The following is a 144,179-nucleotide window of genomic DNA, read 5'->3' on the forward strand; positions in this document are numbered from 1 at the left end:
AATCCTGTCTCTACTAAAAATACAAAAAACTAGCCAGGTGTGGTGGCGGGCGCCTGTAGTCCCAGCTACTCGGGAGGCTGAGGCAGGAGAATGGCGTGAACCCGGGAGGCGGAGCTTGCAGTGAGCTGAGATCGCGCCACTGCACTCCAGCCTGGGCGACAGAGCGAGACTCCATCTCAAAAAAAAAAAAAAAAAAAAAAAATTGTTAATTTTTTTGAGGATCCCTTATATGTGATGAGTTGGATAGCTTCTGCTTTCAAAATTATCCCTGTTTTTTGAGTTTGATTGTGATGTGAGTAGGTGTGTATTTCTTTGAATTTATCCTAAATGGATTTCACTGAACTTTTCATGTGTGTAGATAAATATTATCATCAAATTTGAGAGATTTTAAGCCATAAATTATTCATATATTCTTTCTACCCATTTCTTGTTTCTCCTTCTGGATCTTTTATTATGGGTATATTGGTATGCTTGATGGTGTCCACAGGTGTCTGTTCATTTTCTTTTCTTTTTTTTTTTTTTTTTCTTTCTCTTCCTCAGACTAGATAATCTCCATTGGCCTATCTTCATGTTCAATTATTTCTTCTGCTTATAGCCGAAATCTATTTCTAATTCCTCTATTTTATATTCATTTCAATTATTTTAATTTAAATACAGAATTTCTATACAATTTTTTAAACATAGTTTATCTTTTTTTATTGATATTCTGTTCTTGGTGAGGCATCATTCCATACTATCCTTTAATTGTTTAGACAAAGTTTTCTTTGTTTTCTTTGGTCATATTTATAATAGCTGTTTAATGTCTGTCTTGTCTAGTGAGTCTAATACCTGGGCTTTTTCAGGAACCAGTTTCTTTGACTTTTGTTTTTGTTTTTCTGTATATGGGTTATACTCTCCTGTTTACAATGTCCTATAGATTTTTGTTGTTTTGTTTAAAAATGGGACATTTAAAATAATATAATGTTACAACTCTAAAAATCTAAGTTCTGTGCTGTCGTATTCTACACTTTCCTATGGGTTATCATTGTGACTCATTGTTGGTCGTGGTGATTGTGGTTCCATTTTTTTGTTTTGAGACTTTCCTCAACTAATTGTGTAAAGTCAGTCTTTTCATATGAAGTTACTTAGGTTTTTGTTCATGTATGTGTGTTAGTGTTAAGATGATGACTGGACAGAGATTTCCCTGAGTGCCTGGAACCAACATGCCTTCCAGCCTTTGCCAATGTGCTCTATGCATTGGAATATGCCTTCCATGCACCCGAAGACAGTATACAAGTCTGACTTTAGCCTTTATTTCCACCTTTGCAGAACTTCAAGTTAACCAGGGCTGAGAGATTAGAGCCTTTTCAGGTCTTTCCTTCTAGAATCCCAGGAAAATGTTGGTGCTTTTCAAAGCCCTGTATGGACATCTAATTCTCTAACTTTCCTTTTTAAGTTTTTTTTTTTTTGGGGGGGGTCAGATTTTTGTTAGTCTCAACTGTTATCACCACCTACAGATCTTTGATGTTAAATAATTGTACCTTTTGGCTTTGACAGATGTCTAGGGGAAAAGACTGTTGGCGATGCCGGAGCACTGAGTCAGGTCAAAGGAAGTCAAGTTCCTGGGTGTGGGATCTAGAGAACTGCTAGCCAGGTCAAATCATCATATTCTTTTGGAACAGGGCTTTTTATGGGGCTCCACATAGGAAAAGTCATAATGGAATCCTTTCTTTACAACAACTGACATTTTGAGAATAATATTTAAAAACTCAATCGAAAATGTAGGCAATTATATTCCAATTATGGAAGTGGAAAGTCTTTTAAAATAAAAACAAAAAGACCTAATTCTAAATTATTGGAAACAATCTGCTGATATTAAAATTAAAAAATATTTTATCAAAACCTGACTTTAAAATGAAAAGATAAGTTATAAATGGTGAACATATATTTCAAGTCACAAAATTGACAACAGAATGCATAAAGAATACCAGTCAAATTTAACGAGCTAGAACAGTGTACAAAAATGAATGTTACGAAGAGAAAGTTATAATTTCCTAAATATTATATAAAGCAAAATGCCTTTGTAAAATGAGGATAAAGGAAATAGTCCTTTATCCTCATAAGAATGTAAAGCAATATTATGATTGCATGTAACTTACAACATAGCCTTAAATTACTTACAGCAGACATGGTAGACATATAAAACTGAAATAGTCAAAATATACCTACTTAGATGCTGAGAAATGAAATTGAATAAAAATGATCAGGAACAAAGAAGGTGTAAACAACATTAAATAAAAGCTTTGTGAGATAGACACATATGAAAACTTGTCTCTGTTTTTATTAACTAATTTTTGTGTTAAACAAAGGTAATTTTTAAAAACTGATCAGTTCACAAAACATTTCATAATAAAGTGTATGTTCTTTGACCATAATAAAATAAAATTAACAGTTAACTCTACCTAGTGGCATATGTTTAGAATCTTAAAAGAAAAAGAAAAAGCTTGTTTACAATTTAAAAAATTAAGAATGGAATTATAAATTATTTTTATTTGAAATATTATAAACGCAAAAATTATCAAAATTTGTAAATATGATAATACAGGATATTGAATGCATTAAATACATTTATAAAAATCAATAAATGAACTAAATGAACTACACATTCAACTAAAAAAGCTAGAAAACAACAAAAAAATTACCCATGATGAACCAAAAGGAAAGTTTAAAAATCCTTGGAGACAACCAAGCAATACCATAAGAACATAGGCAAGGGCAAAAGTTTTATGACTAAGACGCCAAAAGCAATTGTAACAAAAGCAAAAATTAACAAATGGGATCTAATTAAACTAAAAAGCTTCTGCACAGCAAAAGAAAATATGAACAGAGTAAGCAAACGATTTATAGAATGGGAGAAAATTTTTGCAAACTATGCATCTGACTAAAGTCTAATAATCAGCATCTATAAGGCACTTAAATTTATGAAAACAAAAAAACATTAAAAAGTGGACAAAGGATATGAACAGACACTTTTCAAAAGAAAACATACATGTGGTCAGCAAGAAAAAAAACTCAGCATAACTGATCATTAGTGAAATGCAAATTAAAACCACAATGAGGTCGGATGCAGTGGCTCACACCTGTAATCACAGTACTTTGGGGTATCAAAGAGGGCGAATCAATTAAGGTCAGGAGTTCAAGAATAGGTTGACCAACATGCGAAATTCCATTTCTACTAAAAATACAAAAATTAACCAGGCATGGTGGTGTGCACCTGTAATTCCAGCTACTCAGGAGGCTGAGTCATGATAATTGCTTGAACCCACGTGGCAGAAGTAGCAGTGAGAAGATAGTTCCACTGCACTCCAGCCTGGTTGACAGACAGAGACTCTGTCTCAAAAACAAACAAACAAACACAATGAGATACCATCTAACACCAGTGAGAATGACTATTATTAAAAAGTCAAAAAAAAAAAAAAAAAAAAAAACAGATGCTAGCAAGGTTGTAGAGAAAAAGAAATGTTTATACACTGTTGGTGGGAGTGTAAAGTAGCTCAGCTATGGTGGAAGACAGTGTAGTGATTTCCCAAAGACCTAAAGGCAGAAATACCATTCGATCCAGCAATCCCATTACTGTATATATATCCAAAGGAATATAAATCATTCCATTATAAAGACACATGCACATGTATGTTCATTGCAGCACTACTCACAATAGCAAAGACATGGATTCAACCTAAATGTCCTTAGTAAGAGACTGGATAGAGAAAATGTAGTACATATACACTATAGAATATTATGCAGTCATAAAAAAGAATGAGATCACGTCCTTTCCAAGGACATGGATGCAGCTGGAGGCCATTATAGATAGCAAAGTAACTCAGGAACAGAAAATCAACTATCACACATTCACACTTAGAAAGTGGGAACTCAATGATGAGAGCTCATGGACACATGCAGAGGAACAACACACAGTGGGAACTTTTGGGTGGAGATGGAGAGAGAGGAACAGGAGAAACAACTAATGGCTACTAGGTTAATACCTGGATGATGAAATAATCTGTACAATAAATCCCCACGACACAAGTCTACCTATGTAACAAATCTGCACTTATATCCCTGAGCTTAAAATAAAAGTTAAAAAAATAAAAAAATTAAGTGTACATGCTTATGACAAACTAAGATTCCTTGCGAAGAATGTCTTGCAAATCATACCAAAGAGACACATACAAGTATTTTTTATCACTATTGTTTACAATATGTAAAATGACAAAGCAATTGAAATATCTAATAGAAAAAAAAATGAGCAAATAAAATTAAATCTGTTCCTACAATTAAATACTATATATTATTTGTAGGAAATAAATTATATCAATATATAACTGTAGATTTCAACAAAGAATGCTGAAAGAAGTGTGATTTCTAGAAAGTATATTAAAGTGACTACATTCATTAATATATAAAATATATCAAAAATAATGGGAAAATTAAAATATAAGCAACAGTACTTTTAAAAGAACTAGAAGGCTATTAACTTAATATATATCAGTGGTGACTTCAGAGAAAGAAAGATAATGCAACTGGCTGTAGAGAATAAGAGAAATTCTAACTTTATAATATTTATGTACAAAAATTAAAGCAAATACAATAAATGAGTATTGTCAATATTAGGTTTTGGTTTTATGGATGTTTATCATAAAGTCTGCATTTTGAGTTTGCTGCATTTTTATTTGCCTGTATTTTTTTAAATTAAAATATAAAAGCATATTAACATCATCTCATTATAGGTCTATAATTTCTACCCCTTGATTGCTTTTCTTGTTGTTTTTGTTTTTTTTGTTTTTTTTGTTTTTTTTTTTCCTGACAAAGAAAAGTCAAATATAAGTGCAAGGGCCAACAGTCCATCAGTTCACCTCCCTGAACCCTGAGGGATTGGATTAGATGATTTCTTAGTTCCCTCCTAGCAATATGATGCTATGAAATCCTGCAGGAAGCAGCATATTTCTTTCACTACAAGGAGAGCCTCTCTCAAACAATTAATAATAGGTTCTTTCCTTGTGGTAAGCGCCTTTATTTTTATTATCTTCATATAATACCTGACCTGTCTGTGTATGCCAAATACTGCTGTGAAAATGAAAAGACCCTTCTAAGTGCTTAGCATCCTTATAGGATTCATGGATGTGGAGGTGTTTAAATATTACCAGAATTGCATTGGAATAAATAATGTTCACCTTGACTGTCTTTAGAAAGTAGAATTGTTTTGTCAGCACTCTAGGTAAGTATTTGAGTGAAAGAAAGCTTAAAGTTGAGAAACAGCTCAATAACCAACACACAAATGAAACAAAAACAGAAAACAAACACAAACAGAATCCAAATTAACTCCTTATTCGAGAACTTGTGGGAAATGCAAAGAACCGTTCTTAGATTTAAAATGCTTGAATTAAAATGAACAGATGAATTAAATGATTGGGGTGAAGAAGAATCACATGGGAAAAAGAATGATCCAGTTTTAACATTACTTCTCCTCGAGATAGTATGACAAGGTGCTCAAGAGAGAGATTTTTATTGCAAAGGAACATGAATGAGACTTTGAGATGCTAGGAATATTGTCTACTTGATGCAAGTATAAATTATACGGGTATTTGCCTTAAAATGATTTGGTAAATTATATGATTATGAACTATCCTATATAAAATCTTTATAGATATGCATATATCTGTATATATAAAGTCAGATATGACTTTGTCATATATGAAAGTATATACAGACAGATGTATCTAACTGTATAGTGAAAATTTTAAAACGCATGTTTCCTTCACAGATTGTCAAATGTTAAAAAAGAAAATGAATAATGTTGATGAAGTAGAAAAACAAGGTGAATTGCCACACATTGCGGATTGGAATATAAGTTGGTAAAACCCATTTGGGACCATTATTTGGCATCATTTTAATAAAATGGAAACTGTATCTTGATTTCAACCCAGCAATTTCTCCCAGATTCTTGCACTTGTGCACCCTCCCATTGTGCAGCCTCATCTCTGAGTGTCAAAAGTAAACTAGCCTTCATGTCATTGGATTTTAGTAACCTGATACTGGAGGGGAGGCAGATGGAGTAATAAGGGAAACGTTAAAAATAACAATATCTGAGCCTCAGCTGTACATCCGTAAGTGCTGGGCTGTATTTTAATGGCTAATATACTTACATTCATCTTCCACTTCACTGAGCCAGGAATCAGGTCTATGTAAGAACCATATCCTTCATGTCTATAATATGTATAGTATATAATAAGTTCTCAGTAAATTATGTACAACTTCTGAAAAAAAAATTGAGAGAAGAAGCATGAAGGATCATGGGCACAGTGGGGCTTTAACTCATTGTGGCCTCCAGTGAGCAGTGTTTCTGAGGAATTAGGACAACAGTGGTGATGGAGGTGGAGAGGGAATGTCTCTGCCGTGAGTATCCGGCTCGTGGTGAATCCCAGGAGATTGGTGGTGACTTCATGTAGCTTCTCAGACAGGAGAGGACTTAGTATTGATACCCTTGAGTGGCACTGGAGCAGATAAAACACCATGGCCTTGAACTGGAGAAGCGAGCCCAGGAGACAGCTGCTGGAGATGCCCAGGTGTAACTGAAGGGGAACTTGCAGCGGGGTGTGAGACCAGAATAGGCAGAAAATGCAAGGGCAGGGAAGAGACAGGTTATTTAAGTACAAAGGCAACATGTGATTTTGTAAGGCAAAATTGCATCTGCATAGGTAATTTTCTTTAATAAACAAAGTCTGAAATAAGCCCTCACTCAAATATTTTAGAGATATATTTCTATTCTCTAACATAATCCACTGAACGTAACTTAAGCTATTTTGATAACCCAAGAAATTCATTTTAAAATAATATTTACTCTATTTTATTATTTTCATTCCCATAGTAAACATTGAAATAGTGTTACGCCTTTTAAACTAAATGGCCTGAGATGACCTACAAATGCAGGCCTTTGTAATTTTCGTACTAATTTTGTCCACTTTTATGTGCCTCTATTAACTGACAGCTACTTGTTCTTTCTTCTATCTTTGGGAACTCACCCAACTTTTTTGGTCCTCCCCCACCTCCAAATGTATATCTAATTATATTATTTAATCTTTCTAATCTCTTACCGACTATGAAATCAAATATATCATATATTTGTTATAAATTTTCAATAGTAAAAATATGATTTATATAAGAGATAAAATGGCTTTTTCAGAAACACAATAGTACAACAGGTATGTGAAAATGTGTTCAGTGTCTCTAATCATCAGGAAAATGCAAATCAATACCACAAAGAGGTATCACTTCACATCTGTCAAAATGCCTATTATCACAAAGTCAACAGATAGATGTCGGTGAAGGTGTGAAGCAAAGATAACCAACACTGTCAGGGGGAATATAAATCGATACAGCCATTATCGAAAACAGTATGAGGTTTCTCAAAAAATTAAAAATAAGACTACCAGATGACTCAGTAATTATCCTTCTGTGTAAATACACCAAGGAAATAAAATCAACACCTTTGTACCAGGGATAGGGCAGTGTAGGGGAGTGAATCAGAAGATGTAGGTCAAAGGATAGAAAGGTACAGTTATGTAGGATGAATAAACTTACAGACACAACTTATAGCATAAGGAGTATAGTTAATATTATTTTTTAAATTTAAAAATTGTTTTAAATTATACTTTAAGTTCTATGGTACATATGCACAATGTGTAGGTTTGTTACATATGTATACTTGTGCCATGTTGGTGTGCTGCACCCATTAACTTGTCATTTACATTAGGTATATCTCCTAATGCTATCCCTCCCCACTCCCCCCACCCCATGACAGGCCCCAGTGTGTGATGTTCCCCTTCCTGTGTCCAGGTGTTCTCATTGTTCAATTCCCACCTATGAGTGAGAACATGCAGTGTTTGGTTTTTTGTCCTTGCGATAGTTTGCTGAGAATAATGGTTTCCAGCTTCATCCATGTCACTACAAAGGACATGAACTCATCCTTTTTTATGGCTGCACAGTATTCCATGGTGTATATGTGCCACATTTTCTTAATCCAGTCTGTCACTGATGGACATTTGGGTTGGTTCCAAGTCTTTGCTATTGTGAATAGTGCTGCAATAAACACATGTGTGCATGTGTCTTTATAGCAGAATGATTTATAATCCTTTGGGTATATACCCAGTAACGGGATGGCTGGGTCAAACAGTATTTCTAGTTCTAGATCCTTGAGGAATTGCCACACTGTCTTCCACAATGGTTAAACTAGTTTACAGTCCCACCAATAGTGTAAAAGTGTTCCTATTCCTCCACATCCCCTCCAGCACCCGTTGTTTCCTGATTTTTTAATGATTGCCATTCTAACTGGTGTGAGATGGTATCTCATTGTGGTTTTGATTTGCATTTCTTTGATGTCCAATGATGATGAACATTTTTTTCCTGTGTCTGTTGGCTGCATAAATGTCTTCTTTTGAGGAGTGTCTGTTCATATCCTTCGTCCACTTTTTGATGAGGTTGTTTGTTTTTTTCTTATGAATTTGAGTTATTTGTATTTTCTGGATATTAGTCCTTTGTCGGATGAGTAGATTGCAAACATTTTCTCCCATTCTGTAGGTTTCCTGTTCACTCTGATGGTAGTTTCTTTTGCTGTGCAGAAGCTCTTTAGTTTAATTAGACCCCATTTGTCAATTTTGGCTTTTGTTGCCATTGCTTTTGGTGTTTCAGACATGAAGTCCTTGCCCATGCCTATGTCCTGAATGGTATTACCTAGGTTTTCTTCTAGGGTTTTTATGGCTTTAGGTCTAAAATTTAAATCTTTAATCCATCTTGAGTTAATTTTTGTATAAGGTGTAAGGAAGGGATCCAGTTTCAGCTTTAGTTTTCCCAGCACCATTTATTAAATAGGGAATCCTTCCCCTTTTCTTGTTTTTGTCAGGTGTCAAAGATCAGATGTTTGTAGATGTGTGGTTCTGTTCTGTTACCTTAGTCTATATCTCTGTTTTGGTAACAATACCATGCTGTTTTGATTACTGTAGCCTTGTGGTATAGTTTGAAGTCAGGTAGCATAATTCCTCCAGTTTTGTTCTTTTGGCTCAGAATTGTCTTCACAATGTGGGCTCTTTTTTGGTTCCATATGAAATTTAAAGTAGTTTTTTCCAATTCTGTGAAGAAAGTCATTGGTAACTTGATGGGGATGGCATTGAATCTATAAATTACCTTGGGTAGTATGACTATTTTCACTATATTGATTCTTCCTATCCATGAGCATGGAATGTTCTTCCATTTGTTTGTGTCCTCCTTTATTTCACTGAGCAGTGGTTTGTAGTTCTCCTTGAAGAGATCCTTCACATCCCTTGTAAGTTGGATTCCTAGGTATTTTATTCTCTTTGAAACAATTGTGAATGTGAATTCACTCGTGATTTGGCTCTCTGTTTGTCTGTTATTGGTGTGTAGGAATGCTTGTGATTTTGCGCATTGATTTTGTATCCTGAGACTTTGCTGAAGTTGCTTATCAGCTTAACAAGATTTTGGGCTGAGACGATGGGGTTTTCTAAAAATACAATCATATCATCTTCTAACAGGGACAATTTGACTCCCTCTTTTTATAATTGAATATCCCTTATTTATTTCTCCTGTCTGATTGCCCTGGCCAGATATTCTAGCACTATGTTGAATAGGAGTGGTGAGAGATGGCATCCCTGTCTTGTGCCAGTTTTCAAAGGGAATGCTTCCAGTTTTTGCCCATTCAGTATGATATTGACTGTGGGTTTGTCATAAACAGCTCTTATTATTATGAGATACATCCCATCAGTACCTAATTTATTGAGAGTTTTTAGCATGAAGGGTTGCTGAATTTTGTCAGAAGCTTTTTCTGTATCTATTGAGATAAGCATGCGTTTTTTGTCTTTGGTTCTGGATTATATTGGATTATGTTTATTGATTTGCAAATGTTGAACCAGCCTTGCATCCCAAGTATGAAGCCCACTTGATCATGGTGGATAAGCTTTTCGATGTGCTGCTGGATTCGTTTTGCCAGTATTTTATTGAGGATTTTTGCATCAATGTTCATCAGGGATATTGGTCTAACATTCTCTTTTTTGTTGTGTCTCTGCCAGGTTTTGGTATCAGGATGATGTTGGCCTCATAAAATGAGTTAGGGAGGATTCCTCTTTTTCTATTGATTGGAATAGTTTCAGAAGTAATGGTACCAGCTCCTCCTTGTACCTCTGGAAGAATTCAGCTGTTAATCGTCTGGTCCTGGACTTTTTTGGGTTGGTAGGCTATTAATTATTGCCTCAATTTCAGAGCCTGTTATTGGTCTATTCGGGGATTCAACTTCTTCTTGGTTTAGTCTTGGGAGAGTGTATGTGTCCAGGAATTTATCCATTTCTTCTAGATTTTCTAGTTTATTTGCATAGAGGTGTTTATTGTATTCTCTGATGGTAGTCTGTATTTCTGTGGGATCATTGGTGATATCCCCTTTATCATTTTTTATTGTGTCTATTTGATTCTTCTCTCTTCTCTTCTTTATTAGTCTTGCCTGCGGTCTATCAATGTTGTTGATCGTTTCAAAAAACCAGCTCCTGGATTCATTGATTTTTTGAAGGGTTTTTTGTGTCTCTATCTCCTTCATTTCTGCTCTGATCGTAGTTATTTCTTGCCTTTGACTAGCTTTTGAATGTGTTTGCTCCTGCTTCTCTAGTTCTTTTAATTTTGATGTTAGGGTGTCAATTTTAGATCTTTCCAGCTTTCTCTTGTGGACAGTTAGTGCTATAAATTACCCTCTACACACTGCTTTAAATGTGTCCCAGAGATTCTGGTATGCTGTGTCTTCATTCCTATTGGTTTCAAAGAACATCTTTATTTCCACCTTCATTTCGTCATGTACCCAGTAGTCATTCAGGAGCGAGTTATTCAGTTTCCATGTAGTTGAGTGGTTTTGAGTGAGTTTCTTAATCCTGAGTTCTAGTTTGATTGCACTGTGGTCTGAGAGAGAGTTTGTTATAATTTCTGTTCTTTTACATTTGCTGAGGAGTGCTTTACTTCCAATTATGTGGTCAATTTTGGAATAAGTGCGATGTGGTGCTGAGAAGAATGTATATTCTGTTGATTTGGGGTGGAGAGTTCTGTAGATGTCTATTAGGTCTGCTTGGTGCAGAGCTGAGTTCAATTCCTGGATATCCTTGTTAACTTTCTGTCTTGTTGATCTGTCTAATGTTGACATTGGGGTGCTAAAGTCTCCCATTATTATTATGTGGGAGTCTAAGTCCCTTTGTAAGTCTCTAAGGACTTGCTTTATGAGTCTGGGTGCTCCTGTATTGGGTGCATATATATTTAGGATAGTTAGCTCTTCTTGTTGAATTGATCCCTTTACCATTATGTAATGGCCTTCTTTGTCTCTTTTGATCTTTGTTGGTTTAAAGTCTGTTTTATCAGAGACTAGGATTGCAACTCCTGACTTTTTTTGTTTTCCATTTGCTTGGCAGATCTTCCTCCATCCCTTTATTTTGAGCCTATGTGTGTCTCTGCACATGAGATGGGTCTCCTGAATACAGCACAGTGATGGGTCTTGACTCTTTATCCAATTTGCAAGTCTGTGTCTTTTAATTGGAGCATTTAGTCCATTTACATTTAAGGTTAATATTGTTATGTGTGAATTTGATCCTGTCATTATGATGTTAGGTGGTTATTTTGCTCATTAGTTGATGCAATTTCTTCCTAGCATCGATGGCCTTTACAATTTGGCATGTTTTTGCAGTGGCTGGTACCAGTTGTTCCTTTCCATGTGTAGTGCTTCCTTCAGGAGGTCTTGTAGGGCAGCCTTGGTGGTGACAAAACCTCTCAGCATTTGCTTGTCTGTAAAGGATTTTATTTCTCCTTCCCTTATAAAGCTTAATTTGGCCGGATATGAAATTCTGGGTTGAAAATTCTTTTGTTTAAGAATGTTGAATATTGGCCCCCACTTTCTTCTGGCTTGTAGAGTTTCTGCCAAGAGATCCTCTGTTAATCTGATGGGCTTCCCTTTGTGGGTAACTCGACCTTTCTCTCTGGCTGCCCTTAACATTTTTTCCTTCACTTCAACTTTGGTGAATCTGGCAATTATGTGTCTTGCAGTTGCTCTTCTTGAGTATTTATTTTATTGTATGCTGAAAATCTGCTGAGCAGAATTCAGGTGTTCTGACTACAAAATGAAAATATACATGTGAGGAGATGGACACGTTAATATGCTTGACTGTAGCAATCATTTCACTGTGCACATGTTTATCAATACATCATGTTGTGTGCCTTCAGTATATACTCTATAAAATTAAAGTAAAAGTAACAGCTATAACTTATTTAACACTTATTAAGTGCCAGGCACTGTTCCCAGTTTTTCATACGTGTTCTCGAACTTAATCTTCACAATAAACCTTAGGTATTATTTCCATTCTTACTTTTCAGATGACACTGAAGCACCAAGAAGTGAAGTTACCAGGTCAACATTACACATATGGTAAGTGTGTTTCAAACTTGAACAGTCTTGATCCAGTGTCTTGAATATCGTTCTTCTCTGGTATAAATAAAATATAGGAGCTGAGTACAGCATCTTCCAACTGTTCTAATTATGAGGGGTTTCTTTCAGAAATTTTAAAAGTTTACTCTGGTAAGAACTGCATTTATGAATCTTGTATTAAGAAAATATGTAACTGTAATATAAAGACTCCAAGGTCATAACCAATTTACACCTCTCTGGAAACAGAAGTTACTAAGCTATAACAATGCAAATCCTCATCTTAAGGTAGTCTGAAATCTTATTGTACTCCATAATTAAACTCTATATTGCCAAGGACATACACTCTAACAGTCTTATTCTGTCTGTTTTACTGAAACAGTAACATGCCCTCTTCTTAGTGAAGCAAGACAGCAGGTCTGACTGGTGTACCTAAGCTGAACGATGGAATTAAAGTGGGATTTCCGTCACTGGAGGTATTTTAATTACTCTTTAACTCCACTGTGAGCTCCGAGTTCTCTCTCACTATTTTAATGCCAGATGATGTTCGCACGTCCAGAAATGATGAGTACTACTTTACGATCACTTTTCCCTACCATAGTACCATATGACCCAGCAATCCTCCTTCTGAATGTGTACCCCAAAGGAAATAAAATCAGCGTGTTACAGAGCTATCTGTGCTCCCATGTTCATTGCAGCATTATTCACAATGGCCGAACTATGGAAACAACCTAAGTCTCTGTCCAGGAGTAGTAGATAAAGAAAAAATTAAAGAAAAATTAATGAATTTTAGATTCACATTTGACTCAGAGACGTAATATTTCCCTTTCTGTTCCCAACATCATATTCTGACTTGTTAATGTCAGAAATTAGAGCTCAAGGCCGGGCGCGGTGGCTCAAGCCTGTAATCCCAGCACTTTGGGAGGCCGAGACGGGCGGATCACGAGGTCAGGAGATCGAGACCATCCTGGCTAACACGGTGAAACCCCGTCTCTACTAAAAAAATTACAAAAAATTAGCCGGGCGAGGTGGCGGGCGCCTGTAGTCCCAGCTACTCGGGAGGCTGAGGCAGGAGAATGGCATGAACCCGGGAGGCGGAGCTTGCAGTGAGCCGAGATCGCGCCACTGCACTCCAGCCTGGGCGACAGAGCGAGACTCCGTCTCAAAAAAAAAAAAAAAAAAGGAAATTAGAGCTCAAAAATCATAGGTATCAAACAGGAAGCATGAACTTCTATGACTTTGTGTACATAGACGCTTAAAAAAGACAGCAAGGCTATTGCAAGTTTTAGAATTCTTAGGATACTAAAGATTCAATTATAAACTATAAACACTTGAAAACAATTCATTTCCTTGGGAGTGGAATACAAAATGCAAGATTAATTTTAATTATCTAAAAAAGATCTTTATACTGTAATGTCTTTCTTGTGACTATCTAAATAAGAATTTAAAAAATACCTGGAGTACAGAGACACAAAGAAGACAATTTAATAATATCTGTAGTATTCAAAGGACTGTGTTAACACAAAATAAGAGTTATAATTAGCTTGGTCAACTCACTTAATATTCTTTTATTCCCTAATTTTATGGTAGATTTATCTTCCCACGTGCTTTCATAAAATGTGGACTATGAAAAGTATAAGAAAATCTATATATACACTTGTATTTTCAGATCTCAAAAATATTTCCTTTAAAAGCATCTCTAGCTACCGTGTCAATGAGTCTTATATGTTACATAAAACATACAATTTGTAATAATTCTGAGAAGATTTGAAAGCCCATCAACATCTGTAATACTTTTGGCTCATTTTATTTTTAAAAGAAAAGGTCTTTAAAAAGCTTTATCTGTGAAAGTAGTAATAGTCACTTCCACAGAAGAACCATTAGCAGAGATGCCATTGAATGTGCAAAATAGCTTCAATTACAGCCACCATAATATGTGACCTGGAGATAAAGCACAAATGATCTTTAAAAAAGAGGAAGGAAGACTATAACAAGCACATCCCTGGCTCAGAGTTGGAGTCAATATTATGGTATTCTCATACGTAATAAATATGGGGTAGATTGTCTGTGTATCACTCAGTAATTGAGGTTAGGTACTATCTTGCAAATAAAAAGCTTTTTATAAACACAAATCTAGAAACAGAGTTCACACAACTCACGCTTCACAGTAATAATCAGAGGGCTGTCTTGTGGAGGTCAAGTCTGTTGCACTGAGTGGATGATAATATCTCAGAAGTATAGCTCATTTTTTAAATAAATGTTTCAACCAATGATCAATCTAAGTAGCCAAATATATATTTCTGTATATAGTTGTCACAGCAAAATTCCATTCAATGAATACAGATGTCTATATTTTGTATTTATATGGCATATATAATCTGAAGAGCTGAAAATGCTTGCTGTCTCTCACCTAACTTAGCCTCACAAATACTTTACATGCAAGTATTTTACCATTTGACAAACACAATACACAGAAAAGGTAAGTTATTTCAATGAAGTCACACAATAAGACAATGGAAGAATCAAGGCTTGTAACACAGTTAACTCTCCAAATCACCACCTCATCCACATTTGCCACTAACACTGCAACATGCACACACAAAAAAAGTGCAATGGAAAACAGTGTAAATTGCCTAAAAATGTTTAAATGTGAATATGGTTATTCCTTAACACAGATGGTCATGTTGCTTTATTAAACAATAATCTGAAGTTCACAGGTTATCATTGGATCAACTCTTTTACCTGCCTCTCAGAATATGACCACATAATGTTATATAAAGACAAGTTGTTAAAGAATAACTGCATTTCAATGGTTTCCATTTTTCCTCTACACTTATCTGATGTATATATCTGTATATTATTTAAAGAGTTTGAGGTATATTTAAGCACTATGAACACTAAACAAAATTCTCCTTTCAGAAATCTGAGTTATTATTAATTCAAACCTCCATCTAAGATTATCTTTAGCAAAATTATAATAAAAGTCAAGTCATTCTTTAAAATGAACCTTGAGAGCTTTCTAATTGATCTAGTCTTTATTGTTACAAAACAATATAAAATCATGTGTATTACAACAATAGAATACGACTGCCTGTTGATTGCATTTGGCTTTGACAACTGAACATGTTGCAAGAGAATTCACAAAATTTTTGGTAGCTCTTTGCTACCAATTTAGTCTCATTCTGGCCACTCAGGAGAATATAACTATCCAAAGACTGAAAGTGATAGCCAGGAGTACTTTAGAATCATGATGTCAGTGGAAATGCATCACCAGGAACTCCACTTAGTTACCAATTGATAGCAAGGCTAGATCAGTGACACAGTGGGTACATTGCCTGACCTGGCTGGCTACTCTAGAATAAACCTAGCTCTTCCTTGGGGAGAGAAGGGGTGGTTTGACTGCTTCCAGTAGTTTTTAAACATCTATTATAGATTCTTGTTTCTAATCTTGGGCAAATTTCTCCTTCAAGCTACATGTTTTCTTTTGTTTATAAGGATAACATTTTTAACTATGCCCAAATAGTAATATATTCTACTTTCCTTGTTTATTCTTTGAAAACATCCTGTTGGCTATGTAAAGTGATCAGAAACATAGGGTTTGTGAATAAGTAGCTAGACATCCTCCTGATTAACTTTTCTGGGCCTTAGAATGCTCAATGATAAAATGATTGATCCTCAATTTTACCTCTAGTCTATTTTTGCTCTAATATTCTTTAGTTGTGTGATCTCACCCTCTGCCCTTGCTCTTCCCCAACCCCACCCCAAGTCATATATGTTAGAAATAAACTAATTTATTTTTTTTTTAGAAATAATTTCTTTTTATTTTAGAAATAAACTAAAGCTGTTAACAGAGCATTGGTCCTTATTGTCACCGCATCCAAGATATATATAAATATATATATATACACACACACACACACATACACACACACACACACACCTTTGGAGACAAAGATGGTTAAAAACTTTCCTTTTCTCCTCACCATTTTTTTCTCTACTCCATTTAGGATAATGTATCATTATCTTTCAATCTCATTTACAAATATGAATTTAACTACATTCTTTATAAGAAGCATTGTGCTGGATTCTGAGGGGATTAATAACAATGAAATATAAAATACATGTTCAAAATACATTTTTGCTCCCAAGGATCTTGCAACCTATTTGGGAAAATGAAGGAGAATAAGCATGGACTGAAGTTATTAAAATAACAATACAAGACAGTCTACATATACTATGGTTCAAAGTGAGTAGGCACTGAATAGAAAATAATAAAGGACACTCAATATCATGCACACTGAAGGAATCCAAGACAATAAGATAGTAGGACAGAGGAGTCCTGAAGCATGACAAATAGAAACAAAATAATTGTATAAATTTACCATTTTAGATACTGGCAGTAGATAAGTGCTGATACTCTGCATCCTTGTCAGCACTTGATACTATCTAATTTTTAAATTTGGGAGGGATTCAATAGGTGAGACATGGTGTCTATCATAGTCTCCATTTACATTTATCCATTCATTATGATGTTGAACTCATTGATGTGTTTATGAGCACTTATCTAAAAATCCAAATTGTTTCTTTTGCCTGTTTTTCTGTTGATGTTCTTATTATATGTAGTATTTTATATTATCATAAAGTTGAGGTATTCTCTCATGGTACATGAACCAATGGGATATTGTAATTCAGTAAATCATCTTTCTTTGCAGTTAGCTGCACGGTCAACAGCTAAAGTGGTAGAAATGTTGTCATAGAGCATAGATCCTTCTGCATGCAGATTAAACACGTTAGTTTTATATTGCAGTGCTACTTGAAATGCCAGCCCACAATAAGATCAGGAACTTGTGCCAGCATGTAAATCAAGTCACTGTTTTCTTCAACAAGAACTTTTCAGCTCAACTAAATATCATGCTTACTTCTATATCTGATTTACTTTTCAGCTCAAGTGCTTCATCTTACTGCAGACCAGTAACTAACAGTTTGAGAATTGATAGCCAGTACATGAACCACACTTTGCACAGATTGTTCTAGAGGCCTCTGAAATTTTCTATGTATATTCAATTCTCTCTCTCTCTCCCCATATATATATATTTATATATTATGTATATATGTATGCACACTTATATATGTATGTATTATGCATGCACATGTATATATAATACACACAAATATATATGCATTATTCATGCTTATATATGTCTACCTTGTTAATTTCATAATTCAAAATATAATCTATTTGCTTTGTATGACAGCTAATATTCTCCCACATGTAAAAGCAATTCATTGTTGTTTTATGCATAATGGACACAATAAATAGTTGCTTTTTTGCACATATTATTTTATGACAAAAATTGTAACGATAAGTAGATTGGAGTTAATTCAGAGGATGCTTTAAGATTAAACAAATAATCGATAGTATTTATTTGGTATTTACTAGACATTGGGTACTGTCATATGCACCATAGGTAGTCAAATAAGATATACCTAACTTGGATACAAGGAGTTAGATATGTGAAAAACAAGTGCAATAAAGTGTTATGGAGACTCAGAAAGATTCATCTACAGGATACATTAGCAGTTCAGAAAATAAAATGATAGCTAGTAACCAGGGGAATTTGGAAAGGGCCATGAAAAATCTTCCCAGAGGCGAAGATTTTCTGTGGACCTCAGATTTTTTTTTTTTTTTTTGATGTGCCTTACTTTCTGTAATCACAGGAATGTTGTAACTTGTACCTTAAAAATACATTCCAGATCTTTCATATGCAGATGCTCCTTGACTTACTGATGATGGAGTTACATTCCAATGTACCTATCATAAGTCAAAAATACCGTAAGTTGAAAATGTTGTAAGTCAAAAGTGAACTTAATGCCCTGATAAACCCGTTGTGAAATAGAAAAATCCTAAGTCAAAGCAATATAAATCCAGATGCTCCTCAATTCATAACGGAATTACATTTGTAAAGTTGAAACACCTTAAGTTGAAGCATCCTAAACCAGGGATCATCTGTACTATTAAGTCTGTATAGCAAAATGGACATACATCTACCGGTCTCCTGGATGTAGTGTAAGAGTATGTTATCCCCCGATAAGGTGATAACTAAAATATATACCAGAGTACCTGACCTACTTAAGTCATAGAACCCACAAATAATTTTTAAAATTCAATAATGAAAATTTAAAACCCAGCATGATATAAGAATAAATTGATCCTATATTGTTTCAGTCTTGTAAGTATTCTTGTTTTGTATCTGTTCACATTCTTGTTCACTGGGATTCAAGAAAAGCCATCTGGGGTTGTTTCTTTTGTTTTTAAGTCTACATAACATGACTCATCCTGAAGTCCTATCTTACCATGTCACAGAAGAAAAATGAAGAACAATGATCACACACTTCTTCACAAACATGGAGAGCTCCACATTGCAGAATAATAATGTCATAATTTTGAAAATTGCTTTCTTAAAAATTTCTTTTCCTATGATTGCCTATTTCTTTTCTGACTGTGAGAGTATCTATGTTTTTAATCTCTAATGAATTTCACTCTTCCTTTTTCATGGTTGTAAAGTACAAGTAAAATACTTTAGCACATTTCATCTTTTATATTTCTTTTCCCAAAAATACTGATTACATCAGCCACCTTACTCAAAATGATTCTTTTGGGGGAACCTAATAAAATTCTAAGCCCATTTCAGGCTCTCAGTCTTATATCATGTTTACTTCAGGTAAACATTTCTATTTAACCAGAAAATCCAAAGCTTTATAACAGAAGCAGTGCCTTCCACAAGAAAGTTGTTCCTAACATTTTAGCTTTTAAGGAAAACTTCTGGTATTTTAGAAACTGAGTTTGAAAATAGAAGTAGACTAAAGTAGAAAATTTAGACCTGTGAATCTGAAATGCCACATGCTAATAGATAATTCAAGGGCCCCAAGGATATCGCTAAAGGTTTGCTCTCCAATAAGGAAAAGAAATTATATTGATATTCTAAAGCTTTTTTTGGCTCTTAATTTATTTTGAAATGTTTTAAAAGTTGTGTTCAATGGTCAGAGATGTGTATCTTTCATTGTGGTAATCTACAAAAAGATCTTTGAGTGAAACCCAAAATATTGAATCTAAATTTATACCAAATTTTTAAAAAATAATTGAAAGAAACAAAAGTTGGATTATTGGGCAGGGGGGGACATATAAAGTTCGTTTAAAAATAACAGTGTGAAAAACTATTCTCCTTGGCTTACAAGCTTAGATATCACAACAATTGAGCTTCAGAAAGAAAAGTTTCAGATATTACTGATACTTTTTCAAATATAAATTACATATATTGCTATTATTTTTATGTTTAAGTTTTAAAAGTTTTTTTTGTTAAAAAAGTGGAAAATTAGATGGCTCACAATTTAATTTATAGATATTCACCTGAAGCTTGAGCATTTTACGATAGACTGCAATCAAATCCCTATGTCATCAAGACATCATCACAGTTTCTTTCAATTTCTATCAGTTACATTTCAATAAATTTATCCTAGAAACATATATGTAAATGTCAAAGACAAATTTATGAGGATATAGATAAATAGTACTTTTTATAATAGGAGAAACCTAGAAACATTCATCAAAAGGAAACTGATGAAAAAGAAAGTTGCAGCAAATTATATCATCTTATTAAAAAGGTTTATTATGTTTCAAATGTTATAGGTATACACACCTGGATGATTATATACCAGATTTTATCAAGAAACATTCTTAGTGGAAAAGAATGGGAAATGCAAGGAATTATCATTACCTCTGAGGTTTTTTTTGGTATGGTTTTAATTTTACAATGATTTTGTTTTGAGATACTTTTGGAATCTTCCCCATCCCCAAAGCAATAAATATTATTTAAGATATTCACATAGTAGGTAGGCATGGAGCTCAAGCCCAGCCCTGTGTATGTAGGCTACAGAAGGTGGCCAAAAGGGTGTCAGAGGTCTGAAGCCAGGTAATCAATTTGGAGATAGAAAACAAATAAACACCAGAAATCAAGGTTAGGTGGTGGGTTAAATCTTGGCAGGGAGTCAAAACTGACAAGTTATCATCTGGGATGAGGTCAGAGGTTGAAAGAAGCAGACATGCAAGAGTCTGAAAGCACTGTGATATTAAATGACACTGCAATGTTATTATGGTCAAGTTTAGCAAGTAGCCAGATTACCCATACCCAATAAATCGAGGTGATGAAATTCACCTACTGATAAGAAACCATGAGACTAGTATATAAGGAAAATGAATGATTACAATATTTTGCTAAAAACTAAGAGGATAGGATAACAGAAACCAAGATAGCCAGTTTGAGCAAAATAGGGTCAAGGAAAATAAAATGCGCACTCCATTTAGCAAACAAATAGATATCCGTAAGTGGTAGTATCTTCTTTGTCTGCCAGAAAGTCTTTTTCCTACGTTCTAATGATGTAGAAAGGGATCTAAAGATGTGGCTAGCCTAGAATATCAAATAAAGACAGGTATGTAAAATTGAATAGGTGATGAGCAGTTTAACTGACAAGAATGGAGAGTGCCACATTCTACATTCTACTCAAAAGCAGGAACTTCTCCATATTCTTATATGCAGTGCAGTCATTTGGGAGAATGGTAAGTATTTTTAAGTCACCCTCTTTGGGGGCTAATTTAACTGCACTCTCTCATTGTGGCTACCTAAAAATATAGTCCTACAACTTCCCACTTTCAGTTTGTTGAGTTGTTTTTGTTTGCTTCCCCTCACATTTTTTCCTAGGATGCAATCCTTTCTCCTTTGTTGTGTTTGCACAAGCCACTTTCTCGTCTCAAGAAGGTCATTTAAATTTTCAAGTTTATTCTCCAAGGACAGTTACCCCTCCCAACTTGATGTTATCCATGAACTTAAGGAATAAGAGCTCTACTTAATCATCCCAGTCATTGATAAAGATATAGTAATGGACCTAGGACAGTATCTGAAGCATCACTCAATAGCCACCCCCATCCCTCAGGGCAGCGTCAACCGATTAATAACTACTCTTTGAGTGTGACCTTCCAAGCAGTTGCAGACCCATGCTTTAATAGCAGGATCTCAACTCTGCTTTGCTGCTCCCTAATTAATGTCATATGAGAGTGAATTAGAAGCCTGACTGAAATAAAGATCTTGTATCTATTGCTTTCCTCTTAACCACAGGGTCTGTCACTATGTCACAGAGGGAATTAGATTAGTCTGATCTGATTTGTTCTTCATAAAGAGACATTTAAAAAAAAATCCCCCCTGAGAGATCCTATATGTTTGCAAATTGAGAATCGGTGAATAGAGAGCACATAGCAGGCTTTGTGCTTCGAAAATTTACACTCTGGATACAGAGGTCCCTTAGCAACCAGAAGAATTAAATGCATTGGACTTTTATTTTTAAGTACTAGGATCAATGTATAGCCATACATTTGCTCATCATTTTCCGTGACTTTCCACACAAAAGATATGAATAAGCTTCAGTGCTCATTTATTTGCTATTTTATTTGCCTCACACATCTTATACAGATGTGTGTAGAGACTTAAGATCCATCCCTAGATTTAAAAATTGGTCAAGATCTCTGAAACAAGGCTAAGAGAGGATCAAGGATATGATTTAAAAATAACTCAAAGGAATAACAAGTACAACATCTATGACAAGTTCATTGGGGCAACTCTCTTCCTGATTATACTTGAAAAAATTCTTCTCTGTATTTTACCTTAATTTTAAGAAAATCCTGTCAGGATTATTATCCAAAAAATATACAGCACTCTGAAGATCACTCACTACTCGATATAGTTTGGATGTGTCCCTACCCAAAATCTCATCTTGAATTGTAATGCAGATCATAATCCTCATGTGCTGGGGAAGGAACCTCATGGGAGGTGATTAGGTCATGCGGTCGGTTCTCCCATGCTGTTCTCATGAAAGTGAGTTCTCATGATATCTGATGGTTTTATAAGGGGCCTTTTCTCCCCCTTATTCTTCTCTCTCCTTCTGCCCTGTGAAGAGGTGCCTTGAACCATGACTGTAAGTTTCCTGAGGCCTCCCCAGCCATGCAGAACTGTGAGTCAATTAAAGCTCTTTATAAATTACCCACTCTAGGGTATTTCTTCATAGCAGCATGAGAATGGACTAATACATGACTAGAATCTCTACCACAAGGAATCTAGAAGATAAATATATTTTGTAGAGTTCTTAATCTTTCAGTGTATGCAAATTGACATATGTATGTACCTAAGTTATACCAAATTATCAAAATAATGTTTTTCTTTAACATGTTCAAGTGAATAAAATAAATAATGTGAAATATGATCAAGAAAAATTATTGATTAATCAGTAAATACTAAATTATTTATAAGAAACAAAAATAAGACAGTTTTTTTTTATCCTTTCAGTAAATATCTGTTGAGCACTTATTATGTGTTAGGCACTCATGCAAACCTTGGAGATACAGGGGAAACATATCAGACAAACTTTCCTGACCTCCCAGAGACTACATTGTAAGGGGAAGAAATAGACACGAATCATATAAGTGAGAAAATAAATATACTATGTAAGTTTCAGTAACTGATGTGGTAATTTAAATACAACTAATTGGAAAGGATTCTCTGAGCAAAGAATAAAGGAGGTGAAAGCATGAAGCACATGGTTATCTGGGGAAGAATATTTTCAGGCAGAAGAATAACAAGGACTAAATTAAGATTGTTTTTCCTTTAATTTAATGCAAGTGACCTGATCACTGTAGCCTCATATGCTGAACTGATGTGGAAAAGATAGAGTCACTGTGTATATACAGAGGCCAGTGAATTTTAAAATGAGGATATTACTTTTGATTCCCCAGCATAGGTCACAAATATTTACAGTAAAACTTACCCTATAATAAATTTATATGTATAATCTTTTTCAATTGAAAGTTATTAATATTTTATACAAGAAATATTATTTTTCAAAAGTTTTCAATGAAATTTATACATTACAAAAACACCTCCTTGAATAGTATTTTCTTAATTTTAGTAGTTACATTTTGAGAAGTTATGAGCAGGAAAGATTTTCCTTATAGGTAGGCACACACACATCTCTCCATTCAACATACACATGTATGCATACTCCTATACCACAAAAGTAATGGAATATTAAAGTTAACACTTGAAATTCAAAAATATTAACTAATTCACCTTTTATAATCTTAGAATATGTACCAAATAGCCAAGTAAGTAATTTGAAATAATCATGCTTTATATATTAGAATAAAGGGAACACATTTGTCTTATTTAGAACAGCTTAAATTCTGAAGCCTAATGAACTGAAAAATCACTCGACTTGATTGCCAAATGTGTGCTATCCTTTTTCACCTACTCTACTTTCCCCCTCAGAATTAAGCATACAAAGTTACCATTGGCACCTGTACAAAAGAAAATCTATAACGTAGGGCACTTTTCAAGGTGTTTCAATTTTAAAGACTTAAAAACAGTGCAATTTTATGGAAAGTGAATGGTCTTATCCTTTTTACAATTTCAATGTCTGATTGAATCAACTCAAGCATTCAATCAATCATGTTACAGGTAAGGCCAGCTATAACATGACTAAATTGTCAGGTTAACCTTCTGTGGATGTAATTGGCATAATGTATTATCCAAATTGTATGAAAGGACATTGACATAAAGTATAGTTTGGAATTTAGAAAAAGATGGCTAAGATGATGTCCTCTTAGGTCATAGGGGGAATAGGATCAGAATATCCTAAGATAAGCCCATAATTGACAAAGGAGATAGAAATATGACCTCCAGTTAACACAGTGGACCAGGGCAAGGGAAACAATAATGTGTTAGGGCATGCCAGGTTGCATTAGCCAGAGAGTGGCTTGTTCTCGCTATAAATTACAGACACAAGGGAAAGTGCTTAATACTAATGAGGTGATGCTTGATTACTCACGTGATAGCAAGAGAAAATGTCATCTCTCCGTTAATGCCATTCATTTTCCTGAGTAAGAAAAAAAAAAATACATGGTTGTAAGTTTATAAAAGTTTAGGCACATTTGCAAAGGTAGAACTGTTACAGAAAATAAAATCATTTTATGGAAAACCTTAGACCTTTTGAGACTGACATGTTCCTAGACAGCCTTTTTCCCCAACAAACTGTTCAGATGGACCTATTTATACATAATATCAGAGTTACAGTTGGGAAAAAAGTACATGTAAGGTAATTAATGACAAAGAATTAGAGGAATAAATTTTCAAGTTCATAATAGTTTCCATAAGGCAAAATTAAGCAAGCCAAATTGGTCAATACTTGGCACAATTTTCATGCCACGCTTTTAAAAAATACTCAGGGTGATAGTTACTGTTATAATTCTACTCTCCAAATTTTGAATTCTTAGACACAGAACAAATTTCAGCTGAATTCACCTCTCTGTGATTAAACAGACTGTCAATACTTGCCTATAAAATGTTATTGCTGTAAGAGTGATCAATGATTACTGTCCATCTGACAAAAATTATGTGACAACGAATCTCTCCTTATTGCACAAAATCAATCCACAGAAGAAAAATATAAACTGTGTTCCTGTGAAATGGAAACATTTTCCATCATCATACTGATATGGGAGGGGGGCGGGTCCTTGGCGAGGGCCCCACTCCCGGGACCGGCGCCCAGGGACTTAGTTGACAGCCATTCTTGCCTTCCTGCCCAAATGTTGCATTTTCCAAGACCACCCTGGCCCGCCAGTCTCTCATCCTGTGCCTATAAAAACCCCCGAGACTCTGGTGGGCAGAGACACAAGTGGCTGGACGTGGAGAGGAACACTTCGGTGGAAGAAGACACAAGCGGCTGGACGTCCAGAGGAACACTCCAGCGGAAGAGCACAGTGACAGGCACCGACAGGCACCGGCAGGCCAGAGACTGGAGGAATGACAGGGTGTTTGGCTGGGGAGGTCAGAGGACAGTCCCACCGCTGGGCAGCCCAACTCCAGGGGAAAACCACCTTCCCACTCCATCCTCTTTCTGGCCTCCCCATCCACCTTGCTGAGAGCCACCACCACTCACTGAAAATTCTTGCACTCATTCCAAGCCCATGTGTGATCCGATTTTTTCCAGTACACTTAGGCAAGAACCTGGGATACAGAAAGCCCTCTGTCCTTGCGATAAGGCAGAGGGTCTAAGTGAGCTGGTTAACACAAGCCACCTGCAGATGGCTAAACTGAAAGCTCACACTGTAACACACGCCCACGGGGCCTTCAGCTGTAAACATGCACGCTGAGACTCTGCCTTGGGGTCAAAGCCCCACAGCCTGCCTGCCTGCCTGCATGCTCCCCTACAGTTTCGAGCAGCAGGGCACTGAAGAAGTGAGCCATACCACAGTCGCACGCCCTGCAAGGGAGACAATGGAAATTTTCCCATTTCAATATTAAGCAGTTACACCTGGTAGCTTGGCACTCCTTATCAAATAATGCACATATGATACGCTGAAGACAGAGAAAAAAAATATCTACTGAGGACAGGATAAAAGCCTGCCTTCTTTACTCTTAGATCAGTGGTAATTTTGCAGTTGAAGAGGATATTAAAATATTCTTTTTAGAATAACAAGTCTAGGAAACACAAGATATCGTATTTTTCCTTTTTTTTTTTTTTTTTTTTTTTTTTTTTTTTTTTTTTTTGAGACGGAGTCTCACTCTGTCATCAGGCTGGAGTGCAGTGGCACAGTCTCGGCTCACTGCAACCTCCGACTCCGGGTTCAAGAGATTCTCCTGCCTCAGCTTGCTGAGTAGCTGGGATTACAGACGCCTGCCACTACGCCAAGCTAATGTTTGTATTTTTTGTAGAGATGGGGTTTCACCATGTTGACCAGGATGTTCTAGATCTCTTGACCTCGTGATCTGCCCACCTCGACCTCCCAAGCCATATCTTTCTTACAATGTATAACTTCTGTTTTCTGTACCTAAACTTCTTGTTAGCATGAAACATTATACGATCATCTACTTTTATTTTTCTAGACATTATGTATATTTTATTTAAAATTAGTATTTTGGCCAGGTGTAGTGGCTCACACCTGTAATCCCAGCACTTTTGGAGGCCAATGTGGGAGGATCACTTGAGCCCAGGGGACAGAGGCTGCCATGGACCATATTCACACCGCTGCACTCTAGTCTGGGCCACAGAGTGAGACTGTCTCATAAATACATACATGCATACATACATAAAGTTAGTTTTTCTTTTGGAAGGTAGGTGATAAGAAGTGGAGAGAAATAAGGAAGCAAGCTGCATTATTAATCTTCTTATAGTAAGCTCTAAGGAATATCCACGTTTTTATTCAATTAGCATAAATAAATATAAAAGCACAAATAAGTGTTCCAAAATACTTTAATATTGGATCTATTGTTTCAGATTCTACTTCAAAATGTATAAAAATAGAAAAAAAAAAAACCTATTTGATTTTATCAAATACTTTGTAATTCACGAGTCCTGGTTAGATAACTTGCCTAGTTGGTAGTGCTAATATTTGACTTGAATATATCATGAATTTTGCTCGCAAAATGGTAAGCATGTATATGATTTTTATTAAAAATATTTCACCTCCCTTCCCACACACTTGTAACAATCCTATTCAGCAGAGAGATAATGGAAATTGATGTAAATATTAGTTATTTATTTATCCACCATTGTGAAAATGTGTGATAGAGAAACTTGGAGATAATTTCAAAAAGGCAATATCCTGAAAAGAAAGACTTCAAATGCTGAAATGCCAAGTACAGTTTTTTGGCACATGGTAAGTTTTTATTAAATTTGTCTTTATTAAGCAACAACAACAAAAAGAAAATTAAAAAATACATAGCTATTGATATGGTTTGACAATGCATCCCCACCCACATCTCACCTTGAATTGTAATAAGGTAGGAGGTAACTGAATCATGGGGGTTGGTTTTTCCCATGCTATTCTCATGATTGTGAATAAGTCTCATGAGATCTGATGGTTTTATAATGGAGCGTTCCCCTGCACACGCTCTCTTCCTGCCACCACTTAAGATGTGATGTGACTTTGCTTCTCTTTCACCTCCCGCCATGATTGTAAGGCCTCCCCTGTTATGTGGAACTGTGAGTCAATTAAACCTCTTTCCTTTATTAACTACCCAGTCTCAGGTATGTCTTTATTAGTAGGGTGAGAACAGATTAATACAGCTATGTATTTCATGTAATGGTACATTCCCAACCCTCCCATTCAACTAGTAGGTTACAAATAGGTGGGATACCAATACCCTTCCCATAGAAGTTCCATCAATTCAATCAGTCCTCTTTGATTTCTGGAAACAAATAGGTGGGATACCAACACCCTTCCCATAGAAGTTTCACCAATTTAATCAATCCTCTTTGATTTCTGGGAATGTCTGATGAATAAAGTATGGACCTATGCATGGTCTGGAATGAACCTAATCTGAGATGAAATTCTGAAGTGACCCAGGCACCTATAAAGGTAAAGGTATTTACATTTCAACCAAATTAAAGTAACAGTCTAGGCTGCTGGGGACCACATCACCATATTGAGATGTAGTAGATCTGATGTACTTGTTTTTTTGAAGATTTATGATTTCTCCTTTTTACAGAATATTGCTTATAATTGTCCTATGGAATTTTGCCAAAATCTTTAAACTTACAAGAAAAATCAGTATTTTCAGAGCTAAGTGTTTTTTATTATATGTGGGAAAGCATGGTCAAACTAAAATTTCAACATTCGTCATGGTAGGTTACAAATTACACTTTATTCAAATGTTGAGGTATAAAATTTTAGCCCATGCCAATGAGTGATGACTAGATTGTTCTCATCAGCATCTGACTCCAGGTTTCCCTCTTAAAACCATATTTTTGTTACATGCCTTTCACTAGGCAGAAATCAAATACATGGATGATATTACATGCCTATACATGTAATTTTTAAAAATCAAAATATTTAACTTATAATAAAACAAAAAAGAAAAGTTTACAATAAAACAATAGATATCTTAATATGTAAAGTGCCTGTATTAGTCCGTTTTCATGCTGCTGATAAACACATACCCAAGACTGAGCAATCAATAAAAGAAAGAGGTTTATCAGACTTTCAGTTCCACATGGATGGGGAGGTCTCACAATCATGGTGGAAGGCAAGGAAGAGCAAGTCATAGCTTATGTGGATGGCAGCAGGCAAAGAGAGAGCTTATGTGGGAAACTCCCGTTTTTAAAAAACATCGGATCTCATGAGACTCATTCAGTATGATGAGAACAGCACGGGAAAGACCTGCCTCCATGATTCAGTCATCTCCCACCAGATCCCTCCCACAACATGTGGGAATTATGGGAGCTACATTGTGAGATCCGGGCGGGGACACAGAGCCAAACCGTATAAGTGCCTTTGTATAGAAGTAGAAGTAATGTGCTGGCCCAGCTGTCTAAAGTTATGAATACAATCACTGTGGCTGCCAACTGATAGAAGTGTGTGGCACTGACCACTCCTATGATATAAACAACATTGTCATAAGTAGCTAGGTTTCCTAAAACCATAAGTACTTTGACAACTTCTAAACAAAACAAGGTAGACTATTCCATTGATTTACATGTTAATTTTATTCCTAAAAAATTCAGTGTATCTTAGTACTGTGAAGAAAAACTTCAGTGTGTATAAAATAGAGTTATGTTCTAGACTCAGACTGGAAACAAATCTTTCAACCACTTGAATGTCTAGCTCCATAATAAATATACTGCTGTATAAAACACAGAAAGGATTTTACTGTGAAAGACTATCTTCCCCAGCACAGTTCTTATAAACTTCTGCATCCCTTTTGACTACAGGCTCCCAATCATTGTATCAACAAAAAATTTTCCTTTGAATTTCTAAAATGCCTTCCAGAGGAACATCACAAGCCATTTTAAAACATGGACTAGGTCAAGACCTCAGGTAGAGATTTGAAGCAGGCTCTACAGAATATATCTGTGCTATGGAACTGCAAGTGATAATCTTCATAAACTAAAAACTATAATTTATAATGTTCTCTTTTTAAAAAATATAACTCCTGTATACTGTGAGTCAACAAACTGTCTTGGAGGCGATGTGTCCCAGGTGTTTGGAGGAGAAAGAGGTATCCCAGGCCTCTGGGTATCTTAGGCCTCTGGATAGATTCTTTCATTACCCTAGTCTTTATTTCCTTCAACGGTAAGTTCTAACAACAATGACTGGTTTGGTCAGACTCTTTCATTTCTACAGCGGGGGAAGAAGTGCTCATCAACTGAAAGCTGCTCTGAACAATTTCTGACTGTCCTAGAATGAGCTGGAGAATGGTGTCATTATACACAAAGAAGCCTCACCGCATAAGGAAAAGCCCAGACATGGATTCCAGGTATTTCCTGTTGGTTTAGGTGCTGCCACTAACCCACCCTGGAGTTTGTGCAAAGTCACTGGGTCTTTAAGCACTTCAGTTTTCTTATCTGTAATGAGTTGGGAGTGATTGATGATCTTTAATGCCCTTTCTAGCTGTAAAATTACAGACTTTTTTTTTTTTTTTTTTTTTTTTTTGAGATGCAGTTTCACTATTGTTTCCCCAGCTGGAGTGCAGTGGCACAGTCTCTGCTCACTGCAACCTCCGCCTCCCAGGTTCAAGCGATTCTCATGCCTCAGTCTCCCGAATCGCTGGGATTACAGGTGCCTGCCACCATGCTCAGCTAATTTTTGTACTTTTGGTAGAGACAGGGTTTCACCATGTTGGCCAGGCTGGTCTCCAGGGAGAATAAACTTATATTATCACTTCAAAACAAGCAAGAGTGCCAGAGACCAGCAGGGGCTCTCAGCAGTTAGAGGAAACAGTAAATGATTAGTGATTTCCTCTCTTTATGATGCTGTGTCTGCTCAGCTCCATTCAGTGGAAAACAATAGTTGTACCTAGAGACTCATGGTATGCAAGGGGTCAGAAGGAAAAGTCTAGGCAAACACTCTTCACTCCAGACCTTTGAGTAAGACATCCCAAGAGAAGTGGTGAAAAGAAACATGGCTCCTTTGCCCACCAAAATAAAATTTGGCTGGTAATGCTTGATTTCTCTGGATTTATTTCTGTAAGTATCTCTTTTATGTATTGCAATGAAACTTGTAATGTCCCCATATAGGCATTAATTAAACCATATTATAATTGCCTCTTTTTTCCAATAAAGCAGAACTATGTAGGATATGATTTTGTTTTGCCTTGTCCACAGTGCCTAGCACAATGCTTGACTTGTGACAGAAACTGTATATATCCTGATATATACATTTATATCTATAGGTATTGTATGTATTTTCTAAATTAATATAGATGTATATCCTAAATTGACATATATGGTAATAATATATATATTTCCTAAATTAGAATTTTTACTTTTTAATTGACTCATTGTAATTACATATTTCTGGGGCACAATTTGATATTTTGATACATGTATATGTTGCATAGTATTAACATCAGGGTATTTAGCATGTTCATCACCTCATGCATTCATCCTTTCTTTGTGGTGAGAACATTCAAAAACCTCTCTTCTAGCTATTTTGTAAAATGCAGTACCTTACTGTTAAGCATTGTCATCCTACTGTGCAATAGAACATGATAACTTTTTTTTCCTATCTTATTGTGACTTTGTACTTGTTGATCAATCTCTCTCCATTTTCCCTTCCCTCCTCTTATCCAGTCTCTTGTAAGCACTGTTTTATTCTCTGCTTCTATGATATCAACTCCCCTCCCACTTTTTTTTTTTTTTTTTTTTTTTAAGATTTCACATATGCATGATACCAAGTGGTATTTGTTTTTCTGTCTGGCTTATTTCACGTAACATTATATTCGCCAGATTCATCCATGTTGTTGCAAGTGACAGGATTTAATTCTTTTTAATGGCTGCATAGTATTCCATTGTGTATCTATACCACCTTTTATTTATTCATTGACTCACTGTTGGACACTTAGGTGGATTCCGTACCTTGGCATTTGTGAATACCACTACAGTAAACATGTAATAAACAGTTTTAAATGATTCTGTAACCCACTTCATTAGTTGGTGATGAGTTTTCTTTTCAAATTTCCCTGAAAAGTTTTATTTTGTATATGACAAAAATCAATCCATAAAGTAAAAAACAAACAAAAACTCTTAAATTATAATTTTGTGTATGCTTATTATAAATTCAAGAAAATATTTCTGAAAGCCATCGACTAAGTAATAATCAACCTAACAACAAAGTTTTAAAAAAAAATCACTGAATTCTATTGAGTGTCTCTGGGTTTCTATTTAATGTAACTCAAAAACTCTTATTTTAAAAAGAAACGTCTGCAATTAGAAGAGGCAAAAGGTACATCAAAAGCTGTCTCTAATTATTACCTAAGTAGGTAAAACTGAGCTCCTTCCATGATCAAATATAAACTAGGTAAGGTAAAATTAGTTGAGTTACCCTGTTGAGGATTACACAACCATAAAACAAACAACCAATTAACCAATTCATCATACATCAAATCAACTACCTGTGAGAGAGAATGATTGTTTCTATAAGAAAAATGTAAAATCATGAAATTATTGACTGTTAGATCTTGGCAAGAATTTGCAATCATCATGTAGTCAATTGAATATAAAAACATGTTTTAGGCTGGGCGCAATGGCTCATGCCTGTAGTCCCAGCACTTTGGGAGGCCAAGGCGTGCAGATCACCTGAGATCAGGAGTTCGAGACCTTGCCTGACCAACATGTTGAAACCCCATCTCTACTAAAAATACAGAAATTAGCCTGGCGTGGTGGTGGGCGCCTGTAATCCCAGCTACTCAGGAGGCTGAGGAGGGAGAATTGCTTGAACCTAGGAGGTGGAGGTTGCAGTGAGCCGAGATCATACCATTGCACTCCAGCCTGGGCGACAGAGTGAGACTCCATTTCAAAATAAAACAAAACAAAACAAATAAAAAACAACAACAAAAGAACATGTTTTAACACTAAATTATTTTTCCTTTTTTAATTAAATGTTCCTGTTACTGAATGATTGCTTAGTTACCTAAAAATGCTACAATTTTGAAATTTATTTTCTTATTTTTATATTATTACTCAAAGGTATATTGAACTGCCAAACAGATGGGTTTTAATACCTCCTGTATACTCCTGTATCACCTGGGACATATGTCTGCTAAAGTCCTGAAGACACTGTTAATAATTTTTGGTTTGCTTGCATGTTTATCCACACAAGCTTTTTGAGCAAAGAAGCTGTGTTTTCTGTATCTCTATATTCCCAGCATCTAGACAATCTGGCCATCTACGTGCTCAATAAAAATTGAAGTTGAGGCCAGGCGCGGTGGCTCACGCCTGTAATCCCAGCACTTTGGGAGGCCGAGGTGGGAGGATCACAAGGTCAGGAGATCAAGACCATCCTGGCTAACATGGTGAAACCCTGTCTCTACTAAAAAATACAAAAAATTAGATGTGGTGGCAGGTGCCTGTAGTCCCAGCTACTCTGGAGGCTGAGGCAGGAGAAAGGCGTGAACCTGGGAGGCGGAGCTTGCAGTGAGCCGAGATAGCACCACTGCACTTCAGCCTGGGTGACAGAGGGAGACTCCGTCTCAAAAAAAACAAAAACAAAAACAAAAACAAACAAACAAAATAAAATTGAAGCTGAAAATAAAATAAAATTGATGTTAAACACAATTATAGGAGGCCATTGTCTTGGACTGCGCTCTTGCACTAGACCCCATCAGACCAGATCAAACCAAAATGGAGTCACTCATGCTAAATGTCACATAAGCAAACTGCAACTTTTAGGAAACAGATAGATCCCAAACAGCACAGATTTTCCCTGAAAACAGGGGATTCCAGTCTACATGAGTCAGCATAATAAGGAAGATCTCTCTGTTTTAACCCTTACCAAAAACTAACTCAAGTAACCTAGTGTTAACCAATCACCTTTTTTTCCTTTGTTTTGTTTCCTTCTCACCTTACAAAACCCACTGTTCTGCTATTTCCCAGTGAGAGCTCACATTCTGTTTTGTAGGATGTAAGCTGTCTTGATTCATGAATTGCAAATAAAATCCAGTTAGATCCATAACTAAATTTGTTAGAATTTTCTCTTTTAATAGGAGGTTAGCACACATAATTTACTATGATTCCAAATTAAAACAAACATAATTACTATTTTAGTCAATTCATGCATATATATATATATGTGTGTATATATATATACACACACACACGTAGACATGATTCCACTAGACTACCAGTCCTTAAATTATGCTGCGTATGAGTATTACCCATGGAGTTGAATAAACATGTAAATTTCTAGTACTTGCTAAGGTATTCTGACTTAGTAAGACCAAAGTACAGCCAAAAAAGTTGAATTTTTTAAGGAAGCATCTTAGGTTATCAATATATTAACCATGTTTAGGAAATACCACACTAGACTTCTTAATATGTTGAAGTAGCTCATGGACTCTCAGTGTTACTTTCACAAGAGCCCAAGTACCCAAACTGGGAGCCACTAATCTAAGCCAACCCAGACATAAAGCAACTGGAGTGAAAAGAGTTCCTAAAAAGTAAGAGGCAGAGTCCAATTTTAAAAACTGGTACCAACATTTGAGTTCCTAGAGGATAAACCCAAACATACATATAATGAGTAATTCAACTTTAAGCCTCCTGTTTTAAGATTATAAGAAGATCCTCATTTATACAAAGAATAAATGTCTTAGGTTACATAGAAGAATGCTGTTGCTATCTGGAAGATGAAATATGTGTGCAAGAATGCATGTGGTCATTGAAATGCAAAGAAATGCACTGTGGTAGATACAGGTCCAAGACTGCCTTTCCTACACCCCTGGGGCCTGATGCACTTCAGAATTCAGAAGGTTTCAGATTTTAAGAAGGTACTCTAATACAGATACCTTGAGAAGAAAATGGACGTGAAACTGGCCTACAGTTTATTCCTTCTATTCGTTAAGGATTAAGGATTTGGGGAAACTATCAAGACAAAAAATTGTCAAATCTTCTTGTAAACATACAAATTATGAATGTCTTTGGTAACACACTAATGGCATTTGTTTATGTTAGAATAATCATTTATGCAATACTTTCAATATGATGAACCTGGTTGTCTATAATTGGTTATGGGACGTAAATCTAGAATATATAGATTTATTGGTAAAGTTTCCTAGAATATATCACATAAGTGATTTAGCTTATTTGATATTAGACATGTTTTATCATTTAAATGTATAACTGCACACATGGTTAAAGGATATGATAATCTAGGTCCAGAATATACAAAATGGCAAGAAAAGAAGTAGGTAGCTACATTAGAGGTCCCAGACCACTCTCCAATTTTCCTTTGCCTTGCATTACTTCTATTACTGAAGTTATTAGTAAAGATTGGTGTCAGGTAAGATGATACTGGATAAGATGTCCAGTGCATGCAAGTCTGATTTAACAATCTGATATTTGACATTCTGATACTTGGTGTAATTTCTGCTGTATAGTTCATAACACTCTCAGAGGGTCAGGTCACCTTGTATTCAAATAACTTGATATTCATGTAGAGAATCATATAAATATTCACATTTAGTAGGATAAACGAAGATAAAACACAGCCTCACAATCAACTCAGACAGATTTTAATATCAAATTAGTGCATATCAGGTGCGATTTACAAAGTAAGTTATTTTTTAAAAATCTTTTAGATTCAGAGTTTTTTTTTTTTTTAACATTTTGGGACAAGGGGTAAAAGTTTAAGGAGCAGTACTTGGCCTAGCTCTCTCAATTTCTATTACACTTTCCTTTTACTTTGCCATATTCCCTTATAGCTAGCAGTTGTATGCAAGCTTTCGAATCAGAAGCAAAACAGTGGCCTTATGGTGACTGCAGCAAAGCAATGTCAGACAGAAAAGAGGGTGGGCATGCTTGCACTCTGCGTGCCAATGCAAGATACCAGCTCTGGGGGTATGAAAGCCTATGGTAGGGATATCTAAGCCAGCAGCAGCAGAGCTTCCGGACCTCTACATCACAGCTATGGCAGTATGACCTTGAAATTAGTAGTCCGGTTGTAACTCCTCGATTCCAACTCCTCCAGCTCCTCTGATTTTTGAAACCCCTAATCAGTAAATCTCTCCCTGCTTGAATTCCAAGAGTGCTTTCTGTTTCCTGGTCTGAATCCTGACTGATACAGCATTTGGTAGCAGTGATTTGAGAAATTCAGCTTTTCAAAACATTATATCCTGAGCATATGTATTTTATGACAATTTGTGCTGCAGTTTGTTTGAATCATAAGCATAAGTAGAGGTACCACTCTCCACCCAAGGAAAGCTATTGGCAGCATAAGCAGATACAAACGTCTTGTTGTTCCTTACAATTCGTTATCTTTTAACTTACTTTTATATGTGGATCATGCTGTGGGAAACAAATATGATCATTATCAGTAACAAATAAAACCTTCTTTATGAAAGAGATTTTTTTCTTATGCCTGGCAATTTTCTTTCTTATTGGATATCCTTCTGCTTATATAGTTGCATTTCCTTGGATAGCTTTAGGGTTACTATAAACAGATATCTCACTGACAATGACAATGGCAGCCTTGAAATTCCAAGCCATTTCTAGAAATTCATCTTGAAGCAGCATTTTTAGTTCTCTTTTCGTTGATTCTCTTCATGTTATACTATTAGGTCCAGGCGCTTAGTCATTGTTTTATTACTTTGACTAGAAAATAGACACTTAGATATTTGTAAAAAGTTCTATAGTGTTGAATTATGGCAAGTACACTATCCACCCAAACAATGCAAATGACAACCATGTGCACTGTTTCTTATTTTTGCAATGTTATAGGAGAACTGACTTGTTTTTCACCTACTAATGAATGGCACCCTCAAGGATCTGGAAACAGTTAACATATTTTTTTCTAATTTTAAAATACAAAACTTGAGGAAATTATAGGCACATGGTAGAGTTACATTGTTAAAACTGAAGAACAGGTATGACCTAGTATAGTGGCTGTTTTCAAACTCCCCTACTACCCTCCTACCCCGGGTAGCACCATTCTTCTGGAAACATCTTGGAGAAAAAGACATAGTATAAGAATGTGAGATACTTACAATAATGGTAAGTATATTCTTAAAACTGAAATAACACCAAATATATTCATTTGTATTTTAATTAAAGTTCCATTTTCATGTTGGAATTCTTTTAGGTCATGTCTTTTTTATTGGTTGGGAGAACAAGAGTTCAGAAAAAGTTAGTATTGTAAGGTATTTTAACAGTTGCCATTTAATTGATATCTTATAGGAAAGTAATTACTTTGCCTCCCATAAAACATTAATGTAAAAATGAAAAAGAAAAAAAATGTACATCTCAGAGAAATTAAGAACATGGGTTTTTAAAATATTTTTCCTTGAATCTTAACATTAACTCTAAAGCTACCTTGAACATTTCAATAGTAATTTTCTCTTAAAATAAAAACATCAAGAAACTGATATCTAATTCAAGTAAAAAGAGAGTTAATCAAAACTCAGAACAGGGTTGCTGTACTGACAAGCTACAGAGAGCTTTCAGATCTCAAGATATCCCAGTAAAAATCACTATGCCCATTTGATTTTTATATTTTTGGTTTGGCACACATAAAGGGAGATTAAGCCCATTGTACATGATCTATGTAGTTCATTCAAAAAAGTTCTAGCAAAATAAAAATAGAAATTACCATTTGCCTTATCAATATAATAAAATAAAATTGTTATTGGATTACAGATTGTTTATAGCTAGCTGTTTTATATTGTTTATAATATTTCATGGGCTAACAATGATTAAGTGATGACTACTTTCCATTTATTTTGGGAGAAAGATTTACAATATTATTAGAGGTTTTTTCTCTATTATTTTCTAGGCTGACATAAACAATTTTATACAAAGTTCACTTTTCTTATATAATATTATGCAGGGATTATGCATTGGCTTTTAACACTGAATTTGTGCAGAATTATAGGGACCAACTTAATGTGATAGGCTTTCTTGAGGGGATTGACTTTGCGTAATATGGTTCTTTTTTGATCTCACACCATCTTGTAATTTGTGGCTTCACAAACAGGTACAAATTAAAAGTGAAGCTTAATGGTATATTTTAATGAGTGTGGACTGAATGTTATCAACTTAGGATGCAGACATTTTAATTAGGGAGTAGTTCTATTTTACTTGATCCCTTGACTGATAATTTCATTTTATTCAAGGACAATCTTAGGACACTATAAATGATATATAGTAGTAAATGTATGCTCCTTAATCCCTGCAATCCCAGATACTCATTATTCCTTGTCCTTCTTTGTTTTACACAGGGTGCATATGATCATCTCCCACACTATTTTAAAATACAGTTTCTCATTTATTTTGTTATTTGTTGATTGTTGAGTGTCTAGTTGACCACAATTAGAATGTAACCTCTATGAGGACAAAGAGTTTCATTTGTTTTGTTAACTGCTATAGTGCCAGCACCTCAAAAAGAGCTGGCTTTATAGAAGATGGTCAGTACATATTTGTTGAATTAATAGTGTCAACATAAATAAATATAATTTGGGAAAGCACATATTTCAAATCTGTTTTAGAAGTTAAGATTTATCTTCGCTATAATTATATAAAGCTCTAATACAAGGATTGGCAAAGGTTTTCTTTAAAGGATAATGAGTATTTTAGATTTTGTGAGCTACCTGATCTTGTGATAATTATTCAATGGCACAGTTGTGTGTACGTGAAAGCAGGTATGGATGATATAAATATATTGACATAGCTATGTAATAATAAAACTTTATTTACAAAAAGAGGGGGCAGACCCAATTTGGCCTATAGGTCATAGTTTGTTGGCCCCTGGCATAATTAATCAAGTAGCAAGGCAATTGACATTTTATTTCCCTTTTGGACACAGTAAGGGAAATTTGTGTGATATCATTACAATCTCCTTTGAATGGTTTGCTCACAGGTTTGAAGCTTTTCATTTTTTTCTAGTGACATGGGAGCCACACATTAATATGCATAGGAAGCAAAAGCAGTCAAACATAATCAAACTATTGCTGGAACACACTGTGTGAAAAAATTTTTCCTAAACAAAGTTCAAAGTCATTCAAAGAATGCAGCTATTTATAAACAATTTGTAAAAACTTTAAACAAAAATGACAGTGTAAACTGCTTTTATTTCTTGGGTATGGCATGAATAAAAAATTACATATAATCATTACATAGCAAAATTACATTTGTGCTATTTTGAAGTATAGGACACGCAAAATAACGGATGTCACTATGGTGCTTTTAATATATTTCAACCAAAAACAAAACAAAAACTGAAACATCAAATAAAACAAAAAAAAAAAAACTTGACTTTATGTGCCTTTAGACCTTCACATTGAGGCTCTTTATCCTTTTCTGCCTTTATTGGTCCAACCTTTTAAAAAGCATAAGCTACATTCAGAATCTCTATTCCTAACTTTCAATTACCCTTCAACAGATTGCAATCTGATCCATGGAAATCACCCACTCCAAAGTGCTTGAGCACTACATCTTTCTCAAAGCCAAATCCAACAGTCCTAATTTTATCTTCCTTTGCCTTGCTGGACATCTTTCAACCTCTTCTTAAGACTCAGTTGTTTCTTTGTATTTTTTTTCTTCTTCTTTATTTTTTGGTGGTACACATACACCATGGAATATTATGTGGTCATAAAAAAGAATAAAAATATGTTTGTTGCAGCAATATGGATGCAGCTGGAAGCCATTAAGTGAATTAATTTAGAAACAGAAACTCAAAGAGAACATATTCTCATAAGTGGGAGCAAAACAAAGGGTTCACATGAACATAAAGATGGAAACAATAGACACTGTCAATTCCCAAAGGAGGAAGGGAGGAAGGGAGGAAAGGGAGCAATGGTTGAAAACTACCTATCAGGTACTATGTTCATTATTTGGGTGATGAGTTCAACAGAAATCCAAACCTCAGCATTATGCAAATAGACCCATGTAGCACACCTGCACATATCCTGTCAGAATCTGCTTTAAAAAATCAAACTCGTTGTTTGATGTCATTCCCTTTATTTTATGGCAATAGTAAACATTGTTGTGCCTTGTTATTCCTCATTAAGCATTGATGCAACACATTACGATTCTTTATCTATTAAATAGAATCACTTGGTAACAAGCTAAGCTCCATCATTTCCCTCAGATTACTACTTGTTATCTGTACCTGTCTCTGTGCCTTCAGATATGGTTTGCTCAAGATTGCAGTTGTTCACTGACAGATCTGAGGATCACACCAAAAGCATTTAACTCTGACTCCTGCCTTCTGCTATGCTGAGCTTCCCATACACAGAAGCAACATTCTTCTCTTCATTCAAATATTTAATGATACAGCAAACACTTTGAATATTTCATTTGTATATGATACTAATGAATAATAAACCCAATGCAACATTTTTTTTAGCCATTTTCTTGTAGGGAGGAAAATGATCTTAAACAGGTCACAGCAATGTAATATGATATTTACATCTAATTATTGAGGAAATGTGATGAAGGAAGAATACACATCTATTGCACACAATTAGGGATGGCTTCTTGAACACAAATTTGAAGTGGATCTTCAAGGAAATAATGGAAATAAATAGAATAAATGCTTTCTAAGTAGGGAAACAGCATACTAGACGAAGCTGCAGTGCATGACATCCAAAGAGGAGATGGATCTAGTTGGATAATAGTAATAAATATGTTTGAAAGTATTTTAGGCCAGACATGGTGGATTATGCCTGTAATCCCAATAGTTTGGGAGGCAGAGGTGGGAAATCACTTGAGACCAGGAATTCAAGACTGGCCTAGGCAATATGGCGAGACTCTGTCTCTCTAAACCAAAATTGGCAGGGTGTGAGCCCAGACGTCGAGGCTGCAGTGGACCATGCAATGTGCCACTGCACTCCAGCCTGAGTGAAATAGCAAGACTGTATCACACACAAAAAAAAAAAGAGAAAAGAAAAGAAACGAAAAGAAAGGAAAGAAGGATATATTGAGACATTGGGGTGGTAGAGGGGTCATAGTGGTGGGATTTTAAAATTAGGATATTTCTATGTTACCAGGACATTCTTTGCCATTTCTATTTTCTACTTTCAAATTTTGCATCCAGTCTTTGTCAAATAGTAATTTTAACATGTTGCTTTCTATGTATGATAAAACTTTCTTTGCATCATTATTTGTATGTCTTGCCTTCCCTGCTGATCTGAATCATTATTCAGGCAAGGATTCTCATTGTTTTTATTCCCCTTAAAGAATATATTTAGCACAGTCCCTCGAGTAGAGGCTCTACAAATTCTTCCTGAATGAAGGAGTCTCCCACTCAACTCTACCAATAAAAACATCATAGCCCCTTGCCTACTGCTTATGTTCAATTCACTAATGCCCAACAAATTAATCCAACTTCTCTCTCTTTGAACTCTCCCAATGTCAGGCTAGATGCAATGGAAAGTCTGCCTTTTACTTATCAGAATTTCAGGAGTGGCATCCTTTCCGTACAAAGCACCAACAATGAGTGTGCTCCGTGAGGATGTACTACTATGTCACACAGCACACATAAAGACTTCGTTTTCTGATTTAAAAAAATCTGGAAAATATGACAAACTATACTAGAATGAAGTGAATGGCTTTGCTATTTTGCACCACTAGTAGAAAGCCATTATTCATCAATTTTGTTCAATCCACCGAACTGTGAAGCTTTGCAACAGAAGCATCATTATGTGAGAAGAAGAGTATGACTATTATTTTAACAAAGCTTTTGTAGTTGCCATCAATAGATAAACCTTGAATTTTTATCTCTGTTAACTTAGTGGCATGAAATATAGGCCTTCTTTGCCTTCAAAGACTCTGACTTTATTTGAGATTCGCTATACACCCCATAATAATTAGGACTTGATCATGACTCTTGAGTAATGCTTTTGAAGGTCTACCATTAAAGGAGGCTTTTTATTTCTGCTCCACACAGCACCACACAAAATAAGCTGATGCTAGTGGTAATTATATCTAGTGAACTTAGTCACTGTGCAAAAGCCAGGCTGGGAAATTTACATGTAAATAACCTCTCTTATCGCTGCAATAGGCTATCTAATAATATACATTTTTGATTTTACTAAATTAATTATAAAAAACTGTTTTCTATCAAAGTGAACTTTTAAGGCATCGTGATAGAAATCAAAATAGTGTTTCCTTCTAGGAGAGATGATTGAGAGGGTGCATGAAGGAACCTCTCACGGTATTACTCTATAGTTTGATTTGGCTTATACAACTGATGGCCCATCCAGTTGGACATTTCAGATTAGAGCCCTTTGTACTTCTCTATTTTCTAATATAATTTTTAAAAATAAATCAAAATAGAAGCACCAAGAAATCAACTATTATTTCTGAAATTATTTTATGTAAGGCAACATGTGAAATTATAATTATTCAAAAAATATAGTTATCTAAAAACTTATAATCTAGAACATAAACTTTAAAATATTTGAATGCCAACTGAGATTTTAAGTATATTAGAAATATATGAAGATAGATTTATGTGGAATTATTAGAGACAGTATTTGGAAGGTTAAACTTTTATATGAAAGTTTCCTGAGATTAGATATGAGCTTTCAGTTTGTCATAAAACCCTTGATTAAATTCATATTTTTGATATAGCAACTTCTTGCACGTATGGAAAATCAGGTCATCTGTGAGGTAGAGGTAAATGCCTTAGCCATGTACTTTTAATGTTTTTAGCCATATTCCTGTCAGACTCATTAACAGCAACTTTTTATTTAGACTTATGTAAGGGATGATAATTAAATATGAGTTCTATTTTCCTGTCTTTAACTTAAAGCAGAATCATGTCTTCTGCCCATGATTCTTTTCCATTGGGTGCAACGTGTTTAACGAAAATAAACAAACAAATCATTTATTTAAAGATCACAGTATAGTTACTTCACATATTTATATACTAATATTCCCTTTACCTTGATTTAAGCTTACCCCTAACTTCTGTGATTAATTATGCATTTCTTTTGTTTTATCTCAAAAATATTGCCTAACTCTGATGGTTTGACTGTTCTCAGTTCCATCTCTTACTCATGCAGATATATTGCTCTTTACCTACTAATTGTGGCCTCAGTGAAAGCCACAGAGCTTTTAAAGTTTAAGTATTGTACTATGTTTTTTTGGGTTTATAAAAACCAGCAGCGTACAATATTTAAACTTCAAAAATCTGTTGAATTATATCTGTGTCAATGTCAGGTTCTTGGAGTTAATATTTATTTTAACACATTTGAGGTGGGATTTTCTCATGATTGCACCTCTAAGTATGTGCAAAGGGAAGTAACAGATGCTATACAACTGAGCTGGTAACCGCGACCAATAACCTGTGGTTTCTAGGCTCTTCTGGTCCCAGGGACAGCCAAGGAATGGCTGAATATTTCCCTTTCTCTTTCTGCTAGTCACTCAAAGTGGTTTTTCAAAGACGACACCCTTCTCTGCAAGCTCTTTCTTACTCTCAGCAAGTGAGTTTGTTCCCTACCGCAAAGAATAAAAAGAAATCAGTAAACATAAATGCTTTGATCTTACCTCTTTTCCTATAACGAATGTATTAAAAAAAAAATTCAACCATAATCTTTCCACCCCTATGTATGGAAAATGTTCCCCCTTCTACCAAAGTTAATTCCACCATATTTTGTCTTTGAGGGCTTCCTCCCAGAGTTAATCAATTTTTCCAATATCTTCAATATCTCCTCCTTATTGATTCATAAACAAAGTTATGTCCCATCTTGAAACATAAAATGTCTCCTAGATTCTGCTTCTCTCTTTAACTTACCACATTCCTGCTTCTACAAAAGGTAGTCTAAACCAGGGGTCAACAATATTTCTCCTAAAAGGCAGAGAGTAAATATTTTAGACTTTGCAGGCCACAAGGTTGTGCCTACTCAGCAGTTGTAGCATGGTTGTTTTTCTGTCCTCTTCTCTTGCTCTCCACTGTCACCATGGTCTGCCTCTTTATTTTCACTTCCCAGCAATTGCAATAGTCTCCCTACCTCTTTTTATCTCTCTTTGAAATTTTCTTAGTGCCCGACGTCTCCTTCTTCACTTTTTCCTCTTTTTTTGTTTTTTGTTTTTTTGACACGGAGTCTCACTCTGTTGCCCAGGCTGGAGTGCAGTGGCACGCTCTTGGCTCACTGCAAGCTCTGCCTCCCGGGTCACGCCATTCTCCTGCCTCAGCCTCCCGAGTAGCTGGGACAACAGGTGGCCGCCACCATGCCTGGCTAATTTTTTTTTTTTTTTGTATTTTTAGTAGAGACGGGGTTTCACCGTGTTAGCCAGGATGGTCTCGATCTCCTGATCTCATAATCTGCCCACCTCAGCCTCCCAGAGTGCTGGGATTACACGCGTGTAGTTTTTACTTTTTAACAGTGCCAGTGATATCCTTATAAATTGTAGATATTATATAAATCCATGCTTGTAATTAGTTAATGAATTATTCTTGTGGATAAATAGTGATTCAGCCCTGGGAAGAACAGGTGATACTTTCTGATCTCTTCCCCATCTGTGTATTCTACCTTCTCTCCAGACATCCCAAACTGCCCATTCTCCAAAGTCCTGTTTAATTACTCCTGGATGCTTTCTTACTTCCATATTCCTTTAACCTTACTGTTGCATCCTTCTATGATGTCATTGTCTACTTGCCCGTTCATCTTTAAATTCTCTATACGGGAAAGTGCAACCACTTAGATCTTAGTAAGCTTTCAGTGTTAGAATGCTCCCTTAGGTTCTGAACATCACTGATCATCTCATATGACATTATAAATTTCCAATGTAGCATATTATATACATGAACTTAAAGATACAGCAACAGTGATGTAAACCATGCTATGTTGCATCACAGATAGCAACACATGGCCCCAAGCCTCTCTCAGTATGGCACCTTGATTTGTGTTCAACTGTCCACACAGTTCCACAGCTTCAGTCACTAGATGCATCCTGTTTCTCAAGCCATAAATCTGGATATCATCTTCAAGTTTTTTTTATCTTTGTCATTCATCATGGTTATCCTCTCCAATCAATCATGAAGTCCCTCTGTCCAGCAATTAAACATGTCTCAACTCCATCAACTTGCACTGTCAGATGCCCAATTCAGACAATGATAATTTCTCACCTAGATTATTGTAATTTCCCACTAACTGGTCTCTCTGATGACAATGTTGTACCTCTTTACTCTCTGTGTTACAGACAGAATAATCATTCCGAAATGCACAGTGATATATGCCATTCCTTTCCAACATTTTCATATGTCTTATTGGGCCAATCGTTATTTGGTCCTGTTTCATCCATATCTCAACCTCATTCCTTTATCTTTATTCCACTTTCTGCCTCTCTATTTGCATTCTCTCAGAATCAGGGTTTTATCACCACCCACAGACTTCTACATTTTACTTTCCCGACTGCTTTATGTCAGAATCTTTGTATAAACCGTATACTCTGCTTACCGTGCTTCAAATATTCCTTCTTCCTTTTCTCTAACCACCCCTAACAAATGACCACATATCTTCTTCCTTTTAGCCTTAAATTATATATGCGTCCTTTTGTTGTACTTCGCTTTATTCACAGCTATCCAAAGCTTCACAAATACTGCTTTTTAAATAATGAATTCAAGGTTTGTGGCAACCCTCCATTGAACAAGTTCGTTGGCACCACTCTTCTAACAGCACATGCTCATTTTATGTCTCTGTGTCACATTCTAGTAATTCTTGCAGTATTCTAAACTTTATTATTATTATATCTGCTATGGTGATCTGTCATCAGTGATCTTTGATGTTACTATTTTAATTGTTTTGGCTCACAATAAAACATGCCAATATAAGACAGCAAACTTAATCAATGTTGTGTGTACTCTGACTGCTCCACTGACCAACCATTCCCCTTCTCTCTCCCTCTCCTCCGTCTTCCCTATTTCCTACAACACAGTGATATTCAAATCACACCAGTTAATAATCCTACAAGTGCCTCTATATATTCAAGTGAAAGGAAGAGTTGCATGTCTCTCACTTTAAATCAAAAGCTAGAAATTATTAAGCTTAGTGAGGAAGGCATGTCAAAAACCAAGATAGGCAGAGATAGGCTGAAAGCAAAGTCTCCTGTCCAGTTAGCTAAGTTGTGAATGCAAAGAAAAAGTCCTTTCAGAAAATTAAAAGTGCTACTCCAGTGAATACACGAAAAATAAGAAAGCAAAACAGCCTTATTACTGACATGGAGAGTGTGAGCGCTCTGGATAGAAGATCAAACCTGCCACAGCTTTCCCCCAAAGCCTAATCCAAAGTGAAGCCTTAACTATCTTCAATTCTATGAAGGCTGAGAGGTAAGAACGCTGCAAAGGAAAATTTTGAAGCTAGCAGAAGTTAGTTCATGAGTTTTAAGGAAAGAAGCTATCTCTATAACATAAAAGTGCAAGGTAAAGCAGCAAGAGCTGATGGGGAAGCTGCAGGAAGTTATACAGAAGGTCTAGCTGAGATAATAGATGAAGGTGGCTACACTAAACAACAAGATTTTTAATTCAGACCAAACAGCTTTATATTGGAAAAAGATGCCTTCTTGGACTTTCATATCTTGAAAGAAGAAGTCAATGTCTGGCTTCAAAGCTTCAAAAACAAGCTGACTCTCTTGCTAGGGGCTAATGCAGCTGGTGACTTTAAATTGAAGCCAATGCTCATTTACCATTTTGAAAACCCTAGGGCCCTTCAGAATTATGCCAAATCCACTCTGCCTGAGCTCTACAAATGGAACAACAAAGCCTGGATGACAGCACATCTGTTAACCGCATGGTTTACTAAATATTTTAAGCCCACTGGTGAGACTTACTGCTCCCCCCGCCCCCCCAAAAAAGATTTCTTTCAAAATATTGCTGCTCATTGACAATGCACCTAGTCACCCTGGAGCTCTGATGGAGATGTACAAGATTAATGTTGTTTTCATGCCTGCTTGCACAACATGCATTTTGTAGGCCATGGATCGAGGAGTAATTTTGACTTTCAATTCTTATTAAAGAAATACATTCACAAGGCTGCCATAGATAGAGATTCCTCTGATGGATCTAAGCAAAGCAAATTGAAAACCTACTGAAAAGGAATCACTATTCCAGATGCCAGTAGGAACATTTGTGATTGGGGGAGAAAGTAAAAATATTAACATTAGTAGAAGAAGAAGTTGGTTTCAACCTTCATGGATGGTTTGAGGTGTTCAAGCCTTCGGAAGAGAAAGTAAGTATAGATGTGGTGGTAATACAAGGAGAACTGGAATTAGAAGTGGAGTCTAAAGGTGTGACTGTTGTAATTTCATGGTAAAACATGAACAAATAAGGAATTGCTTCTTATGGATGAGCAAAGATAGTAGTTTCATCAGATGAATCTACTCCCAGTGAAGGCTCTGTGAACATTGTTGAAATGACACAAAAGAATTTAGAATATTATATAAATTAGTTGATAAAGTACCAGCAGAGTTTGAGACGATTAACTCCAAGATTGAAAGAAATTTTACTGTAAATAAAATGTTACCTAACAGCATCTCATAGCCCTAGAGAAATATTTCATTAAAGGAAAAGTCACTTGATGAGACAAACCTCATTGTCTTATCTTAAGAAATTGCCTCCAGTTGGCCGGGTGCTGTGGCTCAAGCCTGTAATCCCAGCGCTTTGGGAGGCCGAGACGGGCGGATCACGAGGTCAGGAGATCGAGAACATCCTGGCTAACAGGGTGAAACCCCGTCTCTACTAAAAAATACAAAAAATTAGCCGGGCGTGGTGGCGGGCGCCTGTAATCCCAGCTACGGGAGGCTGAGGCAGGAGAATAGCGTCAACCCAGGAGGCAGAGCTTGCAATGAGCTGAGATCCGGCCACTGCACCCCAGCCTGGGCGATAGAGCAAGACTCCGTCTCAAAAAAAAAAAAAAAAAAAAAAAAAAAGAAAGAAAGAAATTGCCCCCAGCCACCTCAGTCTTCAGCAACCACACCCTAATCCATCAGCGACCATCAATATCCAGGGAAGACCCTCCACCAGCAAATAGATCATGACTTGTTGAAGGCTCAGATAATCATTAGTATTTTTTAGCAGTAAAATATTTTTCATTAAGGTACACACATTGAATTTAGACATAATGCAATTACACACTTAATAGAATATGGTGTAGCATACACATAACTTTTATATACATTGGAAAACCAAAAAATGTGTGGGACTCATTTTATTGCAATGTTCACTTTATTGTGGTGGTCTAGAACCAATCCCACAATATCTCCAAGGATTTTCTTTATATCTCCAAGGATTTTCTTTATATCTCCTTCTTCTCATAAGCCTTCCCTGACCTGCCAAGGCACTTATATACACTTCTTATGTGTTCTTATATTATTCTTTACTTCCCTTTGTCAATTACATTGTAAGCATCTGATTATTTTTCTATATACCTCTCTGGACAATAAGTTCCATGAGGACAGGGGCTATGTCTTGTTCCTAATTTATATCCAGGGTCTAATACATAGTAACATGGTCAACATATGTATGAAATAAATGAATAAATAAACAAATAATTACAGTGTTGATGATAAATGAAAAAGGGGTTAGAGGGATAATAGTACACCATAAATATTTCAGGAAGAGGCTGCTCAAACTCTTTCTTCTCCTATCTGGTACAATAAAGGTCATGTAGATTAAATTAACAAACACACTGGTTATTTATTGAACACTGAATTATGTATAGAATTATGAACATATTTCATGCCTTTTGTAGGTTAAAATGTTTTATTTAACAACATAGCCCTTTTTGGGCTGGGAACAGTGGCACACGCTTTTAATCCCAGCACTTTGGGAGCCTGAGGAGGGTGGACAACTTGAGACCAGGAGTTTGAGGCCAGCCTGGCTAACATGGTGAAATCCCATCTCTACTAAAAATTCAAAATTAGCTGGGCGTGGTGGTAGGTGCCTATAATCCCAACTACTCAGGTGGCTGAAGCAGGAGAATCGCTTGAACCCGGGATGGGGAGTTTGCAGTGAGGTGAGATCATGCCACTGCACTCCAGTCTGGGCAGCAGAGTGAGACTGTCTCAAAACAAAACAAAACAAAACAAAACAAAACAATATAGTCCTTTTTATTTTAAAAAATCTTAAACTTTGTTTTGAGAACCATGTTCATTATCTTCCTAATTTTCCTCGTGGGTTTCTCAATATGGTTGTTTGAATTTTTCTATTAACCATTAAATGAAGGTATCTTGATAGTTTAAAATACAGAAAAAATTCTTAGAATGCAAAGAACACATGAAAAGAAAAAGAAAAAGATTCAGAAATAAGGAAAAATTTAGAAATTGTGTAGTGCTGTGATACAGTTAAAAGGTTTAATGTCAAAATAAACAAAACTGGTATTAATACAGTTTTCTATTTTTCAGTACAATTATTTGAACAAGCATAATTAGAGTACATAAAAAATAATTAGAAAATACAACAGTGAGGACTTTTCATTTGTGGAGTAATTTAAGATAAAATCAACAAAGCAGACATGTATACTGATGTAAAAGTTATTGTTTAAACACCACGGAAGCCAATTAAATGTTGTTAATAAAGTTAGATGTAGAAATCACCACATTGATGTCTCTGAAATTTCTTCCAAAAAGTGTACAAAGATAAAAAGAAGGACATAGATTCCCTGTTTGCTACACATGGATGTGTGTGTGTGCACATGTGTGTTCATATAAAAAGCTTTTACTGTTTAGTTTCAAACTATCTGCTCCCTACTTTTTTCCTATTTGGAAAATATTTTTAGTAAATCACCCTTGCTTTCTCTAGACTTGAAATATTTGAAAACAAACATCCTATATTGCTTTTTGCTACTCAATTCTTTCTCTCTAGTTTCCACTCATTTTCTCCTCCTCTCTGAGAGCAACAATGCTAAATGGGAGCAGATTATAAGTAAGTCAATAAAAGGCACATAAACAGAATAGAAAAGTGCTTGCCAACTCTATGCATGTGATTAGCTGACTAAAGAGAGAGTTGGCAATCACTGGTTCAGACTCCAAAGTAGAAGGAAAAAAATTATGGATATGGAACAGCACTCAGAAGATCTGCATTTTCTCACCATATCATTTAAAGTTTTAGGATAAAATGGTAATGAAGAATAGTAGAAGGAAAAAAATGTAGTATGGGGTGACATGACAATCAGCATGCAATACATCAGGAAGCTTGTCTCAGAGACTGGCTTTCATAAGGTTGAGGAAGATGTATATGATTGTAGATGGTTATGTGATCACCCAAAAATTCAAAACCCATGAAAACAGGCACGTATTACGTCTAACCAGGTATCCAAGGAATTTGTAGACAAGAGAAAACAGTACTGGTTTACCAAATTTAATCTTTTACTCTCTATTAGAGAACATTTTATGTATTATAATGAATTTATGCAGATTAAGGTGATTATTTTAAGTTCTAGGATACATGTACACAACGTGCAGGTTTGTTACAAATGTATACATGTGCCATGTGGGTGTGTTGCACCCTTTAACTCGTCATTTACATTAGGTATTTCTCCTAATGCTATCCCTCCCTCCTTCCCCACCGCGCGACAGGCCCCAGCGTGTTATGCTCCCCTTCCTGTGTCCAAGTGTTCTCATTGTTCAGTTCCCATCTATGAGTGAGAACATGTGGTGGTTGGTTTTCTGTCCTCACGACAGCTTGCTCAGAATGATGGTTTCCAGCTTCATCCATGTCACTACAAAGGACATGAACTCATCCTTTTTATGACTGCAAAGTATTCCATGGTGTACATATGCCTCATTATCTTAATCCAGTCTATCATTGATGGGTTAGTTCCAAATCTTTGCTATTGTGAATAGTGCCACAATAAACATACGTGTGCACGTGTCTTTATAGCAGCATGATTTATAATCCTTTGGGTATATACCCAGTAATGGGATGGCTGGGTCAAATGGTATTTCTAGTTCTAGATCCTTGAGGAATTGCCACACTGTCTTCCACAATGGTTGAGCTAGTTTACAGTACCACCAACAGTGTAAAAGTGTTCCTATTTCTCCACATCCTCTCCAGTACGTGTTGTTTCCTGACTTTTTAATGATCGCCATTCTAACTGGTGTGAGATGGTATCTCATTGCGGTTTTGATTTGCATTTCTCTGATGGCTAGTGATGATGAGCTTTTTTTTCATGTGCTGTTGGCTGTGTAAATATCTTTTTTTGAGAAGTGTCTGTTCATACCCTTTGCCCACTTTTGATGGGGTTGATTTTTTCTTGTAAATTTGTTTAAGTTCTTTGTAGATTCTGGATATTAGCCCTTTGTCAGATGGGTAGATTGCAAAAATTTTCTCCCGTTCTGTAGGTTGCCTGTTCACTCTGAAGGTAGTTTCATTTGATGTGCAGATGCTCTTTAGTTTAATTAGATCCCATTTGTCAATTTTGACTTTTGTTGCCTTTGCTTTTGGTGTTTTAGACATGAAGTCCTTGCCCATGCCTATGTCCTGAATGGTATTAAGTTTTAGTCTAACATTTAAGTCTTTAATCCATCTCGAGTTAATTTTTGTATAAGATGTAAGGAAGGGATCCAGTTTCAGCTTTCTACATATGGCTAGCCAGTTTTCCCAGCACCATTTATTAAATAGGGAATCCTTTCCCCATTTCTTGTTTTTGTCAGGTTTGTCAAAGATCCGATGGTTGTAGATGTGTGGTATTATTTCTGAGGGCTCTGTTCTGTTCCCTTGGTCTAGATCTCTGTTTTAGTAGCAATGCCATGCTGTTTTGGTTACTGCAGGCTTGTAGTATAGTTTGAAGTCAGGTAGCATAATTCCTCCAGCTTTGTTCTTTTGACTTAGGATTGTATTGGCGATGAGGGCTCTTTTTTGGTTCCATATGAACTTTAAAGCAGTTTTTTCCAATTCTGTGAAGAAAGTCATTGGTAGCTTGATGGGGATGGCATTGAATCTATAAATTACCTTGGGCAGTATGGCCATTTTCACTATATTGATTCTTGTTATCCATGAGCATGGAATGTTCTTCCATTTGTTTGTGTTCTCTTTTATTTCGTTGAGCAGTGGCTTGTAGTTCTCCTTGAAGAGGTCCTTCACATCCCTTGTAAGTTGTATTCCAAGTATTTTATTCTCTTTGAAGCAATTGTGAATGGGAATTCACTCATGATTTCGCTCTTTGTTTGTCTGTTATTGGTGTATAGGAATGCATGTGATTTTTGCACATTGATTTTGTATCCTGAGACTTTACTGAAGTTGCTTATCAGCTTAAGAAGATGTGGGGCTGAGATGATGGGGTTTTCTAAATATACAATCATGTCATCTGCAAACAGGGGCAATTTGACTTCCTCTTTTCATAATTGAATGTCCTTTATTTCTTTCTCCTGCCTGATTGCCCTGGCCAGATATTCTAGCACTATGTTGAATAGGAGTGGTGAGAGAGGGCATTCCTGCTTTGTGCCACTTTTCAAAGGGAATGCTTCCAGTTTTTACCCATTCAGTATGATATTGGCTGTGGGTTTGTCATAAATAGCTCTTATTATTTTGAGATATGTCCCATAAATACCTAATTTATTGAGAGTTTTTAGCATGAAGGGCTGTTGAATTTGGTCAAAGGCCTTTCCTGCATCTATTGAGATAATCATGTGGTTTTTGTCTTTGGTTCTGTTTATGTGCTGGATTACGTTTATTGATTTGTGTACGTTGAGCCAGCCTTGCATCCCAGGGATGAAGCCCACTTAAACATGGTCGATAAGCTTTTTGATGTGCTGCTGGATTCGGTTTGCCAGTATTTTATTGAGGATTTTTGCATCAATGTTCATCAGGGATATTGCTCCAAAATTCTCTTTTTTTGTTGTGTCTCTTCCAGGCTTTGTTATCAGGATGATGCTGACCTCATAAAATGAGTTAGGGAGGATTCCCTCTTTTTCTATTGATTGGAATAGTTTCAGAAAGAATGGTATCAGCTCCTCCTTGTACCTCTGGTAGAATTCGGCTGTGAATCCGTCTGGTCCTGGACTTTTTTGGGTTGGTAGGCTATTAATTATTGTCTCAATTTCAGAGCCTATTGGTCTATTCAGGAATTCAACTTCTTCCTGGTTTAGTCTTGGGAGGGTGTATGTGTCCAAGAATGTATCCATTTCTTCTAGATTTTCTAGTTTATTTGCATAGAGGTGTTTGTAGTGTTCTCTGATGGTAGTCTGTACTTCTGTGGGATCGGTGGTGATAACCACTTTATCATTTTCTAGAGTCAGAAATAAGTTCTCATGTTGCATATACCTATAAGAAGGGAAAGTACAATAGGATGAAAATATTGGAGAAATGATTGTTTAGGGAGTCTTCAGAAAAGCCAAAAATGGGACTCTGGCAAGCAGAACAACAACACTTAAAAAACATTGAAATAAATTGTAATGATCAGGAGAAGAAACAAATGCAAACAATTAATTCATATGAGAAAAATACCTGTAGCTTCTTCTCTTTCAATTATGAGGTTGCTTGAGGTTGGGAGAAGTGGTATTTCTCAGTGGCATATAAGTGAATTATCAGAATAACCTTAAGAACCAATAATTTGGCCATCTGTTCTACCTTCTTAGGATCTGGTTGTTTAATAAATAATCTTTCATGCACACAACCATATCTTAGAATGGTAATCCAAATGGCCAAATATTTCATCCCCTAGTGGGAATAAATGAACTATTTGTATTTGGATGTGAGTGGCAGTTTAAGCACTAACTTCCTGTTAATTACCTTTATATTCAGATTTATTTATTTATTGCCAAAAAAAGGCTTGCTCCAAATTTTAGAAATTCGTAAGTATGCTGGAAGAATGAAAACATGTCCAGAAACTTCTTACCTGAGGGACATCTGGAAACACCTATAACACTGATGTTAATAATAAAAGATAGCTTATTCCTCAACATAAGATGCTTTTGCTTCCATAAGAAGCACCAGCAAGAAGATTAAGAAGATTCTGAGAATTTCTAGTTTTCTTTAGAAAATCTGTCATGACTTGGGAGAACCTTCAGATAAAATCTGTCTACCTTCTACTATAGTCTACCTTCTGAGTCATAGCCAGATTCCATGGTACCATGCCTTCATACGACCCAGGGCATATATTAATCTCTGCAATGGTCAAATTGAATCCCTCAGTAATGAGTCTTGAGTTGGAGCAGGTATTGCACATCTTTCTCCCTGGATAAAGGAGTTGAGGGGATAACAATAGAGCTTTCTCCAAAGATAAACTTCTTACAGCATCTCCTCTTTCACTTTGCACTCTCAGTAATATAGCAATTGTGAAACTAGTTTTGTTTCACAATTTTGAAACTAGTTTTCACAATTTCCTTGGTAAGGGAAATTTCACATTTGCTTGGTAAACTCTATAGTTTGGTCTAACGTTGTGCTTTGATAATCATCATCACGTTGATATTGGATTACATTTCAATGATGAGTCACTATAAGATAATTTGACTGAGTATATAATTAATAGATTCAAAATAACAATCCTTGAAAACTATTAATATCCTTGAGTATATCCTTCAGAATTAAGTCCTGGAGAAGTTTGAAGAAACTGTTTTCTTTCCTTTTTGTCTAACGTCTAATCTTGTCATTAGGCATTTGCCACACTCCAGGGGCAGTGTAATTGTTAGTTTTTATTTATTTGTCTTTACATTTTTTATCCTGAAAACTTTTAAACTCATCTCCTTTTTAGTTCTTAAAACTAAATATTACATTCTTTGGAATGGAGTATGCTTCCTTTCATTACTTTTACTTCTGGATAACTGAAATTATGAAATTGCATTCATCATTTTCTCCCTTACATTTGTTTTTCTGTTTGGAAAAAACTATTACTTAAATGTTAATATGCATGCTATAATTTTATTTTCTTATTTCTTTTCTATATTCCTTCTCTTTGTTTATTGGTTCCAATTTTTAGAATATTTCTTTAAATGCATCTTCCCATGTTCTAACTTTTAAACTTTTGATCTTATTTTTTTAGTTTCCAAATTTTTTTTCTAAATTTTTTTAATGAATTTATATTATTATTCTCTCTCTACAGATGTTAACTTATTTGACTTTTTCTGTTATTTGCATTTCTTGCTTCCAAAAAATTTATTTTATATTTTTGTTTATTAGTTCTGATTATTGTCTTTTGCATTAAAGGCTCTCTCATTGATTTGATGACCTCTGACTGCTCATTCCTGTTTAAGAGTGAAACATTTAACAATTTGTTGGAAAATCCCATTAATGAGTGGAACTTACACTTTTCTGTTTTTCCCTGTAGGTTTACTGGGCATTTTGTTGCAAGGAATCCACTTTCATATCTGAAATCTTCAAAATCCTGACAGAGAGCCACAATAGAGTATGCCTGATTTTAATGACTTGAAAGTCAACTTGAGAAACAGTCCTGAGAATCTCAGTCCTCAAGATGTAGATTTGTTTGCCCTTAATCTCTTCTCAGCCCTCATTCTTAACTTTCCTATCTCCAAGTCTTGGGCATCTCCTAATCAATTTCTCCATATGGCATTCCTCTCATACCATGTCTGACTGTGTTAGGATAGAAGAGAAAATCTGTCCGCTCATTCCAACCACCCACTTTTCATTACTCATAATTTCTAAATCTCCCTGGGTTCTTCAGCCCTAAGAAGATTGCTTGTCATGATCTCCCTGCTATATAACGTAGAATCTTTCAGTTTTCTATGTTCTGCTAAATTAATTACTGCTTCTTTATTTGCTTTGCAACATGTAATCACTGTCTTTCATCAACGGTTATTCTCTTTGTCACTCTTCTTGTCCTTGAATGAACATAATTTCTCCATCTAATCTGATGCTTGAATTTAATGGAAGGTAGGGGTGGAGCAGAAATCAATGTGTGTTCTTAATCCTCTGTATTTAACAAGATGAATTCACCCATATTAGTTTGTTAGGGCCGCCACAGGAAAATACTACAGTCTGAATGAAATAAACAACAGATATTTATTTCCTCATGGTTCTGGAGGCAAGAAGTCAGAGATCAACATGTCCAGAGGATTAGTATCTTCTGAGGTCTCTTTCTTTGGTTTGCATGTGGCTGTCTTCTCCTCCCTATGTCTTCACGTGGTCTTCGCTCTGTGTGTGTCTGTGTGTCCTAATCTTTTCTTTAAGGAGTTATATTGAAAATAGGTACAGCTATGTTGAAATAGAGCCTTCCTTAATAATCTCATTTTAACCTAATTACTGCTTTAAAAACCCCTACTTCCAAATACAGTCCATTCTGTAGAACTAGGTGCTAGGGCATCAGCATACAAATTTTGATGAACACAATTCAGCCATAGCCCCACCTATGGTGAAATTAAAAATTATTTAAAAACTGAAGGCAAGAGATCTTAACAGGATATGTAAGACTTTTGTAAGCAGATACCAATACCACAGAAAGGGAATAGGAACATCTAGACAGGCATGTTGGACAAAGATTCAAAAGAGCATGGTCCAGCAGCACAGACCATCTGTAAGTAACTTCATGCGTGTATAAAGGACAACACTCAGAGTTCTTGAAAACCAAAGAGATCTGAGTGCAAATAGCCAAAAATCAATTCCATATGGAACAAACAGACAAAAAACATTACAGCAGCAATACAGGTAAATATAGAGCACCCCAGGATTTATTTTCAGGTTTATGAAACAGGGATCACTAACAGCACTGGAGAACAAAGTTAGAGTAGGAGAAAGACTGACTTGATTTTGTCACGGAGGATTTAATGTATAGCTGCTTAAGTTTCCAACATTCAGTAATACTGAGTGTATAAAAAGAGTTTTTGGTGACTATGAGTTTAGGAGGTCATAAAGGAATGTTCTACCAGTTATCCTAAATAGTTGATGTTATAAAACACTCTGTAATTAAGCTTGCACTGGTGGCACTCTAAATAGATATGTTAGGGGGCAACATAGTGAATCTTCATAAGTACGCCATGCCACCATAATAGTAACTTTTGTTAGAATATTTATTCTCTCTTGGATTATCTCCAATTGATGAATCATATCATTGTTTATCCCAGGAAAACAAATGATCTATGTTTATGGTAAGTTATAATCTATTTCTATAGCAACATTTTCTTTTATGTGACTTCAAGTTATTAAAATACTTAGCCAATGTAGTCTAAACTTTAATCCAATTATTCTATTTTTACAAAATGATAAATAACACAGAATACATACCTTTTTTTGACTATCATTGACAATATTTTACCTCATGTTAGAAAAGAATATATTAAAGGATTATTAAAATGGATTAAAGTACTTAATGGTAGCATGGCATTTATGCCTGCATCAGAGTTAACAAGCAAATGTAGTGAAAGCTGCCAAAATAGGAGTTTCAATTACTTATGACAATTTTGGTTGTCTAGCTATGAATAAACCTGTGAAATTGCACAAGGTGCCTTAGGAGACCATGGCCTGGCCTTCTATTAATCAGAAGAATGCCCAAGTCTAAATATTGACTGGTGATTGCTTTCCTCTCTGGGAGCATCTCAGGAGACTGGCACTATAAAAAAAGAAAACCAAGTTCACAAAACCCAGGGCTTGAAGTAAACATGAAATGAGAATGCAATCCTTTCTGAGAATCAAAAATCAATCCTTCCACTAAAAATGAAATATCTGTCTCCTATATAAGTAAAATGTCAAGACATAGATTTAGCTTTTTCACATATTTGCTATTAATTACTTTTATGGGATATATATACTTTGAATTCTTAGTTATTAATTCTAATTTGAATATTACTTTTTATTAATAGTAATTCAATTCTGCTTATGTAATTTCATGTATATATTATATGTGTTTCATAACTTTATACATAAAATTTATATTATGAATTCTCTCATCAAATGATATTCCAATGAATATATATTTGAAGTGTGTCAGCTTTTTGATCCACATGAAAATACATGTAAATATGCTGTAATTATAAATGCTTCCTCAAGTTTATTTTAGTTGGGAAGTCACAATGTAATGGGTTAAACAGTAGACTTCAATAGCTGAATATACCTTTCATTTAACCCTTAATGTGATATTGAAAGTTTTGTTTTTTACTTTTTTATGCCTTTTTTTTTCCCTGAAGATTACAGTTTCCCTTCCCTTGCTTATTGAATATTCATGAGTATTTGTGGAATAGAAAATATAATTTGCCATGCACTGTCAAACAAAATCTGCTAGTTATACATTATTGCTTTAAAGCTCCTACTGATATTGAACAAATTAACATATGTAGATAGATATTCTTTTATCAGAAAGTGAATGAAAGCAAGACATTTAAAATGAGACTTTGAATTCAAAATAGCTTTGGGCTCCTGGAAAAGCCTGAGAAAATTCACCTGAAAAGGGCTCTTAAACCACAAGCAAAGACTCTGTAGCTCAAAGGAGAGTGGGGAACTTCACCCCATTCATTCTCAGATGCAAAACACAATTACAAAACTTGACTCTTCTTTCATGACAATACGGTGGAATTAAAAAATAATGGTTCTAAAAGTGTAGAGAGCAGATAGTTAACTAAAAATCCTGAAGTTTGGGCTCTACCCTAAACATATGAAATTGACATAAAGGGTGTGTTGGGAAAGAGTGGGAGAGGTGGCAAATTCAATATATTTAACGAGGTACCTCTTGAGACACACCAACGTTTGAAAACCATTGTTTAGACATGTGGGTCTTTACTCTCTCATTTTCCATAATTTTATATCCAGATATTACCCTAAAATGTGACAACACTTACTACCTTCCAGAGTGCTGTTACTTTGCCTACTGTGCAGTTGATATTTACTGTTCGTACCTCATACACTTAAGCCCAACATTACAGTTTCCTCAAATTAACACCGATCTGTCTTCTAAAACGCATAAACTAGAGAACCCTCCCCCAATTCGGGTTCACTTTCTAGTCTCTTAAAATAATATTTTCCATCCAAGGCATAACCCTAGGGGGTATGCCTTTTATAATTCAGGGGCAATTCAGACCAGGAGGAATGGGAAATGAGTTTATTTTAAAACATCAGACCATAAATTTTAGGTCTCTCAGGACACCATGGTCTATTTTAAGTTCTACTACATAATCTTAATATTTACTCTGCCAACTATAGCTCCATCTTAATTCATAGGTGACCCTGAACTTCTCTTATGTTTAAAGAACACCTCTCAAAGAAAAATAGGATTTCCTCAGTAGAAATTTGAATTTAATAAGTTTTATAAGACAAAGAGATTGATAAAATAAGGCTAATTATATACCTAGCTCATACCTTAAGGGTTAAAATAAATTAATAGAAACTTAATACCTAGGTAGGCATTGTGCATTTTATGTCTCCAACAGGTTCTTTTTTTACAAAAATTCTCAGAGATTTTAATATGTTAATGCACATTGCAACTATTTATGTGGAGTATAGAGTGTGTACTTGAGTAGATTATTTTCCAAGTGTACTTGAGTAGATTGAGGAATTTGGACTACTATTCCAGGAAACACAGTCTAGAAAAGACTCTCCAAGATTCTTGGTGCTGCATAGATGTTAGGGACTCCAGAGAGTACAGAAAACACCTTGTGAAACAAAAGCTAAAATAATCAACTTCAAGTAAATGAGAAATGCTGTATGCTTGTCTCTTGTCCTGATTTCACTTATCATCAGTGGACATCCCAAATCTTAATTGTTGTAATGTATGTAGGGTTGTCAAATAGCATTTAGGCAATAGCAGTCTGGAAAATCTCTTTTCAATATTTCTTGAACTCTGTATTCCAGTGTTAAATTTTCCACGAAACAAAGAGAACTCTGTCAGCCCTATCATTGTCTAATGAAAATTCCTAATCCATATCAAATTCTTTTGTTCTCCACATTTAGCAGTAATCTGATGGTTGCTGGTTTAATATATCTGAAATGCAATGTGGAAAATATATATTGGTTCAGTTTGTCAAATTTCTGATCCTCTTTTTCAGGGCACTTCATAGCACGTATTTTCCTTGTGACTTGTCTTGGCAAATGATAAGTGAGCAGAAGTTCTATGTCACGTCTGGACAGAGATTTCAAGAAATGGTGCATAGGGTGTCATGTCCCCTTCCTTGGGTATTAGACTAACAACTCTCCAGACAGTGTAGGATCTGCAGGTCTGTTTCTCTGCATAAAGATAATAGATATGCCTTTATTGGCTCAGCCACTGAAATGAGGGGCTTGCTTTTTACATCTGCATGACAGACCCTATCCTGAGTCATACATTTTGATATCAGAAAAGAAAAGAAAAAGATGTCCCTAGAAGTTGCTAAAAGTTTTGTTTTCTTACCATTGTGTCATCTATCCATTAGGTAAAGTGACAACATCAACTTTCTTAACTTCCAAGCTAAGAACTTTAATGCTGAAGTTAACTAAAATTCCAGCAAGTAATAGAAACCTGAGCAGTCAAATATCAGGCACTCCTGATATTTAAGTAAAACATATTCTTAGGTAATATATTCCATTTGTGGATTACATATGGCCATTTTAAAATTATATATTCATTTAGCATATGTTATTTTGCGCTTTCTACCAGCAGTTGTCATGGGAGGTGCTCTATAATGCTGAATCACCTAGAAGTTTTCAAGAATTTTGTTCTCGAGACCCGTTTATGCTCAAACATTGTTGAGTGCTCCAAAAAGTTTTATATATGAGTTATTACCACAAATATATATTCAAAATTAAAACTTAGAATATTTAAACATTTATTTTGCAAAAATTATAGATTCACATGTTGTTGTAAGAAATAATACAGAAAGATCCATATACTCTTTCTCTATTTTTCTCCATTGGTAATGACTTGTAAAACTATAGTGCAATATCACACTCAGAGTATGGACACTAATACAGTCGAGATACAGAATATTTCCATCAGCACCAAGACACTCATGTGGCTCTTTCATAACCATGCCCACTTCCCACAATCCCCATCCTTTCCTTAATCCTTGAGAATCATTAATCCACTCTCTATTTCTGTGATTTTGACACATCAAGAATGTTATATGAATAGAAGTTATACAATATGCAAACCTTTGAGCTTTTCTTCAGTAAGCATAATTCTATGAAGATTCACCCAGATTGTGGTATGTATCACATTCTATATGTTGTTTATGATTGTTTGTGTGTTCATTGTTACTGCTAAGTGGTATGTATGTGCCACAGTGTGTTTAACCCTTCACCCACTGGCGGCCATCTAATCTCATATTTTTTAATTTGCATTTTCCTAACAGCTAAGATGTTTAATATATTTTTGTGTGCTTATTTTCCATCCATATTTTCTCTTTAGTGAAATAGATATATCTTTGTCATTTTTCCATTTTTAAATTGAATTGTTTTTACTACTGATGAGTTTTGAGAGTTGGTTATAAATTTCAGATACAATCCTCTGTCAGATATATATGGTTTGACATATTTTCTCTAAGTCTGTACCTTGTGTTATCTTCCTTTTAATGAAGTATTTTGAGGAACAAAGTTTTAATTTCGATAAGGTTGAGTGTTTCATTTTTTTCTAGCTTTTTTTTTTTATTATTATTATACTTTAAGTTCTAGGGTACATGTGCATAACGTGCAGGTTTGTTACATATGTATACTTGTGCCATGTTGCTATGCTGCACCCATCAACTATTTTGCCTACTGCTATGTCCCAAGATTTTCTCCTAGGTTTTTTTTGTTTTGTTTTATTTTCCTAAAGATTTTATAATTTTGTTTTACTTTTAAATACATAATCAATTTGAGTCATTTTTTGTATAGAGGTGAGATTTATGTTGATATTTACATTCTCAATCCATGGATGTCCAATTGATCCAGTACTATTTGTTAGAAAGGCTATCTTTTACCATTGAATTGCTTTTGTAACTTTGTCAAAAATCAATTGGATATTCGTATGGGTCTCTTTCTGGGTTCCCTCCTATTTTTCATTGATTTTTGTGCCTGTCTCTTCCCCGGTATTACACAGTATCATATTCTCCACCAGTACCTCTTACTTTACTATTTTTCAAAATTGTTTTAGCCATTCTGCTTCCTATAACTTTCCATATAAATGTGCACATAATCTTGTCTATATATACAAAACACATTTTGCTGAGATTTTGATAAGAATTGTGTTAAACATTTATGTCATTTTGGCTAGAATAAACATGATGACTATATTTAGTCCTCCAGTCCATCAACATGGCATATCTCTTCATTTATTTAAATCTTCTATGTTGTTTTTATCAACATTTTACACATGTATAAATCCTGTACATGTTTTGTCAGACTTACACCTAAGTATTTCTCTTGTTTTTTTCTTTGAGGAATTGTAATTGATCTTATATCTTCAAAATAATTTGCGGTCCATATATTTGTCATTAAAATACAGAAATACAATTTTTTTTTGTATTTTTATCTTATATTATGTAATCTTGCTTAACTCATTAATTCTTGGAGTTTTAAAAAATAGATCCTTTGGAATTTTTCTATATTGATAATTATGACATAAGAAAAATTGTATTTCTTCCTTTTTGGCCTACATACATTTTATTTTCCTTTCTTGCCTTATTACACCACCTCAAACTCCTAGCACTGTGTTAAATAACAGTTGTAAGAGTAAATATCCCTGCCTTCCTCCTAATTATAAGAGGAAAACATCCAGCTTTTTACAATTAAGTACAATGATAACTATAGACTTTACTTATTTATTATTTGAAAATATACCTTTTCATTTATCATGCTCTATTCCTAGTTTTCTGAGTTTTTTGCGGGGGGTGTGGGGCATGCATGGGTGTTGCATTTTGTCAAGTGTTTTTTCTGTATCAATTGATATGATATAATATTGATGTGGTATTTTTTCCTTTAAATTTAGCCTATTATATGATGGATTATATTGATTGATTCTCTAACATCAAATAATCCTTGCATTTTAAAAATAAACTCCTCTTGGTAATGGTGTACAATTCTTTTCATGTATTGCCGAATTATATTTGCTAATCTTTTCTTAAAGATTTTTTAGTCTCTATCCATAAGTGATATTGGTCATTAGTTTTCTTTTTTTGTATTGTGTTTATCTGGTTGTGGTATCAGAATAGTAGTGATTTTATAAAATAATTTGTAAGTGTTCCCTTCTCTTCTGTTTTCAAGAAGAGATTATGTAAAATAAGTGTTAACTCTTCTTTAAATGTATTGTAGAATTCTCCGCAGGAAACCATCTAAGCCTGAGAATTTCCGTTTAGAGTGGTTTTTGATTGTTAATTCAATTTCCCTAATCATTAAATGACAAGTAAAATTATATTGTATTAGTTGAGTGGTAGTATTTTGTGTTTGACCAGGAATTGTCAAATTTATTTGTGTAGAGCATTTTAGTAGTATTCTCTTATTAGAATAATTATTACTAGTATAATAAGAGAATACTACCAAATAATAAGTATAATCTTTTGTTTCATTTCTGATGTTGGTAATTTGTGTCTTTTTTTTTTTTTTTTTTTGGGTCAGTCTTGCTGGAAGCTTGCCAATTTTATTGAATGGCTTGAAGAACCAGTTATTTGTTTTATTGATTATTCTATATTGTCTCTCTACTTTCAATTTATTAATTTCTGCTAATATTATTATTCTTTCTACTTGCCTTGGACTTATATTGATCTTTTTTTTTTTTTTTTTTTTTTGTCTAGGATCTTGAATTGGAAAATAACATTACTAATTTTGGACTTTTCATCTTTTGTGATTTATATTAGCACCTCAAATTTCTCTCTCAGCACTACTTAACTACATAGCAAAATTTTGATATGTTGTATATTAATTTTTATTCTGTACAATATATCTTTAAATTTCTCTGAAGACTTACTCACTAAATCATGGATTATTTAGAAAAGTGTTGCTTAGTTTCCAAGTGTTTGGAGATAATCCTGTTGTCACTCTGTACTGATTTCTAATTTGATTTTATTGTGGTCAGAGAACAAACTCTGTGTGATTTAAATTCTTAAATTTGTTAAGGTTTATTTTATTGTCCACATAATTATCTGCCTAGATATATGTTCTGTGGGTACATTAAAGAATTGTATCTTGCTGTTGTTGGGTGGAGTGTTCTACAAATGTCAGTTAGATGTTGTTGGTTGATGGAGTGATTGAACTGTTTTGTATTCCTCCTTATTCTATCTAGTTGTTCTACCAGTTGTTGAGCCAAAAGTATTGAAATCACCAGCTATTATTGTGTGTTCGTCTATTCTTCTTTCAGTTTTTATGACATTTTGCTTTACATATTTGGCATCTCTGTTATTTAGTACATACAGATTTAGGATTACTATGCCATTTTGGTGGATTGAGCCTTTTTATATTTGTGTAACATCCCTCTCTGTCTTTAATGATTTTCTTTGCTCAAAAGACTACTAGTGCTTTCTATTAATTCATACTTATGTAATACACTTTTAGAAATATCCTTTAACTTTCGAATTGCCTACATAAATACGCTGAAGTGAATTTCTTACAGACAGAAGTAGATGACTCATATTTTTAAATATATTATGCTAAATTATTTTGATTGATGTGTTTAAGTTGTTTATATTTAATGTGATTATTTTACTTTAGTTTTATGTCTGCCATTTTATTTTTTGTTCTTTGAAGTTTATTTGTCTTATCTCTCCACTTCCTTTTTTCTGCCTACCTGCGCATTCATTTTCCATTTTAATTTCTCTACAGTGTTTTTGAGTGTATCTCTTTGCACAGCCTTTTTAGTTACTGTTCTATGTATTATACACACATGATTTATCGGTCTTCTGGTTTTATCATTTTAGCAATTTGAATGATAAAAAAAATTTTTATTTCCCTATATATTCTTTTGCCTCCCTGTTTATAGTATACTTATCTTAAATATTTCATTTACATACATTTCAAACCACAAGAGTATTATGAATTTTGTTTCCACCATCAGATATAATTTAGACAACTCAAGAGGAGACTAAAAGTCTATCATATTTAATTCTCTATTTTCCTTCCATGCACTTTGTTTTTTTCAAATATACTAATGCTTTCTTTTACTTTTTTTTCTGTTTAGATAATTTATGACACATTCTTTTAGAATAGACCCGCTGATGACAAATTCTCTTAGTTTTACTTTCTCTGAGAATGTTTTTATTTCCTTTTTATTTCTGAAGTATATTTTTTATTAGATCTAGGAGTTTGGTTTGGCAATACTTTTCTTTCAGCACTTGAAAAATGCTGGGCCACATCCTCCTGGCCTGCATGGTTTCTAATGAGAAATCACTACCATAGAAATTATTTTTCTTCTATAAGTAAAAGATTATTTCTCTCTGGCTACTTTCAATATTTGTTCCTTTGTCTTTAATTTTCATACATTTGCCTACAACACATCTTTGTGTGGATTTCTGTGTATTTATCCTATTTGAAGACCTCTCAGCTTCTTGAATCTGTATGGTTATATCTTTTGCAAATTTGGGAAGCTTTCATCCATTATTTCTCTGAGTACTTTTTTCAGTCTCATCCTCTTTTCAAAACTTCTTCTAATGAGACTCTGATAGCTCAAATGTTCAATCTCCTGTTATAGACTCACAGTGCCCTGTGGCTTTGTTTAGTTTTTCTGTCTCCTTGTTCATTGATCCTTTCCTCTGTCTTTTCCATTTTTCTGTTGAGCTAATCTATTTGAGTTTTGTTTCAGTTATTGTATTTTTCAGTTCTAAAGTTTTCATCTGGTACTTTTTATGTCTTTTATTTCTTTTTGATCATATTTTTTATGTGTACCAACCGAATTCATAATTGTTTACTGAAGTATTTTTATGATGGTTGCTTCAAAATATCTGTCAGCTAATTCCAACATCTCTGTCATCTTGGTGTATGCATCTATTGATTGTCTTTTTTAAAAATTCAGTTTGAAATCTTCTTGGTTTTTGATATTACAAGTGTCTTCCATTGAAACCTGGATATTTTCAGTATTCTGAAACTCCAGCTTTTATTTAGATCTTCTGTTTCAGTTTTTAGGTTTTTGTTTGTTTTTGACACACCTCTGGCAGGGAAAAGGGAGGTTTTGCCTCATTACTGACAGGGAGAATTTCAAATTCCCCACTCAGCCTCCACCTTAGGCAGACATACCTTGGATGTCTTCTCATCACTGTTGGGCAGGGGTGAGAGTTTCAGCATCCTATTAGGCTCAAGTAATATCCCCCTGCCTGGGGGGTGTTAAGACTGCCTCATTTCTGTTCTCTGTGGGGCCTCAACTGAAAATATGAGTTAGTAGTGAGGAATGTTCTGACTCGATGAGGCATTCTCTAGCATCATCCCAGCTTAGAGAGGGAGGGGTAGCTTGTTACTGTCAGGTAAGGATGAAGCCAGGTTATCTATCTCTAAGTAGTGATGAAGCTTCATTACCATCCAGTGGGGATGAAAATCTCAACTTCCTACTCAAAAGTTTCAGACATCAATCAAGTGGGGGAATTGGCATGGATGGCGGTGGGGACACAGGATTATTTTTCTGTCATATTTAGCTGGTACAATATGGTTATTATGTGGACCAAGCAGCCAGCTGCCTATTTCTTGTCCTATACATAGAACAAGTTCTGGTTACTGCTTTTTTTTTTTTTCTATGACACTTGGTTTTTCAAATTGCCATTTTCTTCAGGTCTAATTGTGGGATTATTATAAATTTTGGAATCATGATCACTGTACTTTAAAAAATTATTTAAACATAATTATCTTCAGTTCTTTTACCATATTTATAATGGTAGCTTTGTCATTTTTGTTAGCTAAATCCTACCTCTGGATCCCCTCAGAGACAGTTGACGAATTCTTGTTTTCTGTTTTTTGGGGCATATCTCCCATTTTTATTTCTTATCTGATAAGTGTTCTTGAAAACAAGATGATTTAAATACTATATTGTAACAACACTGGATTCTGACATTTTCCCTTTGAGGAGTTTTGTTTCTGCTTTTGTTTTCTTGTTTTTCTTTCTTCCTTATTTTATCTTTTTCCTTCTTTCTGTTTTCTTCCTTTACCTTTTTTTTTTTTCTTTTTTTTCTTTTGGTATTTTATCTGTCTGGACTAAAGCTGTGGCATCTGCAGTCCCTATCATTTTTGTGGTGTATGACTGCTTGTATTTCTGCTTAGGTGTGTTTATTTCATTGCTTAAAAATTTCAGCCTGTCTTCCTAGGGATTGCTTCTGTGCTGTATAGATAGGGAACTGCTAATAAGACCAGGCACATGTAGATTACTTGAGCCCCTTTTGTTCTTTCCTATGCACATAGATAGAAGACTGCCAGGAATAGATATGCGGCCTTCATATCCAGTTTCTCTACTTCTGTTCTATTCCCATTCTCTGCTTGTTAATTTCTTGTCTGTTGATCACTCTAACAGCCAGTAAACTTCCCCATTTACTAACCATCAAGAATACTACTTTTCCTGAGAAAGCTGCTGAGCACCATCTTTTTTTCTCTTTCCACTTCAAAGCAATCCAGTGTTCGTATTGGCAAAGCTGTTGGTCTTCATCTCCTGCCTCATCCAGGTAGATCTACCTTGCTAACCGAGCGGGGAGAATAAGAGCAACTGCAGTAGGAATTCTACAGATTCTCACTGTATTTCCCCATAGTTCAGCAATTCTTCCTGAATCTGTAGAATTCAACAAAAATCCTACAAATTTCCATCATATTTACCCAAGGTTCAGCAAATTAATGGAGATGTGTTTCTGAATAAACACATCTCATTTAATTTTTTCCCTTTAGTGGATTCCCTGAGCCCTGAACTGTTTGTTTAAAAAAAATTTGTCCAGTTTTATCATTGTATTCTCTGACCTTCTTATGTTACCATTACTGAAAGTTCTGCCTGTTGTACTTATATTTAAACTCATTTCTATTTTGATTGGATCAGGGACTGTCATAGTAACGAATAACCTGCTTTATAACATGTTCTATAAAGAATTGGTCATAATTTATCTAATTAAATATTGCCAGCGAGCAAAACTGTTATCCTTTTCATAGTCATGACCTTAGGTAATTTGTCTTTATATTACCAGCATCTGTCATGAGGTAGGTGCCAGACAAAAGGCTGCTGACCTGAATCTAATGGAAATGAAGAAAGGATGTTTATCATTGAATGCATGATAAAATCCTTGCATTCTAAAATCAGTTCCAGAAAATAAACAAGCGAATAAACAACAAAATCCCCTCTAAACCAGTGAGTAAAAGGATATTATCTTAAGAAAACAAACAAACAAAGTTTACAAAAATTAATTCAGCTAGTCTAATTGATTGGCTTTATCTGAATAATTTATGTGGTCTTTCAATTTCCTGCATAATTTTTTTTTTGGCTCAACTCTCATATACCATCATTTAAACTATATTTTCAATGTATATATGCAGATTAGTAAGTAAATTCCTTTTAGCAAAAATGGAAGATGAAGATAAATTATACCAAAAAAAATCCAAAACAAACAATTACACAAAGAAGTTTCAAAAATGTAAGGAAAGGTTCATAATTGTGCTAAAATTTCTGAGTCCATTTAGTAAAGTGGACTGAAGAAATAGATATCACCACTGCTAGAGAGAAGAAGAATCTGTGCCTACAGCCGAACTTGGAGGGTGCCTGATTTGAGGCCTTTGTGGCAGGGTGTCCACTCCAGCTGTGAGCACACACAATTCTCCCTTTGGATGCTGCTGCCACTGAACCTAATGTGAAGCTTGGCCTGTACTTGTAGATAACCTCAACACTGGCAATCCTCCAGGCCTAGATTTGGAAGCAAAACTCAGATGAGCCTCTGTCATATTATGTGAAAAATGAACTCAGGAATCTCCTTAATTAGATTTGATTCACTCTAATTTGAGAAACAGATGAAATGTCATTTTACATGTGAATTAGAATTGTTAATATATGTCAAAAATTTGTCTAGCAGTGACATTGTCAGCGGAAAGGAGGCTTATATTTGTTGAAATCAAATAACAAAATAAGTATTAAAATTTTTTAAAACTGACAAATCCTGTTTGGACTTTAAAGATGCTATCTCTTTGGGTTTATTTTTCAAAGTGAAGAGCTTGAAGTGGCTAACTTTGGTGGATATTGCTTGTAATCTCATCAAAAGAGAACAGAATAATTTTTGTTGGGGAAAAATATCTCTTGAAATTTTAAAGAAGGTTCTAGCATTCATGGGTGCATAGCTCATGGCAATCTCAGCAATTTCTGTGTTTGACTGTCTTACGGGCTGAACCCTAACAGACAATGCCTGAACAGAATTTGAACCAAGTACCAATGCTTACAGTGTTACCGTGATAGTTCTAAGTGACTTGTAATTGAGCTATAACTGTGATTTAGGAAAAAGGTTTTTCTGATATAGTCCATAAAGACAATAAATAAACATTTACTTTTAATGTAATCTAAGCCCTTCTCTCGTTTATTTAATTTTTATTTCCCATACTTAGAAAGTTTAATGTCAAAATTACAGCTAATAATCTCTCAATTTCTAAAAGTCAATCTAAAACTATCATTTGTTTAAAGGCAACTGCTACTTTTAGCACAAGGCAGTTGTTGGACATTTTTAAATAATGATATTTTAGTGAGTAATGCTACTATGTGACTTCTTATCAGTGTTGATTTAAAACATATATATTACAATAGTTTCATGGAACTAGAAAGAAATAGAAATGAAGGAAGTGGTAAGACTTTTGTTCTGTGCTATTTGCTTTTGAAATAGATCCATAAATTCTACGGGCGATTCTGAGTAAGAGTGGGATTTTAATAAAGGCAAATATGATTGAAATTGAAATTGAAAACTTCCACAGGATTTATCACAGTTTTTATCTCATAGATAATTAAAAGTTATATGTACAATTCATTATTACTATGAATATTATTTTTAAGAAAAAGTATGTAATCCAACTTTGAATTTGTGAAATAAAAATAGATAAGGCATAACACTTCAGCCTGACCCCTCATCTGACAGATTCACATTTACATGAATGGTAACGTAACTTTTTAAAACACAAAATTACAAGACAAATACTTTCTCAGCATTTCACTAGTCAGTGATGCTAACTGTAGCTTTAGGAACAAAATCAACCTATTTAATGAAATGCTTACTTAAACACCAACAGCATTATTACATATGTAACGGTTTGAAAATACTGCATTACACTTGGAAAATGCCCAGCACCAGTGAATCAATTTTCTATCTGCTTTGTAAAAACAACTTCTGCTTTATTGCTTTTTGGAAATAGAATTGAAGCAATGCTTCACAAAAGCCATTAAACACAACTTGTGACAAAATATAAGACTTCTGAGTAAACTACATTATTTCTTCATTTCTTTTAAATACCTAATGGTGTAATGAAAACTGATGAGACTATTGACACATTCACATTCTCAGTTATGATATCTGATCGCCTCAAATTAAAAACTTGAATTGTGAAATGAGATGACAGAGCAATCAACCTCATAAACAGCTTACTGCTGAATAATCCAAATTTTTAATTGGTCAAACAAAGTAGCATTTAGTGTTGGAAAATATTGAAGATAGTCTATAATTAGAACAGTTAACACAATGATGATTCTTATATAGCAGCAACACATTAAATATTTAACCGCAAGGAAAGAAAACAATTTTAAACTGGTGAATGAAGGAATAATCCTTTGGGAATTCTTTAGGGTGTTTTTAAAAATAGTTCCTTTAGAACCTAGTTGTCAAATACCATATTGTTAATATTGCAGAAATTAAAGCAAGGAAGAAAAAGAGCAGTGTCTTTTGATTTTGCATCATTTTCTAAGATAGAAAAATAAATATTGGGAAAGTATGGGTTTTTAAAAAATGCATTTGTCCAGTTGCTTTTAAAGGTATTTATGTGGTTGAAAAACTAGATTTTAACTAAAAAGACATGCATTATGTTTAAATTCTACGTTATCCTGTATTGTGGTTTCTAAAACCTTGCAAATATAATGAAGATTGTGCTTAGTTCTTTCAATGCCACTGGAGCAGGGGCAGAAGGACTCCAAATAAATCAGCTGTGTGAGTCTGTGGAGCAGATTAAGTATTGCCATGCTGCAAAAATTAGAATTAGTGTCAGTCTTATTTAAAAGCTTCCTGTTCATCGTCAACTCTAGATTGTTGGCCAAGATTAGACCATGAATCTCCTCAACACTCTCGTGAAATAGTTAAGCAAGGAGAAGTAGAGAAAGAATGACAAAGAGGTTAGGGGACTCTAGTTGTATTAAAGTATTAGTTGTTTTAGTATGCATTTAAATTGAATGATAAAACAAATATACAAATAAATACCTGGATCTTTTTACTCCTGTGATCATTAATAACAAGATAAATGTCAATTCTAAGTCAAAAAATGTGGTTTAATGTCAATATAAATTTTAAAAATATCCATCACCACTTGGATCAAAATTAGAATTACTTTTTTCTAAATTAGAGAAATAGAGCTCCATAATTAAACATCAGGTGGAATATAAGATAATGACAAATATAAAATAATGATTAAAAAAACTCTATTATTTGGAATCCAATCAGAAAAACAACTTTAAGAATTTGCAACAAGTAAGTGTAATGTAGAGGTTATGCTGAAGTTAGAAACCAAACAGAAGACATTGAGGTAACCCACTGAGCAACAACAGTAGGCAGACTGACCACTACAAGGTTGGAGGGAAAACAGGAAGAGGCATTGTTACTGGTGCTTAGAAGTAAGAGTTACCCAACAAAAGACTCAGGTCACTCAGTTTTGTGACAATTGAAGCCATGGAGTACAGAAGGCCCTTGTTCTCTAATGCAGAGGAAGAGAGTTGAGTTTTCCCTTCCCTCCACCTCAAGCTTCTGCCAATGCCTTCTATAGCTATATTTAGCCAGAAGGCAGCTGTTATAGCAACCTGAAAAATGTAGTGTGTGTGTGTGTGTGTGTTTATTGTTATGTTTTGTTTTGTTTTGAGACGGAGTTTCACTCTTGTTGCCCAGGCTGGAGTGCAATGGCACCATCTTGGCTCACCACAACCTCAGCCTCCCGGGTTCAAGAGATTCTCCTGACTCAGCCTCTTGAGTAGCTGGAATTACAGGCATGTGCCACCACGCCTGGCTAATGGTATATTTTTTTAGTAGAGATGGGGTTTCTCCATGTTGGTCAGGCTGGTCTTGAACTCCTAACCTCAGGGGATCTACCTGCCTCGGCTTCCCAAAGCCCTGGGATTACAGGTGTGAGCCACCGGGCCCTGACGAAAAATGTAGTTTTTAAAAATTTTGTCGATTTAACATAGAACAATGGTAGGAAAAGGTGGGAAGGACTCTCAGGGTAAACATATTCTGAACCCGGATACCTTCCCGTTACACACTGTCAAGGTTAACTATGTTGCTGATGTTGAACATCTTAAGATTATCTTACTACAGGGAACAAAGTGACATAAGCTCTACCTTTTTTTCCTCTTTGATTAGTGTATGAAAGAGTAGATGTTGACCTAGCTGAGAATGTATGAGATCTGCTTAAAAGTTAATATATTGATTATCTTGCTAATATATTGGTTTTCTTTATTTATAAGTTAGAGGTGCCTAATGGTTTTTTATGTGTATATGTATGTATGTAAATTTTGTAAATTTCTATTTGTTGCAATTTTTTAAAGAACAAAGGACAAATCAGCCTCTTTTGGGCTTGTAAATAATGTTATAGAAGTTTAAATCTTTAAAAGTTTAAATCTTTAAAACCTATTGTGATTTAAATAATCTATGCCATTAAACCACTCTAAAACAGAATTAGCATCGTATAAAATATTTTAATCAGAGTTTCTGAGCAAAAAATCATTAACTTATACCCTAATGACCTTCCCTCAAAATTATCCTGGAATAATATGAAGAATATCTTAGGAGAACATAGAGAGGCTATCCTAGTTAAATTTCTATGAGACCCCACATGCAAGGCAGATGGATTTTACAGATATAATCCAGGCAAGTTACTAAACAAATGAAGAAAAACAGCAAAAACAATTTTAAAAAAAAAATGCATAACCCAAAGTTACTATATTATCTGAGGTGTACAGTTTTCAACACCAAAAAATATTAAAAATCCAAATAAACATGGAAATGCAGCCTATTCCCATGGAAAAGGAATCAAAAGAAAATATCTGTGAGTTCACTCAAATTTTTGATTGAGCAAGTGGAAACTACCAAGCCGCTAACAAATATGTCCAACAAACTCAAAAGAAAAAAATATTTAAAGAGCTAAACAAAATTATTAGAACAATGACCGGCAATAAAGATACTAAATAAGGATATATTAATTAAAAAATAAAATTTCTGGAGTGAAAATTAAGAATATTAGCTTTTCAATAGCTAATTCAAGGTGGCAGAAAATCAGTTAACTTGAAAAAATTCAATATAAATTATCTATGTAAAGAATAGACAGGCAAAATTAGAGAAAATTAATTAGAACTTCAGAAACCTGTGAAAAAATATTAAATGTACTAATATATATCTGATAAGCATCTCAGAAGAAGAGAAAAAAATAGCGCAAAAAATGAAAAAGAATTGAAAATCATCCTGAATTTGATGAAAACATTAATAAATATCCAGGAAGCTCAACTAATCCTAAGTATGATACTTATAAGTAGATCCATACCTAGACATTTTATATCAAACTACTGAACACCCAAAACAAACAACAAATCCTGAACAAAGGAAGAATTCATTATGGTAAAGTAAAATATCAAAATGATTAACTACTGACTTTTTAAATTAAAAACAAGAGCTACCAGAAGACAGTGGGATAAGATATTTCTAGGGCAGAAAGAAAAATAAAATGTCATCCCCAAATTGTACGTCCAGCACAACGATTCTTAAAAAATGAAGACGAGATAAAGACTTTCTCAGATATGCAAAAATGAGTTTTTTGCTAGCAGACTTGCTTCATAGGAAGTAAAGGATATCCTCTGTGCTGAAAGGAAATGAAACAAGTTGCTAATTTAAATCCACAGGAAGAAATAAATAACACTGGAAATTTTAGTATGTGGGTTAATATTAGCAAATTTATAAATGTAGTCTTCTCATCTCTTAACATTTAAAAAAGAAATAGTACTGTGTCAAGCAATAATTAAGCTCTTTATTTCTGAATTGATAACATATTTAAGATCTAACACATATGGCAATAATAGTAAAAAGTAGGAGGAGAGCATGAAGTTATATTGGACAAAAGTTTCTACAGATATTACCAAAATTAAGTTAATATGAACTGATACATTATGATAAGTGAAAATCTATATAATAATCTCTAGAGCAGCTATAAATATATTAAAAATATCTAAAAAACATTCAGCTGGGAAATTAAAATAGTACACCAAACATTTATTTAATATGAAAGAAGATAGTCATAAACAGAGGAGTAAAAAAGTGAGAATAGACATAAAAACAAATAGAAAAATTACAGATGTAAACTCAGCAATATTAACAACTGCATATGTAAATTATGTGAATACCCAATCAAAAGGCAAGGATTATTCTACTTAATATAAGGTAAAATTCAACTATAGCCTCTATATGCTGTCTAAAAGAGACATTCCTTAAAGACACAAATAGGTTAAAAGTAAAAGAATGAAAAACAAGTACGTGTGTGTATGTATATATATGTAAATATATATACACATACATGTTTGTATATGTATGTGTATGTATATACATGAAAAACATGTATGTTTATATGTTTCTATACATAGTTTTCATTCTTTTACTTTATATATATTTTCTTTTAATTTAGATGTGTGTGTGTGTGTGTGTGTGTGTGTATGAACACTAATCATAGAAAAGCTGAGGCAATTATATCAGACCAAATAGACTTTAAGACAAGAAGAATCATAAATAATAAAGAAAGACATCTTAAAATGACAAAAACAGTCATATATCAGGAAGATATAATTGCAAAGGTCTATGGACCTAAAAACAAAACTCCAAAATACATAAAGTAAAAGCTGGCAGAATTGAAAAAAGAAATAAATTATTGAATAAAAATAATTGGAGAATTCAATGCCAACTCTTAATTGCTGATAAAACAACTAGAGAAAACAAATCAACAGAGAATTAAAAGATTTTAAATAACATTATCAAGAAACTTGAGATGACTTTATTCAACTAATCTAGAATCCTTTTTGAGAATAACTGAAACATTGTCTAGGACAGATCATATGTCAAGTTATAAATCTAGTGTAAATACACTAAGATGATTGAAATAATTAAAAGCATGGTTTTTGCCCATAATTAAATTAACTTAGAAACCAACAAAAAACTGGGATATCACCAAATTTAGAGATTAATCAGCAAATGTTAAAATAATACACTATCAAATAATAAACTCATAGGAGAAACTGGAAAATATTTCAGGTGAATTAAAATAAAAACATGTTAAAATTGATGGGAAGCAGCTAAAGAAGTACTTAGAAGAAATTTACACATTTAAATCTACATAACAGAGAGTAAAAAACTCTCGAATTAATTACCTGAGATTCTACCTTAAAAAACTAGAAAAAATGAGCAAATTAAGATCACAGAAGGCAGAAAGAGTAAAAGGAATGGTACAAATTACTACAGAAATCAACGAAACAGAAAAACAGCAAAGTAATAGAGAAAATTGTTGAAAATATAAATTGGTTGTTTGAGATGATCAACAAAATCAACAAACCTTTATCTAGAAGAACAACAAAAAATAAGACATAAATTACCAAAATCAGGAATAAAGTCATTATCACTAATGACTGATTTCAGATATTAAGAGAAATAAGGAAACATTATGAGCAGCAATTAGACACAACTAATTAGACAACTTAGATAAAATCAACAAATTCCTAGAAAGATACAAATGACTACACTGTCTCAGGACAAAATTGGAAATCTGAATATATTTATAACAAGTTAAAAAAATGAATTAATAATTATGAATTTTTCTGCAAAATAAATCCAGGTTCAAATGGTTTCTTTAGTGAATTTTGTCAAATATATCAATAATTAATACCAGTCTTTCACAAATTTGTTCAGAAAATAGAGAATGAAGTATCTCTTCCCAACTCGTTTATAAAACCAGTATTGCCTGATATCAAAGTTTGACAAAAACATCACAAGAAGACTGGAGACCAATATGCCTTATGAATATAAATGTAAAAATTATTAATCAAATTGTATTAAACTGTATTAGCGATATTTAAATAGGATCATCTGCCAAGACTAAGAGGTGTTAATCCCAGACTGCAACCTTAACATCCAGATATTGACTAAAGTAATAAACTATATTAATAGAATAAAGGACAAAAATATATGCTTATCTCAGTAGCTACAGAAAAATCATCTGAAAATTATGTGATAAAATCCAACACTGATTCATAACTGTCAACAAATGCAAAAAGAAGGGAACTTTCCAACCTTATGAAGGCCATGTACAAATTAACCAGCAGCTCATCATAGATAATGGTGGAGAACTGAATGCTTTACAGGATCAGGAAGAAGTAAGGTGCGCATTTGTTACTTCTATTGAACATATTACTTGAGCTTCTAGATAATTATATAGCCAACCACCATCACCAAATTATAGACAGTCAGGTTGGAGGGAAATAAATAAAAGTATCTTTATTGCCTAATGATATGATCCTCACATGGAAAATCCAAGTGTTTTACAGAAACAAAGCAAAAACAACCAAAATCAAAGCAAGAACCCCCACGAAACTACTAGGGCTAGCAAACATGCTTAATAAAATTATCAAGGTACAGAATCAATATAGAAAAATAAATTGTATTTCTGTATATTGGCAATGCAGAAAACCCAAAAATGAAATAAGTAAACTGCAGGGGCCTTTGAAAACAGTATGCTGAGAATAGATAGGGCTCAAGGACAGTATCTCCAATTGAACTTTTAATGAACTCCCGTAGGCGCCAAGAAGGCGGGCAGATAAGGAAGAGCATAGAAACAAAGAACTGAGTAGAAGGTTACATCTGGGAAAAGAAAGTTTGTTTTGCATTGCATTCTTTCTGCTGACGTGGGGTTTATGGAGTATAAATAGAGGCGGAGGCTCTGAGCGCGGCCGCCATGTTCTCTGTGTGTCTTTGTCTTTTGTGTGTTCTTTCATTCTCCACCACCCCCGGCACGGACCCCAACAGTAAACATTTCAATTTATAGTTTTGTAAAAATAAAATATATTTAACAACAGGAGTACAAGATCTGTGTACTGAAAACTACAAAACATTGTTGAGATAAATTTAAGAAGATCTAGAAAACAGAGACTTTTTTTCCCAATCATGTTTTGGGAGACTCAAGACTCAATATTTTCAGTATATAATTACTCACAGGTTGATTTATAAATACAATACAATGCAATTCCCATCAACATTCCAATAGTCTTTTCTTTTTGAAAATTGACAATCTCATTCTAAAACTTATTTGCAAATATAAAGAACTTAGAATAGCTAAAGAAATTTTGAAAAAGAAGAACAGATTTTGAAGAGTAATACCACTTATGTCAAAAGTTAATATAAATTCACAGTAATGAAGATTTATGGAATAGCTGCAAGGATAGTTATTTGGTCAACAGAACAGAATTGAAAGTCAGGAAATAAATCCTTACAGTTTGGTTCAACTGATTTCAACAAAAGTTTTAAAACAATTAATTAAGAATGGATATGCTTTTCAAAAGAATGGTACTAAGACAATTGGATATCCTAGTGGGGAAAAAAAAAAACTACCATATACAAATATTAACTAAAAACAGATTATAGCCCTAAGTGTAAGAGCTAAAAAGGTCGCAAAGGAGATTACAAAGGAGAAAATATTTTTGACCCTTGGTTGGGCAAAGTATACCTTTGGTTGGGCATCACACACACACACACACACACACACACACACACACACACACAAAGTATAAATATATATGTTGATAAATTGGAATTTATCAAAATTTAAACTGCATGTTGGGGAGTTTCCTAAAAAGTTAAACATAAAGCTACCCCATTACCCACAATCTACTCCTAGGTATCAAACCAAGAGAAACAAAATATAATGTCCACATACAGACATGTACATAAATGCTTATTGAAGTATTATTAACAAAAGGTTGAAACTGGTAACTTTCAAAATATCCTTGAACTGGCAAATATAAGAAAATATGGTCTATGCAATGGGATATTATTCGGCAAATGAAAAGGATAACAAACTGATTTACGCTTATATTGCTTTTCTGTTGATGCTGTAACACATGATTGATAATATGGCTTAATAAAACACAAATTTACTCTTTTGGTTTATGGAGATCAGAAATCTAAAATGGTCACACTGGGCTAAAATTAACTGGGCTCCTGAAATCCCTTTCAGGAGGTTCTAGCAGAACCCAAGAGGTCCTCTCCAAGGCACATTATAAGCAAAACATTAAAGGTCAAAGACAGATAATTTTTAAAGCAGCAAGAGAAAAACATTCAATCACATGTAAATGACTTCAATACCCACTTTTGACAGTGAATGTATTAACCAGACGAAAAACTAATATGAAAGTAATGAACTTGAATTACACTTTTTACAAAAGAGACCTAACAGAAATACACAGAACTTTCCATCCAACTGTGGCATATTACACATTTTGTTTATTCAGTGTGCATAAAACATTCTCCGGAATAGACCATATGTTAACTCAAAAAACAAGCCTTAACAAATTTAGGAAGATTGAAATTATATCTACAATTGTTTGAATTACAAAGCTATGAAACTAGAAATCAATAACAGAAGGGATCTTGAAAATTGAAAATGAAATAACATGCTCATGAACAACTAATGTGCCACAGAAGAAATCAAATTGGAAATTTAAAAATATCTTGAGACAAGTAACAGTGGAAACACAACATACCAAAACCTATGGGATACAGTAAAAGCAGTTCTAAGGAGAAAGTTTATAGCAATAGATGCCTACAGTTAAAAAGAAGAAAGGTCCCAAAGAGATAGTCTAACATAACACTTTAAATAACTAGAAAAAATGAAAACAACTTAAACCCCAAATTATTAGGAGGAAGGAAATAATAAAAATCAGAACATAAATAGATCAAATAGAGAACCAAAAACCATAGAATCAACAAAACTAAGAATTACTTTTTTTTGAGAAAGTAAACAAAAATAATAATCCCTTGACTAAGGAAAAAAGCGTGAAGACTCAAATAGAATAAAAGAAAGTGAATAAATGACAATAGACATCTCAGAAATTAAAAGGATCATAAGAGACTACTATTAACAATTATATGCCAACAATTTTATACCAACAAATTGGAAAACTTGAAGAAAATAGATAAATTTCTAGAAAAATACAACCTACCAATATTGAGCCAGGAATAGAAAGCATAAGCAGACCAATAAGAAACAAAATATTTTTAAAAAATCAAAACCTCCCAACAAAGAAAAACCCAGGACCAGATGATTTCACAGTTGAATTCTATAAAACTTTTAAAAAATTATACCCAATTTTTTAAAAGTCTTCAAAAAAATAGAGCTAGAGGGAGTACTTCCAAGCAGTTTTTATGAGGCCAGAATCACCTTGATGCCAAAACCAGACAAAGTTATCATAAGAAAATAAAACTAAATGCCAGTTTCTCTAGTGAACATAGATGAAAAATTATAAATGAAATATTAGGAAACCAAATCCAATGACACATCAAAAAGATTATACATCATAACCAGGTGTGATATATCCTTGGCATGCAAGTCTGGTCTAAACTAGGAGAGTCAATCAATTTGATACATCATATTAATTCAATGAAAAATCAAACTACATGACCATCTCAATTAATGCAGAAAAATCATTTGACAAAGACCAATATCCTTTCTCGGTAAAAGCTCTCAGCAGTTAGGTATAAAAGAAAAGTTTCTCAACATAATGAAGGCTGCATATAAAAAACTGACAGTGAACATTACAATCAATGGGGAAAGTTGAAAACTATTCCACTAGGATTCAGTCCAAGGAAAGAATGCACACAGAGTGGCAAGAGAAAGAAAAAAACGAAGTTGGAAGCATCAGACTTCCTAATTTAAAATTATACTACAAAGCTATAGTAATCAAAACAGTATAATACTAACATAAAACAGACAATAAACCAGTGAAACAGAATAGAAAACCCAGGAATGAATCCAAACATGTACAGTCAACTAATTTTTGACAAGGGCACCAAGAAGACACAGTGGGGAAGGGATAGTCTCTTCAATAAATGGTGCTGGCAAAACAGGATTTCCAGAGGCAAAAGAATAAGATCGGACCCTTATCTTACTATATCATTTTACCCTATACAGCAATCAACTCAAAATGGATTTAAAAACCTAAATATAAGATCAGAAACTATAAAACTCTCAGTAGACAAGGAAACTATACAACTCTCAGTAGACAGGGAAAAGCTACTGAAGATTGGCCTTGGCTATTATTTTTTGGATATCACATTATAAGCTCAGTCCACTAAAAGAAAAACTAAATAAATGAAAGTACATTAAACCAAAAGCCTTTTTCACAGCAAAGTAATCGATGAAAGGAAATGGCATTCTATGGATTGGGAAAAAATGTTTTCAAATCATATATCTAATAAATGATTAATATCCGAAATATATAAAGAACATGTAAAACTCAATATTGGAGAATAAAAACCCAATTAAAAAATGGGCCAAAGATCTGAATAGATGTTTTTCCAAAAAAGACAAAAATGACCAACAGGTATGTGAAATGGTGCTCAACATTATTAATCCTAAGTGAAATGCAAATCAAAACCACAATGAGATATTACATCATACCCATTAGAATAGTAATATTGTTTGGCTCTCTGTCCCTTCCCAAATCTCATGTTGAATTGTAATCCTCAATGTTGGGTGAGGGGCCTGGTTGGAGGTGATTGGATAATGGGGTGGATTTCTCCCTTGCTGTTTTTGTGTTGTTTGGAAGTGTGTAGCACTTCTCCCTTTGCTCTCTCTTCCTCCTGCTGGCCATGTAAGACACACTTGCTTCCCCTTTGCTCTTTCAGCATGATTGTAAACTTCTTGAGGCCTTCCCAGAAGCAGAAGCCTGTACAGCCCATGGAACCATGAGCCAATTAAACCACTTTCCTTTATAAATTACCCAGTCTCAGGCATGTCTTTATAGCAGTGTGAGAATGGACTAATACAGATAGCTATTATCAAAAAGTCAAAAGTAAATGTTGGTGAGGGTGTAGAGAAAAATCAACTCTTGTACACTGTTGGGAATGTAGATTAGTATAGCGATTATGGAAAATAATATGGAAGTTTCTAAAGAAATTGAAAATAGAACTACCATATGACCCATCAATCCTTCTTCTGGGCATTGACACAGAGAAAATGAAATTTTCACCACATAAAGATATCTACACTCCCATGTTCATTGCCATATTACTTATAATAGCAAAGATATGGAAACCAACTAAGTGTCTGAGAACGAACTAATGAATAAAGAAACTGTGGTACAATGGAATAATATTCAGCCTTAAAACGAGAATGTGATGTTGCCATTTCCCACAATGTGGATGAGTTTGGAGGACATTATGTTAAGTGAAATAAGTCAAACACAGAAAGAAAAATACTGCAGCATCTCACTTATATGGGAAATTGAAAAAAAAAAATTACATGCAGTTACAAAGCAAAAAGAGTGAATACCAGCGAGGCAGGAAGAGAAAATGGAGAGATGTAGGGTCAGAGAAGTCAAAGTAGCAGATATGTAGGATGAAAAGTCTCAAGATTTAACAGACAACATGAAAATTGTACTTAATAAAATTGTACTGAATATGGGAATTCATGCTAAATGAGTAGATCTTAGCTAACTTTGCCACAAAAACAAAAATAGGCAACCATGTGAGATGATAGACATGTTAATTTGCTTCACTATAGTAATCTTTTTACTCCCTTTATATATGCCATAATATCATGTTGATACCTCAAATAAATACAGCAATTTTTCAAAAAAAAATATTGTCATATATTAAAGAGGGCAGAAGTTTGTTTTCAGGGATTTGAATAGGACTCCCTTATAGGAAAGTTATTTGTAAGACATCAGAAAGAAAGAAAGTAGATTATAATTCAAATATATCTTAAAGTATAGTTCTCAATTTGTATACCCTATAAGATAGGGCCAATTATCATTCATCTATATATTTTGTTGTTTATAAATGTTGAGAGAAATTTTATTGACCCGTAATGAAGGAATAATATCTTGCCCTAGCTCTGAAAAGTAAATCATTTAACAAAATGAGAAAGGTTGCTTGAGAATACATTATGCCCAAAATTTCCACTTCCAGAAAATAACGATGATGACATTTAATCTTTGAATATTTATGTTGAAAAGCCTTTCAAGTATTTTAAGGAATCTGCTTCTGAAATTCTTCAATATGGAATAATAATGAGTAGGCAAATGGGAAACTCAGGACTTGGTGATAGGACTAAAGAAATGAATGTAAAATATGAAAATGTTTTATTCACACATAGCTTACAGTATTTAGCACCATATACCACAAATCTCAATAGACTTTTCTGTAACTTAAATTAATTTCTCAAAAATCACTTCAACGCTACATTTATCTCTTTTGCTTGGAGAGAAAATAAGTCGTTACCATCTTTTTAATAAAACACAGATCCCCAGACAATTGCTTAGCCCTCTGTAATTTACAACCTTTCTGAAGAACTCCAAAGCTGCAATCCATTTTGCCAAGGAGTTACTGCAGTCACAGCTACTGGCAGTTCTCCAAGCCATATAGGCAGGCACAGAGCAGAAGGCTAGATCTCCAAGGACCTGAACAATCTCCTTAAGAATTGAGTGTGTTGGCTGTACAATCCTCATCTGAAAAGTTCAGACAGTGACCATGAAATCCCCTGGGATTTTATCCTCCGTCATCACTTGCAAGACTCAAATACATTCCCACAGGCAAGGCAGTCAGTGCTCCTGTGTTCTAGTAACAAACAAAGGGAATCTGGCCTTGATTTACGGATAGTCACTAGTTTAAGTCTTCCTTCTATTCCAAAGCATTTAAGAATCTGTAAAAATACACACTTTTAGTGAGTGTGGAAAATAAAACATGTATGTATAATGTCTCAATATTTCAAAGGTGGTAATATTTGGAAATTTCAACCGTATCATCAATGTGTGTTTACCAAGTCATGTCTTTGTTCTCTTAACAGAGAACAGTTACCTTTGAAAGTGACCTATGGCAGTGAAAATTAATCATTTGGGGGAGAATATAAAGTGCAATAATGAATTTAAGAGTAAATACTTAAGTTGATTCTGTTTCAAACCAAACTAAAAAAAAAAAATCAGTTTTATTTTGATCTCTTGCTTTGCTTTTTTAGAAAAATAGTTAGAGAAATGGGTTTTATATTTTCATAAACACTGCTAGTATTTTCTACTTTTTCATAGAAATGCATAAGGTTAAGGAACCCATTTGTTCTTACACTATTGAAATACAAAAATAAATAAATAAAATTATTCAAACTCATAGCTAATTTCAAAATGATTGCAAACTGAATGCCAAAATAAGGAGGTAACTCTTCAGATAAAAAAGGCTAATCATGGTTAATTGTTTTCCTATTTATTCTGATGATAATAGTCATTATAAACTCATTTGAAGTATGCAGATGTAATATGCAATTACCACAAAACTCAGGTTTCCAAAACTCAAACAGAAGACTAAGACAGTATTGAGCTCTGTTTATTGGTAAGGCTGCCAAACTGTTTCATTTTCAAAGTGAAAATAAGTGTGTAGCTGTAGTTCAATCTTGTTTACATGCTCATATTTTCTCTTTATGTGTGCTGTTTTGATGACTATAGTCTAAATCAACCTGTTTATTTTTGCACAAAGCAGTGGGTGGCTGTCACTGTTGTCTGGACATTTCTGAAAAAATGGAGTTTAAATCACAAAGCATTCTAATTCCAGGTCTTTTTTGTCTTATAGTTGAAAAATATGACCCACTGGACATTGTAAAATGCACAAAGGCACGTAGTCTTCCTATGAACACACTTGGAGAATGTGTTGTACATTTTGTTAACAAGTGTCACATATTAAAGAAGACAGAAATTTGTTTTCAGGGAGTGTGTACTAAGAACTTCTTCTAATGTGAGTATGTGCTTAGATCTTTATACAAAAAGAAGTTGAGAATCTCTCTGTTTGAGATATAAGATGAAGTTATGGAGTTGACTTTTGACCTTCACATAACTTGGCACCAAAAACAAACAAACAAACAAAAAAAAACAACACTGTGGCTTGACATATTCAATCTGTAGATTCTATAACCTTTAAAATAATAGTGGGAGGATAAGTTGTTATAGAATTCTGTGAAAGGGAGTGACAACTCCCCCAGGGAGTAGTAATCTTTTCATTAAGGCTTTTCTCAAAATAACAAGACAGGCCTATGCTACTGTTTCTTTATATTGGAAGAACATGCTATTCAAACCTATTCCTCTTGCCTTTGCCACTCTTATGATCAGTGTGCTTTCCCAGGCAGCCTTAACTCATTGCCAATCACTTCAGTAATCCTCTTCTTAGCACACAAAAATTTCTCTACATAAAAATGTATTCTAGTCTCCTTTATCCCAATAAAGAGTTTCTACTGGCCTACTTCCCTCTCAGACTTCAAGCTTTTCTACTCTCATTCACCACTGAAATGGAAATCAATTAACTTCCAATATCACCTCAATGATAATTAATCCTAATTGCTTCTGATTTTGACATTTGCTTCCAGTTGCTTCCTAGGAAACATATTTGGTTCTCTGAATCTTTTCAGTAAGTCAGTCCAAAATTCAGCTCATCTTCACTCTCAAATTCCTTTATGCCTGTAGTTTAGCAAATACTGTATATAATGGAGCCTCGGAGTGAAATGCTGAGAAAATTGCAAAGGCTTTTTTTTCTGACATTCTTGAGTTGCAGAACCAATATCAGGAACCCTCTAAATTAATATAAAGAAAAGAACCCCTGTAAATATACAACGCTCTAGCTAAGTGGCAATTGCAAGCAGTTGAACAGAACCTTTAACTACTACACTACTGATCCCCAAATTAAAAATCATTTTAAGAAATAAAGCTGTTTAACATAAGGTAGGCATTAAAATATTAGTAAAGTAAGACCATATCCAGCTCTACAAAATATAGGCAGTTCCTGACTTAAGATAGACATATATGTGTTTTTTTTTTCAACTTTGCAATAGTATGAGAGTCATACACATTCAGTAGAAACCGTTCTTCAATGTATACAAAAATCATTCTGTTTTCACTTTTAATATATTATTCAAGAAATTACATGAGATATTCCACAATTTATTATGAAACAGGTTTTGTGTTAGATGTTGTTTCCCAGCTGTAGGCTAATGTAAGTGTTCTGAGCACATTTAAGGCAGGCTAGGCTAAGCTATAATGTTTGGTAGGCTAGGTGTATTAAAAACATCTTCAACCTACAATATTTTCAAGTCATGATGGGTTTATAAGGATATAATTCCATCATGAGTCAAGGGGGATCTGTAGTCACTTGGCATATATTGAATTTTATAATAGCAAATTGAAAATACAAATGGAGATAACTTCTAAAAAATAAAAGCATCTTGACATTTTTCATACCATCTAAAAAAAAAAACCCGGATAGCTTATTTGCAAAATTAGGGTTATTCAAGTATTTCCTCTCTATTAAAAAACAGTTTAGTTTAATGTGATCTTTTCATTAAAAAATTACTAAATATTTAAACTTGATTAAATTTAACCTTAGTGAAAACCTAATATGAAATAGCTCTCACCCAGGTATGTCATCTAAATACAAAATTGAAATATTTTAATTTTTAAAGGTGGTGTTAATTATTTCTCTTCTGCAAGAGAGGTATGACACACATAAATGAGATGCATTCTCTTCATGTCACAAATCCTTAGAATTTACTAGGAAGATGTCACCTTCTTCAATTTAACAAAATTTTGCCTTTCTCTTTTTGTTGCTTTGGGTTTTTGTTTGATTGCCATTGGTTTTAGGGATAATCCATATACTCAATTGCAGTAGTTTTCCTTAGCTTCTGTTCTTTGGTACAACTGTTTTCCTAGACGTGCCCTGCAACTATTGTGTTTGTACTTTTACGTTTACATATGTAGTTTCATGGAAATTGTGCCTCTCACCTAAAGTTATACAACTCAGGTTTGTATGACATATACTCAAATCTGCTAGTTTTAGATCTTAAGACAGTTTGCAGACCTCTGGCCTAGGAGAAGCTATTGACGTGATATGTCATTGGTTCGGAAATTTTCTTTTTTATTGAACATTACAGTTAATGAAAGCTCCTGCAATGATTGTTGTTTATTTCTTTGACTTTTTTTTAAAATAAATCAAGATGGTTCATACACACACACACACACACACACACACACACACACACACACACACAAAATTAGAAATTGGTATTGTTCATTCAGCTACTAGGTCTTATTTTAATTTTTAAGCTTATATGACAATTTTTTAACATCATTAATCAATCAATAAGAATGTCTTTTGTCCAAAATTCTTATACAATGAAATATCATTTGCTTACCTTCTAACTTTTCTGTGATTTAAATGTGAATGCACTTAAATAGAAAGTCCAATAAAATTTCTAAACATAATCTTTTAATTCTAAACAGTTTACTATATACATTTTGGTAAATGGTTTCAATATAAAGCTACCTAACAGCTCTCATGGAAGGTATGGCAGAAGGTTAAGAGAGCAGCATGGCTGAAGAAATAGGGTAAGTTATTTAGATACTAAAGTGCAGGGGGGGAAAAGAGCAGTGAGTGTCTCAGGCATTGAAAATAAGTTGTGTCTTTGCCATTATTTTCTCTAGAATTATAATCAACAGTGTCAGGTGAATTCATAAATCAAATCAATTAATCAATTAAATGAAAGCCATAGGACATAGAAGGGTCAAAACTATTCATCTGAGAAGTTTCCCTGCCTTATAGAACATGACTCTGAGTTGACTTACTGTAGAGAAGGAAAACTTTCATGCTTATAAGCATAAATCGTAAAATTGGCCTTACCTAACCCCCAAGGAAATCACTGAATAATCACAGTAAGAAATGAAACCCATGGGAGACCATTAAGAGCTTAAAGCTTACAGTTTACGTGTTCAAATTCATTCTATTTATGAGAATAATAGAGTAGAAATGCTGTAATTTCAATAAAAATTTCATATTGAAAATGCAAAGGTATGAATTTTATAATATACTAGTTAGGTATTAAATGCAAATATTAAGTGTAGGGTGTAGCTATTTTGGTCAAGCTCTCCTTTGAATCAAAAATGATACTTATCACATGACTTAACTAACAGCTTTTATAACCTCACAAATAATCCAACAGGAATATTAGAATTGACACAATTATCACATTTATAAATAATAATAAATTCACATGTTAGATTGGAAGTAGAATTAGAAAAATGTCATGAAATAGTCTGACGAAATGGTCAGCAAATTTAAACTTTTTGGACTTCTTTGGGTATAATTAAATTGATAGAAGGTATACAGTCTTATATTCCATTAAAGACAGTAGGAAAATTTCTAGCCATGAAAACATGACAAATATAAATATCACTTCAATAAAGTCAGAAGATGCTGAAGTATATTAGTTTTGCTACAAGGGACAGACACTCTATTTTAATGAGAATAGAGAAAAATTATAACTATATAAAATTTAATAAAATATAATAACATCAAAAACATTGTGGAATGAAAAGATATACCACTGGACTCCAGAATTGGATATCATGTTGGTGAGGATGTGAGCACAAAGAAGCCTGGTAAACTGTGGGAATAAAGATTGGTACAGCCATTATAAAAAACAGTGTGAACATTGCTAGTGAAATTAAAAATGGAGCTACCATATAATCCAGCAATCCCTCTTCTGGCATTTTACCCGGAGAAAATGAAATTACTACTTCAAAAGATATCTTCACTCCCATGTGTTTGCAGCGTTACTCGCATAGCCAAAATATGTAAAATAATCACTTGTCTGTCAACAGATTAATTGATAAATAAACTGTGGTACATATATACAATAGAATATTATTCAACCTTAAAAAGAACAAGATCTTGCCATTTACCACAACATAAATGAGCATAAAGGACATTATGCTAAGTGAAATAAACCAAATACAGAAAGAAAAATATAGTTGGTTTTTTTTTTTTTTTTTTTTTTTTTTTTTTTTTTTTTTTTTTTTGTATCCCTTGGTACCTGCAGGGAACTGGTTCCAGGACACCCTACAAATAACAAAATCTGTGGATACTCAAGTCTCTTATTTAAAATGGCATAATATTTTCATCTAACCTATGCACATCCTCTTATTTACTTTAACCCATCTCGAGATTACTTAGAGACCAAAATGTAAATGCTATGTAAATAGTGTTATTGTGTTATTTTTTATTTGTATTATTGTATTACTTTTCTTTTTTTAAAATTTTCAATCCATGTTTGGTTGAATCCATGGATGCAAAACCTCCAGACAGGGAGGGCTGACTGCGTTGCATGATGTTACTTACATGCACAATCTAAAAAACATTTCAAATATAACATATAGAGACAGAGACAGAACAAAACAGTAGTTACTGGAGTTACTGGGGGCAGCGGGGACGTAGGGAGAAAATTGGCAGATGTAAGTCAAAGGATCCCAAGTTGTAGATATGTAGGATAAACAAATCTAGAGATACAGGGAACAACATGAGAACTATAGGTAATAAAATTGTATCATATATGAGACTCATGCTATAAAAGTAGATTTTAGCTTCCTTTGCCACAAAAAAAAAAAAGTGGGGAACTATGTGAAATGATGGATATGTTTATTTGCTTCACTATAGTAACTTTTTAGTATCTATATGCATTCTAAAACTTTATGTGGTATATAATAAACACTATAAAAATTATAGTAGAAGACTCAGATGACCCAAATAATACTAATATAGTTATGCACTGCATAATGACATCTTCGTCAACACTAGACTGCAATACAATAGTGATCCAGTAAATTTATAATACCATATTTTTATTGTACCTCTTCTATGTTTATGTATATTGAGATATACAAATATATTTAGAAACACAAATACTTACCATTGTGTTACAGTATTCAATACAATAATATGCTGTACAGGTTTTTAGCCTAGAGGCCACAGGCTATACCACGTAGCTTAGGTGTGTAGTAAGCTATTCTATCTAGGTTAGTACAAGTATACCCTGATTCTATGATGTCTACACAATGACAATCACCCAGTGACACACTTTTCAGAATGTATCTCATTGCTAAGAGATTTATGACTTTAATAATAAAACAGGATAATTAGAGGAGAGGCTACAGGATTTTAAATAGTCTCTCTTTTGAGGAAGAACTAGGGTGACGTTCGGAAAGTTGTGTGCCTTTGGAGACTAGATGATGTCATGAAGACAAAGAATTTGAATGAAGCTGTATTTAGGAGAGAATTTCTGGGTCTGCTAAGCTACTAGTTCTCCCATGGCCTGTGTGTAGAAAATTGTTATGAATTGAGTTGTCTCCCCTGCAATATATGTTGAAGCCCCAGCCTTCAAGATCTCAGAATGTAACCTTTGGAAATAGGGTTTAAATCAAGATAAATGAGGTCATTAGTGTGGGTTCCACATCAACATGACTGGTGTCCTTGTAAATAGAAGAAATTTGGACACAGAGATAGACATGCACATAGTCTATGTGAACATGAAGGCAGAAATCAGGGTGATGCGCCCACAAGCCAAAGAACACTAAAGATTGTCAGTAAACCACCGTAAGATACAAGAGAGGCTTGGAACAGACTCTCCTTTACAGTCATCAAATAACAGTAGTGACACCTTGATCTTGAATTCCTAGCTTCTAGAACTGTGAGTCAGTAAGTTACTGTTAAGTCAACAGTTTGTGGTATGTTATGGTGCCATAGTAAGTTAATAGAATAACAAATTATGTAATTACTTTTCAGTGGTATCTTGCTTGTTCTGTGCATTACCATAACTACTTGGAAAAATCCATGCATGGAGAAAAAGCTGATGCTCACTATCCTGCTACTCTGTTAATATGGCCTTGATCGGAGGTTGCTCTACCTTCTCTTTACATCATGATAAGTAGGGAGTCAAAATATATTTGATTTTAGTTATGTTTCTCACTAGCTCTTTAACATTGAGTTAATCTTGTAAAATTTGAGTATTGGTTTTCCTATTTATAAATTATAAATTAGAAAGATAAAAAGATGTTTAATGTAGAGGACATATCAGGATTGTTTGGGTCACTTTAAAATACACATACATAGGCCTCAGCTCTCAAGAATAAAAATCAATATTTGGAATTCAGACATCTGTATTTTTAAGAAGTGTTTACAGTTAAACATATTGACAACTCTTCAATGAAGACCATTAGATTTAATATCTAAAATTGTTCTCAGCTCCAATTTCATTCATTCTATGATTATACTGTTGTGTCGTAAGTGATATAGACAGAGGTAGGAGCAAGAATACTCAAAAAACGATATTCACGTACTTATCGACAAAAAATATTTAATGTAAATAGGATTGTAAGCAGCCTTATACAGATGAATGTAGATCTGGCACAATGACTTAGAAAACTATATTTTTAGTTTGGAGCAATGCTAAAATTCAGAATTCTTGTATTTCATAATATTTTTCTTCCATAATCTTCCGGCAAGAGGATGCTTGCTGTTTTGTGGCAGTGACAATTTTAATGCAGCATTGACATATTTTCTAATTACCCTAATTTCTTTTATACAATCATATATTAAAAGCAGCAAGTTTATAAAAATCTTAGCTTGACAAATCGGAGTTCTTTCCGTAAATGCTGAGGGCTGCAAAATGAAATTTAGTATATATGAGCTCCTAGAAGCTATTTACCACTTTAACATTTAACAGCCATACATTAACATTTAAAAAGTCATAAAAAATTTACATCTATAAGCGATTTTACTTAATAGGTTAGCCATATGCATTCTATGCAATAGAAGGAGAACAGCACTAATAAAATGTATACTGAACTCAATAAAAGAAATTTATACAACGAGAGCTCACTTGATGATTAGAGGGCAAATTATAGGTTATATGTGATGGATTTATCTGTCCCTAAAAATTATTCTTGCCACATTGCCCCCAATAATTAGGAGTGACCATCTGACTGGAGGCAGAGGTATGGATGGAATGACCTTTCAAAGTTGCTTTGAGATGACCATGATTAATTTCAAAGCAACAGTAAATGGTAGAATAAGCCACAGATCTGAGAGTTGAAACCGTTTCAAGTTGAAATAATTGGGGCAAGTTCTTTTTCTCATTTTTTAAAACTCAGCATGTCTTTTTATGAAATATAAGATAAACAAATCAACAATTAATTTTGTGACAACAGTAATGAGAGGAAAACAAAATTTTCAAATGAATAAAGTAATGAGAATAAACCAAATCAGTCTTGCACAATTTATCTACGTCTTTCTCCTTTGAAATTGAAATGCACCCTGGTAAGTCATAAGAAAGTAGAATAATATTTAACTGCAAATTTCCTCCATGTAGCATTGTAGTGTACAAATCCATTTTCAGCCTTCGAGAATTCTGTATCATTTCTGTGAGGACTGATTAACAAAAGAACAAAATAATTTGAAATAGAAAATGGAAGCAAAGCAGATGGCAATAAGACAGTGAGGATTGTTATAGTACAAGTTTAGGAAAGAAGAAAAAAATAACGGTAAGAGGAAAGTTTTCCTGAGCTTTAGCACTGCTCTGTGATGATGAAAGAAACAGAGCTAGGGAGACAGAAATCAACAACTGAGGAGTCTTGTAAGCAGAAAGACGTTAAATCCCAAGTAAAGAAACAGACACAGGGGAAAAGCTTTTTATAATGTTTAGCATCTACAATAGACACATTTTGAAGTGTTTCCTTGATATAATCACAAATTGAGTATCAGACATAAGCTATTACAGATTGGTGAGTAGAAATCACTAGTGTAACAATTATTATTAATTTAAAATATAAAATTTGCCTAGTAGTCTTAATAATTTACAACTATTATTTTATTTTAGCATATCAACACTACACATACTAATGGATTTTATATGTTTACTCTTAACCTGAGTTTCCAAAGATTTTTATATAAAATGTATTTTATTACCTTGTAGAAATAAACTGTAACTGTTACATATTGATGATGGAAGGGCAAAATGGTACCATTTCTTTGAAAAGAATTCAACAGTTTTGTAAGTAAAATTAAAGCTGTACTTACCAAATGATCCAGAGCTTCTATTGTTAGGTATTTACCCAAGAGAAACGAAATCAATTGCTTACACAGAAACCTGTACATGACTGTTTACAGTAGCTTTATTCATAATAGCCCCAAACTGGGAACAACCCAAGTGTCCATCCACTAGTAAATGGATAAGCAAATTGTAACACAGCTGTACAATGGAATACGATTCAACAATAAAAGAGGATCAATTATTTATATATGCAAAAACATAAGTGAATCTCAAAATAATTATGCAAAGTAAAAGAAACCAAATGCAAATGCAACATACTGTATGATTTTGTTTATGTGTCATTCAGGAAAAGGCAAACTATAAGACCAGAAACCTGATCAGGAGTTTCTAGGGGTTTGGGGTAAGGAGAGGGAATTGGCTACCAAAGGCACGTGGGAAATTTGCTGGGATGATGGAAATGTTCCATATCTCAAATGTTATGGTGGAGACACAACACTACACATTAGTCAGAGCTCATTTAAGTATATACCTAAGGTAGGTGAATTTTATTGCATATAAATTATAATAAAATCAACTTGAATTTTTTTAAAAAAATGTGTTATATAAATAAGAAAGTAAGAATTATCTGTTATCTCACCACTCAGAGATATTTTCTGGCAAAATATTTTTCTAAATTTTTTTATGTTTATGAACATGCAGGAACTTTTTCTAACAAAAGTGGGGCCATACATTGTATTCTACAATAGTTGATAATTATTTCGAATTAAAAATGCATAGTACACATCTGTGGTTTTTTTTTAAAGCAGTTTCATAGCATAATATTCTATAGATGTATTATAATTTATTTATTTAAATGATTAGCATATCTGAATTGCTATCTTGAATTGTTTCCAAGTTATGTAACCATGAGTGAATATTTTCATATATACATCTTTACATGACCATATGCAATTTTCTGGCAATTTCCTTGGGATAAATTCCTACATGTTCACTTTCAGAATAGAGGTCTAGACATGTTAAAACTTTTGATACAAAATTGAAAATTATTTTTCACAAAGGTTCTATAAAACAGGAATCCCCAGCTCCCAGGCCACAGATCCGTACTGGTCCATGACCTGTTAGGAACCCAGCCGCACAGCAGGATGTGAGGGACCAGCCAGCAAGCATTACCACCTGAGCTCTGCCACCTGTCAGATCAGCGAGGGCATTAGATTTTCATAGGAGCACGAACCCTATTGTGAACTGTGCATGAGAGGGATCTAGGCTGCGTGCTCCCTTTGAGAATCTAATGCCTGATGATCTGAGTTGGAGCAGTTTCATCCTAAAACCATCCCCCCACTGCCATCCTGCTCATGGAAAAATTGTCTTCCACAAAACTGGTTCCTGGTGCCAAAAAAGTTGGGGACTGCTCCTATAAAACTACATTCCTACCAACAATATAAAAAACTGTTTACTTTTATGCCTCCCCTACAGAATACTATTATCATTTACAATACCTTTTAAAAGATAGGAAGTTACCGCTGACTGCAGTGGCTCATGCCTGTAATCCCAGCACTTTGGGAGACCAAGGCAGGTGCGTCACCTGAGGTCAGGAGTTTGAGACCAGCCTGACCAACATGATAAAACCCTGTCTCTACTGAAAATACAAAAAATTTGCTGTATGGTGGGCACCTGTAATCCCAGCTACTTGGGAGGCTGAGGCAGGAGAATGGCTTGAACTTAGGAGGCGGAAGTTGCAGTGAGCCGAGATCACGCCATTGCACTCCAACCTGGGCAAAAAGAGCGAAACTCTGTCTCGGGGTGGGGTGGGTGCTGCAGCAGGTGGAAGAAAAAAATAAACAGGAAGTTCCTCAATCCCTATCTACATTCATGAACAAAAATATACTGATGGTAAAGATCTAACTGAAATGTCTCCACAACTCACTTCTTATTCAACAGTAAATACATTATTCATTTCACATGTGGATTAGATGTTTAATTTTTTTTATAAATCTTTTCCTATGACCTTTTACTGATAGATTTAAATATTTAAACATTTCCCTCTTTCCTTGAAGTTTTGAGCCCATTGTTGTTCAGGTTCATTTTCCACTCTTTTCATAAAGACCTCTCTGAGCTTGATCACCCTACCTTCTGGCCTCCAGATGAGATTGAATAAGGGGAGATGTCATTGTCCTGAGGGCAGGAGAGGGAGACTGGAGTAACTGATGTCCCACTTTCTCAATACTAGGCCATAGTTGAGGCAAAAGATACTTCCTTCATCCATTAGCATTGCTCCCTTTGGGTGGCTTCTCTTCCAGAGCTATAGCTCTCCCTGCATTCTGGCTATTCTGCCCTCTTCAGGCATACCAATGGTTAGTTATTGCTATTCCCTGGGTCTCTTAACCCTTTCCACACTTCCGTAAAAAGTGTTTTCATGAAAATTAACTTCATTTAATGACTTGATTTTCTTTTTCTGTTGAAACCCTACATGATACAGGGATGAAACACAGAGCAATAACTAGAGCTTAAATAACAAATTCTATGCTAGGCCATAAACAAATAGGAGAGGATTTAGTCAAAGAAATTATGTCAGATCAATAGTCAGGTTATATTTACTACAGCCAAAGCCCTTGGAGGTATTTATGCAATAGTAAACACACAAACAGAATCATGAAAATTTATAGGAACTAAATCTAACAGAAGTACACAGGAGTGGATACAATAGCGTTTAGAAAAGAATGAAAGAAAATTATGTAAAATGATTGACTTGAGGCAAAACATTCTTAATAAATAGTTCTCTGTAGAAATGACAGATACAGCAAACAAAAATACAGGATGCCCAGTCAAATTTGCATTTCAGATAAACGGTGGATAATTTTTTAGTATGTTTATCTGAAATGCAAATTTAACTTGGCTCTCCATATTTTATCTGGCAACCCCATTCTTGTGCATAATTTATTAACACAGCCTATCATTTTCCAAAATATCTCATGATTTGCCTACCGAACAATCAACAAGGTGCAAATGACCTAGTGACACATGAGGCCAAGTGGATCAATAACTAGTGTATAGGAGACTAGTGTGTAGAAGGAAAGGTAAAAGGGAGCATTTCACTCAAACAACATGTTACAATGGGAGTGACCTGTTCATTGATGGAGAGGAAGAGAGAGAAGAGAGAGTGATTGTGCATATAGGGTCACTAATATGAATTCTGGGGATAAGTGTGGTCAGTGTCATTTCAGAACAAATTTTAACGAACAGGAAAATGTATGAAAATTCAATACATGACATGGAATTTAGATCAGAAAAAGGAGACAATGGAAGTGGTGGTCTGAGAACATAGATAAGCATGAAATTTAAAATCTGCATTAGTCAAGACTGTGGACACAAACAGAAGTAGTGATAAACATAAAAAGCAGCCCAAAAAGTAAAATACAAATAATAGTTGCTTGGAAGTAGGGACAACTGACTTGTACTTCTAACATGACCTTGAGTAAACCTCAGGCTCTATTACTTTAACTACAAAATGAATAGGTAGTTAGGTAGACTTTATTTTAAATTGCAGCCTTAAAAACCTGTGCTCAATAATCTAGAATTCCAAATGAAATTGAACCCAAGAGAACAATGGGTGAGGTTTTTCAGACAGTAAGGTCATGTGATTGTATTAGAATCAAGTATAACAGGTGACATTGTTTGGATGTCTGACCTCTCCAAATCTCATGTTGAAATTTGATCTCCAGTGTTGAAGATAGGGGCCTAGTGGGAAGTGTTTGGGTCATGGGGGCAGATCCCTCATTAATATCTTCGTGCTCTCTGCAAGGTAACAGTGAGTTCTCACTCAGCTAGTTACCATGAGATCTGATTGTTAAAAAAGACTCTGGGACCATCCTCCTCTCTCTCGTTTCCTCTTAAGCCATATGACACCCTCGCTCCCCTCTTCACCTTCTTCCATGAGTAAAAGTTTCCAAAGGTCTCAACAAAAGCTGAGCAGATGCTGGTGCCATGCTTGTACAGCCTATAAAACCATGAGCCAAATAAACCTCTTTTCTTTATAAATTACTCAGACTCAAGCATTCCTTTATAGTAACACAAAATGGATTTATATAACATAGCAGGCTTGAACAATACTAAGTTAGATAAAAATTAGATGCTGATCCTGGGATGTGGTTCTCAGCTGTCTGCTCTGTGCTTCCGTTCAAAGTGTTCTCCCAGTCTGGGCAGATCACCAGTGGAAGGTTTTCGTCTGTTTGAACAAGACAGGCTTCTAACACTGCCCAAAACTGGTAATCGTGGCACAAATAGATAAACCAGATGAAGAAATTCTATAATTTTAACTATGTGGTAGAGAAAGACAAAACACTAACTTATAATATAGTTGTTAAAACAGTAAAAAACTTCTACGATTAAAAACCTTGTAGACTAAAGGCATTGCCCAATTAGAATAAAAAGACAAGGAGAATGTTTCTGATCTCCCTTCGCCCTGTTTTCTCATATGGCATTAGGTTTTGACTCATATGCCATCTTGCTGTGTCCTTTCTCATATGCCATCATGTTTTGACTCAGATTTAAGAAGTAGGAAGGGGACCTGAGTTATACCAAAAACCAGCTGGGAAATGTGGCTTAAAGAAGATTTGAGCAAATGTCCCAGTGGATTGTGACAAGAGTTTCAACAAGGTGAAAGTGAAATTAAACCATAACAAAAATGCACTCCACTTTCTTCAAATAAATAAGTAAAGGAATTGCCTATTCCATAAAAAGGGAGGAGCAAGGCAAGTCACAGATTGTGGCAATGACAAAAAGATGGAAATATAACAGCAAGTTAAATGAGGTTTCCCATGAGAGACCAAGTAAAAAATAGCTACTATATTCCAAAGTGACATATCACACTGTAATGCAAAATTTTAGAAAGTCACCCCCAAACTGCTAAATCTTCCACCAACACCAATATTTCAAAAGGATCAGGAGTCAGAGATTGAGTGGAAGGAGTTTTAAAATAAATTCATTGGCAAGAGCTTTTCCGTGAATCTCACCTTCCTCGAGTGAGGAGTGGGAGATTCCTCATTCTCACCATTATCCCAAGAAAGAGAATTCTAAGAAAGCCTTCTGAGACCTTAAAGTGCATCCTGTGATGTTTGGGGAATCCAGAGATTTGGTATTTGATTTATATAAAAATCTGAAGGACAAGAGGTTGACCAGAGAAATCTATGGTTGCAGAGAGGACTACATTTTCAAAAGTAATAAAACTCTAGAAAATAATACATTGAAAAGATAGATGGATGATTTCCATGGACTAGAATTCAGTCACACACCACAGAGAGAAATTATGGGCTTATCTTTGATTCCATCAAAGGAGGGTCATTTAAATGTGTTAATAGACTTCAGCACAAAAATACAAGACTTATTTCTAGATGCCCACAGATTGTAGAAAGTGAAGGAAATTTCAAATTACAAGAGAAAGTATCACCCTCATCAAAGGAACCACAGGCAAGAGATCCCTGAAATATGGGTGGAAGTCTCTGAAGAAGACTTAGCCCATAAACTATGACTCAACTTTAAATATTTGATATGTCCAGAGAAAGGATAAACTAGTTCATGACAGTATCAGAAAAGTAGAAATCTTCATCTGGCCTTTTCCTTCTTTACATCTCTGCTCTCCAAATAGGGAAGAGTCAGATGTTAGATATAGAAAGATAAAGAGAAATCTATGGGGAATGAGGGGATAAGCCTATCAAACTCCGCCCCTACCTATGGACTTCCCAAGTACTGCAGAACTACACAGAGGAGCGGACTGAGATACCTGCACTGTTAAATCAAATTTAAAGTTTTGAAGTAACAAACCTCCCATTTTAATTGTTGATTTGAGAATGTTTTGCAAGTTTAAATAGGATTTGTTTTTTAAGCTTAGAGTAGCTGTAAAAGTCATGGAGCCCACCCAAGTTTTCAACATGTACAAGAGAAGAACTGGCTGTTCAGAGTTCATTTCAAAGAACAATAGAAAACAAAAATAGTGTTGTCTTATAATTACATCTCATAAGTCCTCTGAATCAACCTCCAAGTTATGTTACCTCTAGAGAAAAATTACTTCTGAATAAGAAATGAAATTTGTATTTTTATATTATCCTTTTATCAGTCAGGATCTTGGTACATTTTGATATGGCATACTCAAAAAGGTAATTGAAAAAGTGTAATGAATAAATTACTTACAAAATTGTGGGCAGGGTTAGGTAAAATGAAGAGGAATGGTTAATGCTAGCAACAGCAGAAAATTAAAACTACCCCTAATTAAAAGGCACAATAGAAAGAAGGAGCTACTGGAACGAGGACATATCATTGTTGTGAAGAGACACCATAGGAGCTGTAGTCTCTACTGAAAGAGATGCAGCCAATTCACTACAAAATAATAGTTAATGGTAAAACATTAAACCGCTTCCCTCTAATGGTGGGAAAAAAGTCGAGAATGTCTGTTCCCATCTGAGCTGTTTAACATGATTAAGTTTGTATTAGCCACTACAATTAGGCACGAAAAATTTATCAAAGCATAAAGATGAAAGGAAAAAGAAAATTCCTTATTTATAATGTGTTTTTTTTTCTATTTACACAAGGCTAGGGAATTTACAAAGCAACCACTCTGCCTCTTAAGTAAATTTAGCAAGTTTGCAGAATGAAGTCAATTTACAAAATCAATTGAATTTCTATAGGATAGTTGCGAATAATTTGAAAATAAGTTAAATCTATGTGAGCATGAAAAATCATGAACTACTTAAGAATGAAATCAATAAAATCAATATTAAAATACCACTGCACTAAAAACCACAGGGTGTTGCTGAGATCAGTTGAATAAGACCTAAATAAATTGATAGATATACAATATTCCTGAGACTCAATTTCACTAAGATGTCAATTCTTCCAAATTGTTCCATACCTTCAACTTAATCCTAATTATAATTCCAATAATATTTTTCAAAATACAATTTTACAAGTTGATTTAAACATCTATTTAAAATACCAAAAGCCAAATTAACCAAAACAATTTTGAGGACTATCAGCCTATATGCCAACTGTCTTTAAGATGCTGTGAAACTGCGGGGATCAAGAGAGCTTGACATTGGGATAAAGTCAGATAAGAAGTTAGATAGGACAAAACAGAGTTCAGAAATATATCCACACATTTATGGTCAATTAATTTAAAAAACTATAAAACATTCTGTACAGTTTTAGATTTACAGATTTTTTTAAAGCTATTACAGAGAAAAATAGAAATTATATAACTTACACCCAGTTTATTATTAACATTTTACATGGGGATGGTACATTTGTCAGACTTAGCTAATATTGGTGCATTTTATTAACTTAAACCATAATTATTCAGGTTTTCTTCGTATTTCCCTAATGCTCATGTTCTCTTCCGAGATTCCATATATGATAATACATTATGTTTAAGAACACAGATAAACATTACATGAAACTTTTCTTAAAAAAACATGAAAACAAGAAGACAGTAGAGTGAAACTTAAAGTATTGAATGAAAAGAATCACCAACATAGAATGTGTATCCAGTGAATTATTGTTCAAAAATAGAAGGGAAAAGAAGACTCTCAGATAAAGAAAATGGAGGAAATTTGTTCTCAGCATATCTGCCCTGCAACAAATATTGAAAGAAGTTTTTCATGTGATCATGTCCTTTGCAGGGACATAACGATGTTGGTGGTAATTATCCTTAGAAAACTAACACAGGAACAGAAAACCAAATACCACATATCTTCACTTATAAGTAGAAGCTAAATGATGAGAACACATGGACCCATAGAGGGGAACGACACATACTAGGGTCTTTGGGAGGGTGGAGGTTGAGTGTAGGGAGATGATTAGGAAAAACCACTAATGGGTAGTAGACTTAATACATGGGTGATGAAATAATCTGTACAACAACCCCTCATGACACAAGTTTACCTATGTAACATACCTGCATTTGTACCCCTGAATTTAAAATAAAAGTTAAAAATAAGTTATTTTAAGAGAAGACAAAGAGATAGGTCAGAAACTTAGTAACTTGGATCTACATAAAGAAAGAAAGAGCATTTGAGAGGATTAAGTGCAGTATACTAAAATATTTCCTTTTTCTTAATTGATCCAATAGATAACAATGTTGTCAAAGTAATAATTGCAACAATATATCAGGTGATAATAGCTTACAGGTAAGTGAAATGAAAGACAGCAATACTGTAAGGGACAGGGCAAAACATTGTGAATATTCTATTATAAAGTAGAGGCACTATCTATGAAGCACTATAACGTTATTTGAAAAGGGACTTGGATTAGTTGGAAGTGTATATCAGAAACTCTAAAATAATTATTTTTTAAAATTTAAAAAATGTATATAATTATTATTCTAAGAGAAGAGATTAAAAAAGAAAGAGGAAAAGAAAATTTTTCAAAAACAAAATTTAAAAAAGAAACAAAAGCAACAAATGGAAAACAGTTGCAAATTTTATGCTCCCTCAAAAATTTGTATATGAATGTTCACAGTAGTTTTACTGATAATAGTTAAAAACTGGAAGAGAATGGAAACCAAATCACAGTATGTTCATAAAATAGAATGCTAGTTAGCAGTCAAAAAGCACAACCTGCTAATACACTAATACATGCAACAACATGGATGAATTTCACAATATTATTTGGATGGCAAAAAGATAGACACAAAAAGTTCACACTTTAGGGTTTCATTTATACACAATTTTAAAACTAATAAAACTAATCTACAGTATCAGAAAGCTAAAATCCTTGGCTTTGGGGGGGATTGTCTAGAAAGTAACATAATATTACTTCTGTAAGAATGATGTAGAATGATACTATCTCTTGATGGGACTGTATTACATGGAAATATGCAGATATTAAAACTTATGGAATAGTATGCTTAAGGTATATGCAACTTACTTACAGAAATTTACCTCAAGAGAGGAAATAGAACTTGAAACAAGTATTGCCTCTAGTTTGGTGGTTTCAACCAAAAAAAAAAAGAGAATAATAAGAAGCCTTTTATTGGCTCATGGGATTGAAAATACCTTCCCTAGATTTTATTTTAGGAAAGGTTTTATATAGCAATAAATACAATGCTATGAAAAATCTGGTTTCTCTCTTTCTACAGAATTCTCTACGTTAGCTTCATTCTCAGGTTCCTTGGGGTGTTCCGCAGGCTATGGCAAGTTCTTTTTTTAAATCAAAATAAATGCCTTAGCTTGAGATTTTATAGTTTTATTCCATTCTATCCAGAAGGAAAGGGAGCCCCTTTCAAAAGTAATCTTAGAAAACAGAAGCTTCTGTTTCATAAAAGTCCCAGGAAATACCACTTCACATCTCATCAGCTCTGATCTGTTATGCCTATCTTTAGATGTGAGAGTAAGGTCAATAATATTAGAGAAAAATAAGTAAGAATAGAAAAAGTCTTGGCAGTGGGCAGTGGTGACTTGTGTCTGTAATCTCAGCACTTTGGGAGGCCAAGGCAGGAGGATTTGAGGCCGAGAGTTCAAGACCAGCCTGGGCAATATAGCAAGACCCTTGTTTCAACAACAACAACAACAAAACAGTTGACTGTGGTGGTGTGTGCCTATAGTCCCAGCTACTAAGGAGACTGAGATGTAAGGATCTCTTGAGCCCAGGAGTTCAAGGTTACAGTGAGTTATGGTTGTGACACTTCACTCCAGCCTGGGTGGCAAGACCCTGTTTCTAAAAAATAGGTTCTTGAAGAAATTCTAGGCCCTAATATCAGAAGGTTGAGAAGTAGGGGCTGACAGAAGAAATGTTGCTCTTGCAAATAATTAATTTATTGCTTTTCATGGTAACTCAGAGCATTGGTTTTAAATTCCAAGTCTAGCATTTTAATTAACATTTGAGTGTAACTAGGATGTAATTTAAAATTCAGGTGACATTGTGACCCAGTTAGGTAGTAAATAGTGGACTTTTGTTAAAGACTTACAAAGCAGGTGGATAGCAAACAAGAAACTATTAAATTATCTTAATTGCTGTATATGCTGGCAATGAATTAATAATATGATGATTATCAGGTCAGGTCAGGCACACTTTTCATTTTTTGAAGGAGGTACAATATAATCCTTTAATTAATTAGAGAGATTAAATCAGGTCAAAGTTAAAATGAATTTCTGAATGTAAAAATCTGTATGTTTTTTAGATGATTTCATTATGAGAGTCATAAAACCAAAGTAGAGTCCTGCCATTTTAACATCATCATTTTGCCTCCTACACATTCAGATTACATCTACATAAATCAAATCATACTATGATGAAATCCATACAAGTCCAATAAACTTCATTCATTTTGGTTTTTGCCATAACGTTCATCATCATAAATGATACATCCTTAACTACTTTTCCTAGGGAACTTAGAATACTGAAATAATTATTTTTGGTTATTATGATGTAAGAGAAGACCTTAGAAATGGCAAATGCCAGTCAGGATTTTCTATGACATAATTTGGATGCCATTGTATTCCATATCATAGTGAAGGAACATTTAAATTCTAAATCAGATGATGAGGCAAAAACTGGACTGAAAAATTGGAAGTAGAAAGAAGTGGTTTATGGTTTATTGGCCAGCAGAATAGAGGTATATTTACATGAACCAGAAACTAAGCTATCTTAAGAAAAAAGGACATTAAAATTTCTTTAATAAAGGGAAGAGAAACCGCAAGATCATAATCAACTGTTTTATAATATGCCACTAATTTCCTGGTTTATTTTCAAGTCAAGCAATTAGTTTTTTTAAAAACACACTAAATAGTCTCAAAATGACCATAAATTATTTGTAATATCCTGTCATCATCTATTCTAATAAAAGCTGAATATAACTCAGGATTCTGTAGAAAATACTGATGTCACTCAACTGTTAAGCTCCATTTGGCCCCCTGTAGTGTTTCCGAGTTTCTCAGCGGAAAAAAAAAAAATATACAAATGGCAGCATAAATCACCTTTGTGCCTTCTTCCAAGTTCTCCTCACTCTACATGTATATTCCTTGCTAGGATCCTGCCTATTCTACCATCTACAAACTGGAATTTAATTTAAAAAGGGGGAAAATTCTATAAATACTCCAGTGAGACACATGTAGGTTGTACCCCCAGCATCCATTTCCTGCTTCCCTCTTAGTAAGGGCCGCCCACATTTCCAACTCTCCAGATCACCATTCAGAGATGTAAATGTTAGGTAAATCTTGCGAATCAGAGCCAATGGAACTTAACTCTGTGTGCAGGGGCATTTGTGCTTTTGTGTGTGTGTGTGTGTGTGTGCGTGCGTGCGCTAAGTTATGACGATTGTGAGCTTTTTCCCTGTAGGATGGAAAAGCTCTACATATTTCTGTCAGACAACATGGAACTCAAAGAGGAAATTCTGAGGATGGTAACAAGCCTCAGAAATGAAGAAAATGATACTAGGTCTTTGATATATCAGTTGTTCTGTTGGGGTACCATTAAATACCCTCTTCCTTTTTTTCTGCTTACACAGTTTGAGTGAGATTTCCTATTTCTTGCAACTACATGAATTTAGATACATATGCATTCACAAACAATTGCATTCACGAAAAAATACCTTTAGATACATATGCATTCACAAAGAAACACATTTTTTCCCCTAGAGGAATGCTTTTTTGTTTAAAAAAAAATATCAACTTTTATTTTAGATTCAGGGAGTACATGTGCAAGTTTGTTAAATGAGTATTATGCAATGCTGAGGTATGGGGAACAATTCATCCTGTCACCCAGGTAGTGAGCACAGTACCCAATAGGAAGTTTTTCAACCCTTGTGCTTCTCCTTGTAGTCCCCAGTGACTGTTGTGCCCATTTTTTATTACCATGTAGACCCAGTGTTTACTTCCCACTTGTAAGTGAGAACATGCAGTATCTGATTTACCGTTTCTACATTAATTGACTTAGGAGGATGGTCTCCAGCTCCATTCATTTTGCTGCAAAGGACATGGTTTTTTTCCTTTGTATGGCTGTGTGGTATTCCATGGTATATATGTACCACATTTGCTTTATCCAACCTACCATTGATGAGCACCTGTGTTGATTTCATGTCTTTGCTATTGTGAATAGTGCTGCAATAAACATACAAGTGCATGTGGATTTTATTTTATTTTTTTGGTAGAATGATTTATTTTCTTTGATATATATACCTAGTTGTAGGATTGCTGGGTTAAAGGGTAGTTTTATTTTTAGTTCTTTGAGGAATCTCCAAACTGCTTTCCACAGGGAATGAACAAATTTACATTCCTACCAACAGTGTATAATTCTTCCCTTTTCTCTGCTGCCTCACCAATGTCTGTTATTTTTTGACTTTTTAATAACTATTCTGACTGGAGTGACATAGTATCTCATTATGGCTTTGATTTGCATTTCTCTGATGATTTGTGATGTTGAGCATTATTTTCATAAGTTTGTTGCTTGCTTGCATGTCTTCTTTTGAGAAGTGTCTGTTAGATGTATTTGGTGTTAGATGTATTCCTAGGTGTTTTTGTTTGTTTGCTTGTTTGTTTTGTTTTTGGTGGCTATTGAAAATGCAATTGCATTCTTCATTTGGCTTTCAGCTTGATTGTTGTTGGTGTGTAGAAATGCTACTGATACTGTATGTCAATTTTGTATCCTGAAACTTTACTAAAGTTGTTTATCAGTTACAGGAGCCTTTTGTCAGTGCCTTTCGGTGTTCAAGGTACAGAATCATTTAGTCAGTGAAGAGAGAGAGTTTGACTTCTTCTTTTTCAATTTGGGTACCTTTAATTTCATTATCTTGCCTGACTGCTCTGGTTAGGACTTCCAGGACTATATTGAATAGGAGTGGTGAGAGTAGGCATCTTTGTCTTGTTCCAGTTTTTAAGGAGAATCCTCTCAACTTTTGCCTGCTGAGTATGATATTAGCTGTGTGTTTGTCATAGATGATTCTTATTATTTTGAGGTATTTTCCTTTGATGCTTAGTTTGTTGAGAGTTTTATCACAAAGGGATGTTGCATTACACTGAAAGCTTTTTCTGCATCTAGTGACATTATAATTTTTTTTGTTTGTTTTTAATTCTATCTATGTTGTAGAACACGTTTTTATTTGCATATGTTGAATCAATCTTGCATCTCAGAAATAAAGCTTACTTAACCATGGTGAATTAAATCTTTGATGTGTTGCTGGATTTGGTTTACTAGTATTTTGTTGAGGATTTTTGTGTCTATGATCCTCAGTGCTATTGGTTTATATTTTTTCTGTTTTTTAATTGAGTGTCAGATTTTGGTCTCAGGATGATGCTGACTTCACAGAAATAGTTAGAGAAGAGACTCTCATCAATTTTATGGAATAGCTTCAGTAGAATTGGTACCAGCTCTTCTTTGTACATATTGTAGAATTTGTATATGAATCCATCTAATCCAGGGCTTGGTCTTTTTTGGTTTTTTTTGTTTGTTTGTTTGTTTGTTTGTTTTGGTTTTTTTTTTTTTTTGGTTGGGAGGTTTTTTTAAATTATTGATTCAATTTTGGAAGTCATTATTAGTCTGTTCAGAGATTTAATTTGTCCTGATTCAACCTTGGGAAGTTGTGTGTTTCCAAGGTTCTATCCATTTCTTCTAGATTTTCTAGTTTGTATGCATAGTGGTGTTCATCAGAGTCTCTGAGGATCTTTTGTATTTCTGTGGGATCAGTTGTAATGTCACCTTTGTCATTTCTGATTGTGCTTATTTGGATCTTCTCTCTCTGTTTGTTAGTCTAGTAGTCTATCAATCTTTTTTTATTCTTTTTTATTTTTATTTTTAAACAACTTTATTGAGACATAATTCACATACCCATCAGGTGTACCATTTAAAGATTTTTAGTACATTCAGATTTATGTAATCATCACTATAACCAATTTTAAAACATGCTCACCTTAGTATCAAAAATATCCACTACTGCATAGTATGGAGTGTACTTGTTTGCGAAACAACAGAAATTGACCTCACTAAATTAGGCAGGAAAGGAATCTGTGGGAGGGAATTACTAACATTTTTAGCATAAAGAATATCACTGGAATAGGAGGCCCAGGCTCGAACTTTCCTGCAAGAGTCAACTGCTATCAGTATCACATTCATCTCACTAGCTGTTGCCTCAAATAAATGTTCAAGTGCTTAGATTCCTGGACACTGCTTGGTGAGGGGAAAAAGGCATAAGAAGATACCTGTGTATGGCTGCCACTTACTGTGGCACCACAATGGAGATCTTCCCTTAGGGCTACGGAAAATAATGTATGACATTGTAAATAATTGGTAAGGAGATCAGAGGCAGGACAAGTGAGCTTAAATTTAAAAATTAAGTCTCCTAAACTTGAGATATGGAATCTCTATAGCATGTAGGGTTTAAAAATTGAATAAAACAACCTAAAATCTAAAATGGTATTAACATTTAGCATTTTAGGGTGGATCTTATTTCTAAATGTATTAGCTCTGGAGAAGTTAGGAATGGATCTAATGAAAATCAAAAAAGCATTTCAATGATAATGACATAAACAATTGTCATACATATCTCTAAATTGTTTTGTAGTTTGCAAAGCATGTTCACATAATCTGTCTCATTTGATTTTTATTCTTTTAAATGAACAAAAAAAGTATGGAAATAAAAGTATGGACTTTTGGTTTTGTTGATCCTTTGTATGAATTTCTGGGTCTCAATTTCATTTAGTTCTGCTCTGATTTTAGTTATTTCTTTTTTTCTGCTAGCTTTGGGGTTAGTTTGTTCTTCTTTTTCGAGTTCCTCACAGTGCAATGCTGGATTATTAATTTTATAACTTTTTAACTTCTTGATGTAGGTTTTTAGTGCTACAAACTTTCCTCTTAACACTGCTTTTGCTGCATCTCAGAGATTTTGCTATGTTGTGGTTCTGTTATGCATTTCAAATATATATATATAATATATATTTTAAATTCTGCCTTGATTTTATTGTTTATTTAAAAGTCATTTAAGGGCAGGGTTTTTTTTGTTTCCAGGTAACTGTGTAGTTTGAGGGATCTTCTTACTATTGATTTCTATTTTTATTCCACTGTGGTCCAAGAGTATGCTTGATATAATTTCAGCATTTTTGAATTTGTTAAGGTTTGGTTTGTGGCCAAGATGTGGTCGATCTTAGAGTGTGGGCCATATGCAGAGAAGAAGAATGTATATTCTGTGGTTGTTAAGTGGAGTATTCTGTAAATGTCAATGAGGTCCAATTGGTCAAGTGTCAAATTGAAGTGTAGAATTTTTTTTGTTTTCTGCCTTGAGTATCTGTCTAATGTTTGCAGTGGAGTGTTAAGTCCTGCACTAACATTCTGTGACTGCCTAAGTCTTTTTGCAGGTCTAGAAGCAATTTTTTATGATCTGGGTGCTCCAGTGTTGGGTATGTATTATTTAGGATAAAGTCTTATTGTAGAATTAAACTCTTTATCATTATATAATGTCCTTCTTTATCCTTTTTAAATGTTGTTGGTTTAAAGTCTGTTTTATCTGACATTAGAAAGTAACCTCTGCTCTTTTTTTATTTTCCCTTTGCATGATGATTCTTTCTCTGTCCCTTTACTTAGAGCCCACGGGTGTCACTACCTGTGAGATGGGTCTTTTGAAGACAGAGATGGTTGGGTCTTTTATTTATTGAACTTGTCACTCTGTGCCTTTTAAATGGGATATTTAGACTATTTATTTTCAAGGTTAATGTTGATATGCGAGGTTTTGATACCATCGTGATGTTACGTGGTTGCTTTGTAGTCTTGATTGTGTAGTTGCTTTATAGGGTCTGGGTGCTATGTCAAGTGTGGTATTGGTCACTCTCCTTTTGTTTCCATGTTTAGAGTTCTCTTAAGGATCTCTTGTAAGGATGGTCTAGTGGAAACAATTCATCTTATGGATGGTCTGAAAAGATTTTATTTCTACTTTGCTCCTGAAGATTAATTGGTGGGATATGAAATTCTCAGTTGGAATATCTTTTCTTTAAGAATGCTGGAAATACGGCACCAATTTATTCTGGCTTGTAAGATATCTGCTGAGATGTCTGTTAGCCTGATGGAGTCCCCTTTGTAAGTGATGTAAACCTTTTCTGTAGCTGCCTTTAAGATTTTTTCTTTCATGTTGACGTTGGAAAGTCTGGTGACTACATGCCTAGGGGATGGTCATCTTTTATAGTATCTCATGGTTGTGGGGGAGGGGTCTGTGAATTTTTTAAACTTTCATGTCAACTTCTCTAACGAGAATGGGGAAATTTGTGTGCTCTATTCCTCAAATCTGTTTTCTAAGTTGGTACCTCTCTCTCCTCTCTCAGAAATGCCAAATAATTATAAATTAGTCTATATAATGCCGTATTTTTGGAGCCTTTGCTCATTTTTAAAATTATTTTTTCTTTATTTTTGTCTGACTGGATTGATTGAAGAACTGGTCTTTGAGCTCTGAAATTCTTTCCTCGGCTTGGTCTAGTCTGTTGTTAAGGCTTTCAATTGTATTTTAAAATTCCTTTAGTTAATTTTTCAGTTCCAGAAGATCAACTTCTTACATTTGCAATGTCATCTTTCAACTCTTGGATTATTTTATTGGCATCTTTGGATTAGATTTCAACTTTCTCCTAGTCTTGTTACAGTTCCTTGCCATCTCGATTCTCGACTCCATGTGTCATGTCAGACATTTCAATCTAGTTAGGATCTATTGCTGGAGAGTGTGCAATCCTTTAGAGAAAATAAACACTCGGCCTTTTTGAAGTGCCAGAGTCTTGTGCTAATTCCTTCTCATCTAAGGTGGGTGGCTGGTGTTTCTTTTCCTTTTATAAATTGCTGTCATCTGGATTTTGTTGCGTTTTCTTTTAGGAGGTGGGGGGTGTTATATTCTTTTTTTCCCTTGAGGGTTTGACTGTTCTGTATGTTGTGTATAGTTGACTGGCTTCATTTCATCAGAGGGCCAAAGCCCTGTATGGGCTCCATAGTTGTGGCTAGCTTCCTGCATTGGGTTTCACCGGCTAAACAAATTTATTTTTGTTTGGTGGTGTCATTCTGACTGAAATCCAGTAGATGGCGGTTAAGAGTATGGACAGGCACATAAGCTTGCTCTTAGCAGTGCTTCTCTTGTATTTCAGTGTATACGCAGTAGTGCTCTGGGGAGGGCGAGATGATGGGAGAACAAGAGATGATCCTCTTACCAAGTCATTCCTGGAAGAGTCCTCTGCAATCATTTACACCATTCCCACATTGCCTTATCCGCAAGAGGAGCCCTGGTGGGCTGAACTCCTCCCTCCTTTACAGGTGGCCTGAGCTGATGGTTAGGTCACCAAGAGACCTGCAACTTCCTGGGGATTTCTTAGGTTGGTAGAGTCCTCTTAGCTTGGTAGAGTCAGAGCGGGTTATGGGTATGTCTGTGGGTTATCTGGTAATGCAGTGGGCCAAAGATAGAGGAATCCTGGACAGTATGTGGTGCTGTGGGTGTGTAGCTCATATGGCACCCACAGTCCAAAGTTTTTAGCCCATTAAGTGGCTGTGTGGTCTACCCAGCTTGCCCAGGGTCTGGGTCTCTGGACCGGGTCCCCCTCTGGTACTGCCCCAGGAGCAAACCCTCCCAGCAAGATTTGTCTCAGGCCTTCTGCAGCCAGATTGTTGGGCTGTTCCAGGTGTCCAGGACCTCAGGGCTCTGTTGGGCAGAAGCAGTGGCTGGATAACAGGCTGCACCCTTCCCAGACTGCTCTTGTAGAGGGAGGGTGCTCAGCTCCTGTAATGACACAGGAACGGGCACTTTACTCTTCTCTGTGTTCTGAGAGTGGGGACTCCTCCCTTGCTCAAGCTCTGGCCATAGATCTCAACTGGATACCCCTGGGCAGTGTGCTCAAACCCGGGGGAATTGGTACTGGTCCGGTACCAAAATTGCAAACTTGTCCTTTGCCTGCTGTGCCGTGCTGTGCTGGGGGTGCCGAATTGCTGCCAGTGCTCTGGCAAAACAGTTGGGGCAGGGGTGCTGTGTGTACCTATTGCAGGAATGGCCAGGCATACGGCCTTGGGAGAAGCTGGTGGACAAGGGGCACCTACATCAAATGTACCCTAGTCCCATGGAAAAGGCAGCCTTGCTCTTTCCTGGCCGGTAGTCAGCAGAAGCTGCAGCCACTCAGAGCAGATTGATAGCCTTAGGGGATGGGCATCTAAGGTTACATTTTGCTGCAGCTACCTCACACTCTGCCTCACCTTCTGGGCTCTACACAGGCTCAAGTTCTGCCTCTGCCTGCTGTCCAGGCAGTTCCCCTTGCCAACTCAAATGCCTGTGGTGGTCATGGGCTCTCCTGTAGCTAGGATCCCAAAGGTGTAAACAACAGAAAGTTATCTTCTCACAGTCAGGGAGACTAGAAATCTGAATTCAAGGTGTTGGCAAACTGAGTTTCTTCTGTGGCCTTCTCCCTGTGTCTTCACAGCTTCTTCCCTGTGTGTGTCTGTGTCCTAATTTTTTTCTTCTTGTAAAGATACCAGTCATATTGAATTAAGACCCACGCTAATAACGTAAATTTAATGTAATTAAGTCTTTTAACGCCCTATCTCCAGGAACAGTCACATCGTGAAGTACTGGGGATTAGGATTTCAACATATAAATTTTGGGTGGAACACATTTCAGCCCCAAATAGAAACCTTGTGTGTTAGAGTGTGCCACCTAAATACGCCACCCCATAACTCTTCTCAAAATGCTTCTTTTCCTTTATTAAGTTAACCACCCTGAATCACTTAATCACAACTCTACAAAGAATCAGCAGTGGACAAAGAGACGCAGTAACACTATCAATACCAAATTCTCGGTCAGGCGCTGTGGCTCATGCCTGTAATCCCGGCACTTTGAGAGGCCAAGGTGGGCGGATCACTTGAGATCAGGAGTTCAAGATGAGTCTGGCCAACATGATGAAAACCCATCTCTACAAAAAATACAAAAATTAGCCAGGTATGGTGGCATGCACCTGTAATCCCAGCCACTCGGGAGGCTGAGACAGGATAATCACTTGAACCCAGGAGGCGGAGGTTGTGGTGAACTGAGATCATGCCACTGCACTCCAGCCTGGGCAACAGAGTGAGACTCTGTCTCAAAAAAACAAAACCCCATATTCTCATAAACAGAGGTGTAAACAGATGGTTCAACAAAGGTGACTGGTGTATGTGTCACTATAATGCATCTGATGTCAGGAAGAATCCAATGAAACTCTGGAATAAAGGAATATAATATTCCAATTTTCTGTCTTTATAAAAATTTTCAGTGTTATTTAATGTCTACAAGAAACTTAAAAGGGCCAGAAGTTATCTATAAACATTATTCAAGGTTTTCTTGTTACAAGCATCCTTTAATGTATAAAAATAGTGTGTTCCAAAGATTCGCTTGTAAATTAGGTGGTATTTGGGACTCAGATTACATTTCACCATGGAAACAGTTTGTTCACTAGAGCAGTCACCCTGCCCTAGCCCATGAAACCATCCATGAAGCAAAAGGAAGTGTAATAGCAGTCAAATCTTACCACCATAGATCCTGATTTTCAAAAGGCAAAATGTAGTCAGAGTATCATTTGGGAAAACAATTTCTCTTTTATGCTTTTGAAATAATGTCCAGGATTTCCTATTTTATTCTCCACGGGGCAGTAAAAACAGGGATTCCCCTGCCCCGAGTTCGAGACCCTACCTACGAAGGACTTTATGGCTAAGGCAGATGCTCTGAGAGGGAGAAGGCATGGAGCTGTCAAAACCTAGGAATATTTCCTTCTAGAAGGATTCAAGGCTATGTCTTGGTCCCAGGGTATTTAAAATTCTAATTAAAGATGTTCCTGGAACCAGTAATATGCCCGGGAAGGAGAAGGTGTGTTTGGCTGAGACCAGTTCACCAGATTGTTTTGCATTTGTCATATATATGTTACATCATTTTTATTATTGTTTTTTAAGTCCATTACAGACAATATACCCTCTAAATACCTGCATGAGTAAACATTCCTCATTTCTTTCTTCATGCAAAGACAGACTGCCACTGCCTCAAAATCCATATAATGGAAGCTAATGTTCGGTTTTTCCAAACACTCTAATTCCTGATAGTGTCACTATTTCTAAGGGTTCACGGTTTCTTTTTCTTTTTTTTTTTTTTTCTTTTTTTTATTTTTGGTTTTGTTTTGCTTTTTTGAGACAGAGTCTCGCTTTGTCGCCCCAGCTGGAGTGCAGTGGTGCCATCTCGGCTCACTGCAACCTCCGCCCCCAGGGATCTAGTAAGTCTCCTACCTCACCCTCCTGCGTAGCTGGGATTACAGGCACCCACCACCGCGCCCGGGTAATTTTTTTTGTATTTGTAGTATTGACGAGGTTTCACCATGTTGGCCAGGTTGGTCTCAAACTCTTGACCTCAGGTGATCCACCTGCCTCAGCCTCCCAAAGCGCTGGGATTACAGGCATGAGCCACTGTGCCTGGTCACCTGGTTTCTTTTCTTTTCTCCTAAAAAGAAACATTCTTATGCCCTTCCCTTTATCTTCATTCTTCTCATCCTTTAGATAAAAATACAAAATATATAAATATACACGATAGGATTTGAGAAACGTTAGCCACTAAATTAACATTCAATTTGACTTATTATAAACAAACCAGATTGTCAGTTGGTTTGTCTCTTCACAAAGGAAGGCAATTTAAGACACTTGAGTTCAAGACATAAAAACGTCTATTTTTGAGAGAATTACTTCTAAAGGGCTTCTGGAAGAGGAGCAAAAAAGTGAGTAAAGTAGAAATAATGTCAGTTTTTCCTGAGAAAAAGTTCAAGAGAAGAAGTGTAAAGAGGGAAAGAAAATTTCAATGGAAATAATAGAAAAGGAAAAACATTTTATGTTTTTAATCATCCCTGGAATAATTATTTGTATGTTATTCGTATTTGTACGTTACATATAATATACATATATCAATTAAATACTACCACATTTTTTCTAAAACATATTTTCTGAATAAATGTTGATATGAATATTCAGAATGTTATTACTTATTGGTACTTTTTTAAGTTTCTGTTGTCTTCGACTACTTTAAGGTTACCTATTTTTTATAAGTAAGCTCAAATTTTTATTGAAAGTAAACGTTTAAAGTATGATCTAATTTATATCCCTGTCTATCTAATTCAAAGATAATCTTTAAAAAAATGTCTGAGAACCAGTATTGACTTCCGATGACTCAATTTTTTTATAAATCAAGATGCAACACAAATTCTACATTATCCTCAATAGGACTAGTTTCCTGGAATTCAATTATGACTAATATGAAGAACTCTACCAAAGTTCTTTCCATGACAAATTTTGTTAATTTGATCTTTTGGAACTTCTCTGTTCTCTTCTATTTATTTCTAATTTAATAATATACATTGATTAAAACCAAGACTTAAAGTGAGGAAAGACTTTACTTGGGACATATCAGCAGACTCTCAATATCACAAGGCAAAAGGTGAAGGGAACTAATATTTTTGAGGTCTGCTATGTGCAAACATGAAGATTCATTTAAAAAGTAATTATGCAACACTGTGTAGGTTTTGAAGGAGATTCAGTGAGAAAAACAACACATGAAAATTCCACTTATGCAATTTCACAAGTTTCCGTTGTAAGGGAGACATCTGTTTTATATGGGTAACCAGAGAATCTATAAGTCTGCCAGGCTTCTAGAATTTCCTTTATCTTTAATATCCTTATCAATTTACCCAAGAATTGTCTATGTAGTGATAAGATAAGCAACATTCCCAATATTTCTAAGCATCACAGTGTAGAAGGATGGGTGCATAGCTGAGCACATCCTGATCTCACCTTTTGCTAGTCACTCTTTCTTGAAACTCCTCATCCTGCTGAATTGTAATTTAGTTTACAATTTTGTCTGACTTAGTTTACAGTTTTGCATCTGATTATCTTCTTTTCTTACTCATTTGCCATTAACTTTTGGTTCTCAAAGCACGACTTATAAAAACAAACATAACTCAAAGGTTTCAAAATGCCTTTGAGTAGACATTAGATTTTACTGGAAGAATGATGGCAACTAGGAAGGATTGCAATAACAAAAGGCAGAAAGCAGCTTCCCACTCAACCTTCCGTCATTGTATTGACCTCCCCTGATCATCTCAGCTATAGGGGATTTCTTACTGGTAACTGTTCACTTGGTCTATACTATTGCTAGAACTTAATCTTCAACGTAATTTTCTTTCCCCATTTTTCCAGACCCTTCTCTCACTGTTTTCCTTTTGTTACTTCTGGAATCCTTCACTCCAGCTGCTCTCTTTCAAATTTAAATACTATATCACACTAAATATTATTTGTGTTCATGATCAGGATTTTTCTCAGAAATATCCATTATGATGTATTTCCTCTCAAAAAAGTATGTATCCAATAGTTTCCTTATATTTTCTTAGTACATGCAAGCAGCAACATTATATTTTTAATAGCTAATTTTATTTTCCTGTGACAAAATGTCTTAATTCTTTAAATTCTGATAGCCAAACTAACAAAGTAGTATCATTATTTCATTTTCAAAGTGAGGATATTAGACATCACAGAATAGAAACAAATTATCCAAGGTCATACATTTATTAAGTTACAAGATATTAAATTTACATTATGTTTGCTTGATTACAGAGCCTCTGACCCTGACTGCATAGTATTCATCAATATTTCTTGTGTAAAATTCAGAAACATATCTGCAGAGCTATTGTTATAACATCTTTAATATTAATACATTAAGTATTTTCAGGGAGAATAATAATCTTTAGTAAGAAATGTGTGTAAATTGGTGTTATTTTTGAATGTTAACATTAAAAAAAAATGAAACCTGCTTTGATTTTATGTTAAACATCAGTAGCAAATATCCCCTAAAACTTTGATCTGACAATATAATCCTAATGACATCCAAGGAAACCCAGTATGTTTAAGGGTGTGAAAATTTGCATCTTAAGTGGAAGCTCAAAAAGTTCAAAACTCCTCAACAAAAAAAGAAAAACAAACAAACAAAAAGATCCTTCTTGCTCAAATACTAACTCAGCTTCCTCTTATTATTGGCTTGGACATCCTGCAGATTAAACTGCTATTTGTGAAATTCACTGAGCCAGGGGTGAACCAAAATCTCCTCTAGTTCACACAATTCTGCTTTCAAGTTATCTTGTCAGGGAAGCTGACAGTCTCAATGATGTTACTTTATAGACTCCTTGGCAAAAATAGGATGTTGAAAATCTACCCATCAAAAACTAAACCCACAAAAGTTTGCTGTCCTTGGGTCAAAGAACATAAAATATACTTGATCTCATATTGTCTGAGATGAGTCTGTGAATATAAACTCTTCAGAGGTAGTGAGTTAGGAACAGTAAGAAATGGAAAAAGAGCCAGCGATTCCAACTCAAAGCAGAGTTGCTTATGCAAAAAAACAGATAAGCTAATATATAAACAAAAAATAAAATCCATCTGAAGCCTAGTTATATCTTGAATAATCGTTCTCTTACTTACCAACTTGTTGCACACTGACATGTTTGACTTAGGTCATTAAGAAAATGAAAAAAAAAAAAAAAAAAGAACATAAGATCCCCTCAAAGTTATATACAAATCACTGCCAAATTTTCTAACATTAGACTGAGTTTCAGAAAGCAATATTGCAAATTTGTGTGTGTGTGTATAGAAAACATGGCATTCATCCCAGTAGAAAAGGACTGTCATTATTAACCACTACATACTTGTTGTTTCTGACCTTTCCTTTTCTATCTAATGCTCATGTTGTCCAACTTGCATTTAGTAGAATCTTATCTTTACATATTTTAAATTATTAATCACAGTTCAGACCTAGCACTGGGTTATTCATGTTCACTGTTGAAAGCTGATTAAACATTGTGATTGGAGATACAATTAGTACTGTAACATCAGTACCACTGTCTTCTATTCTATTTTTTCACAAGTAAATTAAAACGATGTTTAATTATTATATTTTTAAGTATTTATTTTCTGGTTTAATAAGCTTTCTTGATAGATAACTGCACTGATTATGAGTGCATGATAAATGTTTAATAGCAGAAAATGAACTTAGTTGTAAGTACATTCTGTTTTCATCTTCTCAATAAGAAACAAATGCATATTTTTCTTGTCAGTTTCCTCACTTGTATTATTTATGTATGGAGACTTTTTAAAAGTGTGAGATTTCTTAGTAATATGCTCTCTTTGATACAGAGAGAAAAAATTGGATGTGAATATGTCATTTAGATATTGTGATATGCATGACCACTGTTGGTATACATATTGTGACTGTCATTTCCAAATGTAAACAGATTCCTGTATGTGCCTTTCCAGGACTTTTAGTGTAACAGTTGGTGGTCAGGGGAGGTTTGTGGTTATGCAGCATGAAAGATGGTGAACTCTAGACCAGGTTTGTCTGGACGCGTGAGTGGGTCCTAGTGATTATCAATTTAGCAGCAAGCATATTCCAGGAGGAGCCTCTTGACAAAAGCAGTTGAAAGGTGTGCGAACAGCAATTAATCACCCTGTTACTTACCTGCTCTGAACAGAATGTAATTAAACAGAGTTCATACCTCTCTACTTGCTCTTATCATGTCTTCAGACTTTCCAAAGTGCTTGAGTTGACAATTCGCTAAAGAGGAAAGTTATGCTAGGAGGAAAAAAGCAAGTGGGCTTGTATTATTACAATGGGACAAAGAATCAGGAACAATAAGCAAAGTAAGTGCATTAATATTATAACATTAGGCAAGACCAGAGCCCTTTAAATTGATCTACAAAAAGTATACAAATTAGCCAGGCATGGTGGGTTGTACCTGTGGTATCAGCTACTTGGTAGGCTGGGGTGGGAGGATCACTTGAGCCCAGGAGGTGAAGGCTACAGTGAGACATGTTCATTCCACCACGCTCCAGCCTGGGTGACAGAGCAAGACCTTGTCTCAAAAACAAAAATTGAATTTTAGGGAAATTATACATCTCTTATAATGCTGAAAAACAGCATCTAAGGCCACCTTAAAAAGATAGAGACAATTCTTGAATACAAGTTAGATTTTTATATATAGTACACTATTTGAGTGCAAGACACCATAGTTCTTAACTAAATCACTCCAATAAATAATCACTCCTGCTAACCTTTTCTGACTAAACCCTATGCTGAGATAACTATAATAATTTTGGGTTGATAAAATTTCTCCCAGTAAAATTACTAAAGATTCTTTTTAATATGTGGTAACTTAAATAAATTTTAGCATTTTTTAAATTTAATAGGCGTCTCCTATTTTCCCATGTATAACTATGTTTATAGTTTTCAGATTCAACTGATATGAGTTAAGAAATAATATACTTTTGTATATAAATGTTTTATATTTTAATGATAAATTCTCCCTCTGCTAACTTCTTTTATTAGAAAAGTATGTCTTTGGAATTATTATTTAATTCAATACATATTCATTGAGCAAAAACTCTTTCTTCCATGCTATATTACTGCTAGAGCAAAGTTAAAGAAAACACACAGTTTTTCTCTTTTAAAAAAGTAACATTTAACTTTAGGAAAGTCCCAGAACAAGCATGTAATGCATAAAGCACATGAATGAGAAAGCGAGTTCAGAAAAGGAGAAGAGTAATACAGTGTAGTTTTGAATTAAGAAGAGGAGATAAGTCACTAAACCTCATTGATGGGATCAGTGTGGGCTACGTAGTTCTTCATACAGCCCACATATAGCCTGACTGGGAATAGAATTAGGTTAATCCAGCAAATGTGTTTTGGGAAATGCTTGGAGAGCTGCGGCATATGATTATGAGAGAATGAACCTCAAGCATCTATTTCTATCTGGCTTTCCTTTCATCAGCTCCCACTTTCTTCAGGCATATGACAGAAAGCAGACATTTTGATCCTGGACTGTTTTTTATCATCAAGAGTTCTTCTCCATTTTTCCCTGCTCTGTCATGGGTCCCTGCTAACATTTCTGGAACAGCTGCACACAGCCATCTACATGAGATCTGTGCCTTCTCAGTGGGACGTGCCGAGTGGTTCACCGCTTCTCTTTGTTGATCTGTATATCTGTTCCATAGCACCATTTCCAAACGTTTTACTTTACATGTTATTCAAATTTCTTTGGATATTTCATCTCCTGTGGTAAAATTCCTTATAATTACTCCAAAACATCAATAAATAGGTAGTATAAGTATGTCTTTCTTATGTCCACTGAGACCTAACTAAGACATTCAGCCAGTTGGCTAGGCAGCCTGGCCATCTGGCTACTGGATTCCTTACTCTCTCCCAATGTACCTCCCTCTTTCAAATTCCCCCATGAGAATTGTAACCCACTTTTCTACAATTCAGACACGTATCCACATGTTACATTTGGATTTTCAATCTGGAATTTCCCAGCATATATTTATATGTAAAATGGGAAGGAAGAATAAATGATTGAGAGAATTATATAGAGAAAGAAAAAGCTTTAGCACACTATTCAGTAATTTATGTTGAAAACCTTAGTCACCCAGAAAAATCTTTCTACCATTCCAAATTGTAGGAATGTCAATGACATTTTTTTTCAGTGATCCGACAGAGAACTCTTGACCTAAATATGAGTATGCACACACATACACACACGTACACTTTCCCAAGGAAAATCACGGATTCTCAAAAATATTGAAGTCTAAACTCTGAAGGAGGAGCAAATATTTTCTTTTTAATTTTCTAGGCATCTATTTCCCACAGAGAAGTCATGGTTTTTATTACCACATAGAACACACACACCTTATTTCCTTTGATCTTCTGCTTTCTCATTTGGCTATTTATAGTTGAGTGGTGAGGGGTCATATCTTACACACTATTCACAAGTCTATCCAACTTCATACTCTGTCACTTTCCTCCAATACAGTCACGATTTAGGGCATTTTTATTTTTCTGAAAATGTAACCCTGTGTTCTTCTGAATGAATCTCTTTTGATTGTTCTGGAAAGATATCCATGGTTTAGTTGCCTATCCAAGATCCATTTGAGGCTCACCTTATCACTTACTAAAAGAACCATCCATTTCTTTAGGTGACCGTGTAGAAATCTGCAGTGATGCATCTTGATTGATTTCCCATTTCCCCAGCTTTCCCTCTAGTTAGAGGCAGAGAAATCACCAACTTCGACCAGTGAGATCTAAACAAAGAGTCTATTGTAAAGATTGCTGGGAACATTTGATTTCCTGACAAATGGGGCATATGTGGCTAATCTCCTTCTTCCTGCTCTTAAGCTCCCACTCAACAGAATGATTTCTAGAAAATCTGTTGATAACCCTGGAATGAGAGAAAATACCACTTTGAGAGATCCTTGGCAGTGTCTCAGAAGGGGGAAGTTAAAGAAGGATAGTTTCAGAGCTCTCAGGCCAGAAATTGGTGTCATTAAGGTGGGCCCTATCAGGCAGGGATGTGATTGATATTGGGCATAGTATGATAGCTTTCAATGAATGAACGCCTGGGGTGAGAGTCTTGAAGTAGGCCCTGATAAGCAAGAGTTCATCTCAGTAAGCAAGCATATAAAAAACATATTTCCTAGAACAAATAGTTCAATAATTGCCTAGTTTCAGGATTATTTAGCACAGAAATGAGAATATATGCTTTATCTTAGAATTGACAACCACAAAATAAAGGATAACAGATTGTCAGAATTGTTTATCATGGGATAGGAATGCATGTTGACTGTTTTCTCCCTACATTAGGAATATAATGTTTGCAGCTGCATCAGCGTGAAGCAACACGTAAAGAAAAGGCCACCAGAATCTCAATGACGGCTGCCCCCGAAATGTTCTCCCACTGAACCAAGGCCAACATCTAGCTCTGTCTAGAGTTCTTGTTATATGAGAAAGGGAAACCTCAAATTATTTACGGCAGTGGGATTAGGGTTTTCTGTTCCCCGTGAATGAATATATTCTTCACATTACACAGAAGACCAGGCATATAATTCTTGTTTAAATATTGAGAATGTTGTTGTTTGTTAAGTAATATTTTTAAAATTTCCTATTTTTCAAGCACAACTTGTATATTTCCTTGACAAAATATTTAGAAAGGCTTTAAAATCTCAAATATATGCTATCTGTCATTGGACTCTTTACAAGGTAACCACATCAATGTGTGTTTAATACTTCTGTGTAAACAGGAAAGTATAACATGTGTTGTTATAGGCTAACTCCTATGGCTGGGTTCATGAGCATAGGACCACTGTAATGCAGTATCACAGAGCCCAGTGCTCAAAAGGGGGCCTTGTGTTTGGGGTTTAATGCTATGTGGTCATTTTCTTGAAGTTCTTACAATTTTCATCTTTGAATTTGGGTTTTGCAAGTGAATTTCAATTGGACAATTGAATATATCTCATGGGGGCTGACAGCCGCATTTCCCATGAGATCCTGCACCCCACTAGCTCTGTACTTTCCTGGGCCAGCTTCACAGATGCCTAATTCTCAGACCCTGCCCAAAGATGAGTATTAGTTGAAAGTCCTTAAAGAGGAGAGCCAAAACTTCCCCAAAGAAGAACACATTTTAAAGTGCCTTTTAACTTTGAAAACCCCCTAATTATATCTTGGCTTTATTTTCCCTACCAAGTAAATCTGTTTTAATTTCTTAAATTAAATTGAATGCATTAGGGTGAGAAGATTGTGAAAATTCTCACTTGCCAGAGGCTTCCTACTTTACGCGTCACAATATTTTATAGTGTCTCAGCCCCCAGAAAAAGTATGCTTTGAAGATGTTATTAATTAGAATAGATGACTGTGTATGTGTGTGACTTATAATTTTGTAAGTCAGAAGTCTTTTGTATTATTTAGAAGTAAAAATGTAAAATTTCATCCATCTAAATCACCTAATATTAAGAAAAAAGTGCAGGTTAGTAAAAATGGTAAGCATATGTACGAGAAAGATCATTTATCTGTGGTAATGAGTGAGAATAAGCCATTAAATCAAAAGTTCAGAGAAGAGAAGAGAGGTGGCTTGACATATTATGGGAAATAGAAACCCTAGCCTAGACTGATGATAACATTTAGAACTGGTGAAATGATTTATTTTCTTGCTTTTTATTTTATGTGTATCTAATGTATGTTTTTTGGTTTGAGGTTACCACAAGGCTTGCAAATACTATCTTATTACAATTATTTTAACCTGATAAGAACTAACACTCTTTGCATAAACTAAAATAAAACAATAAAAACTCTATGCCTTAATTTGTCCCGATTTTTAACTTTTTGTTGTTTCTATTTATTTCTAATTGTACTGTGTGTCTTGAAAATTCCTGTAGTTGTTGTTTTTGATTGGTTCATAATTTAGTATTTTACTTAGGATAAGAGTAGTTTACAGACCACAGTTAGTGTTATAATATTCTGTGTTTTTCTGTGTACTATAATCTGTGAGTTTTGTACCTACAGGTGATGACTTATTGCTCATGAATGTCTTTTGTTTGATTGAACAGTTCTCGTAGGACAGACCTGGTATTGATGAAATCCTTCAGCTTTTGTTTGCTTGGGAAAGCTTTTATTTCTCCTTCATGTTTGAAGGATATTTTTGCCAAATAAACTATTCTAAGGTAAACATTTTTTTTTTCCTTCAGCACTTTAAAAATGTGATGCCATTCCCTCCTAACCTCTAGGACTTTTCCACTGAAAAGTCTGCTGCCGGATGTATTGGAGTTCCATTGTATGTTGTTTGTCCTCTTGCTGTTTTTAGGATCTTTTCTTTATCCTTGATCTTTGGGAGTTTGGTTGTTAAAAGCCTTGAGATAGTCTTCCTTGGGTTAATTCTGCTTGGTGTTTTCTAACCTTCTTGTACTAGATATTGACATCTTTCTCAAGGTTTGGAAGTTCTCTGTTATTATCCCTTTAAATCAACTTTCTACCTCTGTAACTTCTTTACCTCCTCTTCAAGACCAATAACTCTTAGTTTTGCCCCTTTAAGGCTGCTTTCTAGATTCCGTAGGTGTGTTTCATTAGTTTTTACCCTTTTTTCTTTTGTCTCCTCTGACTGTGTATTTTCAAGTAGCCTGTCTTCAAGCTCAGTAATTCCTTCTTCTGCTTTCCACTTGATCAATTCTGCTATTAAAAGACTGATGTATTTTCAGTATGCCTATTGTATTTTCACCTCCAGAATTTCTGCTTGATTCCTTTAAATTATTTCAGTCCCTTTGTTAAATTTATCTGATAGAATTCTGAATTCCTTTTCTGTGTTATCTTGAATTTCTCAACACAGCTATTTTGAATTCTGTCTTAAAGGTCACATATCTCTGTTTCTGCAGGATGGGTCCCTGGTGCCTTACTAGTTTAATTTGGTGAGATTATGTTTTCCTGGATGGTGTTGATCCTAGTAGGTGTTCTTTGGTGTCTGGGCATAGAAGAGTTAAGTATTTATTGTAGTCTTCACTGTCTGGGCTTGTCTTTAGTTATCCTTTTTGGGAAGCCTTTCCAGATATTTGAAAGGACTTGAGTGCTGTAATCTAAGCTGGTTCTACTTTCAGTGGCACCTCAAGCCCAGTAACGCTGTGATTCTTATAGACTCACAGAGGTAACATCTTGATGGTCTTGACCAAGACCCAGGAGAATTCTCTAGATTACCAGGCAGAGACTCTTGTTCTCTTTCATTTTTTTCTCCCAAATAAATGAACTGTCTCTCTGAGTTCTGTGCCACTTAAAGCTGAGGTGGAGTGACACAAGCACCCCTGTGGCCACCACCACTATGACTGCACTGGGTCAGACCTGAAGGCAGCACAGCACTGGGTCTCACCCAAGGCCTGCAGTAACCACTTCCTGACTACTGCCTATGTTCACTCAAGTTCTTGGAGCTCTAAGTTGCCAGATGACAAAGTCAGCTAGGCCTGTGTCCTTTCCTTCAGTGCAGCAAGTTCCCTCAGGCCCCGGGTGGGTCCAGAAGTGCCATCCAGGAGGCAGGGACTAGAGTCAGAAACCTTAGCAGTCTACCTGGTGTTCTATTGTACTGTGGCTGAGCTGGCACTCAAACCACAAGATGTAGTCCTTCCCACTCTTCCTTCCCCTTTCCAAAGGCACAGGAGCCTCACCTCATAGCCACCAACACCATAGACCACGGGAAGTACTGCCAGACTACCACTGATACACCCTTAAGGACCAAGTACTCTTAAGTCAGCTTGTGGGGTGAATGCTGCCTGGCCTGGTGCTCACCCTTCAGAGCAGTGGGCTCCCCTCTGGCCTGGGGCCGGTCAAGAAGCACCATCTGAGAGTCAAGTCCTGGAATCAGGGACCCTAAAGAACCTGCTTGGTGCTTTACCCCACTGTGACTGTGCTGGTACCTGAGGTGCTTTCCTTAAGCAGAAGGAGTTTTGCCCCGTAGCCAACAGTGCTGATAATGTACTGAATCTTACCCGAAGCCAGCAAGTCTCAGAGGCTCACCCTCGGCCGTTGATGTAGTACTCCGGTATTGCTGCTGGTTATTCAGGACCCAAGGACTCTTCAGTTAGCAGGTGATGAATGCCACCAGAACCAGGTCCTTCCCTTCAAGACAGTGAGTTCCTTTCTGGCGCAGGGTGTGTCTAGAAATATCATCCAGGAGCTAGGGCCTCACAATTCTCACCAGTGCTCTATCCTGCTGTGACTGAACTGGTATCTGAGATGTAAGTCAATGTTCTTCCCACTCTTCCCTCTCCTCTCCTCAAGTATAATATTAATTGAAGGAAGGGGTCTCTTTTGTAGCCATGAGCTGTGCAGCCTGGAGTTAAGGGAGGGGTAATGCCAGCACTCAATCACCCTAGCTTGTGTCCCAATTTGTCATGTGCCCTCCAGTCCACTGTCTTTGGGCCCAGTTCAGCACTAGCACTCACCAAAGAATTGCAGTCCTTGTGACCTAGAGACTGCCTTTCAAGTTTACTTAGAGACCTACAGCACTGTAGCCTTTGGTGGTGAGGTTCGTGGGAACTCGATTTCTGACAGCTGGCATCGAGAATTCCCCTATGGCTAGTGCTGGTTTAAATGCTACTTCGGTGGGCAGGTGTCAGCTGAGTTTTTTCTGGTTTTCCTTTCTGCTCTAACACGACGGCACGAAATGCAATGCATCACAAGTGATTTGAGTTTTCTGTAATTTCAACAGCACCTGGAGCTGTTCTTTGCCCCACCAGCACCTGGAAATGCCGTCTGCACCACCCTGCTGCGGCGGGGCAGGGAAGCTGTGGCATCTGTGAGGCAAGGCTATTTTTTCTGTCTCTTTCAGTGCTATGAAGTTAAAACCAGGTACTAGGAGTGCGAGTGCTCACCTGATTTTGGTTTTTATGAAGGTGTTTTTTTCTGTGTAGAGGGTTGTTAGCTTGCTGTCCTTGCAGGGGCAATGATTGATGGAGACTTCTATTCTGCTATCTTGCTCCAACAAATATCCTGAAATTTGGAAGTCATGGTCCCAGCCTCTGGTTTTCAAATGGCAACCATACAGACCTGGATCCAAAAAAATCTTCAGATAAGCCTTCAAAGATCACTCAATCAAGGACAATCATAACTTATGTAGATGACTATATTTGCCTAAATAAAAATGTTAAAGTTAAAACATTCTCCCACCTGGAAAAGTAGTCATCCATTTCCAAGTACCAAAAAACAGGCTGTACTTTCTTTCTTTTTTCTTTTTTCTTTTTTTCCTAATATTAAGTTTTGAGTAGCTGGGACTACAGACATGTGCCAACACTCATGGCTAATTTTTGCATTTTCCATAGAGGTGGGATCTTGCTATATTGCCCAGACTGGTCTAGAGCTCCTGGGTTCAAGCAATCTACCTGCCTTGGCCTTTCAAAATGTTGAAATTACAGGCATGAGTCACCACACTTAGACTTGACTTTCTTTCTTCATGCGTCTCCATCTTTTTCTTCTCAAAGTCAAAAGACTTAGAGGAAAGAGATAGAGATAATAAAAAAGAAATGCCAATATTTGTTTTCAGTTCTTTTAGCAAGCCCCTCATAATAAAAATACCTTTTAATGAGAGAAGTTACCACATATTGATTAGAACTATAAAAGTCTAACAGTCCTGCAGGTGTCACAATTTCAAATACTTATAAGGAAACTTACAGGCAAACTAAATGAAGGAAGCAGGTAAGATAGAGGACGTACATCAAGTAGAACTTGCTATCTCTGTTATTTCTCTCTACTTCCGAGTTATTTTTAAGTTCTTTTGCTTTAGTGTTCTGCAATTTATCTACATATGGCAGGATATATATTTAGCTTTATTTATTCTGCGCAAGATCCATTGTGAATCTGAAGAGTCGTATGTTTTTTGAAACTCCAGAAAACTCAAATTTAGTATCATTTTAAACATTGCTTCTCTCCAATCATACTATCTATTTCTGGAACCCCTATTAGATATACATGAGACTTATTTATTGTACTTAAAAATTTTTAACCTGGTTTTTATATTTTATATCTCTTTTTTCTGTGTAATGATTTTTCATCAATTTATTCAGTGCTACCTTTTATTTCCCTAATTTTCTCTTCAGCTTTATCTCATCTGCATTTTAACCATTCAATTTTTATATTTTAACAATTACAAGTTTTGTTGTCAGAAATTTTAACTTCCTTTTTTAATGCTTGTTTTTGTCATTTTTATACCATATTTTTCTTTACTTTTCTGCCCTAACTTTACCTTTTGGACCTCATATTTTACTACCCCTATTATTCCTACTCTCACTCAGACTTAGCCACACAGGCTTCCTTACTGTTTTCACAGTTACTACTTTGGGCCTTTGCACGTTGGATTTTCCCTGCCTGGAACATTCATCCTTCAGATATACAGCTGACTTACACCCTTACCTCCTTTAGCTTCAAGTACCCTTTTCTCAGTGAGGTTTTCTCTGATCTCCAAAGTATTAATAAAATTTAAATCGCACCTTTACCCAGAGCTCCCTACCCACCCCTCCTGCATTATTTCCATTCATAGCACATTTCAGTATAAAACATATTTTGCTTATTTTGCTTTTTAGTTGTCTCTTACAATTAGAATATAAATTTTATAAAGGCAGTGATAGGGGGTGGCAGTGGTGAATTTTTGTATTCCCAGTAACTAGAGAAATGCCTGACATAATTTGGTCCTTGAAAAATCTTAGTTAAGTAAAATAAACACATGTTGTTGAATGAATATTCTTCCTTATTCTTTCTTCTTTAAACCTTTAAACATAATTTCTAATCTAGTCTAATAATTCTATTATATGAAATTATTGAAGGTCTAATGCAGCTATTTGTGTTTTAGATGAATATATGTGTTGTGAAATTTGGGGTTATGCTATTGTTGTTTTAATCTGAAGAGCTTTATATCCAGTGGGGCAGAGGGGACTTCGCTCACATAATATGCATTTATATCTTATCTTTGTTTTTTTCTACAAGAATCTTTCAAGGTCTGGGCTGAGGATCTCTTCAGAGAGGTCTAGTTATTGATCCCAGGGTGCCATCAGCCTGTGATCATTTGTTATGTTCATTTCCTAGTTTGCTGGGATACTAGTGGAATTTTAACTATACACCCAGACCCTGGGAAATCCTATGTCTATGCTTTGAAAGCCACAGGTTAGTTTTTGTTGTTGTTGTTGTTCTTATTTTATTTTTTTCCCTGAGATCTTGAGGAGATACAGACCAGTGTCTCTATCTCTGTGGACTCCTTTACCAGGGGAAAGACTGGGAAAGACTGCTTCTCTTCCACTTTCGACTGATGATAAAAAGTGATTTTTGTTAAGGGTCAATTCTTGTTTCTTGTCTCTTGCATATTCAAAGCCTTGTCTCTCATCTGTCTGTGGCCCAGCTATGCAAAAAAGATGTCTTTAGACATTTTTCAACATTAAATTAATTCTGTGGAGGAATTCTGATATCTAGTCAACCACACTGTCAGAAAAGCAGTCTGGAAATTCTATCTGTGTTAGTTCCCTCCAGCTGCCAGAATAAAGTGCCACAATCTGGGTTGCTTCAAACATCAGAAACATGTTCTCTCATAGTTCTAGAAGCTAGACAGCAAAAATCAATGGGTTGGTAGGGCCATGCTTTCTCCAAAACCCATAGAGGAAGTTTCTCCCTTGCCTCTTTCAGCCTCTGGAAGCCTCACGAGTCTCCTGAATTGTGGATGCTTAACTCTCAGCCCTGTGTTCATTTTCACCTGGCTTTCTCCTCCCTGTGTTTCTCCACTTCTTCACATGGCGTTCCTTTTATGAGGACACCAGTCATATTGGTTTCGGGGCCCATCTTACTCCAGTATGACTTTTCCTTAGCTAATCATGTTTTCAATGATCTTATTTCCAAATAATGTCACATGCTGAAATACTCAGGGTTAGGACTTCAACATTTTGGGTAGGGGGGGGTATTGAGGGGAGAACACAATTCACCCCATAACATGATCAAAAGAAAGCAGATGCTCTTTAGCTCTCACCTCCTGCTTTCATGTTAAGATACGGGTCCAATGTTGTCAGACTTCTGTTGATCAAAAGAATCTAGAGATTTGACTTCACATTTAAAATATTCTGGCCTGTAAATATTGGCTGCCTACCAAAAATTTTAAAACATTGTCATTAAGTTAATATTTTGCTGGCAAAACACAACTACTGGCTAGGTGGGTTTATAGACTACTGATTTTCAATCTCCACAATAATATGAGGCACACTGGATTACTTATACAGTGGTTCCTTTGAGTCAAACTAGAGTGTTTTTAATATATTAAAGGACGATGGAGTGACTGAAAAGGCATTCAGAATAGATAACACATCCGTCACAAGGTCCAAAACCAAAATGTATGTACCTTTACTCATAAAATAGTTCCTTGGGCCACGACATAGAATTTATTCATCATTATTTTACACATATTTCTAAGAAATTGGCCAGGTTTTCCTGCTCAGAGTAGATTTAAATTAGGTTCAGCATGTGAGAAATTGGAGGGTTGTTGCTAGAGGAAAGTGCATGGATAAAAATGAGAAGTGACAGCCCTGACAGAAAGACACAGAAAAAAAGATTTTCGAAAGCAGATTTAAGAATTCCGAAAGTCATAGCAATCTGGCATCATTTGGTGCACTTTGGAAACCTGGAGGCATTACCATTATAACTTGCTGCAATAATTCATGTTCTAAACATCCACCTTAAACATTAGGAAAAAGTTTAAGTTATACTTTATTGAAGGGGGCAGAATAAAAAGAAATTGAATGTATTGAGAAAAGCTCTCGAGAGATATTCAGCCAGTATGCACCAGGACAGCTGAACTGCCAGCTAAAAATACTGAAATACTTCCACGTGGGTTGTAGCTGCCGCCCTGCACACCAGATTTCCCCCACCACAGGGGGTTCCAGACTGCTCCACCCCCCCGCCCAGCTCAGCAACTATAAGAACAACGGCTGGCCAAATCAGAGGCTGAAGGGCTTACTCTTCTAAGACTTTTGAAACTATCTGTTTTATTCCGCTACTTTTGCCAGCTACATTGTGTATTACTCCTACTGGTGCAAATATTTACCGAAGTAAATTTCTTCACTTTAATATCTCTATATATGACTTAGGAAATATATATATGTGACTTAAGAAAGAACAGGAATGTTAGAGAATAAGTCAGTCTGTGAACAAGTGGCATGTTATCTGAGCAGAGGGCATGGTGACTGAGAAAATGACTAGTTACCTTGCTTAACACCACTTAGTATTCACAGTAAGAAATTACCTGTCCTTGATTTGATTTGAAGGCAAACTTTCTATGACAAATTGACTACCCCGGTGTTTTACCTACAAAAAGAATGAATTGGTCAAAAGACTGAAAAACTCCTTAGTTACCTTGGAATTTATATTTTAGTCATAATTAGTAAATTAACTTTTGAATTTTATGTATCTCCTCTTATGAGATTAGTATTGGGGCAAGTCCTGAGAGATTTTTCCGTGACTTTGAAATTACAAGGATTTCATAAATCAGTTTTCCAAAGTTGAGGTAAATTCACCAAGTTAATGAGATCCCATGGGGACCTGGGAATTCAGTTACTGTGTCATCCCAGAGAACATCCCTCCGTGCTATTGTACAGGTTTAATTGTCTGTCCTATCGGAAATTTTATATGATGATTTTCTATAATTGTAAATATCTTCATAATGCAGCCTACCTTTAAGTATTATCTAAACTAAATTCAGTGATTACAAACTTGTTGTTAAGCAGCCATGAACAAATACTGATATATTTGCATTGCATCAATAGATTGTTTTGAAATATCAAATTTTCTAGAAATTCAAACAAGAAACCCTAAAATATACAGAAATCATCTTCACATGCTATTGATAATCCAGACAAGAGAGATGAATATTACATATATTTAAGTGAACACATTTTAATATAACAAATATAGATTGCATATATTTAAATACTTTAAATATTCTTCATTTACGTATTCAATCTATAAATCAGAAAAGTGTTTAATTCACAGTCTAATAGATAAGCACATACATTTTCGATGTGGAGAAATGAGCATTGGATTGAAATCGGAATACCTGATTTATATTTTTCACTTTCTCCCTAACACAATTGAACAATGGGCAAGACACTAAATCCCTCTGGATCTCTGCTCTTTCATCTGGAAAAAAAAAAAAAAAAAATTCTCCATTTGTAGACTATGATTGATTCCATCTCTAACATCTTATGAATCTTATGAGTCCACCTATTTCATTTTTCTGATTTAACAGATGAACAAACTAAAACATAGAGAGATGAAATGACTTGCTTATGCTCACACAATGTCCAAAGCGAAAATAAGAGGAGGTTTCTTTTTCCTAGTCCAGCCTACTGTTCTACTACCGTTGATAATTGTCAGAGGGGTATGTGGATGGTAGTAATCCTTGCAAGAATAATTTTCAACTATTGACAAAGAAAAAAAACATTCTAGTGATTTGGGGGAAAAAATGTAATTTTCTTAGTTGAATGTGTCACCATTTTAAGGAGTATATTTCTGGAGAGAGTTAAGTCAAATAAGTAATTATGCATTGTCTCACATTATATAAGAGCATTATACAAGTAAATTAGAACTGACAATAAAATAACTTCCAAGGAAGATCTTCTGAATGGCCCTTATTTCTCTTTTAAAATCATTGAAGCAAAATCACATTCCAATTCAAATATTCTGAAAGTCTATCCAGCCTGTATGCATTCCCCTGCAGCGTTTTTACTCTCTTCCTAGGTTTTAGCAAAGAAACATGTCTATTTACTTCTGTAACTCCTGTGAGGGCACGGAAATTCTAACTGCCATTATTTTCCGGGTAAGAATATAAGAAAAAGCATTTCATTTTTTTTAAACCCAGAACCAGGCTTCAATTTTCAATTAGAAAGGCGTAACTTATTTAAAAAGAATGAACAAAAGTATTTTTGTTTATAAAAATATTCCATTCCAAACAAATAAAAAATACAGGAAAATAACTTAGCCCTGAACCCCGTCTCATGTATCTCAATAATTATTTAACCAAAAGTTTCCAACAGATTGCTTTGCCTTTATTTCTGAGTCACTCAATAATCTTTGGCCCCATCATTGTGAGGCTTTCTTGGGTCTCAGAGCACAATGAAAGGAAAGAAGGAGATTTAGCACTGATTAATCCTGATTAAACCTAAAGGACAAACATTGTAAACTTGTTCCTTGATTTAATACAACAGCAGCATAAATGTTACTAAATAGTATGGTTATGTTTTACTATCTGAAAATGAAGTATGCTTTTCTTATTTCAAAAACAGTCTTCACCAAAATTTGGCTGAAAAATGTGACTTGGTGCAGAAAACTTATTTTTAAAGGACTATAATTGCACCTTCACTTTAGTAAATAGCTAGTTCTCTAAGTGGTTGGAGAAAACATAGTGTCCCTATTGTTTAATACTTTACTATATGCCACCCACTATACGAGGCTCTTCTGATATATTATTTATTTTTTACAACTAGCCTAGGAAATAACTATTTTTTATTACTTCTACTTTACAGATGAGTTAACTAAGAATCAAGTAATTAGCTTGCCTGGGTTTTCAGAGGAGGTATATAGCATATATGAGATTTGGATTTACTTTACCTATATATTATTTATCTAACACTCAGTAATAACAATTCCCAATAAACTCCCTGGTTAATATTGCCAAAGATTACCTTAAAAGATGATAATTCTACTAAGAGTAGTAACTAGTACTTTATACATCATATAGGCCGAACATACTAAAATCCTATGAGTTGGTTATTACTAGTATCTTGTTTTACATTGTGAAAACTGACATCAGTAGGCAGTAATTAACAGAAATGGGACTTGAAGGCAAGTAATGCTTTAGAAACATTTCCAAATATCTACTTTAGAAATATTCCCAAATATCTATACTATAGTGCTATCATGTTATAGAAAATAACTTTAAATTAAAGGAGTATACTGCAAACAATTACAAAAATTTGTTTGATGATTTAAGGCACACTTCCAACTGTGCTTCAAGGCCATTATTTATAACATTGCTGTGACAAAAGCACCGTGGAATCTCAGAAGTGAAGGCCAATGAGTCAGTCAATATTGGCTTCATTAGATGCAATTTTTCAGATTATTAGTTTCCTTTCCAACAAATTCCTGTGGTGAGCCTATTTATTATTTATTTCTCTTAGAAAATAAAATATATAAAATATATATTACTATTTAAGCTATGTAGTTGCTTCGTTTCAGATCAATCAATTTACATTTGAATTTCTTATCAAAGCTATGGAATCTTCATGTTTGCTATAATTTTTTTTCTCTTTCATGCAGACGTATAACTAGGAAGATCAGAAACCATGACAACGCTGTCTTACTCAAAGAAAGAAAATTGAACGTAATAATCCTTTGGTCTCTGACATAAACCAGTCCTATAGTGAGGTGTAAGCTGGGCCTTTCCCTGTACACTGTGTATCATTATCATTACAACGGTGTTTTTTGTTGACCAGGTATCTCAGAAGCATTTCACAAAATTGAGAAAGTTTTAGATGTTGTTTACAGAGACCCTCCAAATCTCAAATCACTGAGATAAATTTGAACTGAGGTGAGTTATGGGATGGAAAAAGTACTAAGCCATCAGAGATAATTATTGTTTGTAAAATCTCACCTAGAGTAAATATAATATAGAGTTGTAAAAAACAATTTTACAAGAATGTTACCAACTTCACAAAAGAGTAAAAACACCATTCTTTTTAGAGGCTATCACAGTGTCTTCCCTTATGAAGATCATTTTTTTAAATTAAAGGATAGTTGCTGTGTTGGAACAAGAAAAAAAAAATATATATGCTGAAAGAAATTAGAGGCAAATTCAACCCACCAACATATTTTCCTCTTCTGATTCTGAATCAGGAGCTGTGTGGAGAGAGCGGTCATCCTCAACATTTCAAAGGAGATGAAGTTTGTCTTTATCTGTGCTTTTACTTTCCCATTCGTTGCCTTCTTTGTTTTTATACTTTACTATAGCCATGACCGAATAGTAAGATTCCAGATTTGAAGTGAAGGGGATAGTTTTTGACAAATGATTGTTAATGTTATTAAGTGTGTTGACTTGAGTGGCGATCCAGTGAAATTATATTTGAATATGCACTCATGTTGAAGGATGTGAAAGGAATGTCCCCGGCACTCCAGCCTTGCACAGGCCTGGCTCTGTCCCCTCCTGCCCTTCCTCTAACACTCACTGCCTGTCCTGTGGTGCTTCCCTGATCCCACATGCCCCTGGAAGTACTCCCAATTTTCAACTTGGTCTCTATCCTGATAAAACATCTGTGAGACTATGAGAACCATCTTAAACTCTAACCCAGTAAATCACTAATCTGTACAAAATTTGATCATCTGTTACATTCTTACTTCATTCTTCATTTTACCTGCAGACAAATGGCCCTAGGCATTCTAGGTTTTCTGTCTATTTTTCTATTGTATCTACTTTTCTAAAAGGCATGTTTTGGATGATAACTTTTATGATCATCCTTCCTCATCTATAGACAGTGTTTCCAGTAATTACCAAATTATCGTCAGTTCCATGTCGCCTGGAAAGTTGTGTTTTTAAATTACTAATTTACAGATGCTCCCCAGTCCTCCCAAATGAACTGCAGCATGAGGCTACCTCACAGTATTTGTAACAGGCTCTCCAGTGACTACTGTAAAGGTTTCTTGAGAGTTCATACTTTAGAGAATTAAACCGCGTTGAAGTCTGACAGCCTCGCTTGCCACTGATCTGTGGGAACTTAGGCATGAAAACTAACCTCTCTGAGCTTCAGTTATTATTGTTATTCAGTATTGTAAAAGGAGAATTAATAATAATGCTTACCTCATAGTTTCCAGAGAATTAAAGAAAACAACCAAACCAAGTAAGGTGCTTGCAAAGTGCTTTTTACATAATACGTAATAAGATGAATAATTAATATTGAGAATTTCTGTGCTTTGTACTGTCCTAAGCACTTTGCACATACAAGATTAATATTTAATCTTCACAAAATTCCAATTAAGTTGAGGAAAGAAAGATCTCTGGTCTCCAGTGACTGGGGCTCCCCTTCTCATGTTCTTCCAGTGACTTGGCAGGGAGTTGGATTAGTTGGGCTGAACTACTTTACAGAAGTCGAATAAGGTCTCAGACTGATGCAGTAGCATTAGTGTTCCAAATCTCTAGCTGAGTTCGGAGGCTTCTCAAGGGCCTTAGGCCAGAAAGTCCCTTTGTGCTTAAAACATTAGGTGTCCTTTATCCACTTTTAGTTCAACCTGTTAAGTATGTAACTAGTGCGGGGGTCGAATTCCCTCCACTAGAGGGCTCTTCCACAGCCCTGTGGTCCTGGCTGACCTCCAAGGAGCAGGGGTTAGAGGCATTCTTGAGCACCATCCTAAACCTCTGTTGGAAAGTGCTTTCACTAAATCTCATCAGAATTTTTGCCATGCACCGACAGTGGGATGGACCACTGGGCACCTGCACAATAGAAGCAGGGGAGAAATTGAGGCACGGAGAAGACCAAGTCCCACACGTGATACAGCAAGTAAATGACACAGCGTGCAGATTAATCCCGATGGTATAGCTCCTCGTAATACTGTTAATGATGACACTTATTGGCATTATTCAGGTATAATGGGAGGCTTCAGATAAAAGTTTTTGGACTGATAGGGCCTTAGAGCTCTCTTCAAGTCATGCTACAATCTTCACTCTCACACACACACAAACACAAACACACTTTCATTAGAATTTTTACATAAGCTAGTACAAATTTGGGGTGTGCTAATTTTGTAAATCTAATACTAATTATTCTGCATTTTAACATTTAAAGATCATACAGTTGTCTTTTTTTAAGATTGGTGCTTCAATGAGAGTAAAAATACTTTCCCCATCTATAAAATTTAGAAGTTAATTTAAACTAGTGTTTTCCAAAGAACTGAAGAATGTCTGTTAACTGACAGAGTGGAGGCAGGAATGGAAGGAGAAGAAAGTGAGGTAGGGCAAAGTGACTGGCATTATTTACATTCCTAGCTCTGACGCTGACAGATTAGCCCACTAATGCAGGCCAATGGACTATCTTCATCTCTCTCCAGATCAGCAAGTGTAGGGATTTCAGAAAATTGGCCTTTTAGGCTGTATCTGAAGAAAGCATGGCAGGACAGGGTGGAAAAAGCAGAATATCCATGGGAAAACAGAATCCTACCTTTACCCTCCGTTTTTGATTCAATCACCCCAGACAGCAGACTCGGAGTTAAAAGAATATTCTAGTGTGGGTCAGAGTCTTGGCTCAGTCATTGTTAGCTAGTTGTACTTTGGCAAATCACTTCAACCTCTCTGCAATTCCAACCCTCTTTTGCCCCTATGGAAATGGGAATAATAATGCAAGCCTCAGGAATTTAGTGAGATTTAATTTTTTTTTTTTTTTTTTTTTTTTTTTTTTGAGACAGAGTTTCACTCCATCACCCAGGTTGGAATGGAATGGTGCAATCTCGGCTCATTGCAACCTCTGCCTCCTGGGTTCAAGTGATTTTCCTGCCTCAGCCTCCCAAGTAGCTGGTATTACAGGTGCCCACCACCATGCTCAGCTAATTTTTGTTTTGTTTTGTATTTTTAGTAGAGACAGGATTTCACCATTTTGCCATGTTTTCCAGCCTGGTCTCGAACTCCTGACCTCAGGTGATCCACCTACCTCGGCCTCCCTAAGTGCTGGGATTACGGGCGTGAGCCACTGCACCTGGCCAAAAGATATTTTGTATGTATACCACTCATTGCATGGTACTGTTTTACTGTGATTGACATGGTGCATAGAGAGACTGCAGAGAGGGTCTGCGAACTTTACTCATTCATTAAATTAAACTAAAAAATATTCTTCTCAGAAGGACCTAACTATATTTACCAACTAAGTCAATGAAGGCATTTGTGAGCATTATGAAAATACAATGTGAATAATGTTGTTTCCATACATTTTTCTATAAAGTGTATGGCAGTGTGGGAGAGAACAAATTTTGTTTTTCCTTCACATTGCACATTAGCAAATCCAGTGGAAAAACAATTCTGAAGATGACTTTGGAAGTCTTCTTGAAACGCTGTTGGTTAAACAAGATAACTTGCATTACAGTACTAGGAACAAATATTAATATCCAACTTTTTCAAGAAAAGTTCTGAGATCTCTTCAGCCTTTTCTGACTGCATGCACAGATGCAGTGGGATTCTCAGTGGAAGCAAATACCACAACTAAAAAATGGAATTAACTTAATGATATTGAATCTCTTTTCTATCTTAAGCAAAGTGACATTGAGATGATTATCCCTTTATTAAGAATGAATTATAAGTATTTTTTATTCTCACTGAATAATTTATTTTTGCACACCTATTTTTGAAACTATTTGATTTGGTATCACTTATACTCATTACTTTTAAAAATAAAGTAACATTTTAAATTTAGTTTTATAGCTACCTTCAATTTAAAGCAAAAAAAAAATTTCCTTTCCATCTTAGAACGTGATAAAATTTTTCCTTTGTAAGTAAGATAAAGACATTAGGAACGTAAGAGTGGAGATGGTACATGGAAGTGGTAAAGCATGTAAATATATTTTGAGTGTGTTTAGGAAAGGCGGGACTTCACAATCTTAGAGGTCCTTTCTTCCCATTTTAAGAGACTGTGGATTTTAGAATTTGGATGTAATGTAGGCTGGGGAACAAGAGAATATATTCCTCACACCTGGACCCCTGAAGGTAAAACATAAGATCTTTTCCCAGCTATTTTCCCTTGAAATGAAAATAAAGGCAAATTAGGATAGAGGTTCTCAAAGTGTGATTTTATTTATTTATTTTTATTTCATTTTGTTTATTTTTTTTAGACATAGGGTCTTGCTCTGTTGCCCAGGCTAGAGTTCAGTGGCTTGATCATGGCTCACCGCAACTTTGAACTCCGGGCTCAAGCAATCCTCCTGCCTCAGCCTGCTGAGTAGCTGGGACTACAGGCACATGCCACCACAGCTAGTTCATTAAAAACAAACAAACAGAACAAAACAACAACCAAAAAAACCATAATATTTTGTAGAGATGGGTCTCACTATGTTGCCCAGACTAATCTTGAAATCCTGGCCTCAAGTCAGGATTCTCTTATCTCAACCTCAAAAAATGTTGAGATTAGAGGCATGAGCCATTGCATCTGGCCAAAGTGTCATTTTAGAACCAACAACATCAGTATCATCTGGGAACTTACTAGAAATACAAATTATCAGGCCCTGCCTGTACCTGCTAGATTAGAATCTCTAAAAATGGAGCCCCAAAATCTGTGCTCTTATAAGCCCTCCAGGTGATTCTCATGCCTGCTGAGGCTTGATGACCACTGAATTAGGGAAGCATATATGTAACATCACTGACCATGAATGCAACTAGAAAAGTGGTCTTATACTGTTAAGTCTAGTGAAAGTCATCTTGAAAATGATCTTAGCCTAATGAATGTCACTAAATGTTTTGAGAAAGGGAAAGAGAAATTTTTGCTTAGAAATGAGTTCCTGTAACAGTAGAAGAAATCTCATTGGCAAAGACTTAAATTTACCAATTACATTAAATACTTTAATATCATTTTTGCTGGGGGAGACAGTGACATGCAAAACCAACATAAGGACATGTAAATTTACACCTTTCAGTGCAATGAAAAGCTGGAATCTATCTCTAAATGTCATAAACCAATCAGTTATACCTATAGTTGTTAGCTGGGCATTTGGTCCTCTTCTCTGGAAATCTCCTTACATACCCTTTCTGATGAGGAAGGTGTCTGGCTCATAGCCACTGCTAATGGGATCAGGGATGAACACCTAAGCCAATTAGAGTCTTTCAGCAGAGAGTTTAGAATTGGCACGCAGGCACTCAGGGTGTATTTGTAGAGGAATTAAGAGGCCATGGAAATTGAGGCTGAGGTGGCCATGTGTACTCAAAAGCAGAAAATGAAGGGCTTTTAGAGGAAGAGAAGAATACATGAAGTAAATACGCAGAGTATCTGACTGTGGAGTGGCATGGGATATGGAGGAGGGATAGGAAGAGGGAGTGAATGACGGAGATTGCCAAGCCCCTAATGGTTTCTAATTCCAGCTGCATTTTCTCTTCTTAGGTTTCTTGTGATAACTCAACATCCATCCAACAAATTGCCATAGTTTTTTAAATTATTGCTTGGATAGGTAAGTCTAAAGAAGTTTTCTATGAAGTTTGGTAAGTTTACTACTTATCAGTGAATATCAGTATTAATTTAAAATATGAATATAATTTTGATTAGCTATTGACTGAGACCAATGGCCAGGATTTGGTGTTGAATACCAAATTTCCTCTCTAGCAGAAAAGAAATCTTACAGTATGAAGAATAGGAAATGTTGTGCTATGTGGCAGTTAAATTGATTTCCCTTTATTAACTAAAAGGAAAGGAATAGAAGAATTTAAATTTATAGACCAACCAGTAAGAATTGCAATGTTGATTAATCAAAGTCAAAAAGCTAAGGCAGTCTTTCAAAGGATGAATGCAATACTGCAAGACTAAGAAAAGCCTGATAGGCAGGCACTAGGGTAAGCACCAATGAAACATAGGACAGGAGTCCTGCTCAGCCCTCCCAAGCACAAGTGCCAAAGGAAATATTAAGGATGGTTGCAGCTGAGTACAAAACAGGCACTGGGCCAAACACTGCTAAAACACAAAACATGTTGGACAAGCCTGACCCTAATAAAAAGGTAGGCAGAACGTGACATAGGGCTCCAGCACAGGCCTTTTTTACCTTAAGCAAGCAATTATGCATCTGGCTCTGAAGTTGCCCGTGATAATTATAGAAGCAGAAAATTGATAAAGGCATTTGGGAATAGGAAGAAGAAACTGAATTTTTAAGCTCCCAAGAGGTGATTATAAACATATCTCCTTGTCATGTGCTTTAGCAGAAGATAGAGAAATAATAGCTTGAAAAATGAAGGCCTATTGTGAAGCTAGGATCCATCCACTCAGCAGATGTATTCTTCCAAATAAAATGTAATAGTTCCAATAAATTCATTTGGGCTGACTTGGGGAATTTTTTAAAAATCACTTAAAATATGTGGTTACCTTTATACAATTTATTTACTTTCTATTTCCTTTCCCCTTATTATATATACCCAGGGGAATGAATAAGATTAACATTCTCATGTTTAGATGAGAATACTGATTAACTGGCTTAACGTATTCATTAAGTATCTCATTCATCATTGTCTCTCACTACACAACCCTTAGGATTTCCATTATAAATTAGCAAAATTATAAATAATTAATATCTTGGATTTCAGGTGACTCTATAAAAAAGGAAACCCTCTGTTTAAGATGGAAAGGTCCACAGTTACATCACTTACTACTATAAAACTAAAAGATTATTTGTATCAAGAAGAGAGAAGAAAATGGAAAGTCTTCAATTATTTTTAAGCCAAATGATGTACACTCCAGAATGAGAGTTCCTGGAAGGCTGACAGTAAAGTGAGCTAGGGTTGCAGCTTTAGAGAAAGCCCAGGTACATCCCAAAAGTTCCTTTTGTACTCAGATTTTCCACCCCTTAATCAATATCTAAAACTTCACCCAGGACTATTCCTAGGGTATCATGACTCAGGGATTATCCTGAGATTTAATTGAAATCTTCTTTCTATATCTGTCAGTGATTCATAGAGGCATTTTGCAGAAACTGAAGACACCAGGTATAATTGGGATATTTGTTCCCTCCAAATCTCAAGTTGAAATTTGATCCCTAATGTTGAAGGTGGGGCCTAGTGGGAGGTGTTTTGGTCATGGAGGCAGATCCCTCATGAATGACTTGGTGTTCCCTTGTCCCCAACCCACAGTAATGAGTGAGTACTCTCTCCATTAGTTTATCTGATAGCTGACTGCTTAAAAGAGCATGGCACCGCTCCTCACTCTCTCTCTCTTTTTCCTTCTCCCTGGCCACATGATGTTTGCCCCCCTTTCCCTTCTGTCATGCGTGGAAGCTTCCTGAAGCCCTCAGCAAAAGCAGATGCTGGTGCCCTGCTTCTTGTTCATCCTGCAGAACTATGAGCCAAATAAACCTCCTTTCTTTATAAATTACCTTGCCCCAGGTATTACTTTATAGTGATGCAATACACTAAGACAATATCCAAGATTCAAATGCATGCACGCACTATGTTGTAAGCTTCCTTCTAAGAGCCATATAAGATAGGATCATTTATTTAACAGGGCTTATTCTCCATCCGTTCTTACACAGACTTGTCAGTGATTCTCATGTCCTCTCTTTTCTCTCACCACTCTTGTTGGTCATTTTATTTATTTTTTATTGTAATTTTTATTTTTTGAGACAGAGTCTCACTGTGTCACCCAGGCTGGAGTGCAATGGTGTGATCTCAGCTCACTGCAGCCTCTGTTTCCTGGGATCAAACGATTCTCCTGTCTCAGGCCCCCAAGTAATTGGGACTACAGGCAAACCCCACCACATCAGGTTTTTTTAATTTTTTTAGTAGAGTTGCGGTTTCACCACATTGGCCAGGCTGGTCTTGAACTCCCGACCTCAGGTGATCCGCCTGCCTCAGCCTCCCAAAATGCTGAGATTACAGGCGTGAGCCACTGCACCCAACCTTGTGATCATTTTAAACTTAGTCCACCTGAACAAAATGTGGACATGAGCATTAGACTAGCTGGCCAGCCACGGAATCCTCCTAGAAAAAGTCAGCTTCCTGTATTGGTAGAAGACATGAAATTTATTCAGAATACAGTAGAAAATACAGTAGAGCCCCAGGAAAATTACAATGTTATTGATAAGCCAACTGGAAATTTCAGCTTTGCTGACAATATGTCAATTTCCATTCAGAGACTTTAACATCATAACAATTATCACTTTACTATTTCTCTTTCTAAATAGGCAATTTCTTGCATAGTATGGTAATATGTACTCAGATATCTTCAATTTTCTTACAGTTTTTGCTTGAACTAAAAAGCTGTAACATTTTATTATGTTGATATATTAACTCTTAACTTGGCAAATTACAACCAAGAGGAATCATACATAATATCCTATGGATTTTTTATTGTCTTCTTGTTAGATTTGGGAGTTTAGGAAGATCTATTTAACAATTGCTGTGAGATGAACAATGCATTTTGAATGTCAAAGAAAAAGAAGTCAGAATTGGAAAAGGCAAAAAACAATTTTATTAGCCTGAAGCAAACTAGAACTGTCCCCATTATGTATTTACAATAGCACTATTTAATACAGGTAGCAGATTTAGCTTTAGGAGTGATCATGCTAGAATCTAGCTGTTGTTAGCCATGTCTAAATACTGTCATATAAAAATCTTTACTTAGTTAATTATATGTTATACTTTTTTTCCAAATACACTTTTTGTACTATATTTTTATTGTACAAATTTATTATATTTTGCATGAATTTTTGAAAAAACTATAGACTTACAGGGGAGTTGCAAAAATCGTGCAAAGAGAATTTTCCTGTACCCATATTTCATCTTTCCCTGTTTGTTAACATCTTTGAAAACCACAGGACATATGTTGAAATTAAAAAATTAATCTTGGTACAATATCGTAAATTCCAGAACTTATTCAGATTTCACTAGTTTTTCAAAGAATGTCCTTTTTTTTCTGATTCAAGATCTAATTCAGAATCCCATATTTCATTTAGTTCTGTGTCTCCTTGGTCTCCATCATTCTGTAACAAATATTAGTTTCTTCTCATATTTTGTGATCTTGATACTTTTGAAGAGTGCTGGTTAATTTTTTGTGTAGAGCACACCTCATTTTTGGTTTTACTGATGTTTTCTTTCTCTTAAATATAGGTTATGGATTACTAGAAAGTATACCACAGAGATGATGTGCTGCTTTTTTTCCCCAGAGCATTGTAGTAAGTGGTATATAATGTTCATATGCATTAATGGTGATGTTAGTCTCGATCATCTGCCTGAAGCAGTGTCTTTTAGAATCCTCTGCTATAGTCATTATTTTTCTGTTTGTAATTACTAAAAGCCTTGGGAGAGATACTTTGAGACAATACAAATATCTTGTTTATGCTTAAACTTTCACCCACTCATTTTATTATCCATTGAATGACCTTGTTTGATATAAATATTACTATAAGGTTTAATGGTGATTTTATATTTCTCTCATTTCTTTTACATGTGTTCATTGGAATTCTTCAACAAAGAAGAGCTGTTGCTCTTTCTTTTTTCTGAGACTTCTTTCTTCATTTATTTTATTAACTTATAAATATTATTGTATTTTTTGGAATATAATCAATGCCATCATTATTTATTTTATTTTCAGTTGTTTCAGCTTTGACCACTGGGGACTCTGTCAGGCTGACTTCTGTGCCCTTTTGATATGTTTCTCGTCATTTTGTTTATTTAGTTTGATTTTCCATATCCTTACTTTCTGGCACTGCAAGATACTGTAGGCTTTTCTTGTATTTTTTCTACCCCAGACCTGGAATCAATCAGTTCTCCCAGGACCCCTGGCTCCTTTTATTGGAAAATGGTATTTAGAAATCAATATCTGGGTGTTTAGTATGCTCATTGCTACTGGGCCAAAGGTTTTCATTATTGAGTTTTGATGAAAATGATATTGCTCAAAAATCATTCCTAAAATATCTCAACTCTCAACAGAAATTTTGAAATATGATGAGATTTTAATGTAACACTTTCTAATGGAAGTTAATAGATACTGTGCTTTGGTGGGTTTCCATTGTCTAATAATCAAAGCACATTAACAACACATCCCCTCTCTCAGAGATTCACTACGTGCATTACTGAAAAATTGGGTCAAGACTTTACATGCTAAATAAACTTATTTGCCTTTGTTAACCCAATTATGTCTAAAGTTAATTATTTTTCTTTTTTCATAGTGCTACTACAACCATCCAGCAGAAGAGTCAGGGTCAGTTGAATACCATATTAGGAAACATAATTTTAACTAAAGATTTCCTCTTTTAAATGTTATCACTAGTTAATGAGTTACAGGATATAAATTACCTTGCTTTCGGCTCTTCATGTGACTAACCTAGCACAGTCATCAGGAATAACTTCATTGAAGTCACTGAAAACTGACATTGGAATAAGGAGCCTCTGCACTGTCTTCTAGTTTTCCCATGCATTCCTCTGCCCCCACGACAGCATACATGTGTGCACGCACACACAGACACACACACCCCTACATACTTTTCTTTCTCTCTTTCTCCCTCCCTTCTTTCTTTCCCTTTCTTTCTGTCTTCTCTTTCTCTCTCTTTCTTTCTTTCTTTCTTTTCTTTCTTTCTTTCTTTCTTTCTTTCTTTCTTTCTTTCTTTCTTTCTTTCTTTCTTTCTTTCTTTCTTTCTTTCTTTCTTTCTTTCTTTTTCTTCTTTTCTTCTTTCCTTATTTCTCTTTCTTCTTTCTTTCTTCCTCTTTCTTATCTCTCTCTCTCTTTCTTTCTTCTTTTCTTTCTCTCCCTCTCTTGCTCTCTCTTTTTCTTTCTATGAGATATATTGACAACTTTTCCGATCCTCATAATATAATCCTGGCTTGAAAACTGCAATTTCCTAGTACCAGGAATAACACTATTTCTAAAGCCAACCTATATTTTAAAAGTGAGAACTCATCTCTTTTATATTCTAATATGTCCTTTTGTTGGCTGTTGTATTCATGCAGCATTAGTCTCTTATTTTTCTCGTGTCTCAATACGTGTATACAATAGTTCTGCAGGATTCTCATGCTTTGTGGTTTATCCATGAATGTCCAAGCACTGTCTCTCTATCTTCTCCTCTTCATGTCAAATTAGACTCTTGACTTTATATTTAAGATGGTGTAGTTATCTATTTGGAAATCAGTGCTTTTCATATTACCTAGTTTATTTATTAGATAAGAGAAGTCTATTGAAGAAAAATGATTTAAGATATAAGGATATATTTTATAGCAAAAAACCCAAGTCACCATGAATTGTGGATTATGTCAAATCATTATCAACAAAACTATATAATTAAACCAGCAAAGGAGCAGCACCACCACCAACACAACTAACTCTTAGAATTGACCAGAGTTATCCAAATCATAAATACACATACACACTCTCTTGCATGATAGAAGACCTAGAGTTCTTATGCAACATTTATTTGTGCAACCAGTATTTACTGAGCACCTAGTATGCCAAACAGTATACTTTCTAATGGACATTCAAACTTAAACATGATACAGCTCTAGCCCTCAAAGATTACAGTCAAGTGGTGGGAAATGAAATGTAAATCTAATTTTGATCTGGTGTAAAAATAATAATAATGTTACAAGAAATTAGGGGAGTACAGAGAACAATCATCTAATACAACATTATTCAGTATATTAGTCAGCTCTGGCTGCCATACCAAAAGATGACAGGCTAGGTGGCTTAAACAGCAGCAAGTTATTTCTCACAATCTGGGAGGCTGGAAGTCTCAGATCAAGGTCCAGTTGAGTTTAGCTTTTAGTGAGGACTCTCCTTCTGACTTGCAGACAGCCACCTTCTTGCTGTGTGTTCCCATGGCCTTTTCTGTGTGTGCACAGGGAGAGACAAAGAGTGCTCTCTTACATTTCTTCTTGCAAGGATACTAATGCTATCAGATCAGGGCCCCATATTTTATGACTTCATTTATCCTTCATTACTTCCTTATAAGGCCTTATCTCCAAATATAGTCACACTGGGGGTTAGGGCTTCAACATATGAATGTTGGTAGAAACAGAAAAATTAAGTCTATAACACTCAAACTTCTTGAAAATGTTAAGTTTTTTAAAAATAAATGGTAATTATGTATTTTATTAAGCTTAGGAAACATGAATAGGGAAGAAAAATTGAGTATTTTGCTCATGTAAATATATCCATTAATTACTCATGTCAATAAAACATTTAATTCATTTAATAATTTTAATTTGTAAGGCACATTCACTTTTTTGTGGTGATTGTTCTACCAACAAGATTGAGGCAGTTGGGCCAATATTATTGCACGTAATTTTCTGATAAAAGGCACAGGGATATACTGCAATTTGTCCAAAATTGCACCATGCATTCACAGTAAAACTTAGATAAATTACTGGTTCCATCCTACGATATTTCTTAATAACCAAGAAAGCCTAAGTATAGGAAATATTTAAAATAAAAGATAGCACAAAA

Source organism: Macaca mulatta, chromosome 12 (genome assembly GCF_049350105.2).
Source record: "Macaca mulatta isolate MMU2019108-1 chromosome 12, T2T-MMU8v2.0, whole genome shotgun sequence".
NCBI classification, from domain to species: domain Eukaryota; kingdom Metazoa; phylum Chordata; class Mammalia; order Primates; family Cercopithecidae; genus Macaca; species Macaca mulatta.